The following is a 135186-nucleotide window of genomic DNA, read 5'->3' on the forward strand; positions in this document are numbered from 1 at the left end:
TATTCTGCGTGCTTATGGTGTTTGATTCGGTCTCCTTGGTGTAATTTCTTAATTTTTCCGCTTACAGATCTTAAATGAGTTGCCTTATATAATCGGTTTCTTAAACCGTATGATTTGAGGTTTACATGTACTCCTCCACGCAGGTATTTATTCGCTAATAATTATCAGCTCTAGCTACTGTTGTTAAGATACATGCATCTTAATTGCATCAAATGCATCAAAATAGAACTAAAACTATAATTTACTGAACTTTAAAATGTAGCATATCTAATTTCGTGACGTTATTTGAAACCTTCTGTGCCGCCTGATTTTGACGGCGGCTAGCATAATATTCTGGTTTCGCTAAATACAATTTTGATAAGGCGCTCATTTTGTTGATTAAGATGCACGCATCTTATTTTTGATGCATGCATCTTAATCCGCGGCGACTTTCGTGCAGACATCAAATCAATAGTATTCTAATAGTATATACCAACAACTTACTACGGACTGTAGTTCCATTTCTTCTTATACGGTACGTTTTTCCTGCGTACGTAATTTCAAAAATGCGTCTTGGAGATCCACCCGACAACGATGCCTGCTGCCATGAGCGCACCACTAGTTATCGATTTATGTCGGCCTTGTCCGCGTCGCTGTACGTTTCCACGACCACACCGTCCTGCCCATTACGGTCTCGTCGCCGTTCATCACAAACTTGTAGTGCATGGTACCCTTCAAATCCTGGGCGATATTTTTTGCCGGATGCCAGTCTCCTTCGCGCGGTGCATGCGAGTGTCGAGCTGCTCGATGCACTACAAACACGACGTTCGGTCTGGTGCACCAAGCAATCCACAGTAAGTTTTCTACAGCGACTGGAACGTCTGCACTGTTGGTCAGCTGGACGCTGCGCCACCGTTTGGCAGCGGGTCACCAGAAGCTTCGCCACCTTGGGCACCTCCGATCGGTACGCGAACCGGCGCTGCTTGTTCCAGCTGGACCTTCTCCGTCTACTTTATCATCTGCGCCTGATCGAGCAACCATCCATTCACGCCACAGTACTGAAAGGATACGCCTAAGAGCTGTGACACGGCTCCCAGAGTCACGTCAAGAAGATGGACGAGCTCGTTGGATGGAATATGCGGCTTCTTGGGCTTGCTGACGGGACGATCCTTCTTTGTGGATGCCTTAGAGGTGGAGTCGTCGTTGCTAGTCTTGCGCTTGCCTCGCTCCGGTGGCTTGGGCGACTGCTTGGAGGGTGACTTCGACTGCTGGTTGAACGACGGCTTTGAAGCCGACGCGGAGCCCGAAGAGGGAGCGGAGTCAGGCGACGCGGGAAGGGCCACCACTGTCCCTTAAAGTGAAGCACCTGGCCGGCCGTTCCGGATGTCATCGGCCAGCTGGTCTAGGAGCTGTAGACCCGATGACATGCTGTTCGCGACTAGACACGCGCGCAGCTCGGTCTAGAACTGCTGCTTGAGAGCCCGCGCGTCGTCGCCGAGGGTGGCATGCTCTTCACGGTCAAGAGCGGGCCTGAGGCACGCCCGGACGCGTCTCCGTTCGTCGGCGGAGAGTCGCATGTACATGGTGAGGAAGCAGAATGCGGAATGAGAAAACGTTGGAAACTGAAAGGACTCGGGCCTTTTTATGGCTGCCAAGGGGCACGCGAGAAGGGCCGACAGTTTGGACGCGGCGTTGGTAGAGGAGCACAGTGATGGTTGTTGACTTGGATGTACAAGGTGTGGGTTGAAGAACCGTCCAGACGGCTAACGGTCTGGAGAAGCTGCGGCTGAGATGGCGGCACGCTTTCAAGCCGAACGAACTTAATGTCACTGAAAAGCTTGTTTACTTGTCCTCGCTGGTGACCGCCACCAGCAGGTGACGAGGGCGAGGAGGGCAACAAGGGCAATGGGGAGAACGAGGGCTACAAGAGGAACGACCGCCTCGACGAAATTGGACTGTCTCAAATTGACACTACTGCTCAGCTTTCACAGAACACACTTGACGATCTTTTCGGGTCGTCCAGTGATTCAGACGTCGAGCTGTCCCAGGAAGCGGTGACATAGACGTTCGACTTGTCGCTAATTGAGCTAAAGCAGCAGCATGATGCCGCTCAAAGTCTCTAGTTGCTGTCAGAGGCATCTGGCATGGAGAGCGACTCCCAATTGGACCTGTTGCCAGCCACGACGCCGGATCGGGCACACAGAGCGCGCCGTAAAAACAAAACTGACTTCAACTACAAAAACGAGAGCGAGAGCATGAGCGCGTACAAGAGCTATAGCTCAGGCGCAAGCGATGACAACGTCGATGAAGATAATGATGACAGCGACAACCTCGATAGAGATTACAGAGATAAACAGGATGATGTCGTGTCGGAAGACGACGCTATCGAAATGGATCAAACGTTCGTAGATTCACTTCTACTTGGCGATGACGCCCCGAGCTCTCAAGCGGTACAGCAACGAGAGAATGCATTTCGTGCGACAGAGTGGGGACCCATGTCGTCCGGGTTTTGAGACGGGCGCGAACACTGAGGACGCGCGTCCTGCATCCACTTTACGTGGTGCCTACTCCCCTCTTCTTACTCTAATTCATTTCATGCCTATGTCGCTATCGATAGCGCTTGGTATTGAAACGAGGTGATACGGATTGTAGCAAGTACCACGACGTGCGAAAGTAATACGCGGAAAGCAACACGATGGCCGGCGCAAAACACTGAAGCAGACCCGCAGTAGGCTGAAGTCGAAACGGGGGTATGAAACCCACGAGATCTCTCACGTAAGCGGCCTACTGATTGCACGAATACTCTGTCCCCAAAAGCGGCACTTCGCAGCTCACTGGTCGATGGTGGAGAATGGCGTTGTACCCGCTGGAAACTTCGGTCGCTATATGAGCCGAAATAGGTGTCGACATCTTACAAGACGTATACTTTGTCGCCAATGAGGCGGATCGCTCGCGGGATAAGCCGTGGAAGCTACGACAATTATCAATAAGCTGCGGCAGCAATTCCTTATCGGGTGGATCCTCCCCTCCGTGCTCTCATTTGATGAAGGCGTACTTCCAGCAACCTTCAAGCGGAGCCCGACCCGTATGTTCATGCCCGACAAGCCGCATCGGTATGGCTCAAAACTGTTTATATGACGTGCAACCCCAGGAGTGCTTACTGTCACAGGTACGATCTTTTGTATGTCGTAACTTATGACATCACAATGAGTATCTAATGGTTTATGTCGTATGCTACTAGATATGAAATGTACGCAGACAAGAGGAGAGACCCTGACGCTGAAACGGTATTTGACCACAAGCCTGGTGCTGCGTCTGTCGTCAGAAACTTAAAGACTATTTTTGGCTTAAGTGAAAGGCAGACATGACACGTAGGTGTCATTGATCGATATTACCCATCCAATTTGATGGCTATCGAGCTTCTTAGCATGCACGATACGTCATCGGTACCGGCATCCTCCGTTCTTTACTGACGGTCGCTTATTACTGACAGACGATTTTAGCCAATCAAATACCGCTACCGCAGTCCCTCACTCGTAACTGAAAACACATAAAATGGGGACGGGAAAACATAAATCGGCTGTGCGCCACTCACTTCTCAAGATGCCACCGGGGCGCCACCGCGCCTCTGTTACTGCAGCCGAAAAGCTAGCAGCGCTCGATGCCTGGCGGCAGTGCGGCAACATCAATGCTGTTATGGCAGCTTTCTATAGTGATCTAGATGCGTTTGCGCAAGAGCAGCGACGCAAGCTGTTGTATCAGTGGCGCGATAAGCGCAAAAGTATCGAATTAGCGTGCAAGACGGCTCGAGGACGAGCCAAGAAGAAGGCTCGGCAGCTCGGCACGGGTACTGTCCTCACCGCCGAGGCTGAGGAGGAGTTGGTAGCCTGGGTGAACGAGTTGCGGGGGGAGGGAGTACCTATTTCCTCCGTGATGTTGCACTTAAAAGCTATAGATGTTGCTAATTCGTACGAGGTTGCCGATTTTAAAGCTTCGTGGTCCTGGATGCAAGGACTGTAAAGGCTGGATACAAGAAAGCAGGACTCGTAGTGCCAGAAGTAGAGATTGTAGCGAGTGAGATTATCTCGGAATTGGCTAGCTTTAGTCTTGTAGATGGTAGAATCGGCATGGTAGCTGACGAGCACGACACCATTGACGAGCTGCTCGAATAATCAATGCACTTTCTCGTGATTCACAACGCGCGGCAAACATCACCTTTTTTACCCCTGTTCTGTACCTAAACATGCTTGTCAGTAAAAAGCGGAGGATGCCGGTACCATCATGACCAGCAGAATCCAGCGTGTAAAGGAGAAGCGACACAAGACGCATTCCCCACGACAGCTTTATCTACTCAAGCTCTGTTGTTATCCAAGTATGATGTCCTTTAGCTAGTGGGATCGGAAGCCCGTCCATTAACTTGTGCACGGGGGTGCAAAGGCCGAGTCGAGTATTGGCCGCAATATTCAGCTGGTTGGCCAAGTCTCTGTACCCTGCCCTGACGAAGTTATTGACTACCAGTGCTGGAGGCGGAGCTAAAGTCCACGATCAATTCCGCCACCAGAAATAGTCGCTCCAGATATCTACAAAGCTCAAGAAATACTACAAAAGCTTGTTTTTGGGCCTACTCGATCTTGCGTTAGTGGACGCCTATATTTTCCACAAGGTATCAACGAGGCTTAACGGGACGGTGGCGGTGAATCGCGGAAAATGCGTCTGTGTTCTTCACAATGCGGTCCTGCACGTCAAGGCAGAATATGTTTTGGGCGGGGTCGTGACTCCTCCATCAAGTCGGAAGCGCAAGCGAACGCCGCTACGCGTGACCCACGCTCTTGAACAGTGTGATGACTGGGTGACTGTGAGTAGCACACAAAAGCGCCGGCAACGATCTTGCAAGGTATACGCACTCTTGCGCACCGACACCAAGAAAAAGTCGTTCGCCACGACCTTTCTCTGCGAACGCTGTTCAATCGACGACGCCAAATGATAGCTCTACAATAAGATCCGACGGCACTACATGTACAAGGGCATCGAGAAGACCTGCTTTGACATATGACACGACGTTTTCGATAGCGGGCAAGCGATACCTGCGAACTTGGGGAAGCTTGTTGTCTTATAACGTCCAGGTCAGCGAGCAGGTGAGCGGCAGAAAATTCGTCGGGAGCTTCGACTTTGCAGTTGCGGTAACGATGGAGATGACGAGAAGAAAAATGAGAGTGATCACGAGTAGGTCCCAACTAGGCATCAAATGAGTGTTCGATGTAGTCAGATTGTAATGCCTGTTCCACAGATTCAATGCGCCTTGTTGTTCACCGTTTTCCGACTGTCTGGGTTCATAATCGAACGCTTCGAATCATTTTCCCGCATTCTTCCCGGCGCTGGGACCACTTGGGAGTAAGCTACGACATTGAATTCATGTGAATGGCAGGAACGGTGTAGAATCTACGACTTCGCTGATAAAACTTCACCAATCTTTTGCAGCGATTTGCGAGTGCAACGTGTGCCAGATACAAATTTGCAGTGGCATGGTTCCATCGTAAGATATGACGTTTCCCTACTCGTTTTCGAAACACTTTTCCGGGAACCAAGGGGTTATTGTATTAAACTTGTTCAAGATGAAAGGGTCAGAGAAAGCGTAAAAAAAGAAGTATTAGATAGTACCTGAAGTGGTGCATTTGCATTATTGTAGTCGAGTTAATGAATCCACAAGTAACATCCCAAAAAAGTGAGTAGAAAAGAGCCAATCGCAAGATAAACGGTAAAAATGAAACAAAACGAGTACAAATCAAACAAATCGTATTTTGGTAGTGATAAGAAATCTGGGGATAATTCCTGCTGTGAATGAGGACTGAACAAAATTTAAGCCGCAAATCTAAAAAAAAGTTGAGCATATCTTTTGCCATGCATTTCCTACGCCTACTTCACAGTCGCAGCATCCGCCTGCTGCGTTTTGCTTTGCTTAGCTAAACCAAAAGTTAATGCATGCGTCATCCGATATGTAGCTCAAATCTTATACGCTGTCTTTATATTGTTAATCGGAACCATTTTGATGTTCTGGTATGCACACTTTGTGCAACTTAGAGGTGCTGCAGAATCACAAACATCACTGACCAATGTGCAACTTGTTTCGGCTAAGGCGTGCTGCATGAATGTTGGTTTGTATTGTAGGCCGCCTAATTGGGGGACTCGGGCCTTGAAGGTCCAGGAGGCTCTCAGTTCTTCTGTGCTATTAGATTCATTGTGCTGCTAATATCACATAATATTTCACTCTACAGGAATAAGGTCAATGGCAAACGTCAAATAATGATTAAAATTGATCGATAAATACTTTATCTCAAATAGTGACGGCTCCCACAAATCCTGAGAAAGCTTATGGACATGAGCATGGCCGTTTTGCCATGGAGAATTAAAAATCTGTTTATTTTACAGTGAATTTGGATATTCGCGCTAATAGGAGGTATAGAACTTCGTTAGTTGTACGATCCTTACTAGGTTTGTGTACGTATCGCATAGGTCAAAGCCATCGCTTGAGATAACGGGTGTAACCAAATAATAAACGCTATCCTATTCCATAAAATATCCGACCTCCGACCTTATCGTACATGTACCATACCTAGAGTACATTATATCAAAGTAATCTCAAAACAATTATTAGTTTTAAATTAGTTATTGTGGGCCACACTCTTAACATTTTTTTTACAACAGGCGAACTCAAAACAGATGGCAGCGAAGACGACAGCTACGGCGACAACATGAGGAGTGGTATCGAGGACAAGGAGGGCGGCAAGGACGAAAAGAGTGAAGGAGAGTGGTAGCACATGACAAGGGCTGTAGTGGCTTACCCGGCAAGGCGGGCGGCAGGCTCCCCGCTGGGTGAGTTCCTACAGGAGGTACACCTTAGTGCCCCCTTCAGCGGCCTTGCCGAGCCTGCCGCCAGCTGCAGCGACGATGTCGATACCAGACCCCGTGTGGATATACGCGCATATTGGAGCGAGAACAACTTTTTACCTCTCGTACGGAAACCGAGCAGTGGTGCCACGAACCTCTTTGTGCGTCGCTACCAGCTGGCACGAATGCTGCATGGTCTCAAACACGCGCCACCTAACGCAGCTCTTAGAACCGCAAGCACAGATGCTCGAGCTGCGAAAAGAAGAAGCTTATATGATTCCACTAGAGGGGTTTAGACACAGCTGTAATGTCAAAAGTATGTAAGTTACTCAATAGCCTATACAGACTGAAGAACGCTGCACCGACTTCGTTTGACTATGGCTGCTATGGACGGTAGTAGACAAGGGATATATTTGGTTACGTGACCACCCCACGTATCCAATACGCGAGTGTAGTGTACTAACGTGGTAGGAACAGCCTCTCTATACTCTAGTGAGTGTACGGCATACCTACACCCATGGTTATTGAGCGTATGCGCTGTGTAGAATGGTACTGTATCGATCCTGTATGATTGATTGCATAAACCAATTTAAATGAAGTTTGCAGCTGGAAATTGAATAAAAGGTAAATGGCGACGAGTGCGGTTCTATCATAGGTCTACGACCTACTTACGTCCTTCCTACATACAACCTATCACACTACTGTGTTGAGAATTACACTTCATGATCGTATGGACCACGCCGCACACTTAAAGAGGAAAAGCAAAATGAGATTAAGTTTGTTAGTGCTGATGTTCTCTGAGGTTTGTCAATCCTTTAAGCGCGCTGTATCAGCTTTTCAAGCTGAGTCCCGTCGCTCCTTCTTTCACTATACTCTCAACAGCACTACTGCGCTTATCTTTGATACGCAGGGTCTCGAAGCTGCTAGCTTTTGTCATCCGTTGACATTCAAAGCCCCCAACTGCTACATAGACGATATGCATTCCAACACACCTCTCTCAAAGTGCAAGCTTTGACATCCAGGATGCACTTCGTCGCGCGTTATTCAGGCCTTGGCCAATCCAATATCAACAGTCACCAGCAATGTCTTCAAACGTAGCTTGTCCAGGGGCTTAGTAAATGCATAAGCAGGATTGGCGTTGCCATTCACCTTGTGTAACACAATCGTTCCTTTCTGCACTTTCTCCCTCACAAAGTGCCAGCTCAGCTCAATGTGTCTGATGCGTCGACTATAGGTAGGATTGGTAGCCAAAACGTGAGCTGCTTGGCTATCGATTCAAAGCCTGAGCTCCACTTCTTTCTTCGGTAAAATCTCTTGCAATATGTTGCTTGACGCAACAGCTTCCATAGTTGTTTCACATGATGCAACATATTCAGCTTCCGCCGTAGACAATGCAACAGTTGATTGACGTCGGGACATTCAAGAAACAGCACCACCCGCAAGTGTGAATACAAAGCCCGTCGTACTCTTGCGTGACCCCGGGTCGTTAGCCCAATCACTGTCGCAATATCCTTCGAGCACTACTTTGCTTGGTATGTCCTCTTGACGTGACCTCTCGTACGTGATTCCACGCTCCACAGTACCGGCTAAGTATCTAAGTACCTGTTTTAAGGCATTAACATGTTTCGCTGAAGGCTTCCCAACAAATCGACTCATTTGACCAACAGCGTATGCTAAATCCGGCCGAGTCCCTGTAGCTAGGAACAAAAGCATTCCTATCGCTGTACGATACTTGAAACTTGTGTCAGTCTCGTCGCTCTCCTTTAATGGTACCAATCGAGCATTAGTCTCCATTGGGTTGCCCACTTAAGGTGCGTGTTCATACCCAAAAGTCTTCAATATTTCTCGTGCATATTTACTTTGACGAATGGTAATGCTCTCAGCCGTTTGCTCCACGACAATACCCAATAATCAGCCAACAAGCCTTGATCCTTGATTCCGTAGGCTTCATCGAGCTCCTTGAACAGGTTCTTCTTCTTCAACTCATCATTCGTCGCCACCATAATGTCATCCACGTAAATCAGGCCCAACATAATGGCTTCACCGTCAAAACAGTAATAAAGACATGGTTCTGTCATTGATCGCTGATATCCGTGTTCTAGCAGCCAATTGCTCAGCTCTGAGTCCCCCTCACGCCCCGATTGTCTTAGACCATACAATGCCTTCACCACGACATACATGTGACCATCAATTTCGCATGGAAACCCGTCAATCGACTTCAGATACCGTCTTATTCCGAGTACTGCGTTAAGATAAGCCGTGTTAATGTCTCCACCATATAACTCCAGGTGTAACACAGCGACCAATGCAACTATCATGCGGAAAGATGACATACGTGCCACAGGTGAGAAAGTCTCGCGAAAGTCAATTCCGGGTCGCGGGTGATTGCCAAATGCAACAATCCGAGCTTTGAACCGGATAACGTATCCTTGATGATCCGACTTAAGCGCATAAACCCATCTGGTATTTATAGGCTTCGCGTCCTTCGGAACATCCGTCACCGCAATAGCTTCAACGACTCCTCTCAACTTTAAGGCTGACATTTTTTCTAACTCACTCTGTCTCCAGAAATCAGTAAAACCGGACCGCATAGCCTCCTTATGATTCTTCGGGATCTTCACGTTGATAGCTCGAATAGGTCTGCCATTCTTGTCCAAAATGCGTGACGTGTGCTGAACAGCATTCACCACATAGTCATCTAAGTGAGTAGGATGTCGACGTTCGTTACGTTCACGTAATCCAGTACGTGTACGCATGGGTTCTTGCTTGTCAGCACTTCGTTCAGCTCGTAACTCTTCCTATCGTGTTTCATCACGTTGAGTCCGTTTTCTAATGTTCTGCTGCATCAATGCACTCGCATCAATTACTTCAAGATTTGATCGTGTGTTTGCAACTTCATCATGCATGTCGTCCTATTCAACATGATTAATCTCATCCATCGAAGAAATCGTACTTGCAACAGTAACTCCTTCCTCAACTTCACCATCGTGGTTTTTCGAGCTGTCTTCTTCATCTTCAAGTTCTTCATCATCCTTGAGAGAGCCGCACTCTCCGATGACCGAATCACTTGCCTCACAAGTCGTATCAGACTTTTGTGGAGCTTCACTTTTGCACGACGAGCTCAACAGTTTTGGTTCTACAACTTGTTGATTCACTTCACAATCTTTGGTTTCTAGAACACTCGGTAATTGAACAGTAATACCTTCAATCTGATCCAGTGTCTTTTCACTTGCATGTGCAGTTTCCTCACAATGATCATCTCGCTGCTTATGAACAATATCATGACTATCATTCACAACAAGAGCTGCATAATCCACGCCTCTCTCGCGATTCATGGATTCCAAATCCAAAGTCTCGCTTAAACCATTCGCAGCGAGAACACTCGACGTCGACTCCAACTCCATAGTTACTCGTCGATGCTGGATTTTCTGTCTTCTCTACTCGTTGTAGTTTCTCTGAACACTTCAAAACGCAGCAATTCAAGGTCTTCGCCTTCTGCATTTGGGGTGTCATGATGATCCTTGTACGTCACCACTTCCAAAACGCGCAAGTCTGATACAAAGCTGGCAGTTCGTTCATCCGGGAAATATACCTTTCAACCCACAACATCTTCTGCGTAACCAAGAACAAATCCAGCCTTCCCATGGTCGTGGTGTTCACGGCGTCCTGGTGACACAGGAAGTGTACGTCCGCTAAATCTCCGAACTTGCGAATGTGATGAATGTCAGGCTTCATCCCGAACATCATCTCGTACGGTATTCCCTGCGCCCCCTTGTTAAACACTCGGTTCTTAATGTAGACAGCGTTTCTCAATGCTTCTGGCCACAAAAGCTTGGGGAATCCAGCTTGGTGCATCCTTGCCTTAGTCATCCCGATGATCGACTGATGCGTCCGCTCACAAAGGTTCAATTGAGAACTTTTGGGACTTACAAGTACATGCTCAATTCCATGTACATTTTACCAATTTTCCATCTCTCGGTTGACGAATGCACCCCCTTTATCCGATAACACTTGCTGGACCATGTACTTGATGCGTCCTCCATCACTACTCTGTCTACCCGCTTGCCGTTCGGCCCAGATCACATATTCCTTGGTTGAACAAAACGCGAGAAGCCATCCATAATGACAAGCGCCGCTTCATATTTAGTCCCGTCATCCTTGCTTGGGATCAATAGATCGACGTACAGTACACCATCTGGTTTGGCCCTTGGTCTTCCGACCGATCTTCTTCTTATGTGGTTTCTTCTTCTGCTTCGCAATATGACACGCCTCACAACTACCAAGTTGTGTCTAGCGTAACATCATCCCACGCACCAAACCTTTGTCCACCATGGTTTTCAGATACTGCGGACACGTGTGCGCAATCCTTTCATGCCACAATTGTAACGAAGCCACACCTTCAGCCGTAGTAGAATTGCATCTTCTGCCATTTTGAGGCGCAACAATTCCACTAGCTTCTGGGTGATTCACAAGGAAACCCCACGTAGACTCATACGGTGCTGCAACGAACACAGTTCTATCTTCTTTTATATCTCTAAAAGTTCTGGTTGCTTGCTCATAATCAAAGTCGAAACCTTGTTCTGCAGCAAGTCCTGGTGAGAACAAGCTATGTTCAGCTCCAGGAACGTAGAATACATCATTGAGGTAAAGTACAACTCGTTCACCATCAGCTTCAGTAGCTACAGCAGCTGTACCAACGCCAGTGATCTGTGACGCCATTGTTGGGGTCACACCATGTATGCTTTGGGAGTCACTCGTGTCTTCCGTAAATGCCACATAGTAAGACCAATTTCCGGTCAAATGGATGTCAGCAGCAGTATCAAAGAACCACCATCCTCCCGGGGTATCCGTGGATCTACCAATGTCAGCATGTTCATCATCTTGGTTATCCACTTGAGGATCCTCACGATTGTGTTCCTTTACTTCTGCATCAATTCCGGCGTCAAACATCATCGCATCTAACGTGCCAGTCACGACTCCACCTTCAATGTTTACTTGTGCAGGTTCTGGCGGCACATTACACTTGAGGTTTGTTGTAAGAGGGTGACTTGCCCTCGAGGTTTGCGCTTCGTCTCAGTAGCGGCAGTTCCATCACTTGCTGGAGTCTTCGATCGTTCAGGACATTCAGATTTGAGGTGCTCCGTACTCTCACAGATGTAGAACTTCCTTGGCTTTCTCTGTTTACTCGCGTCTTTGGACTCGTCCCGATGCTGATGTCCAGTCCTCATGCCAGTGTCTTTCTCCTTCGCATTTGTCTGATTTCCTCCGGACATTTGACTCCCACGATTGCTTCCACCATCTTTTGTTCGGAACTCTTTCTGTCTTGAATCGGCATGACGAATCATATCGCGAACGTTATTTGGAGTATAAACACCAAAATCTGGATTGTAGCGAACCACAGCCTTCATATTTTCGAATTCTGGTTGGTTTGGTAGACTCTCTAGCAAAATTTCCACCATGTCGGTGTCCTCCACCGTGTACTGCAACGACGCTAACTCTGTCCGCAAGTTGAACATCTTACTGAGGTGTTTATTCTCATCTTCACCCGAATCCAACTTCGTACACCAGATATCGTTGCGAAAACACCGTATGCGTTGAGCCACAACAGCCTTGCTAGCTCTTCCTTCATACAAGTCACATAATGTACTCCACATTTCAGTTTCAGTCGTTTTGTCATGGATTTGGTGTAATATGTCCGGCGGTACTGAAGTTCCCACCAACCGTAAGATCTTCATCTAGTTGTGGTCAAACTCCTATTTCGTCTTGGCACTTGAAACCATCGATCTGGTTATCGTCCCTTCCACAATGTCCGAGAGCTTCTTTTCTCGAACGACTGTCGACATTGCCCATTTGTACGTGGGCCAGTCTTTACCATCCCAATTCTTATAAACTCCCTCCGTAGTGTACTTGAGAGGCATCGCCATCTTGAGTCACTTCGAGTGTAGTAGGTAGTCCGTTACTTTGGGCTCGATGCTCGAGCTGCGAAAAGAAGAAGCTTATATGATTCCACTAGAGGGGTTTAGACACAGCTGTGATGTCAAAAGTATGTAAGTTACTCAAGAGCTTATACAGACTGAAGAACGCTGCACCGACTTCGTTTGATTATGGCTACTATGGACGGTAGTATACAAGGGATATATTCGTTACGTGACCACCCCACGTATCCAATACGCGAGTGTAGTGTGCTAACGTGGAAGGTACAGCCTCTCTACACTCTAGTGAGTGTACGGCATACCCACACCCATGGTTATCGAGCGTATGCGCCGTGTAGAATGGTACTGTATCGATCCTGTATGATTGATTGCATAAACCAATTAAAATGAAGTTTGCAGCTGGAAATTGAATAAAAGGTAAATGGCGACGAGTGCGGTTCTATCATAGGTCTACGACCTACTTACGTCCTTCCTACATGCAACCTATCACACTACTGTGTTGAGAATTACACTTCATGATCGTATGGACCACGCCGCACACTTAAAGAGGAAAAGCAAAATGAGATTAAGTTTGTTAGTGCTGATGTTCTCTGAGGTTTGTCAATCCTTTAAGCGCGCTGTATCAGCTTCTCAAGCTGAGTCCCGTCGCCCCTTCTTTCACTATACTCTCAACAGCACTACTGCGCTTATCTTTGATACGCAGGGTCTCGAAGCTGCTACCTTTTGTCATCCGTTGACATTCAAAGCCTCCAACTGCTACATAGACGATATGCATTCCAACATACGGCTACTCTTGACGTCGGCTCACCGGCTCAACTCACTTGCTCTTTGAAGTCTTGAAGCTGCCAACCGATGATGACGCTCCTTGTCAACGAATTAGGACAAATGCAGTAGAAGCTCTGGTCGGGGCTGTAATTTGCCGTTATCGCCTCGCCTGGATCAATCGTACGGGAGGCGATAATCGCACCATCTGGTCCATCGCCACCACGACTTCGTCAATTCAGTTATTTTCCTTGAAATTGTGGTTGATAAGCGACCCATGTGGCGGCAGCTCTGTCAGCCAGAGACACGCTTCGATTACAGTTGTCTTTTGTATTTAACTTCACGGTATACTGCTCCAGAGGATCTGCCACGCACAGCTTTCCCATACAAGGATAGATCACACAGCTATCCCAGTTTATGTAAAGTAAACGCGAAAATGTCCTCGTCTTTCACGCGCAGCCCCAATCCTCAAGCATCATTCTATCATTGACCACGGGCTATCGAAGTCTTACTACACATTTTGCATTACACAAATCAAATTCTCTTTGTGATTCCGGCAGTAATTCTGAGCATACACCGACAAGGACCTCTACAGGGTCGACCTCTAACTGGATATGTGGGTTAGCTGGGCGCTTGCCATGGTGCACAACGTCTCTTGGCCAGTTTTGATAGGAAGACCACGGTACTCAGCAGACAGCCGCATTTGAGGAGTCTATCCTAGACTCCAGAATGCTGATTGGTAATTTTCCGCTGATATTGTCTACGCGGTACCCAACTTTTCTCGCTTTCCGCATTTTCACGTAGCGTTTACGTCACGAAAACGGGTCTTTCGAGCATGCTATTTCGTTAATTATCAGGGCAGCTGGGCCACGTTCTTTAGGTCATTAGGGAACTTTATTTTCTGGACTCTCGAGCAATAACTGCCAGAAAAGTGTCAAATCCGAAGGTCCGCAATATATTTCAGTGGAACTCGTTATTTCAGCGGTAATCTATACGTCATCTATTCGGATTTTATCCAGAATTCAGAATGCGTGCTATTCCATTGGGTGCCTTCCAAAACTGACATAAATCAGTTTTATCGAAAACTATTTATCACTCGTCTGTGCTCCTTACTTCGGTGATAAAAAGACGACGATCTTCTAGCATAAAAGAACCGCATCCAAAACCCTGTCAAACCATATTTTGTGTCCAGCTGTTTGTGTCACAACCGGTTCAAGTATCTTGTGCTCAGTATTATTCTAGAACGGGACAGGTCAAAGCCGGACAATATTGTAAATAATTTTTCTATAAATCAAGATGCGAAAAAGCATCATGACCCCTTCCTAGCAACGATGCGCTGGGCTCTGCGCCATTTGTGATCGGTCTGGTACCGCACGAGTGTGTAGGGTGGGCTCGTCGCATGATGGTACCGTCACTGGAGGCACAGGCTGGTGTAATGGTGGAGTACGTGCAGAACCACACGGTGGAGACGTTGATCGTGGACGAGATCGGTCGGAAAGCGGAAGTGTTGGCTGCGTCGACGGTGCGTCAGCGTGGTCCTCGATTGATCGCGAGTGCCCACGGCGATTTCCGAGCGTTAATCAAGAATCCAGACTTGAAAGGTCTAGTAGGTGGGTCTCAACAGGTTACAATTGGCGATAAAGAGGCAAAGTCGTTGAACAAGGGAAAGTTGCAGACTCAGCGAGCAGGTAATCCGATACGATCGTTAGTATCTAGAAAACGTGCATGTTGGAGGAAAGCGTCGTTCTCGTGGTTTGGGCCTCCTCTAAAACACGTCAAAGAGCTGCAGCGACGCTTAAAGATCTTCCGGGCCGAGCTCACGACGAGATGCTTCGAGCGGAGTGGCAGCGACTGGTACGAGCCCGTCACTATGTGACGATAGACTGATTAAAGGAACCAGAAGATTCCTCGTGGATGGAGACGTGGCTTCACGGTACAGACACGAATTTTATTACGACTACAAGTCTTACTAGGTACGCGGTGTCTCTGTTATTATTAGTCTGCCAGCTCCTTAACAAGGATGTAGAAGTTCCCGCACACTCCGACAAACGAACAGTTCCTTGCAGTACAAAACCGACTACGCTTTGCGTTTAAGCAGGTACTTGCTGTACGACGCACCGCGCAGCCACACCCTCGGTCACCACGAATCCCTGTACTCAACGTAGGAAACTTCAAACCCAGAGGATTAGACTGGACGTTCAAACGCGTGACTTCAGCAGGCCAGTCAACATCAAACCACTCGGAGTTAAGAGCCACACCAGCAGGTTGTTCGATAACAGAGAACCCCGGTGAGCTACTCTGCGAAAGTATTGAAGTACGTCGTCGCTGTGAAGGCGGAGGAGGGCCAATCAAGATCAATTCGTCTGTGTTGTAGCCGTCCGACTCAAAACACTCCGAGAACCATTTGGGGACGTCGGGACGCGTGCTGACAGGTACCGGACGCGGTGTACACGTTCTTGGAGACCAGGGAGCATCAGCAGTCTCTTGTGAGCTAGTAAGGAGCGGTGAACCCATGCTAGCGAGAGTCGAAGCTGGCGACGTAGGTGGTGTTGACCTCCCCGCCTTCATTTGAGCTTCGTGCTCCAACTGGGTCTTGCGAGGTGACAGCGAATCGGCCTCAGAAGACTGCGAAAGATGAAAATCAGCCATCGGAGCTGTTTGCATCGTCTCACCCTCGTTAACAAGAGGGTGAGTGAGCGCTCTACCAGAGCGCATCCACGGTAGTGTCGCCACTCCATCGGACGGCTTCAACAAGGAGGGCGATTTGCTCTTGGTCATCAAAGAATTCGTCAAATCACCACTACTGGCACCTACTGTTGTAGGTGCATGCACCCGAAGCTTGCAGTATGAACTCACGACTGTCTTGAGCTTCTTGGCAGGGCGGTCGGGCGATGGCTGCGCGATTATTGATGAGTTGGCGCCTCGGCGTTTGGAAGACATCACGGATCTGTACACAAGCTCATTATAACACAGTCAGACCAGATTCATACGCAGGTGTATTGCTTCAAGACGTACCAAATGTATAGATGAGGAAGTGAGGGGGAGGCTTGAACTGGAGACTGCAATTTGAGAACTGAAAGCTTCGCGCTAGCGAACGGCGCAGTTTCGCGCCCAGCGGCCCTCGAAGATCGGCACACTTCAATTCAAACAAATCTCTAAATTAGGGGCTCCTTTAGTACCATACAAATATGAAGATACTGTTTTGTGTGGTTGCTGCTTAAGGGTGGCGATTAAGGGGGAGGTCGGAGTACAAAAAGAGCAAAAAATTAAATAGCTTTCTTGGACCTGATTGGCCGACTGATTTTCGGTTATCTCTTTTAAAAAAAGACCACAGGTTGGTCTTTCAAAAAAAGAGATCACACATGAAGGGGAGGAAAAAATTGGCTGCGCTCTCCCTTGTATTTGCCGCAGTGGCTACTCTTGCCAGTGACAAGCGTCGATGGCCCAGGAAACCTTCCCGACGCTTCTCCGTACGGAACACAACATGGCAGTGAGTTCTAGATGACCCCATATTTGCAGACGGCTCGTTTCCAGTAAATTTTCGGTGCAATCGTGCAACTTTCCTGGCTATTGTATCCCGTATCGAGCAGAGATGGCCGAGCGTACGCCCAGCCCCTCGCCATAACGCACATTTTCCTATTAGAGATCGAGTGGCGGTGGCCTTTTATTATGTCACTCACGGCGGCAGTGCATACGCGGCTGGACAGATTGTTGGCGCTGGCAAAACGCAAGCACTACTTTTTATTCGCCAAGTTGTTCATGTGGTGACATCGTTTTCGTCAGAGACTATTCGATTACCGTCCACGGACGACGAGATAGCGGAGGTGATACAAGGGTTTCAAGATATGCTTGGTTACGCAGCCCCTTTTTATCAGCAAAAAACTCGACGAGCACTGACCAGTAGCTCGGATACTTCACCGCTTTTTCCAAGTTTCCCGTAGTAGCCTCGTCGGCGCGGATCTGGCCGAACAGCGCCTTCATAGCATTGAATTTGTTACGTAACTGATCTACAACGGCCTTGGTTTCATGCTGCTTGTTAAAACGACGGACCAAACGGCTCCACAGTACAGTCAGTTGCGCTCTGCTCTTGTGTTTGTTAAATTGATCACCGTACGCAATCAAACGGAGGTGGAGTTGAGTACGCAGACGTGAATCAGTCCACACCAAGCGAGGTGCCTTCTCAGTAAGAGCCTTGCCAAGAGGGTCAGCCGCAAAGTCTTCTTCTGGAGAGGGGGGATCGCCTCCATGAGCACCGTGTCCTCCTTCCATCGCGAATCGTTGAATGTGAGCTCAATTTACCGGTACATACCGATTTTGACATTAAATAAACAGGTATTTTACCTCGACCTAGATCCGCTGCAATGCTCTTTTTTATTTGCTCTTTTTGTACTCCGACCTCCCCCTAAAGGGTATTAAATCCAGTTTAATGAATTGTTTGATGAGACCACTTTTTGGTCTCATCAAACAATTCGGTTTTAATCACCGTGTTTAATGACTGGTTTAATGACTAGGGGTAGGGTGACAAATAATTTCTATGTCAGTTATGGAACCCATTGGTCTCTTGATCGGAAGATAAGCTAGAATTATTTTTCTCTGCTATTAGAGCTAAAGTATTTTAGTTAGTTGCAAAATTAAATGTCCAAATTCTTAAAATCTACGAGAAAACAAAGCTGAATGATGACCGCCTACGAGTAAGCTTTAGCGAGACCTTCGAAAAGGTACAGGGATCCATGTCGGGTTGTACATGACTGCCAAACCTGAAGCTGGAACTCATTCACAAAAACTTGTCTCAAGTTCTTTGAAGTAAGTACTACTTCGAAGTCCATGTACTGTGCAGTAGTATCTTTCTATGATAGTTCATTATTGTCCGTAATTCGAAAAACAATCACAAAGCCAGCATCGGCAATATATCTATTGAGATAGAATAAGCAATGTGGACGTGGCACATTCTCAGCGGCTTCTATCTTCATCGCACCATCAGCTTTCGCAGAGATTATTGTTCCTTCTCTTTCTTCTTACGACTGTTCGTTCGCTTGACCTTCGCCTTCTCCGATTTGTCGATCTTCGCCTTCTCACCTTCTGATGCTGCAGCCGCTTCGGCGTTTACGTCCGTCGGCTCCTGCAGTGCGATGCGGCCCGTAGCCTCTAGACTTTCACGGCACTTGGCAATCCAGGCCACCAGCTCCTCCAAAGCGACTGTAAAAAAATACACACACAAATAAGTACCAATTTCCATCCAAACCAACAGCAAGATAACGTACTTTTGCCGTCATTGTCTTCATCGATGTGCGAAATCACCCATTCCACATCTTCCTGGGTGTTCGCCTTGCGCAGAATCGTCATGACAGCATCACGCAGCTCCTCAGCCGACAGCACACCATCGCTATCGCGATCAAGGATGTTCAGACGATCACCGACATGGCGGTCAACCTCCTCGATTTCCACCTCCAGATTCGACAGCATGGCCTCAAGCTTCTTCATCATACGGCCAGCAGTCTTGTTCTCCGTAGCCTGTGCACCGATACGACCAGCAGCCAGCAAGCCCTCGACGTCCATGTCGTACTTGTTCTGCTTCAACTGACTCACAGTCTGACGCTCCTTCTCGACGAGAGACTTGAACGCAAGTGACTCCAGCGCACTCAGCTCCTCCAAGCTGACAATGTTCTCGATACTCTTCGGCACCACAGTCGCTTCCTCGCTAGGCTTCGTCTCAGCTGCTACTCCCGAAGACGTGGCGTCAGCAGGCGTTGATTGAGCCTGTGCCTTCTCCATAATCACATCCGAAATGACCTGTTCCACGTCCGTCTGCGTCTCAGTAGCAGCCTGCGTGGCAGCAGCGTCGCTTTCCGCCTGTTTCTGAGCTTCAGTCTCCTTCTTCTGAGCTTCGTCACGGAACTTCTCTTCGTCCGCAATCATCTCGTTCTGGTAGCGAATACTGTCGAGTTTGAGCTTCCGCATCTCCGCCGTTTCTCCCTCCGTGGACGCCTTGGCTGCCAGCGCCACCTCCGTCACCACCTCTTCGTCCATAGACGACATGGACGTAGCCAGCGCCTCCTCCAGGTTGTCGGCAGCTGTGATGTTCAGCGCCCGCGACATGATGAGCAGCGACGCCGGTACGTTCTTGTTGATGGACAGGTCAAGCCACTGGCGCATTTGACGCACGTAGCCGGCCTTCGTCAGCCCGGTAGCACGCATACCACGCTCCATACAGGCCATCTGCAGCTCCTCCTTGTCCAGAGAGTCCAGACCTTCCCAAATAATATCCTGATCATCCTTTTTGAGCTGACGGATCCGGTTACGCAGCTGGAAACGCAGCAGATTGTCGTTGCCGTAGTGCTGCACGCCCATAAACCGACACATGCCCACAAGTTGCGGTCGGGAGATATTATCCAGCATCAGCTCGTCATTGAACAACTTGGCGACTTGCAGCGTCTCCTCAGACGTCAACGGCTCGCCACGTTGAGCCCGTTCCACGAAGTTCACGACCTCACTGGCTGTAGCCTTGCGTTCCTCGGACACCCCTTCAGTGTCGTGTGTGTCCTGCATGATCTCCTTCACTGTGTCCTGTAGGAAACCGGCTAGAGCCACACGCAGTTGCAGCTGACGCTTCATGTCTTCCTCACGCTGGAACGAGTCCTTGTATGTGCTCGGGAGCATGTTCGGGAACACCTTGAGAGCCACAGGCAGCAGCAATTCCATAAACGGGACGATCACGAAGAACGCGAATGGCACGAGACGCAGCAGATCAGCTACTGTACGTTGCAGCTGCTTGCGCTCACGACGCGAGAGTGCGTTGCCCTTAAGTAGACGACGAATGATGCGCGTGGACGTCGACACGTCGGCGTAGAGAAGTTTAGTGCCGAGCCAATAGTGATCCAGCTCGTGCTTTACTTTGCCTTTCATCTTACCGAGCCATTCCTTAACTGCAGCCGGGTCAGTGAACAGAACCTGCAGGGCGTGAGCCACGGCCTTAACGCCCTGCATTGTGAGCTGAGGAGTGCGTTTGAGAAGCAATACGGCACGCTCAGGCACCTTTGGCAGCTCCTTCTCTACGTCTTCGACGCGGATCATACGGCGCTCGCCACCCTTGGCCAATGCGGACTCGAGCTTCTCCTCCTGTACGCGGATCTTACTGCGACGACGTCTTGCGGCCGCGACCTTCTTCTTAAGTGCAGCAGCCTCCGCAGCTGTCGGCGCAGAGGTCGATGAGGTCGTTGACGGTTTCGTGGGGAGCGCAGCATACCCGCGGGTGTGCGCGCGAAGCAGCAGCGGGTATTGCGGAAGGATCAGAGCTGGCGACTGGCGGACGTCACGAAGGCTCGAGAACTCGCTACCGAACGTCGCGAATGGCGCAATACGAGTAGGACCTTGGGCATGAGGGGGAGTAGCCCCCGTATAACGCAGCAAGCCCTGAGACCGCACTGCATTGCGCAGACTCGAGCGCAACATGATGGTCCGTCCTGCTGATCTGGAAATGGATCAATGCTGTGGCTCGCAAGCTGTTCACCCAATACCGAATCGGTATTACCGATGATGTGTATAGTATACACCGGATGTTTCTAAAAATGACCAGCATTCTTGTTTGACAAGCCTCTATGAGTTGATGAATTAAGAACCTGTGGGACTTTATGCGAGTAGTATTTGGTTGTTGACAGTCGAAATGGTGTCGGCGTCATCGCGTGGGCACCGCAAGAAGAATGTCAAGAAGAGCAGCAAGCGCAAGCCCGTGAACTTACAATCCAACTTCAACCGTAAGTGTTCGCTCGCAACGACTCGAAACGTGGCTCCCGATGCGGCCTATGAGGCGCTGAGCGACGCCATGTTCCCGTCCAATGATGACCACCACTCCTCGGCTCATGCTGAGGCCTGTGACTCCTCTGAAGCAGGTGACGCAGCATGTGGAGACTTCCATCTACACAGGTGCGACATGAAAAATTGACCTACTCTCTTTTAAATGTACTGACGTGGTTGACATTGACGACGGAATGTTGGTATTATTTTTTGCGGAGTAGTATTTGTAGCGACGGCAAGTTTAAGCCCAGTGGGGTGATCGCCAAGGCTGCAGCCAATGGAGTGACGTTCATGTCACTCACGGACCATGATACCATGGCTGGAGTGAGTGAAGCCATTGCCGCGGCACAGAAACTCGGTGTTCTGGTGTTTCCAGGCGTCGAGATCAGCGCTGAAGTGAAGGGCGGTGAGAATTTACATATCTTAGGCTATTTCTACCCGGGATCGAACAGTGCCGAGCTGGAGAAGCAGCTACTGAAGATTCGCACGGGCAGACACAAACGCGGCAAGGGAATGCTCAAGAAACTGGTACGTATTACGATAAAGTTGCGGTTATTTGAGTTAATTGACGAGTTGGTTGAGTAGGAGGAGATGGGCATTAAACTCGAGTGGGAACGTGTGCTGGAGATTGCTGGAGAAGCCGCCCCGGGTCGGCCGCACGTCGCCGAAGCTCTAGTGGAAGCTGGTCACGTTGCCAACTTCCGCCAGGCCTTTGCGCGATACTTGCATAACGATGGTCCTGCATACGTCGAGGTACGTATTATCGCAGCATGGACCTGTCAATGAAGGTAACAATGACAGTGTACCAGGGCGAGCATTTCCCACCTGAAGAAGCCATTAAGCTTATTGCAAGCGCTGGAGGGGTATCTGTTCTTGCACACCCGTGGTGCTGTAAGGTAAACTTGCAGCGTATTGGTTTTTGAGGAATTATGTGGCTGGTGGCTAATATGTTTTTTTATATCTGTTATAGGACCCGATAGCATTAGTTCCCGAGCTAGCTAAAATGGGTATTCAGGTACGCTATCGCTGCAACTTTATCCTCATCAAATCGTGCCACTTTTTTTTTAATTAATGGCTACATCTATGCGTATAGGGCATCGAAGTTTATCATGACACGAATAAAATCGACATGTATGGCGCCTTGGCAAAGGAATCCGGCTTATTAAGGGTATGTTTACGCGCATAAAGCATTAGTACTTATAACTAACCTTTCTATGTTTTTACGGTAGATGGGTGGATCGGATTTCCATGGTATTGACCCTACGACAGAGCGAGCCCCGGGCGCTATTCCTTTCCCCCGTCTTCACGTTGACCGCTTTCTGGCCCACGCGCTAGATGTGTGGGAGCGACCACTCGTTGAGCGACTACAAGCCATGGCTAAGGCAATCAAGCTGGCAGGCTCGGATTGCGAGGTATCAGAGGAGTTGTTGATTTGGAAAGAGCAGGAACCACTAGCTCGCCGAACGTTGGCAGAGCTTGACATGGGTGTTGAGATAGTAAACAAGCAAGAAACGCATCCCGACGGTGGCCCCGGTGGCGACAACGTCAGTGTTGCTGAGAGCCACTACCGTACTATCCGCGTTACCACTCTCCATCGGTGAGGATGGCATGACAGAGTAAGAAAAGCGGGGTTTCCAACAAATACTTGGGTGTAACGTCTTGCAGAAACTCTAAGTGAAGCAGTAACAATGAAAGACAGCCATTCCTAGATGATCTTATAGCTCGCGCAGAATCCCAGTCCAGGTGCTCTACTCGCTGGCCTGAAAATACGCAAAAAAACTCATATAATTACTTTTTATTCTGAACTCCAGACATTTTGTCCTTTCAGATTTACTGTCCTTACCAAATGGCGGTCGATTTATATTTAAAATCCTCATCAAATTTCAACAGCAACTCATACTTTAATGAGTCGATTTAGCTAAGTCCACAACAGCTAAAACTGAAAAGATGATACAGAAATTGAGCCCTAACCATTACTTAGTACTGTAAACGCAACTCTGAGTCACAAAGTTATGATAGAATAAAGTTGCGAGAATCGTGTTGAATGCCTCAGTCTAAGTAGTCATGACAGAGAAGACCTCTTTGAGGTGACGGCGATAGATCCGAAGCGTTGTGCTCTCTCTTCAGCGTGTTGCCGCTCTCTCACTTTTCATTTCGTCTTCTTCTTTGCACTCTTGACCAACCGCCCTACCAGCACCACCGTCAAACAACCAAGAAACATCGCGTTCAAGATGCATTCCAAGATCATCCTGTTGCTCGGTGTTTGCGTCGCTGCCTCCATACTGCAGACGGCTGACGCACGCACTACCGGGCGCAACCCTCGTAAGCACGATCATGGGCATAGGCAGCATCACGGCCACGACCACCACAAAGACCATTCGCACTATAGTCGCCGCTTAGAAGACAAGGACAGCAAGGACGACAAGGACGACAAGGTCACGGAGGTCATCATGAGTGCACCAGGAGCTTCGGCAAATAGGATTATGTGCCGAAGGACAATAAGTAAAGCCAATGTGAGTTTTAAGTAACTCTTACGTAAATTTACGTAGAAAGTCCGGAAAAAGTTATTATTTGAGGTTTAGGACAATCTGGAGGACACAAATTATAATATTCTGTAACGAAGGATTAGTCGCTTTTTAGGACACATCTCCAAAATCTCCCTGTAAAATTTAGGACAAATAGGACAGTTTAGGACGTGTCTTAGGACGCATTATCCTACACCAGCACCACGGCCACGGCCACCACAAAGACCATTCGCACTATAGTCGCCGCTTAGAAGACAAGGACAACAAGGACGACAAGGTCACGGAGCATCCGAGTACACCAGTAGCTACGGCAAATACGATTATGGCCGCGACGACTATGGCCACGACGACTATGGCCACGACGATTATGGTCACGATGACTATGGTCACGACGACTACAAACGGAAGGGCCACGGCTACGACGACCATGACTACAAGGGCTATGGCGTTGGCTACAGCTAGGGCTACTAGAGCTATGGCAAGGACTACGATGACTACAACGACGACTACTACGGCCATGGCAAAAACTACTACAGCTATGACAAGGGATACGGCAAGAAGGACTACGACTACTACCCTGACTACTACTCGTCGTACAGCGGTGGCTATGGTTATGATGGCTACTATAACAACGGATACTATCCCGATTCCTACTCGTCCTATGGCTACGGTGACAAAAATGGCTATGGATACTACCCAGATTACTACTCGGCCTATGGCTACCCTAGCTACGGTTACGGCTACAGCCACGGCAACAGCTACGGCTATGGCAACCCCTCCTACGGTTTCGGATCCCCGGGATTCTTCGACTACGAGTCTGCTGCATCGGACGCTGGCACGGACAGCACTCCGAAGGAGCAGGGTTCGGACGCGGCCAAGAGTAAGTCGGAGAAGAAGGAAGACAAGCCCAACGTTGAGAAGAAGGAAAACAAGTCGAATGCCGTGAACAAGTCGAAGGGCAAATGAAGACGTGATCAGAGAAACATGAAGCGTGTGCAATACGTAGCGTTGGAAAGCAGAGGTAACAGTAGAAAATACAATGCCAATTAATGTGACGTGGTAAATAGTTAGAGCTTAGTTCGGACTCGTCCCTGGAACACCAAACTCGTCCCTGGAACACCGAAACCAGTCCGTAAGAAAAGAGCTATAGTAATAAGCGCCGTTGCAAGGACCATTTTATGGACCGGGATGCCCCTCTAGTTGATATGGTTAGTACTTGATATGTTCTACGTCGAAGGCTTGATCTGTGTGCATTTCTATTATTTCATGGTGCGTACAAATGGATTAAGTATTGCGTTCGTTGAGGAAACGCGGACTCCTGTAAGATTTAATAACGTCTTTTGTTTTTTTTTATCCAAGTATCCAAATCCGAAGGTTCAGGATCCCGCTTATGATGAGCGTTGGATATTCATTCTCTAATTTGATACGAAGGCGTAGATTGGATAATCCACAAAAACTGAAAAAGCGTCACCAAAATTGAACCTTAACCGTTACTTAGTACTGTAAACAACAACTGTGAGTCACAAAGTTATGATAGAATGAAGTTGCGAGAATCGTGTTGAATGCCTCAGTCTAAGTAGTCATGACAGAGAAGACCTCTGTGAGGTGACGGCGATAGATTCGAAGCGTTGTGCTCTCTCCTCAGCGTGTTGCCGCTCTCTCACTTTTCATTTCGCCTTCTTCTTTGCACTCTTGACCACCGCCCTACCAGCACCACCGTCAAACAACCAAGAAACATCGCGTTCAAGATGCATTCCAAGATCATCCTGTTGCTCGGTGTTTGCGTCGCTGCCTCCATACTGCAGACGGCTGACGCACGCACTACCGGGCGCAACCCTCGTAAGCACGATCATGGGCATAGGCAGCACCAACATTGCTTCCGCAGGTGGCAGCAGAGGCCAGAGAGACGAGCGCCCTAGCTGCAGAAGGAGTAGCCGCGATGGTCCATGATGTTGGGGAGATTCAGAAATGGTTTGTGTGCCCCAGGACAATAAGTAAAGCCAATGTGAGTTTTAAGTAACTCTTACGTAAATTTACGTAGAAAGTCCGGAAAAAGTTATTATTTGAGGTTTAGGACAATCTGGAGGACACAAATTATAATATTCTGTAACGAAGGATTAGTCGCTTTTTAGGACACATCTCCAAAATCTCCCTGTAAAATTTAGGACAAATAGGACAGTTTAGGACGTGTCTTAGGACGCATTATCCTACACCAGCACCACGGCCACGACCACCACAAAGACCATTCGCACTATAGTCGCCGCTTAGAAGACAAGGACAACAAGGACGACAAGGTCACGGAGTCATCCAAGTACACCAGTAGCTACGGCAAATACGATTATGGCCGCGACGACTATGGCCACGACGACTATGGCGACTACGACTATGGTCACGACGATTATGGTCACGATGACTACAAACGGAAGGGCTACGGCTACGACGACCATGACTACAAGGGCTATGGCGTTGGCTACAGCTAGGGCTACAAGAGCTATGGCAAGGACTACGATGACTACAACGACGACTACTACGGCCATGGCAAAAACTACTACAGCTATGACAAGGGATACGGCAAGAAGGACTACGACTACTACCCTGACTACTACTCGTCGTACAGCGGTGGCTATGGTTATGATGGCTACTATAACAACGGATACTATCCCGATTCCTACTCGTCCTATGGCTACGGTGACAAAAATGGCTATGGATACTACCCAGATTACTACTCGGCCTATGGCTACCCTAGCTACGGTTACGGCTACAGCCACGGCAACAGCTACGGCTATGGCAACCCCTCCTACGGTTTCGGATCCCCGGGATTCTTCGACTACGAGTCTGCTGCATCGGACGCTGGCACGGACAGCACTCCGAAGGAGCAGGGTTCGGACGCGGCCAAGAGTAAGTCGGAGAAGAAGGAAGACAAGCCCAACGTTGAGAAGAAGGAAAACAAGTCGAATGCCGCGAACAAGTCGAAGGGCAAATGAAGACGTGATCATAGAAACATGAAGCGTGTGCAATACGTAGCGTTGGAAAGCAGAGGTAACAGTAGAAAATACAATGCCAATTAATGTGACGTGGTAAATAGTTAGAGCTTAGTTCGGACTCGTCCCTGGAACACCAAACTCGTCCCTGGAACACCGAAACCAGTCCGTAAGAAAAGAGCTATAGTAATAAGCGCCGTTGCAAGGACCATTTTATGGACCGGGATGCCCCTCTAGTTGATATGGTTAGTACTTGATATGTTCTACGTCGAAGGCTTGATCTGTGTGCATTTCTATTATTTCATGGTCGTACAAATGGATTAAGTATTGCGTTCGTTGAGGAAACGCGGACTCCTGTAAGATTTAATAACGTCTTTTGTTTTTTTTATCCAAGTATCCAAATCCGAAGGTTCAGGATCCCGCTTATGATGAGCGTTGGATATTCATTCTCTAATTTGATACGAAGGCGTAGATTGGATAATCCACAAAAACTGAAAAAGCGTCACCAAAATTGAACCTTAACCGTTACTTAGTACTGTAAACAACAACTGTGAGTCACAAAGTTATGATAGAATGAAGTTGCGAGAATCGTGTTGAATGCCTCAGTCTAAGTAGTCATGACAGAGAAGACCTCTTTGAGGTGACGGCGATAGATCCGAAGCGTTGTGCTCTCTCTTCAGCGTGTTGCCGCTCTCTCACTTTTCATTTCGTCTTCTTCTTTGCACTCTTGACCACCGCCCTACCAGCACCACCGTCAAACAACCAAGAAACATCGCGTTCAAGATGCATTCCAAGATCATCCTGTTGCTCGGTGTTTGCGTCGCTGCCTCCATACTGCAGACGGATGACGCACGCACTACCGGGCGCAACCCTCGTAAGCACGATCATGGGCATAGGCAGCATCACGGCCACGACCACCACAAAGACCATTCGCACTATAGTCGCCGCTTAGAAGACAAGGACAGCAAGGACGACAAGGACGACAAGGTCACGGAGTCATCCGAGTACACCAGTAGCTACGGCAAATACGATTATGGCCGCGACGACTATGGCCACGACGACTATGGCCACGACGATTATGGTCACGATGACTATGGTCACGACGACTACAAACGGAAGGGCCACGGCTACGACGACCATGACTACAAGGGCTATGGCGTTGGCTACAGCTAGGGCTACAAGAGCTATGGCAAGGACTACGATGACTACAACGACGACTACTACGGCCACGGCAAAGACTACTACAGCTATGACAAGGGATACGGCAAGAAGGGCTACGACTACTACCCTGACTACTACTCGTCGTACAGCGGTGGCTATGGTTATGATGGCTACTATAACAACGGATACTATCCCGATTCCTACTCGTCCTATGGCTACGGTGACAAAAATGGCTATGGATACTACCCAGATTACTACTCGGCCTATGGCTACCCTAGCTACGGTTACGGCTACAGCCACGGCAACAGCTACGGCTATGGCAACCCCTCCTACGGTTTCGGATCCCCGGGATTCTTCGACTACGAGTCTGCTGCATCGGACGCTGGCACGGACAGCACTCCGAAGGAGCAGGGTTCGGACGCGGCCAAGAGTAAGTCCGAGAAGAAGGAAGACAAGCCCAACGTTGAGAAGAAGGAAAACAAGTCGAATGCCGCGAACAAGTCGAAGGGCAAATGAAGACGTGATCATAGAAACATGAAGCGTGTGCAATACGTAGCGTTGGAAAGCAGAGGTAACAGTAGAGAATACAATGCCAATTAATGTGACGTGGTAAATAGTTAGAGCTTAGTTCGGACTCGTCCCTGGAACACCAAACTCGTCCCTGGAACACCGAAACCAGTCCGTAAGAAAAGAGCTATAGTAATAAGCGCCGTTGCAAGGACCATTTTATGGACCGGGATGCCCCTCTAGTTGATATGGTTAGTACTTGATATGTTCTACGTCGAAGGCTTGATTTGTGTGCATTTCTATTATTTCATGGTGCGTACAAATGGATTAAGTATTGCGTTCGGTTGAGGAAACGCGGACTCCTGTAAGATTTAATGACGTCTTTTGTTTTTTTTATCCAAGTATCCAAATCCGAAGGTTCAGGATCCCGCTTATGATGAGCGTTGGATATTCATTCTCTAATTTGATACGAAGGCGTAGATTGGATAATCCACAAAAACTGAAAAAGCGTCACCAAAATTGAACCTTAACCGTTACTTAGTACTGTAAACAACAACTGTAAGTCACAAAGTTATGATAGAATGAAGTTGCGAGAATCGTGTTGAATGCCTCAGTCTAAGTAGTCATGACAGAGAAGACCTCTTTGAGGTGACGGCGATAGATCCGAAGCGTTGTGCTCTCTCTTCAGCGTGTTGCCGCTCTCTCACTTTTCCTTTCGCCTTCTTCTTTGCACTCTTGACCACCGCCCTACCAGCACCACCGTCAAACAACCAAGAAACATCGCGTTCAAGATGCATTCCAAGATCATCCTGTTGCTCGGTGTTTGCGTCGCTGCCTCCATACTGCAGACGGCTGACGCGCGCACTACCGGGCGCCACCCTCGTAAGCACGATCATGGGCATAGGCAGCACCACGGCCACGACCACCACAAAGACCATTCGCACTATAGTCGCCGCTTAGAAGACAAGGACAACAAGGACGACAAGGTCACGGAGTCATCCAAGTACAGCAGTAGCTACGGCAAATACGATTATGGCCGCGACGACTATGGCCACGACGACTATGGCCACGACGATTATGGTCACGATGACTATGGTCACGACGACTACAAACGGAAGGGCCACGGCTACGACGACCATGACTACAAGGGCTATGGCGTTGGCTACAGCTAGGGCTACAAGAGCTATGGCAAGGACTACGATGACTACAACGACGACTACTACGGCCATGGCAAAAACTACTACAGCTATGACAAGGGATACGGCAAGAAGGACTACGACTACTACCCTGACTACTACTCGTCGTACAGCGGTGGCCATGGTTATGATGGCTACTATAACAACGGATACTATCCCGATTCCTACTCGTCCTATGGCTACGGTGACAAAAATGGCTATGGATACTACCCAGATTACTACTCGGCCTATGGCTACCCTAGCTACGGTTACGGCTACAGCCACGGCAACAGCTACGGCTATGGCAACCCCTCCTACGGTTTCGGATCCCCGGGATTCTTCGACTACGAGTCTGCTGCATCGGACGCTGGCACGGACAGCACTCCGAAGGAGCAGGGTTCGGACGCGGCCAAGAGTAAGTCGGAGAAGAAGGAAGACAAGCCCAACGTTGAGAAGAAGGAAAACAAGTCGAATGCCGTGAACAAGTCGAAGGGCAAATGAAGACGTGATCAGAGAAACATGAAGCGTGTGCAATACGTAGCGTTGGAAAGCAGAGGTAACAGTAGAAAATACAATGCCAATTAATGTGACGTGGTAAATAGTTAGAGCTTAGTTCGGACTCGTCCCTGGAACACCAAACTCGTCCCTGGAACACCGAAACCAGTCCGTAAGAAAAGAGCTATAGTAATAAGCGCCGTTGCAAGGACCATTTTATGGACCGGGATGCCCCTCTAGTTGATATGGTTAGTACTTGATATGTTCTACGTCGAAGGCTTGATCTGTGTGCATTTCTATTATTTCATGGTGCGTACAAATGGATTAAGTATTGCGTTCGTTGAGGAAACGCGGACTCCTGTAAGATTTAATAACGTCTTTTGTTTTTTTTATCCAAGTATCCAAATCCGAAGGTTCAGGATCCCGCTTATGATGAGCGTTGGATATTCATTCTCTAATTTGATACGAAGGCGTAGATTGGATAATCCACAAAAACTGAAAAAGCGTCACCAAAATTGAACCTTAACCGTTACTTAGTACTGTAAACAACAACTGTAAGTCACAAAGTTATGATAGAATGAAGTTGCGAGAATCGTGTTGAATGCCTCAGTCTAAGTAGTCATGACAGAGAAGACCTCTTTGAGGTGACGGCGATAGATCCGAAGCGTTGTGCTCTCTCTTCAGCGTGTTGCCGCTCTCTCACTTTTCATTTCGCCTTCTTCTTTGCACTCTTGACCACCGCCCTACCAGCACCACCGTCAAACAACCAAGAAACATCGCGTTCAAGATGCATTCCAAGATCATCCTGTTGCTCGGTGTTTGCGTCTCTGCCTCCATACTGCAGACGGCTGACGCGCGCACTACCGGGCGCCACCCTCGTAAGCACGATCATGGGCATAGGCAGCACCACGGCCACGACCACCACAAAGACCATTCGCACTATAGTCGCCGCTTAGAAGACAAGGACAATAAGGACGACAAGGACGACAAGGTCACGGAGTCATTCAAGTACAGCAGTAGCTACGGCAAATACGATTATGGCCGCGACGACTATGGCCACGACGACTATGGCCACGACGATTATGGTCACGATGACTATGGTCACGACGACTACAAACGGAAGGGCCACGGCTACGACGACCATGACTACAAGGGCTATGGCGTTGGCTACAGCTAGGGCTACAAGAGCTATGGCAAGGACTACGATGACTACAACGACGACTACTACGGCCACGGCAAAAACTACTACAGCTATGACAAGGGATACGGCAAGAAGGACTACGACTACTACCCTGACTACTACTCGTCGTACAGCGGTGGCTATGGTTATGATGGCTACTATAACAACGGATACTATCCCGATTCCTACTCGTCCCATGGCTACGGTGACAAAAATGGCTATGGATACTACCCAGATTACTACTCGGCCTATGGCTACCCTAGCTATGGTTACGGCTACGATCACGGCAACAGCTACGGCTATGGCAACCCCTCCTACGGTTTCGGATCCCCGGGATTCTTCGACTACGAGTCTGCTGCATCGGACGCTGGCACGGACAGCACTCCGAAGGAGCAGGGTTCGGACGCGGCCAAGAGTAAGTCGGAGAAGAAGGAAGACAAGCCCAACGTTGAGAAGAAGGAAAACAAGTCGAATGCCGTGAACAAGTCGAAGGGCAAATGAAGACGTGATCATAGAAACATGAAGCGTGTGCAATACGTAGCGTTGGAAAGCAGAGGTAACAGTAGAGAATACAATGCCAATTAATGTGACGTGGTAAATAGTTAGAGCTTAGTTCGGACTCGTCCCTGGAACACCAAACTCGTCCCTGGAACACCGAAACCAGTCCGTAAGAAAAGAGCTATAGTAATAAGCGCCGTTGCAAGGACCATTTTATGGACCGGGATGCCCCTCTAGTTGATATGGTTAGTACTTGATATGTTCTACGTCGAAGGCTTGATTTGTGTGCATTTCTATTATTTCATGGTGCGTACAAATGGATTAAGTATTGCGTTCGGTTGAGGAAACGCGGACTCCTGTAAGATTTAATGACGTCTTTTGTTTTTTTTATCCAAGTATCCAAATCCGAAGGTTCAGGATCCCGCTTATGATGAGCGTTGGATATTCATTCTCTAATTTGATACGAAGGCGTAGATTGGATAATCCACAAAAACTGAAAAAGCGTCACCAAAATTGAACCTTAACCGTTACTTAGTACTGTAAACAACAACTGTGAGTCACAAAGTTATGATAGAATGAAGTTGCGAGAATCGTGTTGAATGCCTCAGTCTAAGTAGTCATGACAGAGAAGACCTCTTTGAGGTGACGGCGATAGATCCGAAGCGTTGTGCTCTCTCCTCAGCGTGTTGCCGCTCTCTCACTTTTCCTTTCGCCTTCTTTTTTGCACTCTTGACCACCGCCCTACCAGCACCACCGTCAAACAACCAAGAAACATCGCGTTCAAGATGCATTCCAAGATCATCCTGTTGCTCGGTGTTTGTGTCGCTGCCTCCATACTGCAGACGGCTGACGTGCGCACTACCGGGCGCCACCCTCGTAAGCACGATCATGGGCATAGGCAGCACCACGGCCACGACCACCACAAAGACCATTCGCACTATAGTCGCCGCTTAGAAGACAAGGACAACAAGGACGACAAGGTCACGGAGTCATCCAAGTACACCAGTAGCTACGGCAAATACGATTATGGCTGCGACGACTATGGCCACGACGACTATGTCACGACGACCATTGTCACGATGACTATTGTCCTGATGGCTACCAACGGAAGGGCCACGGCTACCACGAACATGAATACCAGGGCTAATGGCGTTTGCTACAGCTACCGCTACCAGAGCTAATGGCAAGGACTACGAATGACTACAACGACGACTACTAACGGGCACGGCAAAAACCTACTACAGCTAATGAACAAGGGGATAACGGCAAGAAGGGACTAACGACTACTACCCTGACTACTACTCGTCGTACAGCGGTGGCTATGGTTTATGATGGCTACTATAACAACGGATACTATCCCGATTCCTACTCGTCCTATGGCCTACGATGACAAAAATGACTATGGATACTACCCTGATTACTACTCGTCCTATGGCTACCCTAGCTATGGTTACGGCTACGATCACGGCAACAGCTACGGCTATGGCAACCCCTCCTACGGTTTCGGATCCCCGGGATTCTTCGACTACGAGTCTGCTGCATCGGACGCTGGCACGGACAGCACTCCGAAGGAGCAGGGCTCGGACGCGGCCAAGAGTAAGTCGGAGAAGAAGGAAGACAAGCCCAACGTTGAGAAGAAGGAAAACAAGTCGAATGCCGCGAACAAGTCGAAGGGCAAATAAAGACGTGATCAGAGAAACATGAAGCGTGTGCAATACGTAGCGTTGGAAAGCAGAGGTAACACTAGAAAATACAATGCCAATTAATGTGACGTGGTAAATGGTTTGAGTTTAGTTCGGACTCGTCCGTACAAATGGATTAAGTATTGCGTTCGGTTGAGGAACCGCGGACTCCTGTAAGATTTAATGACGTCTTTTTTTTATCCAAGTATCCAAATCCGAAGGTTCAAACTCCCGCTTATGATGAGCGTTGGATATCATTTTTAGTACTGTAAACAACAACTGTGAGTCACAAAGTTATGATAGAATGAAGTTGCGAGAATCGTGTTGAATGCCTCAGTCTAAGTAGTCATGACAGAGAAGACCTCTTTGAGGTGACGGCGATAGATCCGAAGCGTTGTGCTCTCTCCTCAGCGTGTTGCCGCTCTCTCACTTTTCCTTTCGCCTTCTTTTTTGCACTCTTGACCACCGCCCTACCAGCACCACCGTCAAACAACCAAGAAACATCGCGTTCAAGATGCATTCCAAGATCATCCTGTTGCTCGGTGTTTGTGTCGCTGCCTCCATACTGCAGACGGCTGACGTGCGCACTACCGGGCGCCACCCTCGTAAGCACGATCATGGGCATAGGCAGCACCACGGCCACGACCACCACAAAGACCATTCGCACTATAGTCGCCGCTTAGAAGACAAGGACAACAAGGACGACAAGGTCACGGAGTCATCCAAGTACACCAGTAGCTACGGCAAATACGATTATGGCTGCGACGACTATGGCCACGACGACTATGGTCACGACGACTATGGTCACGATGACTATGGTCATGATGACTACAAACGGAAGGGCCACGGCTACGACGACCATGACTACAAGGGCTATGGCGTTGGCTACAGCTACAGCTACAAGAGCTATGGCAAGGACTACGATGACTACAACGACGACTACTACGGCCACGGCAAAAACTACTACAGCTATGACAAGGGATACGGCAAGAAGGACTACGACTACTACCCTGACTACTACTCGTCGTACAGCGGTGGCTATGGTTATGATGGCTACTATAACAACGGATACTATCCCGATTCCCTACTCGTCCCATGGCTACGGTGACAAAAATGGCTATGGATACTACCCGGATTACTACTCGTCCTATGGCTACCCTAGCTATGGTTACGGCTACGATCACGGCAACAGCTACGGCTATGGCAACCCCTCCTACGGTTTCGGATCCCCGGGATTCTTCGACTACGAGTCTGCTGCATCGGACGCTGGCACGGACAGCACTCCGAAGGAGCAGGGCTCGGACGCGGCCAAGAGTAAGTCGGAGAAGAAGGAAGACAAGCCCAACGTTGAGAAGAAGGAAAACAAGTCGAATGCCGCGAACAAGTCGAAGGGCAAATAAAGACGTGATCAGAGAAACATGAAGCGTGTGCAATACGTAGCGTTGGAAAGCAGAGGTAACAGTAGAAAATACAGTGCCAATTAATGTGACGTGGTAAATGGTTTGAGTTTAGTTCGGACTCGTCCGTACAAATGGATTAAGTATTGCGTTCGGTTGAGGAACCGCGGACTCCTGTAAGATTTAATGACGTCTTTTTTTTATCCAAGTATCCAAATCCGAAGGTTCAAACTCCCGCTTATGATGAGCGTTGGATATCATTTTTAGTACTGTAAACAACAACTGTGAGTCACAAAGTTATGATAGAATGAAGTTGCGAGAATCGTGTTGAATGCCTCAGTCTAAGTAGTCATGACAGAGAAGACCTCTTTGAGGTGACGGCGATAGATCCGAAGCGTTGTGCTCTCTCCTCAGCGTGTTGCCGCTCTCTCACTTTTCCTTTCGCCTTCTTTTTTGCACTCTTGACCACCGCCCTACCAGCACCACCGTCAAACAACCAAGAAACATCGCGTTCAAGATGCATTCCAAGATCATCCTGTTGCTCGGTGTTTGTGTCGCTGCCTCCATACTGCAGACGGCTGACGCGCGCACTACCGGGCGCCACCCTCGTAAGCACGATCATGGGCATAGGCAGCACCACGGCCACGACCACCACAAAGACCATTCGCACTATAGTCGCCGCTTAGAAGACAAGGACACAAAGGCGGACAAGGTCACGGAGTCATCCAAGTACACCAGTAGCTCCGGCAAATACGATTATGGCTGCGACGACTATGGCCACGACGACTAGGTCACGACGACTATGGTCACGATGACTATGGTCATGATGACTACAAACGGAAGGGCCACGGCTACGACGACCATGACTACAAGGGCTATGGCGTTGGCTACAGCTACAGCTACAAGAGCTATGGCAAGGACTACGATGACTACAACGACGACTACTACGGCCACGGCAAAAACTACTACAGCTATGACAAGGGATACGGCAAGAAGGACTACGACTACTACCCTGACTACTACTCGTCGTACAGCGGTGGCTATGGTTATGATGGCTACTATAACAACGGATACTATCCCGATTCCTACTCGTCCTATGGCTACGGTGACAAAAATGGCTATGGATACTACCCTGATTACTACTCGGCCTATGGCTACCCTAGCTACGGTTACGGCTACAGCCACGGCAACAGCTACGGCTATGGCAACCCCTCCTACGGTTTCGGATCCCCGGGATTCTTCGACTACGAGTCTGCTGCATCGGACGCCGGCACGGACAGCACTCCGAAGGAGCAGGGCTCGGACGCGGCCAAGAGTAAGTCGGAGAAGAAGGAAGACAAGCCCAACGTTGAGAAGAAGGAAAACAAGTCGAATGCCGCGAACAAGTCGAAGGGCAAATAAAGACGTGATCAGAGAAACATGAAGCGTGTGCAATACGTAGCGTTGGAAAGCAGAGGTAACAGTAGAAAATACAGTGCCAATTAATGTGACGTGGTAAATGGTTTGAGTTTAGTTCGGACTCGTCCGTACAAATGGATTAAGTATTGCGTTCGGTTGAGGAACCGCGGACTCCTGTAAGATTTAATGACGTCTTTTTTTTATCCAAGTATCCAAATCCGAAGGTTCAAACTCCCGCTTATGATGAGCGTTGGATATCATTTTTAGTACTGTAAACAACAACTGTGAGTCACAAAGTTATGATAGAATGAAGTTGCGAGAATCGTGTTGAATGCCTCAGTCTAAGTAGTCATGACAGAGAAGACCTCTTTGAGGTGACGGCGATAGATCCGAAGCGTTGTGCTCTCTCCTCAGCGTGTTGCCGCTCTCTCACTTTTCCTTTCGCCTTCTTTTTTGCACTCTTGACCACCGCCCTACCAGCACCACCGTCAAACAACCAAGAAACATCGCGTTCAAGATGCATTCCAAGATCATCCTGTTGCTCGGTGTTTGTGTCGCTGCCTCCATACTGCAGACGGCTGACGCGCGCACTACCGGGCGCCACCCTCGTAAGCACGATCATGGGCATAGGCAGCACCACGGCCACGACCACCACAAAGACCATTCGCACTATAGTCGCCGCTTAGAAGACAAGGACAACAAGGACGACAAGGTCACGGAGTCATCCAAGTACACCAGTAGCTACGGCAAATACGATTATGGCTGCGACGACTATGGCCACGACGACTATGGTCACGACGACTATGGTCACGATGACTATGGTCATGATGACTACAAACGGAAGGGCCACGGCTACGACGACCATGACTACAAGGGCTATGGCGTTGGCTACAGCTACAGCTACAAGAGCTATGGCAAGGACTACGATGACTACAACGACGACTACTACGGCCACGGCAAAAACTACTACAGCTATGACAAGGGATACGGCAAGAAGGACTACGACTACTACCCTGACTACTACTCGTCGTACAGCGGTGGCTATGGTTATGATGGCTACTATAACAACGGATACTATCCCGATTCCTACTCGTCCTATGGCTACGGTGACAAAAATGGCTATGGATACTACCCTGATTACTACTCGTCCTATGGCTACCCTAGCTATGGTTACGGCTACGATCACGGCAACAGCTACGGCTATGGCAACCCCTCCTACGGTTTCGGATCCCCGGGATTCTTCGACTACGAGTCTGCTGCATCGGACGCTGGCACGGACAGCACTCCGAAGGAGCAGGGCTCGGACGCGGCCAAGAGTAAGTCGGAGAAGAAGGAAGACAAGCCCAACGTTGAGAAGAAGGAAAACAAGTCGAATGCCGCGAACAAGTCGAAGGGCAAATAAAGACGTGATCAGAGAAACATGAAGCGTGTGCAATACGTAGCGTTGGAAAGCAGAGGTAACACTAGAAAATACAATGCCAATTAATGTGACGTGGTAAATGGTTTGAGTTTAGTTCGGACTCGTCCGTACAAATGGATTAAGTATTGCGTTCGGTTGAGGAACCGCGGACTCCTGTAAGATTTAATGACGTCTTTTTTTTATCCAAGTATCCAAATCCGAAGGTTCAAACTCCCGCTTATGATGAGCGTTGGATATCATTTTTAGTACTGTAAACAACAACTGTGAGTCACAAAGTTATGATAGAATGAAGTTGCGAGAATCGTGTTGAATGCCTCAGTCTAAGTAGTCATGACAGAGAAGACCTCTTTGAGGTGACGGCGATAGATCCGAAGCGTTGTGCTCTCTCCTCAGCGTGTTGCCGCTCTCTCACTTTTCCTTTCGCCTTCTTTTTTGCACTCTTGACCACCGCCCTACCAGCACCACCGTCAAACAACCAAGAAACATCGCGTTCAAGATGCATTCCAAGATCATCCTGTTGCTCGGTGTTTGTGTCGCTGCCTCCATACTGCAGACGGCTGACGCGCGCACTACCGGGCGCCACCCTCGTAAGCACGATCATGGGCATAGGCAGCACCACGGCCACGACCACCACAAAGACCATTCGCACTATAGTCGCCGCTTAGAAGACAAGGACAACAAGGACGACAAGGTCACGGAGTCATCCAAGTACACCAGTAGCTACGGCAAATACGATTATGGCCGCGACGACTATGGCCACGACGACTATGGCGACTACGACTATGGTCACGACGATTATGGTCACGATGACTACAAACGGAAGGGCTACGGCTACGACGACCATGACTACAAGGGCTATGGCGTTGGCTACAGCTACGGCTACAAGAGCTATGGCAAGGACTACGATGACTACAACGACGACTACTACGGCCATGGCAAAAACTACTACAGCTATGACAAGGGATACGGCAAGAAGGACTACGACTACTACCCTGACTACTACTCGTCGTACAGCGGTGGCTATGGTTATGATGGCTACTATAACAACGGATACTATCCCGATTCCTACTCGTCCTATGGCTACGGTGACAAAAATGGCTATGGATACTACCCAGATTACTACTCGTCCTATGGCTACCCTAGCTATGGTTACGGCTACAGCCACGGCAACAGCTACGGCTATGGCAACCCCTCCTACGGTTTCGGATCCCCGGGATTCTTCGACTACGAGTCTGCTGCATCGGATGCTGGCACGGACAGCACTCCGAAGGAGCAGGGCTCGGACGCGGCCAAGAGTAAGTCGGAGAAGAAGGAAGACAAGCCCAACGTTGAGGAGAAGGAAAACAAGTCGAATGCCGCGAACAAGTCGAAGGGCAAATAAAGACGTGATCAGAGAAACATGAAGCGTGTGCAATACGTAGCGTTGGAAAGCAGAGGTAACAGTAGAAAATACAATGCCAATTAATGTGACGTGGTAAATAGTTAGAGCTTAGTTCGGACTCGTCCCTGGAAGACCAAACTCGTCCCTGGACGACCAAAACCTATCCGTAAAAAAAGAAGTTTAGTAATGTGCGCCGTTGCAAGGGCCATTTTATAGACCGGGATGCCCCTCTAATTGGTATGGTTAGTACTACGTCGAAGGCTTGATCTGTGTGCATTTCTATTATTTCATGGTGCGTACAAATGGATTAGGTATTGCGTCCGGTTGAGGAAACGCGGACTCCTGTAAGATTTAACGACGAGTTTTTTTTTATCCAAGTATCCAAATCCGAAGCTAAAAAGGCCCCTTATTCAACACGATTCTAGCAACTTCATTCTATCATAACTTGTGACTCATAGTTGCCGTTTACAGTACTAAGTAACGGTTAAGGTTCAATTTTTGTAACGCCTTTTCAGCTTCTGTAGCTGTTGTAAAATTGTCCAATCGACACCTTCATAATTTGATATTATCAAATTAGAGTATGAATATCCAACGCTCATCATAAGTCGGATCCTGAACCTTCAGATTTGGATACTTGGATAAAAAAAAACTCGTCGTTAAATCTTACAGGAGTCCGCGTTTCCTCAACCGGACGCAATACCTAATCCATTTGTACGCACCATGAAATAATAGAAATGCACACAGATCAAGCCTTCGACGTAGTACTAACCATACCAATTAGAGGGGCATCCCGGTCTATAAAATGGCCCTTGCAACGGCGCACATTACTAAACTTCTTTTTTTACAGATAGGTTTTGGTCGTCCAGGGACGAGTTTGGTCTTCCAGGGACGAGTCCGAACTAAGCTCTAACTATTTACCACGTCACATTAATTGGCATTGTATTTTCTACTGTTACCTCTGCTTTCCAACGCTACGTATTGCACACGCTTCATGTTTCTCTGATCACGTCTTTATTTGCCCTTCGACTTGTTCGCGGCATTCGACTTGTTTTCCTTCTCCTCAACGTTGGGCTTGTCTTCCTTCTTCTCCGACTTACTCTTGGCCGCGTCCGAGCCCTGCTCCTTCGGAGTGCTGTCCGTGCCAGCATCCGATGCAGCAGACTCGTAGTTGAAGAATCCCGGGGATCCGAAACCGTAGGAGGGGTTGCCATAGCCGTAGCTGTTGCCGTGATCGTAGCCGTAACCATAGCTAGGGTAGCCATAGGACGAGTAGTAATCTGGGTAGTATCCATAGCCATTTTTGTCACCGTAGCCATAGGACGAGTAGGAATCGGGATAGTATCCGTTGTTATAGTAGCCATCATAACCATAGCCACCGCTGTACGACGAGTAGTAGTCAGGGTAGTAGTCGTAGCCCTTCTTGCCGTATCCCTTGTCATAGCTGTAGTAGCCTTTGCCGTGGCCGTAGTAGTCGTCGTTGTAGTCATCGTAGTCCTTGCCATAGCTCTTGTAGCTGTAGCTGTAGCCAACGCCATAGCCCTTGTAGTCATGGTCGTCGTAGCCGTGGCCCTTCCGTTTGTAGTCATCATGACCATAGTCATCGTGACCATAGTCGTCGTGACCATAGTCGTCGTGGCCATAGTCGTCGCGGCCATAGTCGTATTTGCCGTAGCTACTGGTGTACTTGGATGACTCCGTGACCTTGTCGTCCTTGTTGTCCTTGTCTTCTAAGCGGCGACTATAGTGCGAATGGTCTTTGTGGTGGTCGTGGCCGTGGTGCTGCCTATGCCCATGATCGTGCTTACGAGGGTTGCGCCCGGTAGTGCGTGCGTCAGCCGTCTGCAGTATGGAGGCAGCGACGCAAACACCGAGCAACAGGATGATCTTGGAATGCATCTTGAACGGGATGTTTCTTGGTTGTTTGACGGTGCTGGTAAGGCGGTGGTCAAGAGTGCAAAAAAGAAGGCGAAAGGAAAAGTGAGAGAGCGGCAACACGCTGAAGAGAGAGCACAACGCTTCTGATCTATCGCCGTCACCTCATAGAGGTCTTCTCTGTCATGACTACTTAGACTGAGGAATTCAACATCATTCTATCATAAATTGTGACTCTGTAGTACTTTTTTAGATGCTTTGGTTTGCTTTTTGCGATTATTGGTCTAATATATGCGGTTCCGCAAAAGTGCCTTAACAAAACTTGAGTACATAGTGTTCAGCGTATATATTCTATAAAATCTGACAAGAAAGCATTGCACTTGGCACTTCCGCTACTTCCATCCTAGCGGCGCTTCAGCAGTTCGAAGACCAATTCAACATTGGTTCGGCCCATTTCTTCGAAAGCATCAGTCTTCGTCACGGCGTCAAAGTTGTGCAGCATGAAGGTGACGCACTGGTCTCGCAGCACTGTCGCGTTATGTAGATCGGCAGCGTGGAAAATACTAGCAGCATTTTCCACGCATAGCGATCCCAGCATTTTACTTTCACAGATGCGCTTCAAGCGTTCAACTCCATACTGTGTTTTCAGGTGGTAGTTAGCATAATTGGCCAGAGCAAACGCATCTTGAACTAGCGTACCCGATCAGCAGTGACGAACAATTCCATTGCCACGTCCACGGCGACGTCCAAATAATCCGTGTAGAGATATTCCATCAAAGAAATAAAGATGGGACGACGCACGTCTGTGATCTGGATCTCTCGCGCTCGACTCTCCAGCATCTTTCAAAAATAAAAAACAATCGCCTTGTTAGACTTTTAGAGTTAGTCTTCCCAGCACCTTCGCAATGTTACCTCTCCTGTCAGCATCGCGTTGAAGTAGCTGCAGCGAATACACAAAATCTTGTGCCCGTACACGGGAATTCCCTCCACTGTTCAATGACAACAAATGTTAAACAAAAGAAGTCGGAAAGTTTTTCCTTCCTTGACACACACACACACCGACAAACGTCACATCACTCATGACGTCGTTGTTCACCAGCATCCTCAGATCATTAATCAGTGTGCTCTCAGGAATCTCCAGTTGGAACTCTTCCTCTCCAAAACGGAACTGCTTGAAGTCGTTAAGCCGACTACTTCCGTCGTAACCTCCGAAGATGATGAGGCTCGAGTCGTAAGCGGTTCCAACGTGACAAAAGCGCTGTCCTGGCGGCTGACCGTTAAACTGCATCGGTTGCCACGTATTCACCTCTGAAAAATGAGCAAGTTAAATAGAAATATTAGATCTAGAAACACAACACCAGGCTCAACTTGCTTACCCAGATCGAGCTCGTAGAAATCGTTTACTGCAGTCCCCGTGCTGCCACCGAATATGTACATGGAGTTCGAGTGGATGACAGCCACGTGACTATCACGAGCAATTGGTGCTGGACCCTCGGTTGCCAGCAACGACCACACTCGTGTGTCTAAGGGAAAAAATACGCATGCAGTGCTACATGAGTCTACAGATTATTAAATTTCCGATGCGAACAATAGCAGCTTACCAAAGTCATATACATGAACATCGTTGAGGTGACGAGAGCCATCATGACCGCCAAATAGCACGCATGTGTGGTTATGCACTACCAAGGAGGACCGATACCTAAAGGAGCCAGCAGAACGTTGTCGTTACTCTTGATTGCTCATCACAATGACTACGCTGACACTCACCTAGGTCTCGGAACGCGCCCGGTGGCTGCCACTAGCGACCAAGTGTTGGTTTCTGTGAAGAGAATACAAAGAGCGAGCAATTGTTAGCACTGTTTAAGTGAGCCACTGATGCACGTCGAGATGTACCAAAGTTGAACTCGTGGAAGTCGTTTCTGTAGCTTCCGTCGTATCCTCCAAAGCAGTACATTGATTTGTCTGTACATTAATGAAAAAAAGGGGAACAGTGATAAGTTTCTTCTTTTTTACAGTGATAAAAAATAACTTAAGTAAGCTTCACACGTACCATACACCACCGCAGCATGACTGTGTCGAGCTGTGGGTGGCAGACCAGCACTAACCACAACGTTGCTCCATCTCTGCGTCACTGTACGCATGGAAGTACAGATCTAGCGTCAATAGAAATGTATAGATCACCAAAAAACACGTTTCTAACGTACAGAAATTGTACTCGATGAAGTCGTTGACGCGCGAGCTGCCGTCAAAGCCCGCGAACACGTAGAACGAGTCTTTGTAGACCACCGCCACATGGCGGTCGCGCGGGCTTGGCGCCGAGCCAATGGCCAGCACTACTGACCATAATTTACGCTTGAAGTTGAACTCGTAAAAGTCGTTAATGCGGTTGGAGCCGTCGTACCCTACAACAGATAAGCGCCGGCATTTAATTAACACTGATGGTATCGTCGTATTTGCGTCTACAAGACGCTGAACTGCGTACTACGAAGAAGGAATTATCCCGGGAAGAGTTTGCGACTGATTCATCGGATTCTCGTCAATATACCTCCGAAGATGAAGAGCGAGTCCTTGCGCACAGCACACACGTGCAGTGAGCGGTGACAGGGTGCTGCTGATGGGTTCTCGCAAGGCACTGGGGCCCACGCGCGCGAGCTGGGTTGCAGAGCCATCACGAGTAGGTAGAAGGGCCGCGTAGATTTTAATACTGAGTTCGCCGATCGCGCAAAAGCAACGCTCCGTAAATTCCACTTAAATTTTACAGGTTTTATAAAATTAAAATTATAAAATATTTCTGCCTCCTAAATTAGGAGTCCTAATATATCGGTACTTTGGTTGTATTTATATTAATCTCCTGAATTAGAATATAGGCCTCTCAAGAATAGGCACGACCAATTTTCTTCAGATACAACCTTTTCCTCATACCCAATTTATTTAGGATAAATATAACTACAAGGGGCAAAATTAATTTTAAAAACAGAAAATCATTAAACAAGCAACGGATTGGTCTAAATTACCGTTTAGATAACGCTTAAAAAAATGTCGAAGTTTGGCCACCTGGTCCGTCTTGCAAAATTCGTGGTGAAGATGTAAAATTTGAAAATATTTCGCTGGGATGTCAATTTTACATGAAATGTTGTAGAGATGTAGCGCGTGTGATTTTCTATTGAACGGTGCCACGTAGAGTGCTTAAATATCCCCAAGGGTCTGGTTTGCAGCAGCCGACAACAACAACAGCATTTGTATGGGCGTTGTTAGGCGAGATACGACAGTATTATCAAATGACTTATGTTTGTAAACATCTTGCTTATATTTTTGGACACGGTTTAAACAGATGCCCCGCTTATATTTCCCGATGGAAGAAGTACCTTTTTATTCACATAACCAGAAATTACCAATTATAAGTACCGTATCGTCTTAGTAATAGGCCTAAGCGACAGACCTCTTTAGCCAATAGGATGATCTGAAAAAAAACAGAAGGTGAAAATTAACGGTCAGCTAATTTTAAGTATTTTAGAAACCAATTCGTTCCTGCACACTTGAATCAGGATGGCACGGCCAACCATCAAGGGCACGAAAAAGAAGCGCAAACAAAACAAGCGAGTTTGTGTTGAGTATGGCCACAAGCAGGAGATTATCACCTACTTACAAGCAGGCCATACGCTTAGTGAAGCTTTGGACTAATTATACGGTACTTTGACCGGCAAGGAGCGACGATCAAAGCAGCAATTTATAAAGAAATGGCGTGGTAACGATGCGACGATAAAATCGGCTTGCGAGAGCGGACATTCACGCCACCTCAACCTTCGTGAGCGTGGCACAACAACAGTGTTATCTAAAGAGGCTGAAGAAGACATTGCTATGTGGATCAGCTCTCTTAGAAAGGACGGCGCGCCGGTGTCCCACACGATGATGAAACTTAATTGTTTGGAGGTGGAAGAGGACTGTGGGCTTACAATAGATCGGTTTTCGGCGCCCCGTCGTGGATAAAGCTGTTTATGCGCCGCCATAAGCTGTCTCTACGATCCAAGACGCGCCAAGGGCAAACAACCCCTGAAGACGCAGCACAAGTCTTCAAAGAATTTAGGTGAAAGGTACTGCAAACAATTGTTGAACAAAAATGTGTCCACGTATTTAATGCGGACCAAACGGGTAAGTTTGAAACTGTATTTTTCTTATTTTTTGTTTTCATAATATAACAACGTTTTCGCTTAATGTAGCCATTTTTTTAGTACGTTCCTAAACGAGCAATTACAGATAAGAAACGAAGACGGTTTGGATTCGTTGCGGAAATAAGGACAAACAAAGGGCGACAGCTACGTTACTTGGCGACTCAAGTGAAAACAAATTTGACACTTTTGTTTTGTTCAAAGCCGCACCGTCCAAACCACAAGGCAAGCAGAAAGAAAATGACAACTTGCGAAACTGGTTTGGTACAGCAGCTTGGCGCGAAATCAAAATACTTCAGGATAAGTATCCCTGTAGAATTTACGGCAACAACACGGCATGGTGGAACGAGAAGCTTTCGATCAATTTTTTGGAGTATCATTTCGCTTACCGTGAAAATCGTCACGAAAATGTTTTTTTACTATGGGACGACTTTAGCGCACATTGGACTCAGACCGTTCGTGATTTTGCAGCCTCTCTAAATGCTGTTCTGCTCAAGGTGCCCCCCAAGTATTATTATGTGTGTCAGCCTGCTCACATCTCGTGGAATAAACCGTTTAAAGGTGAGCTTCGCGCACTGTGGATTGATTCTATTAGACAGCAGCTACATACAACAGCGGTGAGCCAGAGCAAGTTCAGCGCAAAAAACAAAATTAAAGATGAAATTTTGCTTGCTCATACAAAACTTGATCAAGAAAATGCGAGTCGGAAAGTGGCTACCCGTTGAAAAAAAACTCGATGTGGAAGAGTTTTCGCTGGTCGCTCCATCAAGACCTGTGATGACGGAATGGATCACTTCTTGCTGGTCGAAATTGTCGTCTAAGGCAATAAATAGTGGTTTTGCGAGGGCAGGCTTCCTTACTGATGCTTGGGAGGTCGACATAGAAGAAGATATCGTCGAGCAACTTGACACTTTTGCCACCAAATTAGAGCGCTACAAAATTGCAGAGGAAGAAATCGCTTCTGACGACGATATAGAAAGTGAATGCAGCGGTGCTGAGGACGATATTGATATTGAGGACAAGTAGTATATAACTTTGCATTTATAACGTTTATTTATGTCTGTTCATTGTCGCCAACGACTAAGACGATACGGTATACACATGTCAAATAGGTCGTAGGATTAGAGGAGACATCCATGTTGGTTCATTTTCTGTGCTATTTCCCAGCCGTTTCTAACATACAAGGATTAGCACAAATTTTGCCCAGCTCACAAATGTTACATGCTGATTAGTACAGTACGTGCATATTTAGTGTCATATCGGCTCGTGATTGACCTGCTTAAGTTTGTTGCCCGTTCCAAGATTGATGGCATGAAAGCTGAGCATGTAGTGCAAATGTGGCACGACGTCTTTTTTGTTTACGGGCTTTTGGCGGGCTTTACGAATTTTGATATTTAGTTGATGAATACGTCACCAGTCTCTACATCTACATAATATGTAACACACGCGCTATGTCTTTCAATATTATTGAAAGACATAGCGCAAATCAGCATGTCAAAATCTATCAGAATCTGCTGTCGTTTTGCAATTTGAGAGGCTGTTGTCAAGGAGACAATGAACAGCCAATCTGTAAATCTTCTAGAATTCGGATCGGCTAACGTTTCTATATCTATGACTCAGTTAAGTATCTACTCCGACCAAAGGAGTTATGATAGTCAATTATTCTGACCTCTGCAATCTATCAGTAAAATAACTTTTTTCTACCGTAACTTACCGATGACCGCCATTTGACTAGTTGCACAGTAGAAAATTGATGGCTCGCATTTGGTTGAGACTAGTGGATCGAAATGGGGAACGATTGGAAGAAGTGTGGGTGAATTTGAGCGCTGATATCATAGTTGCAAATCTCCATGACGCGTTGACAAAATCAACGAAGCTAATCAGCTGTGATCGAGAAGGAGCGATTGCATCAGACCTTGAGGTGTACGAGTGGTGCGGTGACAACCCGCTGGATGCAAATGTGGAGATTGGCACCATGGGTAATTCCCTGGACCGTGCTCTTCTTGCTACAAAACCGAAAGTTTGGCTTCGGCTGGTGGATCCAACTGGGAAACAAGTAAATAAAGGGTGGGTCAATTAGAACGCTCGTGACCAAGTTGTTAATATCCAAAATGCGTTGACGGACCCGACGAAGCTAATCAGCAGGCATTTCCGCAGGGAGTACTGCGTTTAGAATTAGTACAAAACATCATTTGACGTTTTCTAAAAGTACTCCTTGAAAATGAAGGGATTTCTACCGCGGGATTTCTATCTAAGCCGCCGTAGATGGCTACTAGAGATTACCATGGGATGTGAATAAGGGTGCCCGATCTTAATGCACATATTGATACAAAAATCAGTATAATCGATACTCCGCTTTTCAAATTCTTAGGATTCCCTCTTTTCGGTAAGAAGGGCATGATTCTGAAAAAAATTCTGCGGGCTTGCCTGCTAATCAGTAGTGAGCTGAAAGGAGTGGCTGCATCAGATCTTGGGGTTTACGAGAGATAGAATGATACAATTTGCTCGATGAACATGAAAAGAATAGTGTATTGGGTGCCTCCCTGAACAATGACCTCTTCGTTAAGATATCGAGAGTCTGGTATCTGTTGTTTGCTGTCGACACACGCAGGCCGATCACAGGGCCTACTTTAGACTGTATTCCCGCGTCCAATCTCGTGATAAATCTTTAAGTTGCAGCTAATGACACATATGCTCGTACTCATCTGAAGGGTGTTGATGCTTCGGATCTCCGAGTACTCCCTGCATCGGGGCTGCGGTAGCTTTAGCGTCAGCGGAAGCCGTTCGACTCAAAGAGTCACTAATACTAAGTTCCTTATTCGAAGGACACTTAACACTTATAGCACACGACTCGGCTCAACATTAATTTCGTAACTTTATGTTTCAAAACCAGAAGTGTTTATTTATTATTATTGCGGTCATGCCGCCTAGGGGTAAATGTATCTGTTTAACTATTAAGCATATTTAAACCTAATCAAATGCATAGCGAGTGGCTTTCAGCCAACGTACTGAGAGGCCTTACTAACCCTATACCTACCAGGTCGCTCTTACGGGTCCGCTCATACCTCTATTAGACCGAATCAGAGCGTACAGATTCAAAATTTATTTTTTTCACCCAATCACTGTAGATCACGCAACCTCTACAATCTAGTGCGCGATCGCTTTGAGCCGCCGCTCCTGGTACAAAGATGATGGAGCCCTCACGAGACACGCTGTGCTGCTGGAGTGGCGCTGTCCCTTGCGACTGGGAGGTCTACGTAGAGGAACTGCCACTTGCTGCAGGGAGAACGCAGCCCAAGCTGCAGAAACGCAAGCATCAGAACAGAGTTCTGCGTCAAACGCTAGAGCGTATCTATCTCTACCAGAAGGTGGGCAATCTTTGCGGTGCTATTCCCCGATGTGTGCTAACGAAACTCAAGCAACAGCCTGACTCGCCAAGAAAGGTAAAGCCTTGTGTGTACTAGTTATCGGGGAGCTTTATCTGCTCGACTGGTGTGATTGTCCTGTTCTTTTCTTGCGGGTATAGGTCACTGGTTGTTCTGTTGACGCCCTACCTATCGCCACCAGCGCCCCTCGTAGTTGAAGCGAGTTTTTCAGGACCGCCTGATTGTGGAACGCAGTAAAACACTCGACGTGGAAGCCAACGTCACACTTCACGCAGCCGTACCGAGACTTCTTTTTATATTGCGTAGGCTGCATAAGTGACAGAGGAGCTTGCCGCTGCTGTGCATAGTAGAATTTGGCGTGATCATGTGAAGCGAGGTGTACATTCCAACAATATCATCCATAACTTCCCGAGCGCGCTTCTTTTGTTGTGGCTCTCGTCTGATTTTGCTTTGACGCTCATTGCTTGTCAGTACAACTGCTATTCGGCGTTTAACCTTACGCAGTGTTAGACATTTTGCAGCAGCAGGACGTACAGCATTTAAGTAATGAAAATGTGTTGATAATTGCAAGATCCATCAACCACGTATATATAGTAATGCTCAGTCGCTTTTCCCGGCGTCGTATAGGATTTGTACTGCGCAGTTGGTCGACACGATCAACAGCGTTCATACAAAGATTATATGCTCCAATAGGAGTTGAAGCCCATAAAAATTTGTACGGTGCAGCATTCGTTCTTCAGTCCATCGCTGAATTGGGTAGGTACCATGGCAGCAGTAAACAGCTTCAGGAGAAGTTGACGGAAGTGACCGTGACGAAGGCGTCGCCTTCAAGTCGTTGCAGTAAAACATCACGAATGTTTCTGTCTTTATAGACGATGTAGCCTGCTTTTTCTGCATGAACAAGGCATGGCTCAAATTAAGTACGATTCGCCTTAGCAACGCGACGCTGACGACTTTGGTGTGCTCTTTGCTTTTCCTGCCAGCCCGACTCCAGATCTACTACCGCTACCAGCTCCCAACTTCCCCGATCACCAGCATCCACACGTTCAATAGCATCTTTCACTGCGGTTTTGTTCCATTTATCCACAAGAATAATTCGTACAGCTCCAAGAAAATGCATTTCACCATCGGTAAACTTGAGTAGAGCCTGGGCGAACGTGTGTCGGGTGTAGAAATTGTCTGACACAATCAGTCGATGCCCCGTAGGTGAGCGCAACGCTTGCGATTGATGCCCAGCCATGGCAATCCACATCGCCGTCGCAGAATCAGCCTCAATGGATACTTCAGTATCGCGCAGTGTATTACAGAGTGGGGTACGCAAAGTAGGAAACAGATTCGTGTAGCGTTCAGCAGGAGTAGAAGGTATCGTGTTTCCCGACGGATTATCCCATAGTGAGTGTACGTAAAGCGAGCTTCCACTTAGCTACGGCATAGAATCGCACACCGTACTTATCGAGATTAGACGGCATGAACGTATTAGCCCGCGTCCTTGCATTGGTTTGGACAGTCATCTCATCAATGCTACTAGCACCAATCGGAACCGCAAAATCAGAAAAACGATGTTGGAAATGATCCATAACATCACGACATCGCCAAAGCGGGCCCCTCTCTTTATCAAACGACGGATGTTCTGGCGGGTGTAGCGTTAACGCACCGAGAATCTGCTGGAATTATCTCCTTGTCATGTTCTCGATAAATGTCGCCTGGCCTAAGAAACGGCTATTAGACCAATAATCTGAAATATCGTTCATTGGACATACGCTCATCGCTTTTTCGAGTCCTAAGTACGCATTGAACTCGGATTCCGTGACAGCTGCGTGCCCAGATTCAACTAGGAAGTCCGATGTCCATGGACGTAGTCTCTCCTTGAGCACACTTGTAAAGATAAGCAAGAAAACTCCAAATTCAGCGTTTTTGTCGAATGCATTAGCCACTTGCCCCGATATAGTCACATGAAGTCTGTTTTGGTCTCGGAGGGATGCCATGTACTGCTCACCAACAGTCACTGGCTCCGTAGAGCGGCTGTTCGGCCCTGCATCCTGCTCTTGAACGATGCCACAGTCTTCCCTCACCGTGTCTGTGTCCGACGCGGCACCCCCCCCCCCCTCGTCAGTACCCGCCTCGCCGGACGCATCGATCTCGCCGATGTCATATACTTGCCAGTCTCTAACCATGTCTTCGATCTCGCCCTCTGTGCTGATTTCGTGTGTGATCTGTTTGGAAAGTATTGGCTGCGGAAAATCTCTAACAAGCACATATCACACAGGTAATATATAACGTGGGGTCGGGAGATGCTTAGGTAGAGGTCTTTCAAGACCTCTAGCAACGTCATGTGGTAGATGATCCTTTATTTCAACCAATCGCATGTTAGAATTGTTTTGGTAGAGGTCTGACGGGACCTCTACCAGGCACTGTAGCTAAAAGGTTAGCTCTCCAACTTATGTACTAAGCGTTTGTTTACTCTCCAGGTACTCCGAGCATCTGTATGCTCCACACTATGTAGCCCCGTTGCACTCCAGAATTAGCATAAAAGAAGATCTGCAGCTGGACGCTGAATTGGGCAGCGCGGGAAACCTACAGCAGCGCCGCACGAAATGATGAGCTGTTGAGGCTTAGAATTGACAAAGATCAAGCTGCGCACGAGCCCTCGAGATAAGGATCAGAAAATTTACAAAACTTTTGAGACCCGGACGTCTGCATTTACGATCACGTGTCTTTTCGCATATTTTACGAGCCAAGAATGTGAAACTTCAACCCTGGGCTCACAAGTTTCAAATAGCAACTGTCCAATAGTTGCTCGAGAAAGAGAACCTGTTGCTCCTTTCGCTTTTAAAACTCCAACCCAAAAATTCTCAGAACCCAGTTCCTGAACCCAGTATGTACCGGAATTAACGGTATTTTTGCAACCGATCAATTTTTGCAACCAGTACCCCGTAAAAAGTCTGCAGCACCAACAAAATTAACCAGTTTGGCATCAAATCAGTGTCCCAGTTAAAGCGCGCTATTGCTTACAATATTGTGAGCAAAGCGACGGTTTCAAATGGACAGGAGTATCTTGTGCGAGATTTTACGCCTTCCGCAAGAAATCTTTCGCCATGCTGCTGCTACTTGGCCTGATCTGCGTACTCACAGTGGTCGCGACTTACGTTACCGTGTTTATGACAATTGGGATGCGGTCGCAAATACTGCGCGCATTACTACTGCACGCGTTGGCATTGTGCCAAGGTGTAAAGCTCAAGTGGGTGACCGAGCCGGACCTCGCGTTCCACGTTCTCAAGTCAACCGGAGACAAAGGCGAGATGATTGAAGCAAGACTAGCATTACCAGCCTGGAGTCCCGTCATCTCACTCGAATCAGTTAATGGAGAACAATGGCGACGGATGAAGACGCACTTCACGAAACTGACTCACGTGTTGCAGCCCATCTCCCACCTCACGACCATTTTCGAGACCCGTGGCCAAAAACTACTGAAGTCCGACGTGGTAATCGACGCCCTTAAGTTGAACGAGCTGTCGGTTGCATGTTTCTACGAGTGGGTCTTTGAACGGGAGTTCGACAGTGAAACATTCGCTGAGGTTTGTCAAGCAACGTGGGAGTGGCGGAAGCAAATTGCACTCAAAGGATTTGCGGACTGCGGCGTGAAGAAGCGCACAATTGAGTGGTGTGTGGAAGAGATCAAGCGCACTCCTCGATTGTACGATTTATTTGGCGAGAAATGGGCGGAACCGGAATATTATTCGCTCATTTTGCAACCGTTTATACTCTCACCGGCGATCAACCTGACCGACGTCGCTGTGGTAGTCAAAGAGTGGGCGAAGACGACTTCTGCGACGGAGCCAATTACACTGGAGATTATTCGACAATGTGTGTGTAGTGCTCATCCATTCCCAGTGGTGGAACGGTACTTCCCTTCAGGCGACGCTGCGATGAATATCGCACCGAACACTCATGTTCTGATCCCGCTGGATGAGATGGCGGGTGATGCATTCGCTGCTGGAGTTGATTTGACGTTTGGTGCAGGATCTCGCGTTTGTGTGGGACGTCACATGGCCATGAAAGCGATGCTGGGGTTGTTCACGGATTGTATGGTGCGCTCGGACAAGTTCCAGCCAAGACTAAACCACAAGTACTCGGGACGTCATAATGACGGAGAGGAAACTGCGATCGAAACTTTATATCAAGTGCAGTTTGTGGTAAGAACACTAACCGCTACACTCATTGATCGCGTCAAAAGAAACCTTCGCAGATACTCGAAAACGTGCTGAGTGCAACAAGGAAATGTAAAAGGAGCTAAAGGAAAGCACTAGCATCAATTTCAATTAATGCAATTGTTTCTACTGATCAAACGCTATTTGTCGGTCCTTGATTCCAATGTCAAGAGGACGTTTCTATCTACCCCTTTACGACACGTATAAAAAACTAACGTTGTTGTAGAATCTGCAACGCCAGCTCAATATTGTTTCGTGCCATTTCCAGAAACGACGGAGTTTTCGAGACGGTATCGAAGTGTTTGAGCGTGTAGGCGAAGCATTCGTCTCGTAGTGACGGAGAATTGTGTTGGTCCGCTGCCTGAAGGATGCTAGCGACATTGTCGACGCTCACAGACTTTAAAAGTCTCTGGGCACAAAGACGTTTGAGGCTCTCGATGCCATACTGCAGTTACAAAACTTGCTTAGCTATCATGATGAATAGCAATCAGATACATAGAGCACATACTCTGTCGGCGGCAACGAAAAGCTCCTTGACATCGTCGTCCGCTACAGCGAGTCGATCGGTGTATACATACTCTAACAGGGAAAGGAACGTCGCTCGACTGACGTCTGAAATCTCCACTTCATCAGCAGTGCTTTCATTCATCTATCATAGCACAATATCGCCATTAAACTCCAGAATTTTGCAGAATATAATTTTTGAAACTCGTACCTCTCCAGTGAACATGGCCTTAAAGTAGTTGCACCGCACACAGAGACTCTTATGGCCGTAAATCGGCTCTCCGTCCACTATACAGGACAACTCTTGTCAGTTGGAAAAGTGCGTATGTTGCCATATTTCTACGTACCCAAGAAAGTGACGTCGCTCATGAGCTGGTTGTTGACGAGTGAACGCAGGTGGGCTATAGCTGAGCCCTCTTCATCTGGCTTCAGGTCTTCCTCGGTCGTGCATTTCGTCTTCTTTTGAGGTAACTGAATCTGTTTGAAGCTGGCCGCTTCATTGTGCTCGCTCAAAACGATCAACTTATCTTCATTTACACATCCAGCAGGTGCGTTGCTCTTCGGGGAAGAGCCTGCGTAAGCAATAGTTTCCCAAGTGTTCGTTTCTGCAAGGATATTATAAAGCCAAGTCAGTAAGATTTTTATCAACAACATAAAAAAATCCCGTACCAAGATCGAGTTCGTACAGATTCGAACCTGTCTGTCCCCCAAAGACAATCAACGAATTGTTGTGCAAAGTCACTAACGGGTGGTGACAACCTGTCGGTGCCGTGCCCTTGGTCTCAAGACTTGACCAAACTCGAGTCTCTGCGGGGTTTTAAACACCACCGGGTTAGCACAAAATTGTTGCAAGAGACAAATATTTCTCACCGAAGTTGAAAACATGGACATCGTTGAGGTAGCCAAGGTCGTGGTCGTATCCTCCGAAGAGCACGCAGCTCTGGTTGTATACAATCATCGAAGCTCCCTCGCTAATATCGACGAATACACGAGTTAGCTAACCTCGAGACTCACACATTTGACCTTATATCCTTACCGAGGATACGGGACCTCTCCAGTGGTACGAATTAAAGACCACGAATTCGTTTCTATTATAATGGACAGAAAAGGTTAGTTGACCGCTCTTTACAAGCCCAATTCCGTTGTGAGCACGTACCCAAGTTAAACGAGTGCATGTCGTTAACGTGGCGACCAGAGTCCAGCCTGCCGTATTCGCTGGAGCTGCGACTTGACATTGACTCGCGGTCGTAGTGGCTGTCACTCCCACCGAAGATGTACATCGCGTTGTCTAGCCATAGACATAAAAGATCAGAAGTGTATCTTCACGAAGCTCGTGTCGACGTAAACGTACCATACACCACGGAAGCGTGGCCGTATCTCGGCGTCGGCTGCTGTCCAGCATTGACGAACACGTTGGTCCAGGTTTGCGTCACTGAATTGTCCACAATTACATGTCAGTCTTGACCAAATCACTATAACTGTAGTGATAAATACTCACAGAAATTGTAGGAGAAGAAGTCGTTCAAGCGTCTATCGCCGTCGTATCCGCCAAAAACATAGAACGAGTCCCTGTGGACCACAGCCGAGTGGCTCTTGCGCTGACTGGGAGTCACTCCATTGCCCAATACCGTGGACCACTCCTTCCTCGCGAAGTTAAACTCGTAAAAGCTGTTGGCGGGACGGATCACGGAGCTGCTGCGGATTGGAGTTGCAGGAAGGTGTCGCTCTATTATGCAAAAGCAAGGTACGATAAGCAAAGAGATGCACTACACTGGAGACTTGGCAGAAAGACGATGGTCCACCCCACGAGGGTCGGCTGTACTTCTCACCTCCGAAGACGTAGAGCGAGCCTTTGCGTATGGCACTAGCGTGGCCGGAACCTATTAGTGGGGCTCCCCGCGGGTTCACGCAGGGCACAGTTTCCCAGACCGGTTGTTCGGAACTTGTCATGTTTGCAAGTGATTTGGCGAAACCGCAACGTCGGACTGGGCAGGATCGACGCGAATCCAAAGTGTACACACGAAGTCACGTTAAAAGAGAGCGCCTGATGATCAGGCTGATCGTCCGATCGAAAGGTTCGGAGACTTTGCCTGACCGACAGAGGCTACGTACACAGTCTCAGTTCGAGGTTGTGTCCACCGTCCACAGTCCAGGACGGCTGCCACAGTTTCGCCCTGTCTATGAGGCATCCGCTTGGAAAGCCTCACCAGCTGACAGTCGGGCTTCATCAGGTTTCCTGCCAAAACCAGACCAGCGCTGGCGCAGCTGTAAGGAGTGATTGTCTTTCTTTGAGAATCACTTACAGTTTCAACAACAAAAAATCTTATAATTTCTACTTTGTATTTTTTTACTTATTTCTTAAAGAACTAATGGAGAGAGAGGGTGCGTAACTACAAGGATCAGAATCAAATATTCAAAATGCATTTGGCTTACATGGTTGCTACGATTTGGCTAAGGTATCTGTAGCGAAAGAACTGCATCACGGGTCCAATGTTTCCTTCAACTCCGTTCAGCTCGCCACCGTGAACACAAAGCTCCAAAAACATGAGGACGAATATCCCGCAGTTGTAGTTGTCAAGTTGTGGAATCCACTCGGCCCTTTGAAATCTGTAGCGTTTGGGGGACTTGAGTTTCGGCAACAAAGGAAGCACTTCAGCCTTCAGATACGTCCTCATCTTCTTAAACCTGTCTTCAACTTGCTGGGGATCGTATACTCTTACATCGCCTGTGCTGAAGTTGACAGCTAAGGCACACCAATGGTTCAAGTCGTAATTGATCACAGCGAAAAATAATAACTTTTCTGCATCCAAATCCATGCTAGATTCAGCAGTCTTCAGCTGCTCCCATACGGTATCCGCTCTTATCATCTCTAAATCAAAGACAGGGAATCGTAGGACATCTGACGGAAGCGTAAAAATGGTAGCTTGAGGTCTCGACCGTTGAACAATCCTTTCCACGACGAGATCTATGCAAGGCCCTTCAACCTCGGTTTTACCGCATAACGAGGTCGACCAGTAGAATCTGCTAAGCACTTCAATTTCCTTTAGGCGCTGTATCATCGTCGCTTGGTCTACGATGTCTTCTTTCCACTCAGCTCCAAATGGCTCCCATGCAGATGTATCATGCGCTTCAATTCATTTGATGGCTGCTTCAATTCCATCATAGTGAGAAATGATTTCGTGCCCAGTTCGCATAGCTCTTAGCGTATCGATTTCATACACCACCCTGCAGTCATAACCGTGACATCGTGTTGAGATATCCGACTTATATAATCGCTGAACCATCGATTCTGAAAGTGAGCAACTTGTGTGTCGCAGGTGGCTAGTCTTCCTATGGGTAACACATTCATAACGGAGTCTGTTGGAGTGGGTTGCTTTTTCCTCTTCTCAAAGACGGTAATTTTGGCTCGCTTGATTTGCTGTAGAACTGACAACGCGCGTAAGCTTGGTGCGTGTTTGTAGGTAACACCTTCCTTGATTGCATCCAGTAATACAGCAAGCGAGGGTGCATTTCCAGCGGCAACAGCAGCAACAAAACGAGACGTTTGACGCAAAGCCTGGGTCTTCGCCATTTTTCGTAGACTGTGGGTCCCCTTAACACGCCCAGCCCTGCTGCTCGTTTTGTTTATCGTCCATTCCGGTCGTGCCGATGAACCCATCTCATTTTCGCTTAAATGGGTGCTCGAATTGTCACGACTATCTCTTGGTCCAGTTTGAATTACCTGCACATTCTCAGACTGGTACAATGTGTCCGGAACATTCTCAGACTGTACGGCGGCATCCGATACCGCCCCGATGTTGCTTGAATAACCCTGGTGAAGGCTAGAAGAATCCAGCTCATCCATAAGAGAGTAGAGTGCTATGCTACTCGGCGACAAGTGTGAATTTCCTTCACCATCGAGACGCTCACCGAGTTCAGTAGGGAGATCTTCATCTTGACAGCAGTCAGTCTGAGATTGTACGACAAGTACAGGTTGTACACCAGTCTCTTCTGGGGCGCCAGGCTCAGTTGAAACTCCAGACTCAGATAGGATTCCCGCTTCTGAAGGAGTTGATTCATATGACACGTCACGAGTTGAATTTACCGTCCGTCGTTCTAGCGTTTCGTCTCGATCTGGTAAGCTCCGAATTCTTTCGCCCGGCATAATTACTTCGGGGCAATGGCCAGCTTTCACGCATTGGAGAAACTTCTGCTCCGCTGCCATTAGAGTGATGTGCGCACTGGTGCCCCACTCGCATCCCACATCAGCTATATGCTTACCCACCGCAAACAGTTCTTTGAATTTTTCGTTGTGAGTTTTCGCACGCGCGGTCGGTAAAGTTGGCATTTGTCTCTCTTCGTAAGGATCCACTGCATCGTCAGGAACGGGTATCTGTTTCATCTTTCGGTAGTTCTTGACAAGCCAGCGCGGGTGGATGATACTTTCGGGCACTATATGGTCACAACCAATCGCCTTTCGGTAGAAGATGATTTGTCGGCACGGGAGCAGGCGAGTAACTCGAAAGATACACGAACATGTCCAGTTATCCGGATTTATCATGTACTCATCTGGCAAGTCTTCGTCCGTGCTTGAAGTGTCATTGCTTGGTGTGTACTGCATCATCACGTACGGACCCAGCGGGTAGTATCTGTACGATGTTGACGACAAGAGCGCAAACTCGTATTGCAGCTTCACCAGATCCACAGCATGGCGCGACACGGTATTCAACAGCAGGTTCATTTCTCGGTCGTACTCTGAGTTAATGTAAACACCGATGCGGTTGATGTTCTGGGACCACATCTTCTCGTTAACGGTCTGCCAAAATAAAATTGAAACCACACAATCGTCCAAAGTGGTAGAGCGATTAACTAAACTCTTTCGTTTTTGCCAGCTTGATTCGAGTCTGGAACAGCAAAAAGCAAAACACTGTTCAGCTTGAATTTCATAGACATATTCTCACATACACTCACCGATTGTTCGTGTGATTGCCCATGTGCGGCACATTACCGCGGGATATTGAACCCCAACGTTCTTTGCAGTTTGTCCAATTTGCGTCAAAATAACTGAACCAGAGCTTTTTCTTTTCTTCAGAGCGAAGCACCACCTTAATGGCAGCTATCACGTTGTCGTACACCGATTCGGTAGGTGCGCTCACCAGCAATTGAATTAAACGTTTCATTCCCTTCTTCGTCCAAACGTCCATGTTGTACTGTTCTTTTGCCACCTCTTCCTGCAAGCACTTCACCACATAAAAGTGGCAAAGCAAGATCCGAGCGCTCGGGAATTCTTCCTTCAGCACCGACAGTTCGGTAAAGTCTTTATCAATCATAATCACCGCGATGGAGTCAAAACTTGGGCAGCCTTCTTTAAATTGTCGGCATGCAATTCGGAGCGTCTCCTTCTGCTCGTTCGCGATAAGACAGTGCTGTAACGTACGCATTTCCATATTAAATGCACAGCGTTAGACGGTGGATCAGTCCCATTCATGATACAGATTTAGATTATAAACTTGGCAAAGTGAAGAGAACAAACCTGCACGTGTTGTCCTTTTCCCATGGTGTCATGCACCATGAAGCTGAAGAGCTTATAGTTGAAATTGTTGGTATCGTGGGTGGCATCTACTAGGATGACCTCTGGAAAGGTTTCGAACATTGTCCTCATGTGTGCGGACTGAATTGAGATACACTCAGCAGTATTCTGGTGAGACAACAACATGTAAAATTATAACTTCCATCACGACAAGCGAAATGCCACAGATATAACGTACCCCGTTTTCTGCATTCACGTAGACTCTTGTTAGGTTACCATCCTGTGATGCTAAGTCCTCCAAAATAGCGCAGATTCGTTGTTCGATCTCAGGATACACATAACTTTCTTTTTGGAGCCGAGCGACGAGATTGTGTACATCCTTCATTTGTGGCACCACTGTCGTGTTCTCCATTATGTATTGGAGTATCCTTTTCCTCTTGGCTCCAGCTCGATGGAGAGTTTGAACGGTCGCCAAAACGTCATCATCAGAAGCTTGTCGAGCTTCATGGTAGGTCTGGAAGGGTTCTCCACTGACGACGTGGTTGTGCCCAGCTGTCTGCTTCGTTATACGAACCTCCCAATCGCCGGTTTCTTGAACGCAAGCATTTATCTAGATTATATTATACAAAGAAGCGAGCAAAACGATAAGTATCGTATGCTAAAAGTTGTTAATAGATCAAAGTACCTGTGCTTTGCAGCCGATCTTCCTCGATAATTGGTGGGGACGCTTTCCTTGCCCTCGACTCTGGCGGGGATTACCGTGGTGTGTGCAAACGTAGGTCTTGTTATAGAATTGCACTTCTTTAGGAATTTCCGAGCATGCAGACATGTTCTTCGTGATTCGTTCGTTGCACTTGTGAGCAGGTGTATTTGTTCGAACGGAATAAATCTGAGTAACACAAGCAATCAAGCGCGATCGTTAACACAGTCCAGCTCGACACAACCATTTTAGTTTCATGCACAATCTCAGACTGTCGCACAGCTCAGGTTTAGCACACATACCTGATACGTTCGCCTGCTATACGTCTTCAGATACGCCTCCAGAACGTCTTAACTCTCGAGCACCTTCCGGTCGAGCTCTGGTGCGTGCACGAGCTCATCGAGAGCGACGATATCGCAGCCATCATTCCCGCTATCCGCGTGATCAACATCGATGCTGCTGGTGCCACCTGGGTTGATTTCCTCTTTGCCAGAGCGACTACTGCTATTGAGAGTTGGCGGAGATCTCTTATCGTCGGAGCTCGAGCGAGGCGTCCGTCTTCTTAATTTTTTCTTCTGTCGCTTTTTACGGGAGTGCCGACCCCCTGTCCATCGTTTTCTGCACAGCCCCCTTTTCCTTTTCTTCTTACGTGTAGGTTCTGGGCTATCCGTGTCTTCATCGCTGTCGATGCTTGAGCTACTGGGACTACTGGAACTACTGGGGCTACTTAGCACCCAGACACAACTCTCCCTTATACTCTCATTCTCGTCGGACAGGCTTCAGACGCTGGATGGTCGCCGCGACATCCTCGTGACTATAGCTCCGAAAGCGGTTAGCAGCCTGCTGATTTCTGAAATTGTAGGAGAAGATTTATCACCACGAATTTGCGTTCTCCAGAGTGATGGTCTTGGGTTAGGGATAAGTGCTGTTGGGATTATGAATGGATACATGGTACCACTCTATTGTACTTTTTAATTACTGTGTACGTAGCCAGTCTCTTGCCTGACCTCCGGCGAATGCGCTTGCTGACCTAAGACGAACGACGGCGGTGCCCGAGCGATTGGCAATCAGGTGAAGACCAGCAGTGTTTGAGAAACATGCGAGGAGGTTGGGGCCGTTGAACAGCTTTACTGTGCGATGGGAGCCATGTGCTTGCGACCATCTGAATTAGCGTCATTATCTTGCGGCGGCACTGTGTGTGAGTGCTGGAAACCTTACCGTAGACTTTCCTATTAGGTGGCGCTGGCGCAAGGCGATTCGGCGACCATGAATATGATTCTCGCTTTTACTTCTCCACGCCAGCTCGTTTACAACATCCAGCACGTTGGGGTTGTATTTCGAAGAACGACTCGTTGACGAATCATTTGACGATTGCGAGCACGTTTTCGTTAGAGATGACTCAAGCTCTAATCGTCTGCACTGCAGACTGCAGAGACCAAAGGAGCCGACTTTCGTCACTAATCACTACTCGCTCAACCGTATGCATCTTTCTTGTAAGTCTTGAAGTTACAAACTACAAGAATCAACATTATGGCTGGTTCCTCAAATTTGTTGGCAATACTATCGATGATCGATTCGATCAGGCCGGCGTCGACAAACGTACCGACGGATTCCATGTCCGGAGTAGTGCGTACGAGTTGTCTGCACGCTGAGGCTCCGACCAGAACTCAGCGATGTATTTAAAAGTTTTAACAAGTTGAATCGCCGTCTTAATTACAGGTATTAACCTGTTTCATTCCGATACTAAGTTGTAGTTGTGCGTCCAGACCCTCTCTTATTAATAATACAACTTATTAAAATAAAGCAACAAATGTCCATCCTGTTTTCGTCACACGTCACAGCTTTTTTATCCCATCAAACTGAATAATCAGTCTTCCCTCCAAGATCTTCATGGCGCTCTCTGCTGCGCCGATCTCCCAGCGCACACGCGTGCTGCGCGGGGGTCTCACATGGCCTGCAGTGCGTGGCGCGCGTCTGTTACGTGCCTTAACGCCCACGCAAGGGGGAGAAGATGCTCAAGCAGAAGAAGATTATCACTTCAGCTCCGCTTTCCCGTATGAATTGGAGCTTTGCGTCCCAACAGCGGGTCATGTGGCTTTAGTATTGGTCCACAGGCCTCCAGAAGTACAATTAATCCCGACTATGACTCGCAGCAGTACTCAGCCCGCTCCAGCAGCGCCACGCGTCGTGTACGTCCTGGATGCATTGCCTCCTTCTCGTCGAGGAGCTCGTGAAGATTCATCCAAGTCGAGGAAGAATAAAACCCCGGGGGAACAATTACCTCCGCAGCAAGTGGACGAACTGGAGCTGCTTCAAGAGCTCTTTGCACCTCACACTCGAGCTGCAGGGGGCAAAGAGGGCAGTGTTTTAATCAAACCTCCCGTCTTGTGCGCCAGATTCGACTGTCGCGTGGTTTCTATCCGGTTTATTCGCAGTGGAGGCAGTCGACAACACACTAAAAAGCCTCAAAGAGGTCTAAATGACTCGTCTTCGTCATTTAAGTCGTCCAGAGTGATTGGAACTGCGCCGTTACGGTGTGTGGTAGCCAGAGAAGACGGCATGGCGTTTCTGTGGGAGTGGCAGGCCGATTTGTTCCAGTGGGTCTTTTTAAACAGGTTGTGCTTCTTAGAGAACCCAAATCTGAAGTGGACGAGGCCTGTGGCAGCTTTTACGACGACATATTTGCCGTTAGAGGACGCTGCAAGTGGCAGGGGGTCTGGTGCCAGTGGCGCGACGGAGTTTGTGTGGTGGTCGACCGCGACAAAGCACGAGCCGAAGCTTAAGCTACGACGACTGCGCTTTGAGCGTGCGACGGATGCTTTGCGAGCTACTGATGTGGTTATGGGCAGTGCGTTCACTTCCAAGTCGACGTGCGACGACGTCGTGAAGCTGCTGAGTTCAAAACTCGGTCTCTATGCGATCTCGAAGACGCAAGGAGTGTTGTTTCGAAGCTCCACAGCTTCCTTACGCACTGTGGCATTGAGTTGGGAGGATATTTTTATGAGGAGTCAAGTCTTGGAGATGTCACAGCTAGCCATGTGTCTCCACACTGTGACTGGCGAGCTGGTGATTCTACACCGAGAGACAGGAGACGTTTACCTTGTGACGCCGAAAGCCAAGACTACTTCTTCGACGATTGAGGCGACTAGCAGTGATAATGCGTCGTGTACGATGCTGTTCGCGCGAAAGATAACGACGTTGGCGTTGTGGCAGCAGTCAAGTGAAGAGGAGAGCGCTGAAGTACTGGATGTTGCAGCACATCGACACGTTTTCCTTGTACTGACTTGTCGTGGGGTTCGTGTCCACACGTTGATCGCTGGCGACCTGCTTGAGACTGTAACACTGCCAGATGCGAGTACACGGAAGGCTAAGCAACGTGGAGCGAATTTCAAGCTGTGGACCATTGCAGGGAGTGCAAGTTCGGTAGGTTTATGGTCTCCGGGAGGCTTCTGGACGATCCGCTTGCCTCCAGCTAAGGCAATTGCTGGGGCACTACATCAACAGCCAATGGAATCGGAGAAACGGAATCCTGATGCGGCATTCCTTGCCGTGAAGGATTATGGCACAGGTGACTTACATCTAGAAGCCGTACGCTACGCTCTGGAAGTACTAGAGCGTGTGACTCCGTCGGCGATGGATCCAAGTCAAAGCCATCCAGAGGCTTGGGAAGCTGTGTGGCACACTGTCTCTAGTCCAGCATTACTCTTGGCTCTTCTCGACAATCGTGCTACGTCAGAGCACGTAGTTGACGAGCTTGCTCGGCACGTTGCTGCTATATACAAAACCGCCGGTGGTATCCGCTCCTACGGTCGGTTGGATGGAGCAGGGCAACAGGCTACTAGCAATGAGAACCATTTGCTGCGACTGACACCAGCCAATCTCGAATCTCTCCACCATCTCTCCAACTGGATCGTGCTCGCTAAGCGTAAGCTGGCTCGGTTGGAAGTCAGCGGTGACAACGTGGAAGATTCTATGGAAAATTCAAATACTCGACCGATTCGAGCCGCGAGTGACCTTACGTATGTACTCGCGAACAAAGACGATTTATCAGTGACTCAGGACGAAGGGAGTGGGCTTCAACGTAAACATTCGATGATTGATCCAGAGGATGCGCACAACTTTCGACTGAGTCGAAAACTACGTCCTATGAGTAGCTTGCGCTTCGCTGCCGGGTGTAGTACTGTCTCCGAACGACAGGGAAGGCAGTGGCTGCTACAGCTTGAGTCTTTCCTCTTGGGAGGTGTGGCTTTTAAGCAGCAAGAATCTGGTGGTACGCGGCGTGAAGAGGCAACGCCAAGTCATCGTCTGTTCCATAGTGAGCGAGTATTGGCAGATTTCCGACATGTTGCAGCGTCTTCGTTCTCCAAGCACATGTATCTGGAGTCCATGAGTCGTTTGTATCTGCTGTACGAGCCCGAGTCGCTGCTTCCTTTTATTCGCTGCGTCGAGCGCTTCTGTCCTCGCCTCTTCTCGCTGTCTGGCCAGCAACCTTTGGTTCGATCACATGCAGAGCGAGCACTGACTCTGTTCCCTCCGCTTGAGTTTTTCACGACCAAAGTACGTGAAGGGAAAGAAAGCAAGGCAGGACAAGCAGCGAAGGCTTCGATGCTAGCATACGTGGATCTGTTGAGCTACTGCGGTCACCACTCTGAAGCATGTCGAGCGCTTCTGCAGTGCCATCTGTACGAAGCGAGCAAGGAGAATTTTTTGCAGCTGCTGAAGAGCTCTCAAGATATTCAAAACCCTGGTGAAGACGAGCAAGAAGAAGAAGCTCGGGCACGTAGTACTGTCTCCAGCTCGATCTACTTTTTACTGCTGGAATATTGCATGCGACACCGTGATGCTGAGGAGCTGAAGGTGCTGTTGATGCTCAAGCCAGCGCACGTGGACATGCTGCATGTTCTACGAGCTCTTCGCACTACCTTTTCCAGTACTAATCAGTCGCAGAAGGGTGAAGGAGCAGGTGTCACTGTTGGCGACTTGCGATCGGTACTTGTGGCTTTGATGCAGCAACGGCGTATCGGTGTGGCGAAGTGAGTTTTGCAGTGTCCAGTGCTGTACCGCCAACAAGTGGGAATAAAAATCAGCAATGTTTGAATTTGGCTGTGGAATAAAAAGCTACAGTAGCTACTCGTCTTGGCGACGTTGGACTTGAAGAACTTCTGGTTCTTGGAGAAAAAAAGGAATTGGTGATTTACGGCTTGGGCGATGGAGTGGCCTTGTAGGTCGTGTTGGGCATCGGAAAGAGTTCAAGAGCCGTGCCGTTCATCGGAGGCTTCAGACCATCCGCCTCATTCGCCTTCTCGTTGTCAGCACAGTGAATCGGGTAGTGTTTATCGTCATGGTCGGTCTTGACGATCATCGGCTCGTCCAGTCCATGGTGGTCCTTGTCACCCGTGGGCTTTGGCGCGGGGTAGTGCTTGTCATCCGTGGGCTTCGGCGTCTTCGAGTACTTCTCGTCGGTGGGCTTGCGTGTCGGGTCGTACTTTCCGTCGGTCGGCTTTGAAGTCGAGTAGTGTTTGTCCTCCGTTGGCTTTGGTGTTAGGTAGTACTTCTCATCTGCGGGCTTGGACGTTGGGTAGTGCGTAGTCGGCTTCGCGGTTGAGTGGTGCTTGTCGTCTTCGTGATCCTTGTCCTTCTCACCATTGCAAGCGTCTTTGAAGGCACACATTATCTTGTACGCATTCAGCTTGACGCCGGCGAAAGACAAGTAGCAATCCGAAGGTTTCAGTGCGAGGACGTCTTCGATCAGCGCACGGCATTCATAAGAAGCACACATGGCCTTGACCTGTGGGTCTGTCGGATAACCTTTTGGCGGTGCGATGGAAAACCCGGCCGAAACCTTCTGGCACGGACGCAAGTGCTCGTTACCATAAAGCTTTGCGAACTTGACGACTTCAGTCGAAGAACAGGCATCTTCTGCAGCAGCTACGAAGGCCGAGAGCAGGAAGAAAAAGAAAATGCCGAACAGCATGGTCGGTGGAGTGGTCAATGCGGAGAAAAGACGAGGCTTGGAAGTGCTCGGAGACGGTGTCTGGGACTGGTTACCAGCTAGAGAGCAAATTGAGGAATGAGGAAGCTGACAGCGAGAGCTTCTCGCTTTGATCTGTATGAGCTATTAGCTTTCTTCGAGAAAGGTCGACACCAGCACAACCCTCGATTCTCTTGCAATCACAACTTTAGAAGAGACACAGCTTCAAAGCACTAGGAAGAGACAGATTTTGTCGTTTTTATCCACGTCTTAACCAACATACTCAATGTTTAGAAATGCAAGCCCCTTCTTGGGGCATCAATCGCTTTAATGTCACTCTTCACTCTAGACTTGCAGCTCCCAGAGCACAAGAGCTACCGACCGCTGCACCCACTTCGTTTTCGGGAAAGCGGCATCCTCGACATTCACGGCCACCGAGAAGAACAGAGTTTCGCGCTTGCTGTTCGAGTACACCGGAAGCAATCGAAGGTTGTCCGTCTCCTCGCTCTGCGGGGCCCAGCGAAGATGCAACGCTGACAAGCTGTTGCGAATCTCATTAGACGGCGCAAAACCAGTGAAGTTCCAAGTTGCACCTTCCAGTAGAAGGCCACGAGCGGTAAAGCCACCGGCAGACGAAGTCGAAGGGTCCTCCACGTCAGCAAGGAGATGCAGCTCGTCCAGCGAACAGCCAAGATCCGCTGCAGCACTTTGGCGTGCGGCCGTCACGAACGCTTCAGGCGAGAAGAACCCACCGAGCCAGATACCACCAGGTTGCTGCAGAATCTCAGTCGGATCCACTTGCGACAGCGCGTTCAGCTGGTGCACACGTCGAGAGAAGTCTGTGAGCCACTCGCTCAAGCTAAGCTCATCCGAGACACGGTACAGTTGTGCCCATTGCTGAGGCACGTGCTCCCGGTACAGTGTACGCATGGCCTCGCGCGTTTCATTCGACGGCTTCGCCTTATACGCACACACCTGCTGCACTGTGCGTAGCAACCCAACCACGTCACTCAGGAACTTAGCGCCCAGCTCCAGCTCACGGAACATACAGCGGTACACAGGGTTGCCGAAGTGCACGGGGTCACGGACAGTGGGCACAGCAAGTCCCTCCGCTGGGAAGAGCTGCAACCAAGCGCCAACACGATGGTCCAGATCCTGTACCCACTTAGGTCGGGCATCTCCGCCATCAGCAGTAGCCGTGCCCAGCACCATCTTACTCTCGTCATCTGCAGCAGTGCTATCGTCTCCTCCTTCGCTTCCGTAGAATTCCTGCATCACCTGCAAGTTACGCAGTATGCGGGCACCCTGGTTAATGAGCACCATCCTCTCCGCCGATCGCGGCAGACCCATCCACGACGGTGGGTTCGTAGTCGGCAGAGCATGGACCCAGTCCATAAACTGCGCCTTCGTCTTGCCCTCAGCAATCACAAGTCCAGTATCCTTGCCTTCACCAGGCGGCACGAGCTCGAAAGTGTTCTCGTAGCTGGCAGCAGTGAATACATGCTCTAAAAGCGTGTCCATCAGTTCCTGATCGAACGTGTTGTCCACACGACCACCGTAGACTGACTCCTTCAACGTAGTTCGGATAGCTGTCCACGGGATGTTATCAGGAGCAACATGTACACGTCCACTGGCCACTGAGTCCACCCAGCGATCAATCACATCGCAAGCACCACGGAAGTCAGACTGACTGAACTCGTACGTCTTGGACCAGCCAATGGGTACAAAACGCAGTCGCTCATGCACCAACGCATGGAACCAGGCAAGTAGCAAGTACAGACGAGCACGTTCGGTAGGTGAGCGGTTCATGCGGTCCGCAGCCACAGTGTCAAGCGAGCGCACCATACTCAGCTTCATGCCGCTCGGTGGCTCGAACACGAAGATATCGCACATGCGCACGAGGTTCACTGGCAAGTTGGGGTTGATCTCACTTGTCAGGAAGAGACGGAAGTTCGGGTGCACACTCTCGCGTGCATTGTAAAGCTTCTTCTCCACACTAACGAGCCACGACGGACACAAGTGCACATTGCGTAGCAGCAGCCAGGTTCCATGCTTTAATGCCGTGTTCAATCCCTTCTCCGCCGCATCGAAGCCTTCAGATGAACCCATAGACACAGAGTTGTACTTCTTCTGCTGGACCGCTGCGAGTTCGTCAATCTGCGCACTCGGATCGAAACCTGTTGTAGAGCACAGAAGCACTCCACGCGTTGCCTGAGTATCTTCCTCGACATTCTTGGACAACTCGATCTCGCCACGCCATGGGAATGCTGCCGTGAACACCAGCTCGATGTATCGCTCCGACGCGAAAGTGATACGATCAGGACGTAAGAAGTGAATCACAATCATGTCTCGGAACGCCGCACGACGCGGGCTTGCAGAGGCTGACACATCCCAGTCCGTTGGGAGAGCTTCCTCAGCTGATGGGGTTTTCACAAACGTGTTCCACTCGGCTGCATGCTCACGCACATGCGTCTCAAGGAGCTTGAACGTCGACAGCTTCGTCAACTTCAGCAGCTGATCGATCTCAGTCTTCGAGAAAGCAGGTAGCAGCTGTTCAAACTCGCTGCGCTGTGCACCGCTATCAGCATTAAAGAACGTTGACGAGGTTCCAAGAAGCACGTCCATGTCTTCATCCGTAGGTCCATCAAACGCACTGCTGTCATCCATCGTAGTCTTGGCGTCAGCGACTGCAGCACTCTGTTGTTCCAGCTCCAGATAAATCTGAGATAGTCTCAACGCGAACATGAGCTTGTCGTTCTCAGCTAGACCTCTACTCACGCGTCTAGCCAGCTGCACGAAGAGTCCGGTAGAAATGCTGGCAAGACGAGCTGCTTCTCCGCCTTGACTTGACTGAGCCAAGACCTTGGACAGCAAAGACAGGAAAAAGTCGAGCGAGTACTGGTACAGGAAGTGAACCGACGACAAGTTCTCCAGCGCGAAGAACAAGCGTGAGCTCGCCTTCGCAAGCGGTCGGTAGCGACTCGTCGCTTCCTCCACAATTGCCATTGTGGTTTCAGTTTCCGCCGCTTGCTGCGAGATCTGTGCCGCCTCTGCCTTCATACTCTCGAGAGCGTTGATAACCCGGTCGTCGTCTAGAATGTTGCCCTGTACATTGTTGATCTGCTGTAGCAAAGAGTCCTCCAGCTCACGCAATTTAGCCTGGTACTCACCCTGTAACTTGAGAAGATTGTTGCGCTTTTCCTCAGCTTCAGGCTGTTCGCTCTTGAGAAGAATGCTCAATCCCTGACTCTCCAACGAACTCGGAGTGACAGTGAAGTTAACAAATGTCACACGACTGCAAATATCAGGCGAGAAACGACACGACGGGTCTCTCGTGATCAAGAAGAGTCGGAAGTCCGGAGAGTAGTCGATCTCCTCACCCGCGAGACGAATCAACACGCGACCGCCGGTCTTGTAGAGTTCACGGTTCAGCACAGGATTCAGGATCGGGTCAATGTTCTCCACTTCGTGCACCAACAGAGCAGTGCCGAAGCGAATAGCACTGGCTAACACCTTCATGAACGAGCTGTCGAGGAACGACGTCTGCGCGATCTTGGTACTCGTCTTGAGGCTGTAATACTTCATGATGAAATTGTTCGCTTGTCCAGAAGGATCAACGATCAGCGGGAAGCGGTGGAAGCGCTGCAGAATGATGGCGTTCTCGTAGCACAGCTCGTCCGAAGGCAGGTCGCTCATCTGCCACTCCAACTGTTCATTCGGCCGCGACAGGTAGTCCACAAAGCTCAACTGCGGCTTCATGCTAATGCCCATCGAGTCCAAGATGTCACGCCAGTCCTGAACCAGAATCTTCCGCTGCTGGAAATCAAGGAAACCGATGTACGTGAGGAAGGCAGAGGACAGCAACGTGTCGCCTACAAGCGTCTTCATCTGCGTATCAAAGTCGTTCGAACCAGCTTCCCAGCGCTCACTTTCTTGCAGTAAGCTCTTCAGTAACGCCACAGACCGCTCCACCTTTTTGGACACTGAAGCCATGCCGTTCGTGATAATCTGCGCCTCGTTGATCAATGCCGCATACTCGTGCTTGAAGTTTTCAATGCGAATCTCGAGCGCGTCAATGGTCTTTTTGGCCTGTTCGTACCTCTCGCGCAGATCCGACGACGTGTCAATCAGCGTCTGCACTTCGTCTCGCAGCGGTTGGATCTTGTGCAGAATGTTGGTGTAGCTGAGCTGCGACACAATCCACTTGTACAACGGACCGCACGCCTTCGACGCACGATTCACCTTTTCGTAGTCGAACTCATCAACCTTGTCCACGTAGTTCGCCTGGATAGTGTGTCGTTGGCGAGCTGTCAGCTTCTCCGAGTCAAAGTTGACAACCTGCGAGATGAAGTCGTCTTTGCGAATAAACTTACGCAAGTCAGCCCATTCCAAGCTCGACTCGCCCAGCATCACCGCTACTGCCTCCATCGTCATTCGGACGGCAGCAGGAGGACGCGCGAGTGCTCGGATCTCATCAAGCTGAGCCTTACGAATCGAGTTCACGGACGCCTGAGCATCCAGAAGTGCCGGTTCAGCCTGCGCAAGGTCTGCCTCGACAACTTCCTTCCGTGAACGGATCTCTTCGTCCTTGCTCGCAAGATCAGCCGCGAGGGCCTCAGTATCCTTCTTCTTCTCTTGAGCCTCGTTCTGCTCCTGCACCATCTGCTGAAGCTTCTCGTTGGCTTCCACATCTTTCTTCTTGAGCTCCTTCTCCTTCAGACTGAGCTGTCCCTGCAGCTCCGCTACCTGCTCATGCGTAGCCTGTAGCTTTTGCACGCCGACATTTAAGTGAAGCTGCTGGTCCTCCAGCTGCGCACGCTTCTCCGAATACAGCGACACGAAGTGACGGATGAATTCCAGGTAGTCTCTAGGAGAAATGTGGTTGTACTTCATGTGGCGCTTCTGGAGACGCCGCATGTGAAGCAAGACGGCATGGTGGAACTGAACAATGCTCCCAACCAGAACGTCACGGAACGTTCCCGTGGCAATATGCGGGATCAGTTTCGTCAAGACCGCAGCAGCATCACCAAGGATAATAAAGCCCGAGGACCCAGCAAGATCCAGCGTGTTCGTAAACTCGTACGCCACTTGTGCGAGCGCGTGATCATTCCATGTACCGAACCAGTCGACCACGCATCGATTGAAGAGAGCAGGGGACGTATTGGTACGGTTCTGGAAGTCACCTGACGCTGGGTTCATGGTGAACACCACGTGAAGGTTTCGCTGCACCTGCTTCGTAAAGTATCGGAACAGTTCGTCCTCCGTATTCTCCACAATGACACCATCACGCTGTACAGCTTCTCGGCAAGCATGCATAAGTGACGTGTACTCGTCATCCTCGAACAAACCGGGCACTTCGCCCGATGCAAGCAGAGCATTCATGCGTTCCAAGAAAGCAGAATCCAGCACGTTGGACTCGTCAAAGATGAAGCAAATCTTCTCAGCTTCACAGCCACATCGCTTCAGCACAACTCGGAGGTCGTCATCAAAGTTGTCCAGAGTGTAATTCGAGGTCAACTTGATCTGGAACACGGACATGCCGTTCATCCAGCTCACGAAACGGGACAACACCGTCTTTCCTGCGCCACTTTCTCCAACAAGCAGCAAGTGACCAAGCGGTTGACGAAGCACGCGATCAATGCGAAGAACATGGTCGATAACCGAGTCGAAAACCACAAGCTGGACGTTTAGCTCTTCTTCGTAGAAGACGCGCAAGCGAGCTTCAATGTGCTTGCGAAGATCCGTCGTCGTGACTTCAGTGTAGTTCTTGGACAGCCACGTGCTGAACAGAATCGGGTGTTGGCCGCCGTACTCCACCACCTCCAAAGCAGTAGCACTTTGAGGGAAGTGGTTCCTCAACGTCTCCTTCACCATGTGGAAGCACCACTTCTGCTCATCAGACGTCACCAAGCGATCCATGAAAAGTCTTAGGGCTTCGTGGAAGACCAGCTTGACGAGAGTCTCAATGTCGATTTCGTACTCCAGCGGCTCAATAGCTTCGTACAGCGCACGCATCCACCTCGAGAGCTCTCGAGGACTGTAGATGTAGTGCGGCTGCATCTCCGCCGTGAACTTCTTCTGGTTGTTATCGTAGACGTCAACCATGGCATCAGTAAGCGGCTGCACGTACGACCGCAGCGATGGCGTCAGCTTCAGTAAAGCACGGTTGAATGTTCCGTAAATCTGCTTCAGCGAAGGATACGACGGGAAATCGACCAGAAGCACAGGCGCGTGACGCAGTAGACGCAGAGAAATCGGTACACGGCCTGGATCCGTCGGCGGGTTACAGGCACCGACGAACTGAATGCGTTCCAACCGCACCCAAGTGTTCTTTCCGCCCAGCCAAAAGCCTCCTTGCTCGATCAGCTGTCTCAAGAACGTAATCACGCGCTGTGTTCCATATTTGTCAGCCTCCGGGAGGTTGACCTCATCACAGAACACGACGAGCCATTTCTCCGGTGCGTTAGGCGCTAACAACATTCCATTGGGTGTGCGCTTGTACTCGCAATACTGCGAGAACGTCTTCAAGATTAGATCGGGTGAGGTACCAGACGAGAAGTTAAGAGACGCGAATTCGAACTCAGGGAGTGAGTTGATCGTGGACGTCAACGTCATCGTTTTACCACTACCAGGTGGGCCACAGAGGATGAGTGGACGATGCTGCGAGAGCCATCCTCGCAGCACTTCGACGTGACGAATCGTATCCACTGTTGTCACCACAACATCAGTCGACAAGACTTGGTGGCTCTCAAGATCCAGCTGCGGAATCGATCGCAGCCACTGGCGCCATTCACCATCATCGATGTTAACTTCGTACTCAAGCAGACCGTTGTCCGGACTGGACGACGCAGCAACAGGGAACACCAAACGGTTTTCTAGCGTTTGCACCACGAAATCGCACAAAATCATGCGGTTGGTCGAGTCCATGGAGCCTCCGAAGCCCCACAAAACAGAGAACACAAACCACTTCGGCACAAAGCGTGACATCTGCTCCATCGTCATTGGGAAGTCTGAGTGGCCTTCGTTGTACTCGTTGATGCGCGACAAACCGCGTCCAAGTAATGTAAACATCGACATTAGCAGACGCAGCGCCGTGACCTCCATGATGTGCACTTGGCCCATTGCCTGCTCCAAGCAAATCTCGATCAGCGAGGTCATGCCATCTCCACGGTTAATCAGATCTCGGAGAAGAGCGACATAGGTGTGCGCAGTCTTCTTTGCCAGCTCACTTTCACTCGGCTGGAGCGAGAACGAGGACACAACAGACACGTCATCCCGCATTTTCAGTAGATAGTGCTCGACAATATGACACGTCTTGACTGTGTCATGCGAGAACCAAACCATGCCGCAGCGACTGACAGTTGCTAGTGTGGCGTAGCGCAGAGTCTCCGTCTCCATCATGATCCACACATTCGGCGGGATCTCGAGACGTTCGCCTGACGGGAGCGTCAACAGGCGGTTGTCATCCAACACAGAGTTCAAGTTCTCAGCCCATTCTGGACCCACGTCGCCGTCGAAAATGATCCAGTGTCGCTTTTCGCTTTCACCTCTTACGCTGTTAAGCACCTGTCGGAGCAAGTGGGTGAACACACCGTCCGTCCACTCAAGCGTCGTGTTATCAAGAACACCGTACAGATGCTCCTTCGATAACGCCTTGGGATCAATCACATGAGCTTCACCCTTCACACCATCAACAAGCTCCATGGCGTTCATCAGCACACGCCACGCGCTCGACTTTCCAGCTCCAGAAGCGCCCACAAGCATCACACCGTGACGAAGCTGCATTACCTGGTAGAGCTGCAACGCCTTCTCCACCCACTGATCATTCGCAACGTAATTGTTTTTCTTTGCCAGTTCAATAATCCGAGCGCGGAGGTCGTCTTCCTCGATACGATGCGCTTCCGTGCCCGGGAAAACGCCCTTCAGAAGCGTCTCAAATACAGGAACATCGTTGGAAACGAGCTTGGGCAAAATTGTGTCAGTAATAGAGCCGATCAGCGCCTTCGTTTCCAGCTCCTCAATGCTTGCAGGCGCCGCACTTTCTTGCGACTGGGTGATCTTGCGCTTGAGCTGACCAGCACTTACAAGCACGCTCTTCAAAGCGCGAAGTCCGAAATCATAATGAGGCTGCTTCGAGAGCTGGTCCTCGCATAGGTTGAACAAGAGCACAACCTTGGCCGAGATCTGTTCAGCTGTGGTAATACCCTGCGAGAAAAGCATCACTTGTGCGATCAATTCGCGGTCCGGGGCAACCATTGCGATGCTGCGGAACAGTTGCTTCAAGTTGTCCGGTAGGTTCGATCGTCCAGCGTAACCAGGGTTCATCGTCACAAATATACCCACATCGGGGTTCAGCTTGACGCTCTTGCCCAGCAACTCGATGGTAGCGGTGGAGCTGCTGCTTTTTGTAAGAGCCTGCGTGTTGTTCGCTGCCTTGCCGACCTTCAACGAAGACACTCCACTCTGGATCGCCAAAATCTGTTGAGAGACGGCAGAAAGCACACGCTCCTCGAGACGGTTAAACTCATCGAAACATCCCCATGCGCCAACTTGACACAAACCAACAAAAATACGACCCATCGCTTGGAAGTCGAAGTGCTCGTCACAATTGAAGACCAATACAAAGCGACCCAGGTGAGATCCCAGAGCCTTAACGGACTCTGTCTTACCTGTGCCGGCAGGACCGAACGGGTTTCCACCCATTCCGAAGTCTAGCGCTTGCGTCAATGTGAGGTAACAACGCTCCGTAAGAGGGGTCTGCACAAGTCTTTCGCCGACGCCGAAGTACTCGAATCCATACGAGAAACTGGCGTTGGAAATCTGGATAGTGAGTTTCTTGAGCGGATCGGACTCCTTGGCTTGGAAGTAGTGACGCATGTGATACAGCCAACGGAAGTCCTCTGCACTGCTCACCTTGGCCTGACTCAAACGCTTGGTGACGCTCTTCTGATGCACAAGCTCCGTGATCAGCTGCTCATACTTTTTCCGAACGTCGTTTTTCACATCCGTCAGAACGCGTTCACTCAAAATGAGAAGCAGCTTATCCAGCTGTTCAGTAACCGCCGGTAGTTTGTCACCTCCAGCCTTCAAGACGCCTTCGACTTCGTTTGACCACTGCACTTGGGTAGCAAGAATGATCACTTGAGCCGGGAACTCGGACACCCATTTCAGATACGCCTCAGCATTGTCATCTGTCGGGTACGAACGCACGGCTTCTTCTAGAAGAAGAGATAATGTTTTACGCATCTGCTCTTCCACCTTACCCAACCACACGTTGATGCGGGTATCTTCACTCGTCTTCACAGGTTCCTTGAAGTGGACGACTTCTCCTTCACGAGACGCCATTCCCAGAAGCACACCGGTGTTGTTGTCCATCTCCAACGAAGAAATGCCAGCAAACATCTTCGAAAGATGACGCTGAATCTGCATCGGCTCTTTGCTGTTACCGATCATTTCCAGCAAGTCTTCGTCGCCTACGAAGTAAAAGCGAGGGAAAGCAGCACGCTGGCGCTCCAAGTATTCACCCAGAGCACGCTGGACGTTACCCATCATGTCTTGCTGACGTTCAAGCGAGTGATACAAGTTCGGGATGTTGGCAACATCCACGATCATTGGCTTGTGCGCAACGCGCTTCATTGTCGACGTGAACTCATTGTCCACACTTTGGAAACGTGCGAATTCCTTCGGCAACTGCTGCTTAATATCTGCCGATCCAAAAAAGATGCCTTCGAGGTACACCCAGCGTCGTTGAACGTCGATCCAGAAGTCCAGGATGCTACGAATCCTCGTGAGTTTGTCTTCCCAACTCGTCGCTAGCTCAGCAAACACGCGATAGTACGGAGACTGCTTCATACTGCTTAAGCTGTTGAGATGTTCGTCTAGCTTGGCAAACATCTCGTCCCAACCGCGAATGACACGGCAGCGGTTTTGGTAGTTGACCAGGTCCAGCTGATAGTTAGTCCAGTAGTCGGAAACTTGGCGGAGAAACTCGTCCAGTGCCATCTCGCCTTGAGCAGTACGAATAATCGACTTGAGCTCATTGTCGTTGGTGGAGATCTTAGATTCCCAGAAACTGCGTAGGGTCAACTCTGTCAAAGGAGACGAGATGTTCAGCAGTCGCAGGATCTGCTTCCAGTGGCGGTCACGAACGGCATCTGACTTCAGCTCCGATAACAGAGAATTCATGGCCTTACGCGCCTGAATCACCGACGTGTAATGTTCAAAGGCTTCGTACTGCTGCACTCGGGCAGGGAAGCGGCGCATCTCATCGACAATTTCATCGAGTTGCTTGCGGACTTTGCGAGGGTGAACTGCAGACCACAGCGTATCTTGCAGCTCATCAACTTGAGCCCAGACCTTCGAAATGCTCTTCCAGACCTCATCCAGACCGGCTAACTCCTCCATAGCTCTCGATAGATCACCGTACGAAGTGCGGTCATCGTCGATTGAAGAGCCACCCATTCCCGACACATACGAGATGTTCAAGGCATTCAACGCTGCATTCGTCTTATCTTGTTCAGCACGCAGCATCTTGAAGCGCGTATCGAACACAATAAGCGTTTCTGTGGCTGCCTTTGGCGATTGTCCACCTTGCAGTGGTTTGGAGCTGTCCCATTCAGCCACGGCCTTGTTGATCTTGCTGTCCAGTGTGCTCTTCTCTTCCATGATCTTAGCCTGCAGCTGAGGCAACTGACTTTCCATCGCAGCAGTCTTTCGCTCAAGCAGCTGAATGAAAGCTTCCCACTCTCCTTCCACATTCGCCAGCGACGGCCAATCTGCCGAGAATCTGTATCGCTGCTTCTTCAGCAAGCGCTCGCCCTGTTCAAACGACTCGACTGCTTCTTCCCATTGAACGCGCATCTGACGCATCTCTTGGATTAGCGTGATGGCAGCAACGACTTGCGCAGTGGCAGCTTCAAGTGCGTGTTGCTCCAGAAGTGTACGCTTGGACGAAATGGTTGAATAGAACGAGTTGATTTGGTCGCGAAGAAGGTCACCGAAGTAGGCGAGGAACTCATTGTGCCATGCGTCATACTTCACATTCACTTGCGCTTGCACTTGCTGGTAGTTAATGACCATTGGGCCGAATCGCTTTGTGTTGAAGACGGCATCAAACGCATTGCGCTCATTTTTGATCTCCACTAAAATCTGCTGCCACTTCCGAAGATCTTCTCCAACACTGTTCAAAGCAGTCTGGGCGTCCATATCCCACAGCGCTTGGTATTGAAGCCACGTTGACGCACACTTATCCACATCACTCACAGTGACATCCAGCACACTGTACGCTTTGATCAGCAAGTCGAGGGGAACTTTGTTCAGTGCTTCCTTGAACACAGCCTCGCGTCGTCTAGAGCTGGCGCTCTTTCGGGGCGGCGACGATAACGCCAACACAGTCGACTTTCCATACACATTTTCATACGATGACGTCTGAATCTTGGGCAGATCACACACAGAGTTCAGTAAATTCTGAAGCTGAGCAAGCCAATCCCGACGCGCGTCGCCAACCGAAGGCTCCAAATACAAAACTTGGTTCTTGAGTAGGATCTGGTGGGTCGTAACAGTAAGTCCGGCCTCAGCAAGAGCAGCTTCGAACGCCTTGTCGTCGGGCTGAGGACCAAAGCATGCAACCCAGCGCTGCAAAATCACCTCGAGCTTCTTGCCCAGCATCTCACTAATCACAGTGTTCAGGTTCTTCACAAACACGTGCAGGTTCGCATATCCAGCCAAGCTCAACTCGTCGACATGCGTTTGAACTTTCGCCAACACAGCTTGCGCATCTCCAGCCTGGAAGTCGGAACTGGTACGGACACTTTCCAAAAGAGAATCGATCTCACTAGTCTTCTGCAGCAGCTCATCCACCTTGTCATGTAGACGCTCCACCTTCGTAGCAAGGTCCGTAACGTACTCACCCAATCCATCGGCATGCCATCGCATTTCATTGCCCTTCGTAAACGTCTTGCCAATGGTAGCGCGAACTTCACGCACATATGCAGCCGTTAACGTTTCGAAAATGGGCTGGATGCGTCGACACGAGCTTGTGTACGTCTTGAGACTAGCGTCCAAAGACATTGCAAACGGGTACTTTGACTTGGCATCTTCAGCAATCATCTTGAGCGTGAAAGGCACACGGTAGCCCAGCCACTCGAGGTTTCGCACTTCCTTGAACAACGTCACAATCTGCTGGTTGAATGCTACCACCAACTTTTTCTTCTCGCCCTGCGGCGTATCTTCCGTCACGATATTTAGAATGATATTTTTGATGTCGAAGATCGGCATGGACGCCAAATCGTTCACCCACTGGTCGAAGATAAGCTGCGGGTTCAGTTTAGCAATAAACGCCTCAGCCGCTGCCTTTAGCGCCTTACCCTCCACGTGCTGCTCCCAACCAACGCCAAGTACACTCTCAACACGAGACAGCAGCATTTTCAGCTTGCGTTCGATTTGCTTCGCCCACATCACCGCACCAGCAATAGGTGGAATATCGCGCAGTTTGCTTGTGCGCGAGGCCTCAGAGTAGGCATAGTGGGCACGGAACTTGGCCTGGAGGTTGCTCACATCCTCCTTGACATTCTCAATCAGCTGCATCTGAAATTGTTGCACAGCACTGCGAATACGAGGGCGGAAAAACAGCGCATTGTACTTGGAGAATACACGGAACATCTCGTCGGCGTTCGAAGTAGCACTCAGCCGACTGGTAAGGCTGTTAATGATTCGTCCTTCAACGCGATCAATGCACAGATCATACGCCTTGCGGAGGTTCTTCCACGCAGTCACACCTTCCACGGAAACATCAAGAGGATCCAGCGAATTCAATTGGGCGTACGCCGAGTTGATTTCGGCCAGCGCATCGTTCGTGCCATCGCCACGAGCCTCGTCCAGTCCAATGGCGTTCGACCCACCCAGCACTCTCTGAATCACATCACTCAACTTCTTGTGTTGCTCTCGAAACTCGTACAGCTCCAGCAATCGCTCTTCGATCGCAACGTGCTCCATCTGCAGCTCCGAAAGCAGCGGCAGCTTTATCGTGTTGATCGACCCACCTCGTCGCTTGAAGAGCTCCTTGGTGAGGTCATAGAGCGCTGTGACCTGACGATGCCAGTTGGTGAAAAGCTCCTTGCACGACGAAACCAGCTGCTCGAACTGGTTGAACGGGATCTCAATGAGACTGTAGACACGCAGCAGACTGATCACCTGCTGCGTTAAATCACTTGACATGACTTCCACCAAATGCAGTAGACGCGACAGGTTGTACGAGTCGGCCACGCGGATCTTCTTCAAATGAGTAAACACCAGCGTTACGCCCTGATTCAGCTGGCTGATATCTGTGGCCGATAAAATGGAGTTCATGGGGAACTCCTTCATAAGTGTCATGACACTAGACACCTGTTGAAGCGCTGGACTTAAGCCGTGGTCAGTGCTGAAAGAAACTGTAGCCAGGTATCTCTTGGCTCGCTGCAACACAGCCAAAGTGATCTCAACCTCGGGCGACTTGAGTTTCTCTTGAACAGCCAGTAAAGCGCGGTTCAAATCGCACCAAAAGTTGATCTCCTGCATGGCAGTTCCAGGCAATGGCTCGTTCACGAGACGTGTGACTTTCTGGATCTCCTTGATCCACTTGCTTACGCCTCCCTGGATGGTATTGACGAAGGTCACGTCGTTCACCTTGTCTTCCAGTCCCAGCGCTTCCACATCAATCAACACGCCTTTAGTACGGACGAGATCAGCCGCCTGCTGAATCACAGGGTGGAAGACGAGGTTCACCTCTGGGATCTCGATATTCTGTTGATATTGGAGCAGGGCCAGCTCCAACTCCTTCATCCTGCGTCGAATGGCTGGCAGACCTCTCGTGCCTTCGCTTAGATTCGTTATCTCGCTCTGCGGCATGTGCACTTTCGAGTACTCGTTTACGAGCGGCGTGAATGATTGGTGTACGTAGTTGTACACGACAGAGAGCAGGTTGCCTCTGTCCTCAACCCCTTCCTCAGTGTTCTCGCCGCTGCTACTGGTAGCTGTGTCCGAGTCCGTTTTGTCCACTTCCTTACTACCAAGCCCGAGTGTCATAACCTGCAGCTGGTGGTTGAGCGTCTGGTCCTTGGCCAGTGGAGCGCTGAAGCGCTTAATGAAGCACACTACGTCGTGCCCGTTCTTCTTTCCTGGGGAATACTCGATGCCCACGTTCACGCGTACTCGGAATGTGGAGCCGTCCATGGGACTGTCCTCATCGGCGCGTGCGGGCAAGCAATGGACCTGCAGCACGCGCGTGGCTGAGTCCGACACAAACTGGTGCAGAGTGTTGGTCGATTCCGCACTGGCGAGGTCAGCTTTAAAGCTGTCAACACTTAGCGCCGAGCCCTCACCAAAGAGCGGCATGCACGTGGACAATAGGTAGCGCGGAAAATCGACCACAGGCAGCACGTCGGCGGCCGGCGCCGTCACGTCCGCGCTGCTCGCCATGAGCCTCTCTGCTTTCGCTTGGTCTGCTAAGCTGACTTACTCTTTGTATGGCGAAGGGCAACTTTTAGGCCCTCCGCGTTGCTGTTGTCTTGCTTTCGCTGCACTTCGACCCCAAGTCTTCCTTCCTGTCGATCTTTGTGTTGAGGGGGAGTGGCAATCTGCGATCAGAAACGGGGTTTATGTTGCGCTAAAATCAAGTTTTGTTGCGTCGAAGTTGCACAAAGGTTGCGCTTGCAAGGTCGGAAGGGAAAACCGATCACGTTGTAGCGTGAAGTCCACGCCACGCACCACGGTGGAGCTGACAGAAACTCAAATTTTAGTTATATACGCGTCGCATGAGTGCAACACAATCGCTGAAGGGAGAAGCCGAGAAGAAACTACATAAAGTGGTTTCTTTGTGTGCTCTACAGCGGCATCCGCTTCTTGTTCTGCTTGTTAATGAGGTTCTTGTGAATGTGCGGGATGACGCCGCCACCCGCGATCGTGGCCTTGATCAACGTGTCTAGCTCCTCGTCTCCGCGGATAGCAAGTTGTAAATGGCGCGGCGTAATGCGCTTCACCTTGAGATCTTTCGACGCATTGCCCGCGAGCTCCAGCACCTCGGCAGTCAAATACTCCATGATGGCGGCGGCATACACGGCAGCCGTGGCACCCACGCGTTGATTGTTGGCCACACGCTTCTTCAGGAAGCGATGAATGCGACCCACGGGAAACTGTTTAAGGTCGAGCAGTCAGATAGGGAGCAAAACACGGAGCTACGAGTCCCACGTACCTGGAGACCAGCACGCTGCGATCGTGACTGTGGTGCTCGCTTGGATGTAACGCCCTTGCCGCCTTTGCCTCCCTTGCCTCCTTTTCCACCGATACCTGACTGTAAAGCACGATAGACGCAGCAGTTAGCACGACTAGGCACCCATCGACTACAGACACCTCACCATCGATTGTGCCTGAAGATTCCGAAATGGCTCAAAACACCAGGCCCACAACAATGGAGCATACTGATTGGTTGAAATCGGCGAAGCTCGAAGAAAAAAAAACTCTTTTTGGAGGAAACCATCTTTTGATTTAAAAAATGTTTTCAGGACTTTGCTTTTTTGCTTCGACTCTGAAAACTAAAAAGCATGCAAGAAAGTACTTTTAAAACACTTTTTTAAAAAGCGCATCGATGATTGGCTGATTGATTTAACATTGCCTTGACCACCAGTACCAGTCGTCATACTCATGGTCGACGCCTCGGCTGCCTCCGTGCCTGCAACTACTTGCAACACTGCTAAAGATGCGTCTTCTCCTTCTCCTGTAATTGCGAGATTCTCATCCCTGCTGCAGAACACGGCAGAAGCGGATATCGAGTCCATCCAGGTTCCCAAGCCCGACGTAAACGATCCTGCGACCTACAAGCGCAGCCAGGACCCCAACTGGAAGAACACGGGGCTTGACGACATCTACGCCACATGGGACAAGCTAGTGCCCGTGGAAGATCTACCCAAATATGAAGAAATGGGTCTCTTTCTAGTCGAGCACGACCCGCAAACAGCTCGTGAGTTGGAAAAGGCGTTTGTGCTTTTACGACGCAAATTCAAGTGTCTTCCCAAGAAGTCCCAGATGAAATTTGCCTTGGGACTGTTGGTGCAAAAGGGTGCAGCACCAAAAGGTTTGGCACTGGAAAAATTGCTTGTCAAAAAGGCCCAAAAGAGTCAGTCGGGTGTCCTAGTCGTCACAGTGCTCACCAGTCCGTACCCGACAGTGAATGGCAAGAAGCAGAGGTTCAGCTGCCAGTGGAACTGCTACTACTGTCCTAATGAGCCAGACCAGCCGAGAAGCTACTTGCACGATGAGCCGAGTGTGCTACGAGCAAACCGCAACGACTTCGACCCCGTACTCCAGTTCTGTGACCGCTGTGTGACGCTAGCAATGAATGGGCATCCAGTTGACAAGATCGAGCTGCTAGTTCTCGGAGGAACGTGGGCAAGTTACCCTGTGGAATACCAGGAGACCTTCATCCGCGACTTATTCTACGCAGCCAACACGTTTTTTGAGAGAGAGAAGCGAGAACGTCACAGTTTGGACGACGAGAAACTCGAGAATGAAACTGCAGCCGTCAAGATCATCGGTATCACACTGGAGACACGTCCGGACTGCATCACGCCGGAGGAGCTGCGTCGATTCCGGCGATACGGGTGCACTCGTGTGCAGTTGGGTATCCAACACACGGACGATGCTATCTTGAAGAAGATTAATCGTGGACACACGCTGGCTGAGGCGGTCCAGGCGCTCAAGCTCCTGCGTGACTGCTGCTACAAGACGGACATTCATCTGATGCCGAACCTTCCTGGTAGTGACCCGGAGAAGGACCGTGCGATGTTTGACTACGTGCTGCATTCCCCGGACTTACAGGCCGATCAGTGGAAGATTTATCCGTGTGAGATCACCCCGTGGACTGTGATTAAGAAGTGGTACGACGAAGGTAGCTACGTGCCGTACAGCGACGACAAACTCATTGAGTTGCTGATGGATGTGAAGATGGAAGTGCACCCGTGGATCCGTCTTAACCGTGTGATCCGAGATATCCCAAGTCAGTACATTTTAGGAGGAATGGACGAGCCGAATCTGCGTCAAGTGATTTGCAACAAGATGATTAAGCGAGGAACGCCATGCAAGTGTATCCGGTGTCGTGAGGTGAAGACTGATGACGCTGCTATTGCCTCTGCCGAGTGTGTTGTTCGTGAGTACGAAGCCAATGAAGGTGACGAGTACTTCATCAGCTTTGAGACTCCGGATCGCTCCAAGATTTGTGGCTTCGCCCGGCTACGTCTTTCTCAAACTCCTGGTGGTGGTGTGTTTCCGGAGCTTGAAGGTGCTGCGTTGATCCGAGAGCTTCATGTTTACGGCCAGCTAGTGGCTGCAATTAGCAAGAAGACGAAAGCTAGTGCCTCGAAGGATGCTGAAGGCTCGCATGCTCAGCACACGGGCTTCGGTACGCAACTGATGATGAAGGCGGAGGAGATTGCTCGAGCGCACGGCTACAAGAAGATGGCTGTGATCGCTGGAGTTGGCGTCCGAAACTTCTACAGACGACTGGGCTTTGAAGTGGAGGGTGAGGGAGAACTCATGATCAAGCATCTGGATGAGCTGCCAGTAGCAAGCATCTGGTCCAACATAACCGCGTTCGTTAACGAGAACTTGAGTCGCGATTTCTCAACCACCCAGGTCCGTACGGCTATCGTGAGCGCTGTTGTCGTTAGTGCAGTGACTGCAGCTGTGATCAGGAGAAGATAAACTCTTTCCGACCTGAAGACACGCGGGAAAACAGCTTAGAGACGCTTGCAATAAAGAACCGACGATTGCTTTTACCTGACTCGCTGCAATAATTATACCAATACCCCTCTGGGTTAAGTGAAATTGACCATAGTCGACACCTTCTGCACGATCTGCACGACCATCTCGGGGTCACGTTTGGCCATTTCGATGAAGGACTTTGTCTTCGAGACCTTTTCGAGGTTGCGAAGCGTGAAGGTGAAGCACGCGTCTCGTAGCACCGGGTCGTCGTGCTGAATAGCAGCGAGCAGCATGTTGGCAGCGTTGTCAATGCTCAGCGATTCCAGTAGAATTTTCGAGCATTGTCGTTTGAGACCTTGGATGCCGAGCTGTGTCCAACAACAATAAAAAAGGTCAGTATTGTATGACAGTGCTGCTTAACACGTACCCGATCAGCAGCAGCAAACAACTCCGTCACGTTTTCTCTCGGAACATTCCCCTGATCGGTGTAAACATACTCGATCAAGACCAAGAATGTCGCACGACTCACGTTGGGGATCCTCACACGCAGGACTCTGTTCTGTGAATTCTAGTAAAGCAGGACACATAAGCGGCAACTACGGCAGATAAAGCACAAGAATCTGGGTTTTATACCTCACTCGAGAGGAAGGTCTTAAAGTAGGGGTTCCTTATGCAGATGCATTTGTGCGCGAAAATCTCGGAGCCTTCAACTGGAAACAAGTAAAAGGCAAAATTTGGTAAAATGTTACGGGAAGCCATTCGGAGGGCAAGACGTACCGACGAACACGACATCGCTCATCAGCTTGTTGTTGACCAACGAGCGTAAGTGCGCAGCCATTGTTTCTCCTCTACTGCTAGCTGTTTCTTTCTGATTATGACTCCTTTTTTCCTCTACTTCAGAGGCAGGAGCAGGTGCCGGTTCTTCGCTGGGAGAACCGCCACCTTCAATATGTTCGACGACACTACCATCGCCGATGTTCTCCCCCTCAAAATCGTTGTCGCTCGTGTCGTTCTCAGCATCATCGGATGCAGAAGAATAGCTGCTTGTAGCAGACCTATCACCTTCCGTGGAGTCATCATTTGCAGCTTTTTGGCGCTTGCTTGTAGCCCAGGTTCCTGTCTTGTTTGCGTTAGAGCGCTTCGTACCAGGCTTTTGGCTAGAAGAACTCGACTGTATCGGCACGTCTGCTGCTGCGGAGTGTTGGCTGTTCCCTGACAACCGTTCGAGTTTCCATTTGACTTGTTCAAGTGTTGCAGTGAAGCTCCAACCTTTCTCCTTGACTGCGTGGTTGAACAGTACTGTCTTCACTTGATGGGAATCTCCTCTTGTATTCCTGACAATGGTTTGCAGCAGCTCCGTTCGCTTTGGGTACCAGCCTGAGGAGAGAGACTTGACCGGTCCTGTAGGAACATTTTCGCACAGCTTGAGTAAGTGGCTTTGAACCTCTCGCAAGGTGAAGGCTGGCGTGGGCATTGGCAAGAAGTCGCTTCTCTTACGGAGCTCATCAGTGAACGCCTGCATCCGCTCTGGCCATGTACCATGGCGGCCGGCAACAGAGAGAAGGAGCTCGTCATGCTCGGCTGTGAATCGTGAAGATGCCATTTGTTGCACTTGAAGTTGAAAGTGAAAACCTTCGAAGTGACAATGCTGGCGGTAATGCGTCACTATGAAATACTGCGAAAGTTGCATTTCGCTTGGTTGGCAACAAAAGTATGATGAGGCAACTGCGTAGCAGCAACTTACAGAAAGCTGCCCTTTGTGAAAGCAATATATAAAATTGCCAACCGAGAAAAGTTAAGAGTTACACTGCGTTGAACAGTATTAAGTAAAGCTTAATCAATTGTCAGTGTGGGCGGGACATCGCTCCGGCAATCTTGCGGCATCCTCGGGTCAAGCATCGCTTTGCACCTCCATGATTCAAGCACTTGCCTCTTGTCACGACACGTTTCTCACATCCTGGATGCGAGCATTGAGGATTCCCGCCATGAGAACAACATTTTTCCGTTCTTGTTCTGAAGTCTGGTACAGCCCGCATGCGAGCATCGAGCTTGTCCTCCATGCGCAGTACATCTGCCATTACTGTACCGAAGCTTGGTGCAGCCCGGGTGCGAACATCTCTTACCTCCTCCATGTACCGCACACTTTCCCATTGTTATAACTTGATTGACGCATCCTTCAACGGAACCTTGATCAGACGCCAGGGGTATAAAGATTCCAGAAAAAACCAACCGGTCAACGGTAGCGTTGAATACGAACATATTTCTTCCTTCTTGTAGTTTGATCGTGCTGGTATCAATGCCTTCCAGCTTCACCATCCTCTAATGAGTTAGTTGTTTTATCCTTTTGAGAAACGACGTCGAGCTGCCTTTCAAGTTGACGGTAATAGTGCAACGCAAAGTTTGCGTCCACCATGTGCTTGACACATGCCTTTCAGCTGAGCTTGCTTCACGCATTCGGGAAACGTGCAGCGAGGCTTCGCTTGCAGTAGCCCAGGATACTTTCTGTGCGCCAATCTTTCCCTTCATTTCGCCATCCACCTCGCTTCCTGGCAACAACGAGATCTTTTGCTCTTCGTTGGCGTTATTTGTAAAAGTGAGCAAAAAATCGCTGTCCTTTATTTACACAAATTCATGAAACTAACATCAATTAATACGTAACATCACCCCGAGCTATACCCAAATGGATCGATCTTGCTGGTTGTTCCTCAATGCAACAGACTTGGCCATCGCCGTGGAGGTCGCCGCGCTGGCACTAGCTGAAGCAACAGCCGTTCTAGCAGCGATCGCTGCTGACGCGCGCTGACTCGAGACTAACGAGCAATCTAACGCAGTGAGCACTTCCTGCATGGACGGACGTTCGGCGGGCGAGTCATGGAAACAGTTCTGCATCAGCGTTTGAAGAGATTCCGGTAGCTCCTTAGGAACAGGAAGACGTTCGCCACGTAAAACATTCATCATCGCCTCTACAGGAGTCAGCGCCGCAAACGGTGGCGAACTCGTGTAGGTCTCCCACATCAGCACACCAAACATGTAGACATCTGAATCGTATGAGAACGCGTGGGGAGGCTGTAATGACTCTGGGGCCATGTACTTGACTGGACCCACAGCGTCTTTCAAAAGCATTCCAGTCTCGGCTCGCACGCGACGACAGAGCCCAAAGTCGCAGATACGTACACGATTGCCTTGATCCACGAGACAGTTGCGTGCAGCAAGATCACGGTGAATGAAGCCACCTTCGTGGATGTTAAGCAGTCCAGCCGCAGCGTCCTTTAGCATCCCAGTGCGTTCATCGATCGAGAGTGAAGAACTGCCACGTAGATTGTCTTCCAGACTGCCATACGGAAGATACTTGGTCACCAAAGCCAATGGGAACTTGGTGTCGGTAGAAGCACCCACAAATGGGACGATGCAGGGGTGATGTCCAAACATATTCAGCATCGCAGCCTCGTGCTGGAACTCGCGAACAATCTGCGACGTCGTCTCGCCGAACTCGCTAGCTCGAATAGTCTTCACCACGACATCCTGACCGTCCAGCGAGGCGCGATACGCGTCACCGAAATATCCTTGTCCTACCAGCTCCTTCATCTCTAGCGACCGGAACGGAATCTCGCGATACGTCTGTTCCATCACATCCATCCAGCCCTCCAGCACGTCAGCTTCTAACTCGCTAGGCTGCATCACACGCGAGCCAACAAGCACGAACGAGTTCAGCACGGCGACAGACGAACCCACAGTAATTCGCGCTTTAAACAATACACGTCCAAACGCAGCGCCATCTGTACACACCACGTCATAGTCGACGTTCGAGATCTCTCCTTCCCATGCGAAGCCTTGCGTGGCACCATTCAGTACCTCGAATCCGTTGGGCACTTCCAGCGTCACGTGCACCAGAGCGCCACGACGGACGTCTAGTTTGGATTCCAGCGAGAGTTTTCGCGCCTCAGGGTGGTCACTCTTCGCCAGCTCTTGCATCTCGGATCGCTGGTTCAAGAGGAACGCCCAAACTGTAAACTGGAACGGCTTCAGCGACGGACACACACTTGGTGGGGCGAAAGCACTGAAGTTCACACGATCTCGACGACCAGGGACGTCTTTGAACTCCGCTTTCGCATCCACACCGCCTTCCTCAGCCGCCATTGTTGATGCAGACCGGCGAGACTCAGGTACAGCAGCCATCTGGATCGAACGGTACACTTGCTGGAACTTGTCGGTTGGGAAGTCAGCATCGTGTATACTGTTGGTCGGAGACAGCAAGTCGTAGTCGTGATCGACGTCGAAAGACCCACGTCCTACCCCGCTGCTTCTGGGTGAATTCATGGGCGAAAAGCTGTCGTAACCTGGCTGCTCCGACGAGCCTCGGTAGATCGGACTTGAATCCAAAGCCGTGATGTACTGCGGAGGACTATCCGTATAGCTCAGCGGCGCATAAGCTCGCATATTTGTCATGTCGTCATCTTCGTAGGAACGGGCGATGTTTCCGTAGTGGCCTAGTATTTCCAAGTCGCTGATGTCGCGCGATGATCCAGCCTGAGATGCCTGCGCAATACTCACCGACCGTTTATCTTCTCGCGCATCATGCTCCACGGTGTCCAGTTGATCAGAAGTGTCACTAGTGGAGCGCACTTGATGGTCTGACAGCGTACTTGGTCGCCCCCGGACGCGAGAAGATAGCGCTCGCTTCCTTGGATCTCCATTAGTGCTTCGAAGCAGCGGCGTACTTTTTGGACGGACTGGCGGAGCTGCAGGAGCAGATATTATTGGTAATACTGGTGGAGCTGGAACTGAAGGTGTTGCTGGCGATGCATGTCGCGGAACAGTTGCTTTATCCTCCCCCGACGACTGTAATTGCATCTGGATAGTATCTGGTCTACTCTCCGGTGCGTAGAACGCTTCATCGGCTGCTTGGTCGATCTCTCTTGCAAATCTATCACGTTCTCTGGCGGCAATGGATCGCTCGTGGCGATCAGCATGTTCTTCACGTCGTTTATCAAGTTTTTCTTGTGCTGCTCGAAGTTTCTGTTCGTATTTCTGCACTTTCCTTTCATACCGTCGTTGCTTCCACTGGGCATGCTTGTGGCGAAATTTATCACTTGTCCAGTCTCCATCAGCCTCACCAGCCACCTCTCTGTCGACATTTTTGGAGGAGCCATCAGTGCGCTGATGTTGACCTTGTAACAGCCCACGCATAGCATCCTCCTTGTCCCTTCTACGATCGCCGTCACTTTCGTCTTCATCTGACTCGGAAGTGCCCATCGCTTCATCTCTGCGACTATGCTCTTGGCGACCAGTCGGTTCAGACCAGCTCTTTTGTGTCGAGTCACGACGATAATGGTCATATGCCCCTTGCAATTCTACCGAACGTGCATCGAAACTTCCTCGGCGTGTTTGTTGGGAAGGGAGAGGTGGAGCAGATGGACTTAAGTCCAGCGCCTCATACATACTTTTATGCGCTGGTTCCTTCTTGACGACGTCGTCATCAGTATCCGACACAGTTGCGGCCACAGGGACAGCGACAGCATACACATCATCGAAGCTGTTGCGCCGACGCACCCCTCGTCGACCTCTTCTCTGCCTTCTCTGGGCCTCATGAGGCCACCTCCAATCATGCCAATGCGACCAATGTTCCAGCCATCGCTCACGCCAGTCAGCGCCCCACGGTGACAATTCGCCATTCAATGGCGGGAAAGGTGGAGGTCCACGCATATCCAGCCTCATTTGGTCGAAGCGTAACCCTCCTCGTCCTCCTCGACCCCACGTGAATCCTCCTCTGCTATTTCCCCTTCCACCGCCTCCCCTGCGTCCACCACGACCATCAATCCTATGCTGATCATCACTCTCATCGATCCCTTTAGCGTCAGACTTGATAACAACCTTGCAGCAACACATTTGAAACTCCTGGTCGTGGTCATGATGCATATCTTCTTGAAACGCCCGTTCAGCATGAGGTAATGGTCTATCTGTAGCCATTACAGGCATCCCTGGAGGTACATACGCACCGTCGAAGCTTGCTGGCTGCTGTTTCATATCCCTTGACCCTCTTGGTCTCGATACATTCGACTCGCTACCACTTCGGCGTTCCTGGTACAAATTCCGCGTCACAGCTTCAGCCGACGGCTTCTCGTTCGACACTGACGCATTGCCACTTCCTTGACGCGAGCTTGAATGCTTTCCACCCATCGTTCCATAATTATTTGATGCTGCAGCTCCAATACGACGCTCTTTCTGTCCAATTTTAAAAGGTGCTCGATCAATGGTCTCTTCACTCGTCTCCTCTGGAGCATTACTTGCAAAAAGCACTCGCGCCACATTTCTAGACACGAATAGTAATCCTCTAGCAGAGGTGACCCCCAATTGATGCGCCAAGAAGGCGAAAGCCACTGCTGCGAACACCTGAGCAGCTGTAGTCCCCGTGGACACAATGTTCACATCGGAGAGCCCTGCATCTTTCGGTAACACTTGAGCAATACTCACGATCCATAGTGCCAGTGGCACGGCACAGAATACCAGATCTAGGATCCATTTGAACACCAAGAAGTACAATAGCGACAATAGCATCACTGGGAGCGTTACCTCCCCCAATACTGGTCCCTGGATGGTTTGCTCTGCGTTATGACTTGACCTGCGCCGCCTTAATATTGACCCTGCCTCGTCTTCGTCCGCTACAAGCGCGTCGATGGCCATTTCTGTCTTCCAGAGGACCCTCGTGAGCTTTCGAGCGAGCTGCGACGATCCAGCGAGAAGACAGCCAATTACGAGCAGGAGTAACAGTCCGGAAGTGGCTAGGATGACTCCCAATATACATGCAAAGGCCAATGTAGCCACGTGAAAGCTCAGTGTCTGCACAACAGAGGCCACGACGCCTCTCCGGACTGGCATGACCCGCGACCTCTTACAGGTCACAGCGACGCGGGAAAAGCAGCAATAAGCGCTCTAAGCGCGGGATGAAAGAGGTGAGGTAGATGGGGGGCTAAGGACGCGCCTACGAATGGTGAGAGGGGGCTGCTGCGGGGCCGAGGAGCTCCGCTTCCTTTTCGAATGATGTCCGAAGGGTTCTGTGGATAACCTGCAGAGAGGCATACAGTGATCAAGAGACTTATAGAATTAATACCTGCACAAAACGTTTCTTGATGCAGTCAGTAAAGGTACGCGTGGCTTACTTGTTCTAGGATGGAAACATGTGAGCCTTTATAAAGCGTTATCATACCAGATGTTATGTGCACTTGCTCGTTTCTCAAAGCGAATTCAAAAGAAATTCGTTTTTTAAGCGACGCTAGCTTACATACAGCCTTACACAGCCTCAGAAGCTGTTTCATCGCCAGACCTACTGTCGGCACTGGCTGGCGTTGAACCTATGCGACCCGTTTCCGTTGCGACTTGCCCCACACGTGGCGTCAAATAGTACGCGGCACCTGGAGGCAGACTGGTGATTGAAGGGATCGCGTTAGCCTTGCCTAGTGCTTCACTTGGCGTAGCTGCAGTTTGTTCAGCTGCTAACGCAATCGGTACTGCATGAGCTTGCGCCGCTTCCTCAGCGATGCGGTCTAACGATCACAAATGACACAAGTTAGCTAACTGGTCTAAAAGTACTGTTACAAGTCTATAGAGTGGCCGTACCCTGGTGCCACTTCGCTTGCAAGTGCGCGACCATCTCCGCCACATCCTGCAAGCGCTTGTGAATCACGCGCGACGGCGTGTTTCGCAGCTCCTCCAAAAGCGGCTGCATCTCCGAAGCTGCCATGTTCATCTTGTGATCGTTCGCCAGCGCCTCCTTCAGCATAAACCCAGACACAGCTGTGCCCAAAAACCCTGTTAGAGCAGCCACCTCACTCCAGTCAAACCCGTCAAGGCCGTACCTGCAGATGGCGTGTTGATCACAGCTGCCTTGGCACTCATCTTCGACTCCGAAGAACCTCTGGTCGTAAACCCTGCTGTGACAAACCAGCTCAGCTTCAGCACGTAACAGAGCTCCATTGCAAAATCCCTCGCTCACCATCCACAGCCGTCGGATCCAGCTCCGTCAGAATGCGCGCCGACGGCTCGTAAGCTGCATCAACGCAGTCATGAACGTCAGCTATCAGCAACTTAAAGTTCGAGCACCATTTCACTCACCAGTGTCGTCCCCCTGCACCTCTAGCTTCTGCTCAGATTCCGAGCCTAGCAGCAGTTCGTCAGGCACGGAGCTGTTGTTGGTATAGCAGTTGTAGATCTCGTCGCTGATCCGATGGTTGTGCTGCGAGATCTGGTTGCGCACTCGCACGAGCCAACGGACGCGATTGGGCTCTCCGTCCACTACTTCGAACACCACGTCGGCCGTGATGCGGGCTGAACAGCCTGTGTACCGGTTGTGCAGATGGGTACGCACCCCATTGCCGCGGGACGGCTGGATGCAGCCATGTGTGCACCAATAGGCCATCGTGGCGTACTTAAAGTCCTCGGGCACCGGGTATTTCTTGAATTTGTGCTTGTTATTCCAGTACGTGGTGGTGGACGAGCTGCGGCGGCGGTACATGGTTTTCGTACGCGTCATGTAGCCATTCCACGCCTGGATAAACGCGTCCCATGTGTCGAACGTTAGGGGCTCAAAAGCGGGCACATGGACTGTGACGGAGCCTCGAGACTTGGCCAGGTCCTCGCGCAACTGGAAGTTCTTAGTGCGGCGCTTCTTGACTAGCGGCTCCTCTACGTCGGGCTGCAGAGGGTGTGGGCTCGTCTCGGGCTCTTGTTGCTCTTGCGCAGGCGACGTTAAAGCTGAAGCTGCTACGTCCTTGTTTGTCATGGTGGCTTCAGTTGCCGGTGGACTGGAAGGGAGGTGACGACTTAACCCCCCGCAACTTTAGCGCTATATCGACTTCGACGGGAGACGATCGAGTTGAGCAGGTAATGCAAGCGACAGGCCTTCGGGATGCAATTCTTTCATTGCAACTCGGAAGTGTCACTAAACCACAGATGTGATCCTTACAAAAACGATTCTTTCAAAGTTATCGGCTCTGTCACTATGTAGGTGATGTAAGGCTTATGGTCATCTGGTGTGCCAAACATAAATCTGCCCGCAGACACTTTTTGTCAATTGTATTCAGTTCGACGCGCTTCTTGTGCAGACAGAGCAGCACCGCGAGTGACGTGCTGAGCAGCAGGCAGGCGAGAGAGTCAAGACACCAGACAGCCCCTCGTCCAGTGGCAGTGCATGCCCGAGCGCCAGTTCTCGGTGTCGTTTCGGCTGGAGAAACCCCCACGGGCGGCAAGATGGAGATGGAGGACGAGCTGGCCGCGGGCGTGGTGCTCTCGCCCACTCGCAACTTAAGCAAGGACGGCGAGATCGTGCGGCGCTGGATGGAGATGGTTCTGGGTGACAAGTCCCTGGGCGATCTCCCGGCGGCGCTGCACTCTGGCGAGCTGCTTTGCGACCTGATCAATAAATTGTACAAGGCGCTGGGTATGAAGAGTCAGATCAGCCCCGTACGTGCTCAGGGCGACGATATGGACGCATGGAGCAATGTGCGCGAATATCTTAGGTGCGTATTTTGGCAATGGAGCCATTAGCTGTCCTGTCGTGGCTGAAATTGAGGATTTCAACGGTGGTTCATTTGTTTTACTACAATGGTTAGAGCCTGTGAGGTGCTGGGAGTGGCGCGGCAAGATCTCTTCCAGCCGGAAGACCTGCTTTCACGCAAGGATATGGAAAAAGGTGAGTGGTATTTACTGGTTTTGAGTAAGATGCGGTGTTGACTTGGAGTGTAGTGTACAGCCATATCCTTGCGTTGCAGACGGTGGCAGTGTCGCTCTCAAATCGCCGTTCGATCGACGAGCGCAGCTCCATGATCAACGCACCGGTATGCTTCATAGTGTATACTTGCGAAGGGATTTCGTACCATTGAGACTCATTATAATCGTTTAATTGTAAAAAAATAGGACTGGTCCCCGGTGTCTGAGCACGGCGTATTCGCCGACGACGAAGATCTGGATGCGGAGGATTTGGATCTGGACTCTCCAGAAGCTGTTAATATGTTGCAGCAATCGCGTTGGCAGCGGCTACTATTTGAATATGAGCATCAGCAGCAGCGAAAGGAGGAGCGAGATCGTGCGGGTGATTCCTCTGCGTCTGAGGGACTGGGTCCACTCGCACATGGCATTTGGCGCACGGAAGAGCGTATTCGAGCGATCTTGATGCGCGAAGATCGAGACTTTGGAGCTGTGCCTGAGGAATTACACGGGAAATTGTGGATGCTGGCGTCGGGAGCTCAATTGGAAATGAGGAAAAGCGAGGGCCAGTACGAGCGATTATTAGCTTCAGAGTCAGAGAGCACGGAGGCGACACGGCAGATTGATGTGGATCTGCATCGGACTGTTGCGAACGAGGATAAAGAGCTGTGGACCGAGGAGAAATCGAGGATGATGCGGCGTGTATTAGTCGCGTATTCCATCTACAACCCGGGTTTGGGATACTGTCAGGGCTTAAATTATATTGTGGCTCGAAGTCTGCAATATCTGGGCGAAGAAGAAGCGTTCTACTTGCTCGTTGTGATCGTTCGGCTTGTCCCTGATGATTATTATACGACAATGGTGAGAGGATCAGCTTGCTAAAGTGCTGGCTTAATTGAGATCTAACGGTTAAGTTCTGTTGCAGCTGGGGCTGGCTGTGGATCAACACGTGTTTGCCGATCTCGTGCGGCTTCAGTACCCGGAGATCTCGGAGCATCTGTCGGAGCTTGGTGGCTCAGGGATGGAGCTTTCGCTTGCTTGTACAGAGTGGTTCTTGACCCTTTTCGCTAGTCCTTGCGAAAGAGGAGTCACTTTTCAGATCTGGGATGCCATTTTTCTTCAAGGCGACGAGGTAAATATTTGCTTCTGAGCGGAAAGATGTGCTCCGGCAACTAATTGGGAGGCTTGTGGCTGTGTAGGTTCTCTTTAGGGTAGCGTTGGCTCTGCTTCAACCGGCAAAGACTGCGCTTCTCGCGTGCAATAATTATGGAGACATGCTGAAGCATCTGAATGAGGTGCGTCTACAACGATCTGGATCTCATTAGCTCATTAGTAGCTGGCCACTGACGTCATTTGTGGTATCTTTTCAGCTCGGAAGAGGTGAACTAGACGCTCTAGAGTTGATGCAGGTCTCTAAAAACCAGGACTGTGTGATTCGTGGCCGGATCGAAGACTTTCGAGCTCATCATCGCCTGCAACTGGCATCGGGTATCGTCGCATCCACTGTTGAAGCTGAGGATGCACGAACCTCATCAACAGGACGGCGAAGTTCAGAGGTTAGATCAGAGCCAAGACTGAGGATATTTGGCCGCAAGAAGCCAGGCATTTTCCGACACATTGACAGGATCCCTCCTCGCTTAGCGCGGTATGCAAAGTCAACCGGGAAGCCTGAAGTGAAGGTAACCTTACACGTTTTATATGCTTTTGCAGAACATTCGACCGAAAGCTCACCGAGGATTACATGGAGACCATTCGACAAGATCATCCCAACTTCGCGCAATATTACGAAGGATTGCAGCCCCAGGTGCGTGCAATGCTAGGACGCTGCCCTGATCGATGAAAATTTTTCTGTCTTACACTTCTGCCTGATCGTTACAGATTATAGAAATGTATTGGGGATCAGCAGATAGTTATCGTCAGTGGGGAGCACGAAATGTTCGTCGAATTTCAACCGATGGGTTTGCTGTCAGTAGCTCCAAAGACAGTGAAGGCCACCACGTGAAAGAGGAAATTAACATTATGGGAGATCATCAGATGAGTCCGAACGTATCAGGTGAACGGAGACGTGAACTGACACGAGATCGTCGCAGCAAGAGCTTCATGCACCCGAAGAAGGTCCAACACAACAGCGCAAACAGCACCCCTAGTAGCCGAGCGGTCAAAGACAGCGACGAAGATGCCCAGTTGATTGGACGCTCCCCGTTGGCATGGATTCAGCGGTTTGAGGAATGGCATAAAGACTTAAAGACCCAAAAAGAGAAGAAGAAAGCGGAGAAGCGACTGCGCCGTAACCAGCGCTCTGAAAGCTTATTCCCTGGCTCCAGACACGGACAACCGGATCCTTGGATGCGTGGTGCCACTGACTCGTCTTCAGTGCCAATTTATCCCCAGCCGAAGCAATCGCAGGATATTGAAGGATTTTCATTAGGCCACAGAAGGAGATCTAACGAGTACCAGGGTCCATCCCCCGAGAACATCCCGATGCTGGAAGAACCTTCGCTTTCGCGCTCGTATTCGGACCCATTTCGATCCCCCGCGGGTATTGCGGCACATAGTCTGCGTAAACACGCAAGTGAAAAAACGTGTCGCGAGAGTGAACAGTGCCCCATGCTGCCACAGCATCCGCTCACAAAGCGCAACATCGATCAAGTTCCCCAAAAAGCAGATGTCGATGAAGTACGGAAACTCGGTGGAAGTAGCAATGGACGAGCATCTCGTGGGTTCAGTGACCAGAGCACGTTGTCGAGGAGCACCAATTCGTATGTCAACACAGCGTCTTTCACTCTGGACCCACAGGAAGAAATCCAAGATGAATCAAACTCGGACGCTTCACTCGACGAGAAGAACGCAAAGCTACATGTAGACGATGAAGGACTGAGCCCCACATTGGCACAACTGGAGAAGCCTCTGGCGCATGAAGTCATGTTCTCTCCGTTTCATTGCCGATCGACCTCTATGGACTTTGCAGCTGCACTACAGCACGAAGAGCCCGGATCGTGTGCGCCGCCTCAGATCCGCCGAATTCTGTCAGTTCCTGCTGATGAAATGAGCATTCTAAAGCGACCGCGGCACCCCAAACGCGACTGTTCTCAAGCGATGCGAGAGCGTGCAAATGTTCTGCAGTACATGCACCGGAAGGCAAGCGACGCGAGTAGTATCGCTGGCAGCATTCCACGCAGTCCTGCACGCATGAGCGAGAGCTCCAGTGATTCGTCTCGCTTCGGCGACCACACCAGCAATCGAAGTGGCAAGTCGATGCACTATCGGAAAAGCTCGTTCTCGTTTTTTGACAAGCTTTCAAGTGACCTGGAGAACAGTACTCATGGACTGGACAGTCTGGTGGACGAGTCTGAATTCAACACTGACGGGATCGGTCGAGGATCCATGTCTTCGGTTGCGACCGGTCGCTCGAGCACAGTTGACGAGCAACGACCTATGGGTGGAGCTATCTCCATCTCGTCGTGAACAAAATGAAATGACGAAAAAGACAAACGTGAGGAATTTGCAAGAGGAAAAAATGCCAACGCTAAGCGATTGGTTTGATGGAAGTGAAGTTAGGTGTCGTCTAATAGAGCTAAAAATTGATGACAGATTTTATCTTGGCTTTTGTAAGGTTAGATTTTTTGCATTTGAATAATTTGGCTCAAAGTGAAAAGTGAAAATGGGCAAAGCGTACGATGGCAAGAAGCGGTGGAATGAGACTATCCTGGCGACGACAGCGCGGGCCTCCGCTGCCGGCGGACGGCAGACCGCTACGAAAAAGCGTCTTTCGGGTACGGCTATGCTTTATTTTTTGTCGCTCCGGCGTTCGAAAGCGCCCTCGAAACCGCGCAATCAAGACGCGTGCACCTTAAATTTGTAATTAAGCATGATAATTGTATGGGGACTGCAGGCCGAACGCACAAACTGAGCGCGGCAATGAGGCGTGTGGATGATGATACGCGAAATGAGGTCCGCAATGCTCGGTTGGACGCACTGGAAGCTGATAACTTCGGTGAAGACGCGGATGATGGCGATGGGGCACAAGATGGAGACGAAGCGTACGTGGACGAGGAGGAAGGAGGGCCTGTTGCCGCGTTATCTGGCAGGGAAGCTGCCAGAAAAAAGAGAAGAACTGTTGTTCCAGGCAAAAAGAAGTGGAAAGTCAAGAGTTTGGCCCAATTGGTGTTCGAGGAACTGGGTAATGGAGAGAATGCAGAGGGACCGAACTACTTGACCGCGGCGGTGGGTCCTCCTACGCATCCAGCACGGAGATTTTGCTGCGTGTGTGGATTCTTCGCAAACTATAACTGTCGACGATGTGGATCAAGGTACTGTAGTGTAGGCTGTGGGGATCAGCATAAGGAGAGCGGATGCATGAAGTTTGGGCTTTGAAATGGCTGATTGAAAAAATTCTAGCAAGCTGTTACACTGACTGTACAAATAAGTAAGTATTGCGCTCGTAACACTGTGCTGACATTCGTGTGGACTTCACCCAACCAACGACCGGCATTCTGAAACAGAATCTGTTGCAATACCACAGTACAATTAGATCTTTTTACTGTTTGGGATTCGGTGTTACGGTAGCACTGCTGCATACTGCTGTGGAAACAGCTCATGCATTCACATTGAAGATGCAGATCACGGCCATTTAAAGCTCGAGACTACGAACAAAAACAATTTGCTTAGAGAGTAACATACTCGAGAGTCACGAGTCGTGACGTAAGAAGCCATCTCGACAGAGTTTGTATCACAGAGCTAGCAATGTTGTGAAGTAGTACTACATGTATAATAGCAGCGCTTCTCACCGTGACCGTCATGCTCACATACTGGTGTGCAGGGGTCTTGCCAGGACGGCGCTGAAAATGAGACAGGCTGTCCGCCATAGTAATCCCCCCCCCCTCCTCCATTACGAAGGCCTGGGGTACATCTGCATACAGACTCGCCAGGACAGCTAGGTATGAACCACAATAAAACCAGCAATGACTCCATAGCTGTTTGCTGCTGGCGAGTCTATATGCAAACGGACCCACAGGTTCTGTAGTATGGCTGCCACGGTAGTGACTCAGTGACTGAGGCACAGCCAGTAACTGTGGATTGCCCATTGTACAGTGTACTGTACTTTGATGAGCAAAGCGGCTGAATGATGCGTGAAAAATCCACTGATTCTAGTACGCCAAAATTGGACGCCGTACAGTTTCCCGGCCAGTCATCAGTGATACTATAATAGAACCTCTAATTGTGGAGAGCACCAAAAAATTGCCAGGAAGGATATCGCCGAGCTTTACTCATCGATTTACGTGCAGCGCCTTGCAAAATGACGATTTTGGGAGATTTACAAGGTGCTTTTGGGTACTTCAAGATTCAAGAGAAACTACTTAGTCGAAAACTGATTTCGAGCAATCGGTAAAAACGGGGTATCTTGAGTTAGTTGCTCATTCAGAGTGGCTCATCTATCATTTATATCGAATAAAAAGCAAGTTGCATGAATAGAGCTGCAAATGCGATCCTTGTGGTCAGTCTCACAGTGAGACTCTCACTTGGCAAAAGTACGCGGACGTGACAAGCTTCAGAGCAAGACTCAAGGACGACAAGTCATGTCGGGCATTTTCATCGACCCCAAAGATCTTCCGGACGACGGCTACGGCCTCGTTCAGGTGCTCTTCTTGGGTGCCGTCTATGGCTTCGTGCTCTTCAACGCGAGCAACCTCATCTCGGACGGCAGTGAACTGTTGCTCCTCGTTCCATCAATGGCCGGCATCGTCGGCAGCGTCGTTCTACCTGTACTGGGCGCCGTGCCCGACGGTGCTATCGTTCTCTTCTCCGGTATGGGTCCGAACGCGCAGGAGCAGGTCTCCGTGGGCGTCGGTGCACTCGCTGGCTCCACCATCATGCTACTCACTATTCCATGGGCGCTTAGCATCTACGCCGGCCGCGTCAACATCGACGAGAACGGCCGTGGCAGCTACGTGCGTCCTAAGGGCGACCAGCACTGGGCTAAGCTCATGCCGCCTGGAAACAAGGACCTGACCAAGACAGGCGTCGTGCTCTTCGACGAGATCCCGTCCACGGCTAAGACCATGATCCTCACGAGCTTAATCTACCTCATCCTACAAGTGCCTGCTCTGTTCTACACGGGCACGGCTGCAGAGGACGCCAAGGCTGACAATGCCCAGGTGGCCAAGGCCGAGAAGCCTTTTGCCATTGTGGCCTTTGTCGTCTCCATGGTCTCCTTTGTCCTCTACCTCTACTGGAACGTGAAACGCTCGTCGGAAGTCAAGGAAGACGTCATTGACGAGGTCCGTGTCGCTGCTATCCGTGAAGGAGAGATCAGCCTGTCCGGTATCCTGGCCAAGGAAGTGGCCCACCTTAAGATGGAGTCGCCTACCAGCACGACGCCACTCAACGCCACTCGTGAACAATTCGACCGCGTTGCGGACGTCATCCGCCCATTCTTCCACGCCTACGACAAGAATCGCGACCACCGTATGGATGCCGATGAGCTGCAGTTGTTCTTTAAGGACTTGGGTGAGAACGTCTCCCGTGAAGAGGCCGAGAAGTGGATGACTGCTGCCGATAAGGACAAGAGCGGATTCATCGAGTTCAACGAGCTAGTGGAGGCCACTCTACGCTACTTGTTAACCAAGTACGAAAACGAAGTGCAGGGTCGTTCGTCCGTCTCAATGAAACGTGTTGTGGTGGATCAGCAGTACTCGCTGGCTATCCCTCCTGCTGAGGGTGACGAAGAAGAAGAAGAGGAGGAAGTCCCTGAAGACCTTGCTCACCTGTCCATCGCCGAACAACAGAAGAAGATCAAGATCCGCTCAGCGTACATGATGTTCCTGGGCACAGCTCTTGTGCTGCTGTTCTCGGACCCGATGGTTGACGTGCTGTCTGAGGTTGGTGCTCGCACGGGGATCCCGGCGTTCTACGTGTCGTTCGTGGTGGCTCCGCTGGCTTCGAACGCCAGTGAGCTCATTGCTGCGTACAACTACGCGCAGAAGAAGACGTCCAAGACAATCTCCATCTCTGTGTCTGCTCTTCTTGGCGCTGCTTGCATGAACAACACCTTCTGCCTGGGTATCTTCGCGGCGCTCATGTCGTTCAAGAGTGGCGGTCTGGTTTGGGAGTTCTCCGCTGAGACCTTCGCCATCCTGTTTGTGGAACTCGTGATCGGCTACATTGCGATGAAGAAGACCCAGCGACTGCTTGACGGCCTCGTCGTGGCGCTACTGTACCCGACCTCGATCTTCATGGTGCTCTTGTTGGAGAACGTGCTCGGTCTGGACTAAAAGCTGTGTTTGGCCAGGTATTCGTTCAGCTGCGATGGATCTGAGGTGGACAGATGAGGTTTCGTTAATGGGGCGTACAGTAGCTGAATGTTTAAGTTGTGTTAGGTGGCCGTGGGCTTGGAGGAAATTTGCGCAGTAAAAGATCGCAATGGTTTCAAATTTAAGAATCTTCACATGTCAGTACTTTTTCGGTGGCTACATGGCTACACTTTATTTAGTTGCTAGCTTGGTACAGTGTACCGTTGGGAGAGGCACAAATTTGTGTAAATCTGATGTATTTTGTCGCAGATCCCTTGCTCGGTCCTGGATTGTCGGGTTGTGTCTGACTTTCCTTTTGTATCGGGCACACACGTTCGCAAAAGGCCTTACAAACAGAGAACTAGCCTTCCGAGCAAGACAAGTGACCATGACGGAGGCTTTTATGGGCTACAGTGAGGACTTTGAGCAGTGTCGCGATGACGCCATGACGGACATCCGTGCGATCCCCAAGGCGCGGGACCAACGCGAGCGTGATGACCTCTCGGAGCGTGCACAGGGAAACATCTCGGAAGCTGAGCGCTACATGCGCATTCTCGAGAGCGAGTCACGCGCTGGAGACTCGCAGGACCGCCGACGGATGCACCAGCAGCTGCGCACCTTCAAGTCGCAGTTGGACAAGCTCAAGGCGAATGTTGAGCGCTCAAAGCTCATGGACGGCAGCCAGCAGCGTCGCCAAGCCGCTGCCCCACAGGACAACGTGGCCCGCTACCAACAGCGCACGGACCGCATCGACGACCACCTGGACGATGCTCAGGCCATCATCGCACGAACCGAGGCCACGGCACAAAACATCAACCGCAACCTGGCGGACCAGCGCGAGCAGCTCATTAACGTCCGCACGAACGTACGTTTGTTTTGTAACGTGCTGATGGACAGGAAAGAGAAACTGATTATGTGGGTGCTGTAGGTTGACGAGACGCGTGAAGACACAGCAGAAGCGGGTATGCATCTTAAGAAACTCAAGTGCAAGATGGCATCGCAGATTCTGTTCCTCTACCTGGTCATTTTGGGCCTCATTGTTGTGATCATTTGGAGGGTCATTTCCAAGTTTACTTAAAAAAACACAAAAGAGATGGGTCTTAGGAGCTACGAATTACCTGCAGTTTTTGCGTGTAACTAAGAACAAGGTGAACTACTTTTTTTTAATGAGTGCCGAGTTCTTAAATTCTGCCGCAAATTAATATACTCGACGCAGAAATTCTGCGTTAAGTAAATTTAGGTGGAGTGTTGAAAACTGCCATTTTAGAGCGTCGGCAATATATTGCTCGGCTCGCTCTTTGGCTGCTTAATGCTATCTCCAACGGAGCGTGGCAGCGATACTCGACCTCCTGTTCCAGCTGCCAACTCTACGGGACGTCGGAAGATCGAGAGGGCTTTGAAAAAGCCAGCGACGAACACGACGTTGGTGCAATCAGGTCAAAGTGTGGCAAGAGGCAACGCTCCCTCGGAGTCGTTATCTCCCTTGGAGAGCAACAACCAGCATCCGCGGACTTCTACGAGGAAGCGTGCAAATTCTAATGACTCGCCACGAACACTGGATGGTTTCTTGCTTTTGGATTGGTGTAGAGGTTGGTTGCAAAACGCTGTTTCTCGTTAGATACTCGTCATTTCTGATATCGAATTGATAATTGCGTCTTGTTCCTCGTAGTGGAGTTTCCTGACGAAGTCGCTCAGGCATTTTTGAGTGACATGCACATTACTGATGTGGTGGCCGAGGATCTACTCTTTTTTACAAATTTGACACGGCTAGACATGAGCGATAACGAGGTTTGTGTGCACAGTGAACATTGGCTTTTGAAAGACCGAAGGATGTAGAATTGATCGCCTATTTTTTGTTTGAATACTTTGTTTAGGCACCTTTAGAGCCGTTTGGGTGTCTGCCAGCTCTCGTCGAATTGGATTTTCAGTGTAATGCGCTGGAAGAGGTCATACTCAGCAATGGGTTTCAAAGTCTCGAGGTACGAACAGCATGCACTTGGTTTTGCTATCCGCTGCATGACCCTGATCAATGGTTTGCTCATTACTTAGGTGCTGAATTTATCCTTCAACTGCTTAGGGCCAAAAGACCTCGAAGAACTTTCAAACCTGTTGCGTATCCGTGAATTGTATCTCGGTAGCAATCGAATTCGATCATTGCCACCGATCATGGATCGCTTTTCTCGGCTCGAAACATTATCTCTGGAGAGCAACAATATTTCTGGACAGGAAGTATTTTCGTTCCTCGCCATCATGCCTCGACTGCGGAATTTAAACCTCAGTTACAACAAGATTACTGGCTTTCCCGAGGTACGCTACCCAGCAATCCGACAAGCAAGTGCTTGACTTTTAAATTTATCGTCCATGATAGTCTGCCTTGACTTTAGAAGAAAAGCGCGGTGCTGGGTTCTACAATCTCATCTATCTCAACCTCGCACACAACATGATTACCGATGAGGAGGCTGTTGTCTACACTACCGAGTTACGCAGCTTGCGCAAGCTGATTCTGTACGGCAACCCTCTGGCACACGCTGCTGTCACTTCGTACGACCCAACCAAACTGGCGTACGATCCGGTACCAAGTCTTACAGCATTATTGAACGAAAGAACAGTTGATCAAACTGCGATGACTATTATGGTGGCGTACCCCGCAACAAAAAAGAAGAAGCTACACTCCATGTCTTGTTACGAACATGTCGAGATATACAAAATGATTCCGAACGAGGTGGTCCTCCAATCTCCCTTCCGCACACGAGCAACAGAGTTCATGCAGACAGCCAATCCAGATACAGTCACTGATAAGGAACTACTATCAAAGCGACAGGTGCGTTGCTCAAATTGCGTCGTATTGGCTCCAACTAATACTTTGGTATAATTCATTTCAAAGACCGACGCTTCCGCAATGCCTACATGTATGATGAGGCGTACGTATAGAGAATCTAGCTTTCAGTGTTTTTTTAGCTGATCAAACCGACATCTACTGCAGAATTGAAGTTTAATCCCAAGGACACTACCTTCTTGACTGGAGTGGGCATTGGAGATGTTCTTTCCGGTTCTGGATCGTCGAATGAGGTGAGGCTTTTGCTTACCATTTACTGTCTATACGTCGACTATTATCTGCTGACGAACACGACACACGACCAGCTTCCTGCTGTTCCAGCATGTATGATAACACGCTCACTAGCAGCAGATTCAAGTGTAAGAAACCGATCAAACCAACGCGTATGTGAACCTGTACGTATTGGCATTCTAACAAACTTTCTTTTTTTTGCAGGATCTTCCGACCATGAACACTCGAATGGCCGTCAACGCTCTCCGTTATCAGCTCGATCATCCGTTGACGTCCCACGATGACTCACAAATCTATCCTGCGCATTCCCAGCAGCCTACTCAAGCTTATATAGTAAGCAAAACTCTCTCAGCTACAACTTGAATGCTTCTCTAACTTCGTAATTGGCATGTAGCAACGACAACGTCCTCGACGCCCGCTCCCGTCACGAAAAGATTCGCCAAGTCGACGCCATTTTACCAATGGGAGTGGGATTTCAAAGCATAAAGGTACACTTTGGCTGCTATGAGCGCTACAATCTCCGTCTTTGACATGATGCAATGAAGGTTCTCAACGTGTAGACGACGCTCTAACCGAGTTGAGTCTTCAAGTTTCAAACACTTGGGACAGACGACCATGTACAATACATTACATACTATTGCTGCTGAGCTTTTTGGCACTAAGCCACTCTTATGTGGTGTGTAGATGGAGCCGAACAAGGAGTTGACATAGCGTTAGACTCACTTATCACCACGGCCAACAAGCTCAACTTGACGTATAATTCTCCACCGCAAGGATCTGGACACTTTAGAAGAGCGTAAAGGAAGTATGCAACGAGCACTCATCTCTATTATATAGCAAACCTCTGACCTAAAACGCCCTGTGTTTGACGAGTTCCCTCTTTATGTGGACTTGTAGTGAGTCAGTCGGTACAACAGCACACGTCCTCGGGCGTTACCGACTGCAAAGTAGCCGCTGTTCGGACTGAAGTCCATCGCCGACACGTAGTGCAGTGGCGTGTGCGCCGTTGGCCAGTTGGAGAACACCGTAAGAGACGGCATGTGCACCATCTTCAACGAGTCCTTGGCATCGTTAGAAGCCATTGCCAGGATCTCCGAGTTGGCATTGAACTTGAGGTGGTCGGCCTGAGTGGTAAGGTGCATCAGCGCCTTTCGCGGCTTGGGCTTGGCCGTCAGACCCGCGTTGTCGTAGATATTGACCACACCGCTCTTGGAGCCCGCAGCGTAGTATTTACTGCTGGCAGCCAGAGCGTGGTTGCCTAGACTACCTTCATCGTCGTGGACAAACACACACCGCCGCGTACGCATGTCCCACTTGTAAATCTGTCCGTCCGAGCCTGTGCTGATCAAGTAGCGGTCGTTCTCGCAGAAAACCGCAGACGTGACAGTACCGTTCATTTTCAGCGTACCAATGGACTCATACGACTTGGCTGACACCAGATCCAAGTAGCCATTGCTACCCAGGAACACGATCGTCTCTCCGTTCTCCGAGACAACGAACTTTTCACGCTTCCTTTCCTTCCGTCCATAGAGTCCAGGGATCTTCGTGATCTTGCCTGCTTCAATGTCGTACGAGAAGAAATATTGACGAGGTCCGGTCAAAACGGCGCGGTCTCCACCAAGCGTAAACTTGGCGTCTAAGATGGGGAGATCCTGCACGAAGACGTTCTCGATGTTGGCGTTGTTGCTGCCGTCCACCTGGAAAAGATGCAGCGTCTTGTCGAGACCTGCTGTCAACATGATCTGTCCGTTCGGATGGAACTGCACCGATTGGATAACAGCATTCGATGGCGTGTGCTGATTGGCATCCTTCATGCGAGCGACCTCTAATGATCCCTGAGGCAATAGCTCGCCAGAGTCCTCAATCAGCTTGCCAGTGCTGCGGATAAGCTCAGCTTCCTCATCGTCGCTGTCATCTGAGTCCACCTGACGGTCACCCAAGAAGTTCTTAGGATCCGCCCACGACACAGCACCGTGTGCTGACTGGTAGCTGTGATAAGCAAGAAAAATTGAAAAAGAATGAGCATTATGTGCCAATATCAGCGTAGCTGTGGCACGTACAAGGTCTTAAGGCGGCGGTTGAGTTCCTTGCCGTCTACTATCGTATCCTCCTCGGTTTTGCGGAGCTTACGCAGTTGTGGCTGCTCCTCTAAGTTCACCTCAACATCCTCATCGTCATCGTCCACCCATGCAGCCTTGAGCTTTAGTGACGCATTGTCCAGTCCACCCTTATTTTTGCCAAGATGCTTGCGCTTATTCTTCTTCTGCAGCGGCTTGGTCTGGAACACCTCCTCGGCCAGCAGCTTCTCCGCCTCGGACACCGGTGCACGCTTGCCCATGATTGCAACTGTCAACGCGTTATGTATGGCGGCGAGTGTCTGCACCAATGAAACACCATTTGTACCCGTTTTCTGGAACAGCTAACGCTACTTCAAAATGTTGCGATAAGGTGGTACGGGATAGGCGACATCCAGATTGAATACTTTGATCAAGTGAATCCAGACATACAATCTTCGAACGGCGAGTGGACCACTGTTTTTCTCAGTATTGAAAACGGAAGGAGAAGCGCAAGACACGTTGGTTGCTGTTCGTGTGGACGTCCCCAGAACAGGAACAGGCCCCGCAGCTACCCACAGACAAAGCAGATCGACCGCAGGCAGGTGTCTGTGCTCTCTTAACAAGCTAGAAGCAACCCTTTCCCCGAAAACATGCCGTGCTCCGCAGTAGTCCCCGTGGAGGCTTCGTGTCAGCCCGAGAAGCGTGTGGACTCGCCGCGCACGTTTTGCAACTCCCCGTCGTCCATCTCGGACGTCGATTTCAGCCGCAGCTCGACGGACAAGGCGATTCCAGTCATCGACAAGGTGCGCCCCTTCACACATGGGCTTTGAGATTGTCACTTCTAATTTTGGGTCTTTTGGGTTTTATCAGATTGACAACTCGAAAACAGAATCAGGTGATGAGCTTAAGGCTCAGGACGGTATGCGTACCCTGCCCTCGGCATCGGGTCCCCTTGATATTAATAAGGCTCTTGCGCATCCTGTGAGTAGCTCCCAGTCGCTCAAGCGCAAAGCTGAACAAGAGACTGAGAAGGAGCAACACCAAGTGACTAAGAAGATCAAGACGCAGGAGAAGCAGCTTACGCCCGCTGAAGTAGACAGTGACTATCTTCCTACTGACATTTCGGAGGATGAGGAGTGCCCGTATGAGCATCCCGAGTCCTCCGTATCTCGTGATGGCTATGCTGATAATGGCTGTGCTCCTGGATATGATTCCGCTGCTGATGTTGAATGTAGCAGCGAGTCGACGCGCCGCAGCCGCCGAACGCTCTACATCGAGTACTGGAGCCGGACCGACGAGTGCAAGGAGCGCAAGTGGGACCACCTTGACGAGATCGCCGAGAACTATGGGTCTGCTGAGGAACACATTTTTGCTACGACTCTGAAGGGTAGGACTGCGTTCCTGGAACCCAATATGTTTCCCTATGACACTCCTGCAGGGATCGAGCACTGGACGCTGTGGCACGTCAAGGATCTGAACCATGAGCAGGTGAAGAAGTACGTGGAGAACTGGATTGATGCCAACGCACCACATGTGGCGAGGTGGAACTATGATGACAACCCGGAGAGGTCCATCGATATCTTTCACGTGCACGTGTACTTCCAGGTGGCGGAGGGGCTTACAGTGCTACAAGATCGCAAGGTTGAGGACCTGGTACATGAACTGGACTGACTGGATCCGCTATCGTGTGTGCTACAGGGCTCAGGTCGCTCCTTCACCCCTCACTCTTTTACTCAAGTCCATCGTAAGTTATCTAGGTAATATTGGTGCTCTCTCGCTAGCCCGAAATCGTTATTTATGCCCAATGGTGGGAATAGCCCATGCTATCGAACCAAGGCGAGGCAAGAGGCGAGTGGAACTACCAGCATAACCAACCGGTAGCGTTGCAGTTTGCGTTGCATCCTCAAACAATAAACATCGCAATACACGTCTTTACTAATAATACGTCAAGCGTTTGTCGTGAGATGCTACAATCCAGAAGTAGGCATTTCGCTATTATCTCTGTCATGAGTAGCGACAGTAGCGCCGGTGCAGTTAGTACGCATGGTGCATCGTGGCGGTATTTCACGAACAAGCAGAGTAGCGTAGGTGATGACAGTGACCACGAGACAGAGGGCAATAACCAAGACGACATTGACGATGGCGAGTTTAACGAATTGGCGGCGGAGACGTCGAGCTTGGCATCCAGCGAATGCAGCAGCTTCGTACGCCACGAACAGGCCACAATCACTGCCATTCGGGTCCGACCGATGCGGATATCGGAGAAGAAAAGTGGCAATCGCGTCATTGTCGACATGACCAGGAATAACGATGTTTTGGTGACTAGAATTGTGAATCCGACAGCACTCCCGCCTGCCTCCCGTACTTCATCTACAGAGTCGGTAAACTTCCCAGCACAGTTCACACAAGAGTTCTGGTTTGACTATAGCTACTGGTCTTTCAATCGTTCGCCTGCGTACCAGAAAGCCACTCAGAGGACGCTTTACGATGCGCTTGGAGTGCTGGCGCTTCAAACGGTGTTGCAAGGACGCAACTGCTCCGTCTTCGCGTATGGACAACCAGGAGCGGGGAAGACGTACACCATGATGGGAAGTTCCTGCGCCAAAGAAAATGGCAACGAAAGTGCACTTGAACGACGGGGTTTAATCCCACGAATCTGCCAGGGTTTATTTGGTGAAGTCGACGAAAGAAAGCGCTCTGGAAACGTATGTACAGTGCTCATGAGCTACGTAGAAATCTATGACGAACGAGTCTATGACTTGCTCTCTCATGATACAGTCAAGGTGAGTCGTACTCTTCGATAGTTTTACTTCAATGATACCTGAACATATAATGCTGTTGGTATAGCAACCTCTTAAGATACGCGAGCATCCAGAAGATGGCGCTTTCGTGGAGCGAGCACAGCGTGTGGATGTTACAAGCTGCACGCAACTCTTGGAGCTGATGACTCGCACGAGCTCTGTGACTCCAGTGCAGAAAAGTGGCCACCCTACTCGTTCTCACACCGTGTTAACCATCTCTCTCATGCTAGGAGGTGAAGACCCACAGAAGAGCAAGCTGTGCTTGGTAGATTTAGCTGGTAGCGAGCGAGTTGACCACTCGGGTACCCGTGGATCACGTCTACGCGAAGCTTCCAGCGTCAACCGCTCCCTTGCGACGCTTGCAAACGTTGTTGGGGCTCTGGCCAAGTGCAAAAGCGATGGCTCTCAACCCCAGAAAACGTTTGTTCCCTACCGCAACTCGGCACTGACACGGCTACTGAAAGACTGCCTTGGTGGACGGGCGAAGACTATCATGATCGGGGTTATTAGTCCGTGTAGTGCACACTACGAAGAGTCGATCGCTACGCTCAAGTGTATTGAACGTGCGAGGAGTTTGCAAAGCACAGGTCGATTACAAGCGGACACTAGTGGAAATACACTTCTGAGGTTCTTACAGGACGCTGACGAGCTTAAATCCCATCTTTGTGCGTCGAACGAAGGCAATATCCCGCCTGCTGTGTCGTATGGAGAAGGTCCAGAGCACAATGACGATTGTCCGGGCTGTGAATCATGCGATGACGCAGACTCGACGCAAACTTCACTCGAAGCAAAAGCAGTGGAGATAGCAAACACTAAGCAATGCGACGATGCAGAGTTGGAATGTAAGCAGACACGCTTGCCGATAGAACTGAGTGTGCATCTGATGAGTCAAGTTGAAGGCAGTGTTTCGCCTCAAAGATCTATTGGACGGAAAGCAGGTTGTCCTCCACTGCACACGCGTGTATCGACAACTGAAGTGCGAACAGCGGATCGTGTACACGATGTTGTAGCGGCAGTTGTTGCAACCGATGCGATTTGCTGCTCGGTGGTGCAGGATTTCATGTCTTCACACCATCCAGAATCGCAGGAGGCAGCTCCAACATCGCTCTTGGAACAATTGGCGTCGAGCTCGGAGTACAATCGGTCCGAGTTTTGCTTCGATAATAGTGGAGACGGCTGTGATCTGGAGGAATTGGCGTCACCTGAAGGACAGGACGATGTTACAGAGAGCGACAGCTTGCTGTCCTCGATATCGTCGAAACCTTGCGATGAAGAGAGCAGTATCCAACCGAAGCTATCACTTTGCTTGGATTCGATCGACATGGCCCGAAGGGCGCTGGGTCCTGGCGTGTATAGTCTACAGAGCAACAAGATGATGACGAATGGAAGTGGGGTAGAATGTGAGCTACTTCGGTACCTGGACAAGCGATTTATCGCCATGGAATGGAGTTTTGAAAACCTGATGGTGGCGTCCCAAGTGCAGCCACTAAGTGCGCTGTTTTTATCAACAATCGACCTTCTGGAAACAATGGTAGGCGAGTTCTGCTTGCAGATAATCCCTACGCTATGCGATCAACTTCCTAGTGCCTCTAGCGCATGTGTAGCTGGCCGGCATCAGCTCGAGACACAGTTGGATCATTTTGGCTATCGACTACGACGACAGCTCCTACCTGGAATATGTGATGGCCCAGAGACCACTAGGACCCACGTTGAAGCAGTTCTCTTCTTGGCGACAGATTTACTTGTGATGACTGAGAGGATGAAGGTCGTGTGGAACATGTCTGGACATAAGAAGCGTGAGCGATTGCTACAAACGCAAGCGCTTGAGGCTGCAGCTATCCAGAACAGGAAATTGGCTACCAAGATTGCGGACCTTGAGGAGCGCAACCAGGAACATCGTTCTGAACTGGAAAGTGCTAAACGCCATCTCTCCATTGAGAAGGATACTCGAAGAAAGGCTGAAGCGAAGTTAGTCCAGGTGCAAGTGCAGGTAAACGATTTGAAACTTCAGCTCGCTTGTGCTGAGAGTCGATTTAAAGACCAGGAGGAAGCTGGCGAAGAGAACTCGCAACTAGCCAACAGAACCCTTATGGACACTCAAGCAAAGAATGAAGATCTATCTGCATCGCTTTCTCGAGCGAAAGACGATTTGCTGTGTGCTGTGGAGAAATATCGCCATGTTGATATCGAGCGCGCTCTACAGTCAGAGGCCGTTATATCGCTGAAACAGAGCTTGGACAAAGCACAGATACAGCGAGAATTGGCTCAGATGCTTGCTGAGGACGCAGCAATTGAGTATGCAGCTCTCAGGGATCACGTCACTATTCAAGTCGACAAGATTGATGTTCTAGAAAGACACGCTTGTCAGGACAAGCAACGCCTGTTAATGCTGGAAGAAAAGCTCGCAGCATCACTACAAGAGCGAGACGAGCACATTCTCCTGATGTCTCAAACGGAAGAAGCACTAGCGAGTGCCCTCAGTCGTGAGAATGCTCTTCAACGCCAGCTTGCCGGCTCCTCTGCTCGTGAGTCAGAAGAGACGAATAGAGTGCGAGTTGAACTGCACGAGGCCACGCTAGAACTCGCTTCACTGCGCGAAGAGCTTGCCGAACTACTCGACCACTCGACGCTGCAGAGTTCGACTATCGAAACATTGACTTTGGAGCAGACAGAAACACTGCAACGAGCTCAGGATCTGGAGACAGAGCGTGACGAACTAGCACTTACTTTGGACCGGAGAACGAGAGCGCACCGCATTCTCACTCATCAGTCAGTAGAGACGCTGTCTCGATTCGAGAGTCAGCAGGAAATAGAGCGCGAAGAATGCATGGCCGTACACGAGGCATTGCAGCGACAAGCGAACGCTTTCCAGAAGCTTCAGGCTCGACAACACTCCATCAAGATGGACTATTACAGTACTATTCAAGATCTCAGAGCACAAGTCGAGACCCTGTCAGCTCGATCTCGAGCGTTGCATTGCGAACTAACTGCGAAAGCAGAAAGCCTTGAAGTAATCCGCTTTGTAGGCAACGCTCGTGATGAACAGACAAAGCGCAATGCTCTCAAGCACGAAGAACTCATTTACGGTCTGACCGAGCAACTCCGGGAAAGCAGAACGGATCTCAAGGCGATTATCAGACCATGGATACACGCAGAGACACAGTGTGGAGTGCTGCGGGTTTGTATCGATCAGCTGGATTGCCATCTAACCGAGACAAAAGAAGTGTGCATGATGCAACTTGCTGACGCAGAGTCATCTCAGCTTCGAGACGATCATCGACATGATTTGGTAGCTGTAAACGATCACTTGAACAGTCTTGACGCGTGGTTCGATGAAGTGATATCCGGTAACCAAGAGATTTCAGAAACTTTATCCCCACACGAGGCCACAGTACCGCAAATTGATACTGAAGACGGAGAACGGTTGTCGATGCTGAAGACGTTGACGGATCTGACGAACGAATTGTTAGTTGTGTGTGAGAGTTCCTCTAATCCCAACAATTTACCAGTAGAAGCGTCTGAACGACATGGCACGAACAGGGAGACAGCTGGCGCGAAGCAGGATATAAAGGATTCTCAAGCAGCACATTCCGTTTTAAGGCAAAACGGCGAAGACCAAAAGATGGCAGGGCAGAAAGAAAAGAGCGAGGTTATTCAGCTAAGGTGCGTTGTGCACGTATGATACCTCTCATTCTTGAAAAAACTGACGGCGGATCGTGGATGTCTTACAGAAAGACAGTGATGAAGTTGAAAGAAGCTCTCGATGCAAGAGACGAAATGTTACTGTTTCTCGATGGGAAAGTTAGACATCTTGAACATGTTACAAATTTTTAGAGACAATTAACTTAGAAATTCACATTGGCAGGGGTTAAAGATAACTACTATTAGGCTATCTCCACTCGAGTTGCTATCGGAGTTGCTATTGCTAAAATAGCGACGGAATCAGAAAGAATATATTCTGCTATCTCCACTCGGAGTTGCTATTGCTATTTGAAAATAGAAATTCTGATTCGAGTTGCTATTCGGACCCCCAATAGCAACTCTGGTGCACGAATAGAAACTCACTCAACCGAAAGATCGCAGGCGCCATGGGGAGAGGTCGGAAGTGGTGTGCTCAGGAGGACGAAGCTCTGGCTCGCGCGTACAAGATTTCTGCGGAGAACCCAATACAAGGAACGGACCAAAAAGCTGCTGCATTCTGGGAGGATGTGTGCCGGCACACGGCAGCAGTATTCGACGGTGAAGCTCGATCTCTACAAGCCGTCAAAAACCGTTGGAGCATCATATCACACGATGTAGCAAAGTTTTCGGGGTGTGTATCTCGTGTAAAAGGTCGCAACGAGTCTGGTAAAAGCGAAGACGACTTGACCAATGACGCCGGCACGTTGTATCAGGAAACCCATGGTAGTAGGTTCGAGTTTTTGTCGTGCTGGATGATACTGAAAAGCTGTTCCAAGTTCACGGCATTTGGACTACCTGCTCATCAAAAACGTGGCCAAAAGTCATCGAGTGAAGAGCAGGAAGAGTCCAGCCTCCGCCCAGAAGGAAGAGATAAAGCAAAAAAGGCACGACTACAACACACAGCACCAGTCTCAACTTCAACGCTGCTCCAACAACTACTCGATCACAACAGGGAGAAAAACGAGAAGATACTGGAAGAAATAAAACGCAAAAACGATTTGCGTGATGAAGAACTTTGAGCCTTGACGAAGTGAAGGAGCCGTCGCTTGTTCTGTTGGCTCCGCGCAGACCACAGCGAAAACAGCAGCTAAAAGATCATCGTCATCAGCGAGGAGAAACTCTTCGTCACTGCCCTCCATTGCCGATAGAATAGCCTCCAGAGGACTGGAGTTGGTGAAAAATCCTTATTTCTATTATCGCAGCGAATAGCAACAGCCAATCAGATTCGACAGATTGCAATACGGATAGCAACTACGAGTGGAGATAGCCTTAGAGTTACTACAGTAGTATTTTTTAATTAGGAGCCGCACCAATAGTCTATAACCATTGGTGTATTTCACACCAATGTGGAAAACCTTAAGTGGCTACGTGTAGCCACTTGCGTGTAGCCGAAAGAGTACAAGGTGAACAAGTTTGGCCAACACTTGCATGGAAATGCCAGGCTGTTCTATCAGCAACACAACGTGCGCTCGTGAACCCCGCAGATAACGCTCTGGTTCTTCATGGACCAGAGGCACTTTTCATTCAAGCGGACGCTCTCGATAAAGCAGAGAGTGACGCAATTCGGACCCAAGAAGGACCCGTCACGATCGTGGAATGAACACTTCTTGTACTTGAATGCTATTTTCAAAGTAACGAACGCGTCACTGGAAAACATTACCAAATACGCGGACCCAGTCTTGAGGCACACCTTAATGACCATGTGTGGCATCATGCGGCCGTACCCTTACTTTTATTCAACTAGCAATCGATCTGCTGGCTTGGGCGCATATGATGTTCGACGACGATTGAGCGCTATAGAAACTTTACAAGGCGGCTATGAGCGAGGTGGCTGAGTCCCAAGAAGGGACGTGGCAATGCCACAGGGGCAAACAGGCTGGACATATTAAGAAGAGCTGCCCTGAGTGCTTCAGAAATCAGCGAGGATAAGCCAGTAAAGTTTGCACCTGTCGCTGGCGACGACTCCAAGTTTATGGATGCTAAGAGCTGTATACTGGACCGTGGTACTAGTCAACATCTCGTCAACGACCTCGCGCTACTGCTAAATAGCGTAGTGGATATATCTGGTGATGACATCTACATGTTGCCGAGCGGTCGAACGATAAACGTGACCGAGAAAGGATCGGTGACTCTGTGAGCGATTGTCGATGGAGCCACGACCGAAGTGGAGCTCAGCGACGTCTACTACGCGCCAAAGCTAGCGCAAAGCCTTACCTCATACGGAATACTGGTTGCGAAGGAATGCTTCTGGCGAAGCGCAACGGAAACTTGGCACTGGTGAAGAGGGACGACGTGGTGCTGTACGGCGACCTAAAGCACAGCCTGGGTAAGGGAACCATCAAGTCGGGAGCCGAGAGCAGTGCAAAGATAGAGGAATTGATTATGAATATGGTGGACACGAGTACCGACATCGACTTGCCAGTCGTCTCTACGGATATTCTTGGTTTCCATGCACGCTTCGGTCACCTGGCACTGCACACCATCGAGCGCGTGGCGAAGAGCCCCGCATCTGGTATCAAGCTCTCACATTAGGAAAGGAAGTCACATGGAGTGCGCGAAGGGCAATCAGACTCGAGCGAAACAGCCCACGGGGAACGCGCCAATCGATTAAATGAGTAGGATGGGTTGTTTTTTAAATTATAAAACTGGTTAGAAAAACGGTTTATTCTTTTGGTCTTGCCTGTTTTGGTTTTTAAAGGAATAGACATTCATATCACATGCCCTACTGTAGTACTTGTTTTACAAAAAATTCCTACTTTTACAGCTATCATCACTACTACTACTGCCATCGGACGTTCTCTATTTACTTGCGTGCAGCTTGTATTTGCTAGTCCGGGGCCTCAGTAAACAGAAGGTCATTGTGAGTTTGGGAGGGAGCCACCACAGACCCAAGGCATCATTCAGGGTCTCGTGCTCCATCAGCTCAGCTTTCGTTAGGTCACTGAAATCCTCGTTTGTGCCCTTGTCTGTAGGTGCCTCACCGCGGATAACACCAATTAAATGCCCTGCGTTCTTAAATATTTCGGAGATCATTCGCTTCTTAAAAGACTGTGTATCGGACGGTATCTGCATCGTTGAGACGACAGCGTAATGGATTTTCTAACATCCCAGCGCGGAGACTGCTCCTCGAACTTCGAGTCGAAGCACAGTGGATCTGTGACGGGGTCACACAGCACCTTGCACAGAGGAAGTGCTTAAGGGTATTTACTACCCGAGTGAACGTTAGTCCACGTTAGTCCACGTGCTCCCGGCCTCAGTGGGAACGGTTCGCTACTTGATAGAGTAGATGTAAGACTGATGTGTTAATTAGTAAGCTTAGCATGGAGCATATACAAACTAGAGGTTACCTATATTGGAACTAAGTAGTCATACCCTGACTGGCTTCAAGAGCACATGGTACCGTGTACCAGGTGTCAACAAGAGTGACGTGTCACTCTTTATGTAGCCTAAGGAGCACTGGATTGTATCCCGTTACAGGATCCTTGCCTTCCACACCCGTCCAAGCACCACGATAACAACCCGTTTAGCTACTCGCAGAGAGTACTATCCCACGACCAAGTTGCAATGGCAAGTGCCGGAAAAGCATGTACATGTAATTCAATTAAAAAACTTATTTTTTTGTTTTGGTTTAATCACCGAAATTTGAAAAATATCAATGTATTAAAATGGGTGCGTGTTCCCCAGGGAGCAGTCACCTGCAAGTGACCTGAAAGACCCAAAAGCCGTTGAACCTTTAAGGCAATTGCTACACAGTCAGCTTCGTCGATCACATATCGAACTACTGCAACGTGCTCACGGCAAAAACAAGAAGAAATTATCTGTAAAGCGATTCAAGGACTTCCTCGTAGATTTCGAGAAACAGCTCAGCTGACGTGTACGCGCACCTCGCACTGACGGTAGAGGATTGTACCGACATGTGGACCGCTTTTGCAGAGCGAACGTAGTGGCTCGTCAGGTGTATGAGGTCGGAGCGAACGGCAAAGCGGAGCGGACGCACCGCACGATTCTGAACATGGCAAATTATGTTTGGCGCAGGATTACTACTGAATTTCTCGACCGAGTACGTTACGTACGTGCGGGATCAAAGCTTGGCACATGCCAATGAGTCGCCATTCGAGGTGCTGACTGACTAACAACCGAACGTTCATGCCATTGTTTTGTTCGGGTCGAAGTGCTCTGCATTTCGTGACTCTGACAAGACGAGGGCCTGTAAGGACGCCACTGTCACAAGGATGAATCAAATCAACCAAAGGATTTTTTTTTCCTTTTTAAAAAGGTAATCGTCTTTTCGCATGTGCAGAGTATCAGCATGTGTGGAGAAAAAAAAAAGACCACGTGAAGGCACTGATGAGGACGAGGAGGTGAGCTTGTCAAGACTCAGCAATGCGTCTGTGATTTTGTCTGTATCTGAGGTTGAGAACGTCAATCGCCACGACGATTCGAAACCAAATCATAACAGTCGGTGCGAAAGTGTACCAAAAGTGCGTTTTGGGCGGCAGCTGAACAAGAAGAGCTCGCAGCTTTGCAGACCAATAACACGTGGAAGATGGTCAGGTGCGAGCCTGGTACCGTGCGCTTACAATGGGTACAAGAAGGTGTGAACGGGCTTCGGGTCGAGAGAGAAAAAGGGAGATAGAGAGACAAGGCTCGACTAGTCGCTTGTGAAAGTTCAGCATCAGCTTCTTCCTCATAGTTGCGGTGGTGATTACGATGACTAGTTTCAAGTTAATCCTCGTCATAGCGCTCATATGGGAGGTTCCTGCCGGACACAAATACGTTCCAAGCGCGAGGGGGCAATGGAGGAGGAATCGGGATTGTACTGTTTCTGCCCGATGGACTCGTCATCACAGAGGAGGATCTCATGACACTCAGAGCTGAGAGCATGAGCAAAGTTCGACCGCTTCTCAGACAGAGCCAGTACGGTCTGAAGTAAACAGGGCCCCCTGGTATGATCACTTGTATCGTGCACTGCACAAGCTTGGATCAGTATTACGGACATCTGTCTGTACTTCAGGGCTGACAGTGGCGGGACTACGGTCGTCGGAGCTTATGTGGACGACCTACTCGAACTGATACAAACAGCGGTAGCGTTTCTTACCTCGCCACCGCTGTGGCAGTCCTGAAGCTATCTTAAAAGTACTATTCTATGCCATACTTCGACGTTCCTTTCACATACTTTAGTACTCGCTGAGCCGCCCTCCATGCGCCTAACTTTAGCAAGCCAAGGTTTACTCAGCTCCCTAACACCATTGTCTATATCGGGGCTAATGTGGTTAAGGCAATGTTTGAATCAATTAGGCTATGCCTAAGTACAACCAACACACTGTTAGTGATAATACTACGACTATGGGCGTTATTGAGAACCTATGCTGTCATTCGTCCACTAAACACATATATTATGTATCTTAATGCTCGGGACAAGAGTGTTTCATACTGCAACACATATGCCCCTTTCTGCTTGCAGTCTCTCCAATTAGCGGTTAATGCTCCGCTACTGCGCAAAGGCCGGGACCTGGATGGCCACTGTGACTTAGGCGGGATCCCTGTCGGCTAGAAGGATACAAGCATCTTGTGGAAGCCCCCCCTTTCGGAACCAGCACTTGTGCAGTAAAGAATAAAAATAGAGAATGAGAGAACGTAATCGTTGACCTCGAATCTGGTATGAGGTCATAAGTGCGTTTCTAAAGTATTTAGGCGTTTTAGATGCAAGAAAGAGCGTTACTTGTATCTAAAGCGGTGAGAGCCTAGCGGTGACAAGCCTATTCTTATTTAATGCATGTACGTTAATGACTCGACAGTTGCAGGGCCACATTTGAGCTCGATTAACAAGCTAAAAGACAAACGTTCTGTCAAATTTACATTGGAAGATTTACTTTCGGTACGTTGCACTACTTGCTTAGAATGAAGATCAAATATGATCTACTCAGCGTTTGTCGCAGCAAAACTATATCAACGACCTTTTAGAAACGTTTCAAATGAGGAACTGCACCACCATACCTACACCACAAGCTAGATGTGTGACCCCAGAAAAAACCTAACATCAGAGCGAATATCTGCATTGAGGGTTAGTGTGCTCTTTAATGTATCTAGTTAGAGGAACTGACTTCCTTACGCCTTCGGTAGCGGTCCCTAACTCTGTTCCACTGTATAAAGACTAACACAATCTTGCTTAATACTCTTCCGAGTAATGCATGTACCCCGAGCAATGATACCTATCCAGTAATAGATTCTCTTCCCTCATTTACATTTGTGAAGCTCGCGTCTGTGTATAGCTCTATCTTAAATGTACTATTATTTGCCATACTTTGACGTTCTCTTTCACATCCTTTAGTACTCGCTGAGCCGCCCTCCATGTGCCTCACTATAGCAAGCCAAGGTTTACTCAGCTCCCTAACACCATTGTCTATATCGGGGCTAATGTGGTTAAGGCAATGTTTGAATCAATTAGGCTATGCCTAAGTACAACCAACACACTGTTAGTGATAATACTACGACTATGGGCGTTATTGAGAACCTATGCTGTCATTCGTCCACTAAACACATATATTATGTATCTTAATGCTCGGGACAAGAGTGTTTCATACTGCAACACATATGCCCCTTTCTGCTTGCAGTCTCTCCAATTAGCGGTTAATGCTCCGCTACTGCGCAAAGGCCGGGACCTGGATGGCCACTGTGACTTAGGCGGGATCCCTGTCGGCTAGAAGGATACAAGCATCTTGTGGAAGCCCCCCCTTTCGGAACCAGCACTTGTGCAGTAAAGAATAAAAATAGAGAATGAGAGAACGTAATCGTTGACCTCGAATCTGGTATGAGGTCATAAGTGCGTTTCTAAAGTATTTAGGCGTTTTAGATGCAAGAAAGAGCGTTACTTGTATCTAAAGCGGTGAGAGCCTAGCGGTGACAAGCCTATTCTTATTTAATGCATGTACGTTAATGACTCGACAGTTGCAGGGCCACATTTGAGCTCGATTAACAAGCTAAAAGACAAACGTTCTGTCAAATTTACATTGGAAGATTTACTTTCGGTACGTTGCACTACTTGCTTAGAATGAAGATCAAATATGATCTACTCAGCGTTTGTCGCAGCAAAACTATATCAACGACCTTTTAGAAACGTTTCAGATGAGGAACTGCACCACCATACCTACACCACAAGCTAGATGTGTGACCCCAGAAAAAACCTAACATCAGAGCGAATATCTGCATTGAGGGTTAGTGTGCTCTTTAATGTATCTAGTTAGAGGAACTGACTTCCTTACGCCTTCGGTAGCGGTCCCTAACTCTGTTCCACTGTATAAAGACTAACACAATTTTGCTTAATACTCTTCCGAGTAATGCATGTACCCCGAGCAATGATACCTATCCAGTAATAGATTCTCTTCCCTCATTTACATTTGTGAAGCTCGCGTCTGTGTATAGCTCTATCTTAAATGTACTATTATTTGCCATACTTTGACGTTCTCTTTCACATCCTTTAGTACTCGCTGAGCCGCCCTCCATGTGCCTCACTATAGCAAGCCAAGGTTTACTCAGCTCCCTAACACCATTGTCTATATCGGGGCTAATGTGGTTAAGGCAATGTTTGAATCAATTAGGCTATGCCTAAGTACAACCAACACACTGTTAGTGATAATACTACGACTATGGGCGTTATTGAGAACCTATGCTGTCATTCGTCCACTAAACACATATATTATGTATCTTAATGCTCGGGACAAGAGTGTTTCATACTGCAACACATATGCCCCTTTCTGCTTGCAGTCTCTCCAATTAGCGGTTAATGCTCCGCTACTGCGCAAAGGCCGGGACCTGGATGGCCACTGTGACTTAGGCGGGATCCCTGTCGGCTAGAAGGATACAAGCATCTTGTGGAAGCCCCCCCTTTCGGAACCAGCACTTGTGCAGTAAAGAATAAAAATAGAGAATGAGAGAACGTAATCGTTGACCTCGAATCTGGTATGAGGTCATAAGTGCGTTTCTAAAGTATTTAGGCGTTTTAGATGCAAGAAAGAGCGTTACTTGTATCTAAAGCGGTGGGAGCCTAGCGGTGACAAGCCTATTCTTATTTAATGCATGTACGTTAATGACTCGACAGTTGCAGGGCCACATTTGAGCTCGATTAACAAGCTAAAAGACAAACGTTCTGTCAAATTTACATTGGAAGATTTACTTTCGGTACGTTGCACTACTTGCTTAGAATGAAGATCAAATATGATCTACTCAGCGTTTGTCGCAGCAAAACTATATCAACGACCTTTTAGAAACGTTTCAGATGAGGAACTGCACCACCATACCTACACCACAAGCTAGATGTGTGACCCCAGAAAAAAACCTAACATCAGAGCGAATATCTGCATTGAGGGTTAGTGTGCTCTTTAATGTATCTAGTTAGAGGAACTGACTTCCTTACGCCTTCGGTAGCGGTCCCTAACTCTGTTCCACTGTATAAAGACTAACACAATCTTGCTTAATACTCTTCCGAGTAATGCATGTACCCCGAGCAATGATACCTATCCAGTAATAGATTCTCTTCCCTCATTTACATTTGTGAGGCTCGCGTCTGTGTATAGCTCTATCTTAAACGTACTATTATTTGCCATACTTTGACGTTCCTTTCACATACTTTAGTACTCGCTGAGCCGCCCTCCATGTGCCTCACTATAGCAAGACGAGTATTTACTCAGCTCCCTAATACCATTGGCTATATCGGGGCTAATGTGGTTAAGGCAATGTTTATATCAATTAGGCTATGCCTAAGTACAACCAACACACTGTTAGTGATAACACTACGACAATGGGCGTTATTGAGAACTTATGCTGTCATTCGTTCACTAAACACATATATTATGTATCTTAGTGCTCGGGACAAGAGTGTTTCATACTGCAACACATATGACCCTTTCTGCTTGCAGTCTCTCCAATTAGCGGTTAATGCTCCGCTACTGCGCAAAGGCCGGGACCTGGATGGCCACTGTGACTTAGGCGGGATCCCTGTCGGCTAGAAGGATACAAGCATCTTGTGGAAGCCCCCCTTTCGGAACCAGCACTTGTGCAGTAAAGAATAAAAATAGAGAATGAGAGAACGTAATCGTTGACCTTTGAATCTGGTATGAGGTCATAAATGCGTTTCTAAAGTATTTAGGCGTTTTAGATGCAAGAAAGAGCGTTACTTGTATCTAAAGCGGTGGGAGCCTAGCGGTGACAAGCCTATTCTTATTTAATGCATGTACGTTAATGACTCGACAGTTGCAGGGCCACATTTGAGCTCGATTAACAAGCTAAAAGACAAACGTTCTGTCAAATTTACATTGGAAGATTTACTTTCGGTACGTTGCACTACTTGCTTAGAATGAAGATCAAATATGATCTACTCAGCGTTTGTCGCAGCAAAACTATATCAACGACCTTTTAGAAACGTTTCAGATGAGGAACTGCGCCACCATACCTACACCACAAGCTAGATGTGTGACCCCAGAAAAAAACCTAACATCAGAGCGAATATCTGCATAGAGGGTTAGTGTGCTCTTTAATGTATCTAGTTAGAGGAACTGACTTCCTTACGCCTTCGGTAGCGGTCCCTAACTCTGTTCCACTGTATAAAGACTAACACAATCTTGCTTAATACTCTTCCAAGTAATGCATGTACCCCGAGCAATGATACCTATCCAGTAATAGATTCTCTTCCCTCATTTACATTTGTGAGGCTCGCGTCTGTGTATAGCTCTATCTTAAACGTACTATTATATACCATACTTTGACGTTCCTTTCACATACGTTAGTACTCGCTGAGCCGCCCTCCATGTGCCTCACTATAGCAAGACGAGTATTTACTCAGCTCCCTAACACCATTGTCTATATCGGGGCTAATGTGGTTAAGGCAATGTTTAAATCAACAATGCTATGACTAAGTGCAATCAACACACTGTTAGTGATAACACTACGACAATGGGCGTTATTGAGAACCTATGCTGTCATTCGTCCACTAAACACATATATTATGTATCTTAATGCTCGAGACAAGAGTGTTTCATACTGCAACACATATGACCCTTTCTGCTTGCAGTCTCTCCAATTAGCGGTTAATGCTCCGCTACTGCGCAAAGGCCGGGACCTGGATGGCCACTGTGACTTAGGCGGGATCCCTGTCGGCTAGAAGGATACAAGCATCTTGTGGAAGCCCCCCTTTCGGAACCAGCACTTGTGCAGTAAAGAATAAAAATAGAGAATGAGAGAGCGTAATCGTTGACCTTTGAATCTGGTATGAGGTCATAAATGCGTTTCTAAAGCATTTAGGCGTTTTAGATGCAAGAAAGAGCGTTACTTGTATCTAAAGCGGTGGGAGCCTAGCGGTGACAAACCCATTCTTATTTAATGCATGTACGTTAATGACTCGACAGTTGCAGGGCCACATTTGAGCTCGTCTAACAAGCTAAAAGACAAACGCTCTGTTAAATTTACATTGGAAGATTTACTTTCGGTACGTTGCACTACTTGCTTAGAATGAAGATCAAATATGATCTACTCAGCGTTTGTCGCAGCAAAACTATATCAACGACCTTTTAGAAACGTTTCAGATGAGGAACTGCGCCACCATACCTACACCACAAGCTAGATGTGTGACCCCAGAAAAAAACCTAACATCAGAGCGAATATCTGCATAGAGGGTTAGTGTGCTCTTTAATGTATCTAGTTAGAGGAACTGACTTCCTTACGCCTTCGGTAGCGGTCCCTAAATCTGTTCCACTGTATAAAGACTAACACAATCTTGCTTAATACGCTTCCAAGTAATGCATGTACCCCGAGCAATGATACCTATCCAGTAATAGATTCTCTTCCCTCATTTACATTTGTGAGGCTCGCGTCTGTGTATAGCTCTATCTTAAACGTACTATTATTTGCCATACTTTGACGTTCCTTTCACATACTTTAGTACTCGCTGAGCCGCCCTCCATGTGCCTCACTATAGCAAGACGAGTATTTACTCAGCTCCCTAATACCATTGGCTATATCGGGGCTTATGTGGTTAAGGCAATGTTTAAATCAACAATGCTATGACTAAGTGCAATCAACACACTGTTAGTGATAACACTACGACAATGGGCGTTATTGAGAACCTATGCTGTCATTCGTTCACTAAACACATATATTATGTATCTTAGTGCTCGGGACAAGAGTGTTTCATACTGCAACACATATGACCCTTTCTGCTTGCAGTCTCTCCAATTAGCGGTTAATGCTCCGCTACTGCGCAAAGGCCGGGACCTGGATGGGCCACTGTGACTTAGGCGGGATCCCTGTCGGCTAGAAGGATACAAGCATCTTGTGGAAGCCCCCCTTTCGGAACCAGCACTTGTGCAGTAAAGAATAAAAATAGAGAATGAGAGAACGTAATCGTTGACCTTTGAATCTGGTATGAGGTCATAAATGCGTTTCTAAAGCATTTAGGCGTTTTAGATGCAAGAAAGAGCGTTACTTGTATCTAAAGCGGTGGGAGCCTAGCGGTGACAAGCCTATTCTTATTTAATGCATGTACGTTAATGACTCGACAGTTGCAGGGCCACCTTTGAGCTCGATTAACAAGCTAAAAGACAAACGTTCTGTCAAATTTACATTGGAAGATTTACTTTCGGTACGCTGCACTACTTGCTTAGAATGAAGATCAAATATGATCTACTCAGCGTTTGTCGCAGCAAAACTATATCAACGACCTTTTAGAAACGTTTCGGATGAGGAACTGCACCACCATATCTACACCACAAGCTAGATGTGTGACCCAAGAAAAAAACCTAACATCAGAGCGAATATCTGCATAGAGGGTTAGTGTGCTCTTTAATGTATCTAGTTAGAGGAACTGACTTCCTTACGCCTTTGGTAGCGGTCCCTAACTCTGTTCCACTGTATAAAGACTAACACAATCTTGCTTAACACTCTTCCAAGTAATGCATGTACCCCGAGCAATGATACCTATCCAGTATTAGATACTCTTCCCTCATTTACATTTGTGAAGCTCGCGTCTGTGTATAGCTCTATCTTAAATGTACTATTATTTGCCATACTTTGACGTTCCTTTCACATACGTTAGTACTCGCTGAGCCGCCCTCCATGCGCCTAACTTTAGCAAGCCAAGGTTTACTCAGCTCCCTAACACCATTGTCTATATCGGGGCTAATGTGGTTAAGGCAATGTTTGAATCAATTAGGCTATGCCTAAGTACAACCAACACACTGTTAGTGATAACACTACGACAATGGGCGTTATTGAGAACCTATGCTGTCATTCGTCCACTAAACACATATATTATGTATCTTAGTGCTCGGGACAAGAGTGTTTCATACTGCAACACATATGACCCTTTCTGCTTGCAGTCTCTCCAATTAGCGGTTAATGCTCCGCGACTGCGCAAAGGCCGGGACCTGGATGGCCACTGTGACTTAGGCGGGATCCCTGTCGGCTAGAAGGATACAAGCATCTTGTGGAAGCCCCCCCTTTCGGAACCAGCACTTGTGCAGTAAAGAATAAAAATAGAGAATGAGAGAGCGTAATCGTTGACCTCGAATCTGGTATGAGGTCATAAATGCGTTTCTAAAGTATTTAGGCGTTTTAGATGCAAGAAAGAGCGTTACTTGTATCTAAAGCGGTGGGAGCCTAGCGGTGACAAACCCATTCTTATTTAATGCATGTACGTTAATGACTCGACAGTTGCAGGGCCACATTTGAGCTCGATTAACAAGCTAAAAGACAAACGCTCTGTTAAATTTACATTGGAGGGATTACTTCCGGAACGTTGCACTACTTGCTTAGAATGAAGATCAAATATGATCTACTCAGCGTTTGTCGCAGCAAAACTATATCAAACGACCTTTTAGAAACGTTTCAGATGAAGAACTGCGCCACCCATACCTACACCACAAGCTAGATGTGTGACCCCCCAAAAAAACATAACATCAGAGCGAATATCTGCATAGAGGGTTAGTGTGCTCTTTAATGTATCTAGTTAGAGGAACTGACTTCCCTTACCGCCTTCGGTAGCGGTCCCTAACTCTGTTCCACTGTATAAAGACTAACACAATCTTGCTTTAATACTCTTCCAAGTAATGCATGTACCCCGAGCAATGATACCTATCCAGTAATAGATTCTCTTCCCTCATTTACATTTGTGAGGCTCGCGTCTGTGTATAGCTCTATCTTAAACGTACTATTATTTGCCATACTTTGACGTTCCTTTCACATACTTTAGTACTCGCTGAGCCGCCCTCCATGTGCCTCACTATAGCAAGACGAGTATTTACTCAGCTCCCTAATACCATTGGCTCTATCGGGGCTAATGTGGTTAAGGCAATGTTTAAATCAACAAGGCTATGACTAAGTGCAATCAACACACTGTTAGTGATAACACTACGACAATGGGCGTTATTGAGAACCTATGCTGTCATTCGTTCACTAAACACATATATTATGTATCTTAGTGCTCGGGACAAGAGTGTTTCATACTGCAACACATATGCCCCTTTCTGCTTGCAGTCTCTCCAATTAGCGGTTAATGCTCCGCTACTGCGCAAAGGCCGGGACCTGGATGGCCACTGTGACTTAGGCGGGATCCCTGTCGGCTAGAAGGATACAAGCATCTTGTGGAAGCCCCCCTTTCGGAACCAGCACTTGTGCAGTAAAGAATAAAAATAGAGAATGAGAGAGCGTAATCGTTGACCTTTGAATCTGGTATGAGGTCATAAATGCGTTTCTAAAGCATTGAGGCGTTTTAGATGCAAGAAAGAGCGTTACTTGTATCTAAAGCGGTGGGAGCCTAGCGGTGACAAACCCATTCTTATTTAATGCATGTACGTTAATGACTCGACAGTTGCAGGGCCACATTTGAGCTCGATTAACAAGCTAAAAGACAAACGCTCTGTTAAATTTACATTGGAAGATTTACTTTCGGTACGTTGCACTACTTGCTTAGAATGAAGATCAAATATGATCTACTCAGCGTTTGTCGCAGCAAAACTATATCAGCGACCTTTTAGAAACGTTTCAGATGAGGAACTGCACCACCATACCTACACCACAAGCTAGATGTGTGACCCCAGAAAAAAACCTAACATCAGAGCGAATATCTGCATAGAGGGTTAGTGTGCTCTTTAATGTATCTAGTTAGAGGAACTGACTTCCTTACGCCTTCGGTAGCGGTCCCTAACTCTGTTCCACTGTATAAAGACTAACACAATCTTGCTTAATACTCTTCCAAGTAATGCATGTACCCCGAGCAATGATACCTATCCAGTAATAGATTCTCTTCCCTCATTTACATTTGTGAGGCTCGCGTCTGTGTATAGCTCTATCTTAAACGTACTATTATTTGCCATACTTTGACGTTCCTTTCACATACTTTAGTACTCGCTGAGCCGCCCTCCATGTGCCTCACTATAGCAAGACGAGTATTTACTCAGCTCCCTAATACCATTGGCTATATCGGGGCTTATGTGGTTAAGGCAATGTTTAAATCAACAAGGCTATGACTAAGTGCAATCAACACACTGTTAGTGATAACACTACGACAATGGGCGTTATTGAGAACCTATGCTGTCATTCGTTCACTAAACACATATATTATGTATCTTAGTGCTCGGGACAAGAGTGTTTCATACTGCAACACATATGACCCTTTCTGCTTGCAGTCTCTCCAATTAGCGGTTAATGCTCCGCTACTGCGCAAAGGCCGGGACCTGGATGGCCACTGTGACTTAGGCGGGATCCCTGTCGGCTAGAAGGATACAAGCATCTTGTGGAAGCCCCCCTTTCGGAACCAGCACTTGTGCAGTAAAGAATAAAAATAGAGAATGAGAGAACGTAATCGTTGACCTTTGAATCTGGTATGAGGTCATAAATGCGTTTCTAAAGCATTTAGGCGTTTTAGATGCAAGAAAGAGCGTTACTTGTATCTAAAGCGGTGGGAGCCTAGCGGTGACAAACCCATTCTTATTTAATGCATGTACGTTAATGACTCGACAGTTGCAGGGCCACATTTGAGCTCGATTAACAAGCTAAAAGACAAACGCTCTGTTAAATTTACATTGGAAGATTTACTTTCGGTACGTTGCACTACTTGCTTAGAATGAAGATCAAATATGATCTACTCAGCGTTTGTCGCAGCAAAACTATATCAGCGACCTTTTAGAAACGTTTCAGATGAGGAACTGCGGCGCCATACCTACACCACAAGCTAGATGTGTGACCCCAGAAAAAAACCTAACATCAGAGCGAATATCTGCATAGAGGGTTAGTGTGCTCTTTAATGTATCTAGTTAGAGGAACTGACTTCCTTACGCCTTCGGTAGCGGTCCCCTAACTCTGTTCCACTGTATAAAGACTAACACAATCTTGCTTAATACGCTTCCAAGTAATGCATGTACCCCGAGCAATGATACCTATCCAGTAATAGATTCTCTTCCCTCATTTACATTTGTGAGGCTCGCGTCTGTGTATAGCTCTATCTTAAACGTACTATTATTTGCCATACTTTGACGTTCCTTTCACATACTTTAGTACTCGCTGAGCCGCCCTCCATGTGCCTCACTATAGCAAGACGAGTATTTACTCAGCTCCCTAATACCATTGGCTATATCGGGGCTTATGTGGTTAAGGCAATGTTTAAATCAACAAGGCTATGACTAAGTGCAATCAACACACTGTTAGTGATAACACTACGACAATGGGCGTTATTGAGAACCTATGCTGTCATTCGTTCACTAAACACATATATTATGTATCTTAGTGCTCGGGACAAGAGTGTTTCATACTGCAACACATATGACCCTTTCTGCTTGCAGTCTCTCCAATTAGCGGTTAATGCTCCGCTACTGCGCAAAGGCCGGGACCTGGATGGCCACTGTGACTTAGGCGGGATCCCTGTCGGCTAGAAGGATACAAGCATCTTGTGGAAGCCCCCCTTTCGGAACCAGCACTTGTGCAGTAAAGAATAAAAATAGAGAATGAGAGAACGTAATCGTTGACCTTTGAATCTGGTATGAGGTCATAAATGCGTTTCTAAAGCATTTAGGCGTTTTAGATGCAAGAAAGAGCGTTACTTGTATCTAAAGCGGTGGGAGCCTAGCGGTGACAAGCCTATTCTTATTTAATGCATGTACGTTAATGACTCGACAGTTGCAGGGCCACATTTGAGCTCGATTAACAAGCTAAAAGACAAACGTTCTGTCAAATTTACATTGGAAGATTTACTTTCGGTACGTTGCACTACTTGCTTAGAATGAAGATCAAATATGATCTACTCAGCGTTTGTCGCAGCAAAACTATATCAACGACCTTTTAGAAACGTTTCAGATGAGGAACTGCACCACCATATCTACACCACAAGCTAGATGTGTGACCCAAGAAAAAAACCTAACATCAGAGCGAATATCTGCATTGAGGGTTAGTGTGCTCTTTAATGTATCTAGTTAGAGGAACTGACTTCCTTACGCCTTCGGTAGCGGTCCCTAACTCTGTTCCACTGTATAAAGACTAACACAATCTTGCTTAACACTCTTCCAAGTAATGCATGTACCCCGAGCAATGATACCTATCCAGTAATAGATTCTCTTCCCTCATTTACATTTGTGAAGCTCGCGTCTGTGTATAGCTCTATCTTAAACGTACTATTATTTGCCATACTTTGACGTTCCTTTCACATACTTTAGTACTTGCTGAGCCGCCCTCCATGCGCCTAACTTTAGCAAGCCAAGGTTTACTCAGCTCCCTAACACCATTGTCTATATCGGGGCTAATGTGGTTAAGGCAATGTTTATATCAATTAGGCTATGCCTAAGTACAACCAACACAATGTTAGTGATAACACTACGACAATGGGCGTTATTGAGAACTTATGCTGTCATTCGTTCACTAAACACATATATTATGTATCTTAGTGCTCGGGACAAGAGTGTTTCATACTGCAACACATATGACCCTTTCTGCTTGCAGTCTCTCCAATTAGCGGTTAATGCTCCGCTACTGCGCAAAGGCCGGGACCTGGATGGCCACTGTGACTTAGGCGGGATCCCTGTCGGCTAGAAGGATACAAGCATCTTGTGGAAGCCCCCCTTTCGGAGCCAGCACTTGTGCAGTAAAGAATAAAAATAGAGAATGAGAGAACGTAATCGTTGACCTCGAATCTGGTATGAGGTCATAAGTGCGTTTCTAAAGTATTTAGGCGTTTTAGATGCAAGAAAGAGCGTTACTTGTATCTAAAGCGGTGGGAGCCTAGCGGTGACAAGCCTATTCTTATTTAATGCATGTACGTTAATGACTCGACAGTTGCAGGGCCACATTTGAGCTCGATTAACAAGCTAAAAGACAAACGTTCTGTCAAATTTACATTGGAAGATTTACTTTCGGTACGTTGCACTACTTGCTTAGAATGAAGATCAAATATGATCTACTCAGCGTTTGTCGCAGCAAAACTATATCAACGACCTTTTAGAAACGTTTCAGATGAGGAACTGCACCACCATACCTACACCACAAGCTAGATGTGTGACCCCAGAAAAAAACATAACATCAGAGCGAATATCTGCATAGAGGGTTAGTGTGCTCTTTAATGTATCTAGTTAGAGGAACTGACTTCCTTACGCCTTCGGTAGCGGTCCCTAAATCTGTTCCACTGTATAAAGACTAACACAATCTTGCTTAATACTCTTCCAAGTAATGCATGTACCCCGAGCAATGATACCTATCCAGTAATAGATTCTCTTCCCTCATTTACATTTGTGAGGCTCGCGTCTGTGTATAGCTCTATCTTAAACGTACTATTATTTGCCATACTTTGACGTTCCTTTCACATACTTTAGTACTCGCTGAGCCGCCCTCCATGTGCCTCACTATAGCAAGACGAGTATTTACTCAGCTCCCTAATACCATTGGCTATATCGGGGCTTATGTGGTTAAGGCAATGTTTAAATCAACAAGGCTATGACTAAGTGCAATCAACACACTGTTAGTGATAACACTACGACAATGGGCGTTATTGAGAACCTATGCTGTCATTCGTTCACTAAACACATATATTATGTATCTTAATGCTCGGGACAAGAGTGTTTCATACTGCAACACATATGACCCTTTCTGCTTGCAGTCTCTCCAATTAGCGGTTAATGCTCCGCTACTGCGCAAAGGCCGGGACCTGGATGGCCACTGTGACTTAGGCGGGATCCCTGTCGGCTAGAAGGATACAAGCATCTTGTGGAAGCCCCCCCTTTCGGAACCAGCACTTGTGCAGTAAAGAATAAAAATAGAGAATGAGAGAACGTAATCGTTGACCTCGAATCTGGTATGAGGTCATAAGTGCGTTTCTAAAGTATTAAGGCGTTTTAGATGCAAGAAAGAGCGTTACTTGTATCTAAAGCGGTGGGAGCCTAGCGGTGACAAGCCTATTCTTATTTAATGCATGTACGTTAATGACTCGACAGTTGCAGGGCCACATTTGAGCTCGATTAACAAGCTAAAAGACAAACGTTCTGTCAAATTTACATTGGAAGATTTACTTTCGGAAGTTGCACTACTTGCTTAGAATGAAGATCAAATATGATCTACTCAGCGTTTGTCGCAGCAAAACTATATCAACGACCTTTTAGAAACGTTTCAGATGAGGAACTGCACCACCATATCTACACCACAAGCTAGATGTGTGACCCAAGAAAAAAACCTAACATCAGAGCGAATATCTGCATTGAGGGTTAGTGTGCTCTTTAATGTATCTAGTTAGAGGAACTGACTTCCTTACGCCTTCGGTAGCGGTCCCTAACTCTGTTCCACTGTATAAAGACTAACACAATCTTGCTTAATACTCTTCCAAGTAATGCATGTACCCCGAGCAATGATACCTATCCAGTAATAGATTCTCTTCCCTCATTTACATTTGTGAAGCTCGCGTCTGTGTATAGCTCTATCTTAAACGTACTATTATTTGCCATACTTTGACGTTCCTTTCACATACTTTAGTACTCGCTGAGCCGCCCTCCATGTGCCTCACTATAGCAAGACGAGTATTTACTCAGCTCCCTAATACCATTGGCTCTATCGGGGCTAATGTGGTTAAGGCAATGTTTAAATCAACAAGGCTATGACTAAGTGCAATCAACACACTGTTAGTGATAACACTACGACAATGGGCGTTATTGAGAACCTATGCTGTCATTCGTTCACTAAACACATATATTATGTATCTTAGTGCTCGGGACAAGAGTGTTTCATACTGCAACACATATGACCCTTTCTGCTTGCAGTCTCTCCAATTAGCGGTTAATGCTCCGCTACTGCGCAAAGGCCGGGACCTGGATGGCCACTGTGACTTAGGCGGGATCCCTGTCGGCTAGAAGGATACAAGCATCTTGTGGAAGCCCCCCTTTCGGAACCAGCACTTGTGCAGTAAAGAATAAAAATAGAGAATGAGAGAGCGTAATCGTTGACCTTTGAATCTGGTATGAGGTCATAAATGCGTTTCTAAAGCATTGAGGCGTTTTAGATGCAAGAAAGAGCGTTACTTGTATCTAAAGCGGTGGGAGCCTAGCGGTGACAAACCCATTCTTATTTAATGCATGTACGTTAATGACTCGACAGTTGCAGGGCCACATTTGAGCTCGTCTAACAAGCTAAAAGACAAACGCTCTGTTAAATTTACATTGGAAGATTTACTTTCGGTACGTTGCACTACTTGCTTAGAATGAAGATCAAATATGATCTACTCAGCGTTTGTCGCAGCAAAACTATATCAGCGACCTTTTAGAAACGTTTCAGATGAGGAACTGCGCCACCATACCTACACCACAAGCTAGATGTGTGACCCCAGAAAAAAACCTAACATCAGAGCGAATATCTGCATAGAGGGTTAGTGTGCTCTTTAATGTATCTAGTTAGAGGAACTGACTTCCTTACGCCTTCGGTAGCGGTCCCTAACTCTGTTCCACTGTATAAAGACTAACACAATCTTGCTTAATACTCTTCCAAGTAATGCATGTACCCCGAGCAATGATACCTATCCAGTAATAGATTCTCTTCCCTCATTTACATTTGTGAGGCTCGCGTCTGTGTATAGCTCTATCTTAAACGTACTATTATATACCATACTTTGACGTTCCTTTCACATACGTTAGTACTCGCTGAGCCGCCCTCCATGCGCCTAACTTTAGCAAGCCAAGGTTTACTCAGCTCCCTAACACCATTGTCTATATCGGGGCTAATGTGGTTAAGGCAATGTTTGAATCAATTAGGCTATGCCTAAGTACAACCAACACAATGTTAGTGATAACACTACGACAATGGGCGTTATTGAGAACTTATGCTGTCATTCGTTCACTAAACACATATATTATGTATCTTAGTGCTCGGGACAAGAGTGTTTCATACTGCAACACATATGACCCTTTCTGCTTGCAGTCTCTCCAATTAGCGGTTAATGCTCCGCTACTGCGCAAAGGCCGGGACCTGGGAGGCCCCTGGGGCCCCGGTGGATTTAAGGGGGGAATTCTGTTCGCTTTAAAAGAGATAAAAAGCCCTTTGGGGAAAACCCTCTCTTTGCGAACCCCCACTGTGGCGTAAAGAATAAAAATAGAGAATGAGAGAACGTAATCGTTGACCTCGAATCTGGTATGAGGTCATAAATGCGTTTCTAAAGCATTTAGGCGTTTTAGATGCAAGAAAGAGCGTTACTTGTATCTAAAGCGGTGGGAGCCTAGCGGTGACAAGCCTATCTTATTTAATGCATGTACGTTAATGACTCGACAGTTGCAGGGCCACCTTTGAGCTCGATTAACAAGCTAAAAGACAAACGTTCTGTCAAATTTACATTGGAAGATTTACTTTCGGTACGCTGCACTACTTGCTTAGAATGAAGATCAAATATGATCTACTCAGCGTTTGTCGCAGCAAAACTATATCAACGACCTTTTAGAAACGTTTTCGGATGAGGAACTGCACCACCATATCTACACCACAAGCTAGATGTGTGGACCCCAGAAAAAAACCTAACATCAGGAGCGAATATCTGCATTGAGAGGTTAGTGTGCTCTTTAATGTATCTAGTTAGAGGAACTGACTTCCTTACGCCTTTCGGTAGCGGTCCCTAACTCTGTTCCCACTGTATAAAGACTAACACAATCTTGCTTAATACTCTTCCCGAGTAATGCATGTACCCCGAGCAATGATACCTATCCAGTAATAGATTCTCTTCCCTCATTTACATTTGTGAAGCTCGCGTCTGTGTATAGCTCTATCTTAAATGTACTATTATTTGCCATACTTTGACGTTCTCTTTCACATCCTTTAGTACTCGCTGAGCCGCCCTCCATGTGCCTCACTATAGCAAGCCAAGGTTTACTCAGCTCCCTAATACCATTGTCTATATCGGGGCTAATGTGGTTAAGGCAATGTTTGAATCAATTAGGCTATGCCTAAGTACAACCAACCCACTGTTAGTGATAACACTACGACAATGGGCGTTATTGAGAACCTATGCTGTCATTCGTCCACTAAACACATATATTATGTATCTTAGTGCTCGGGACAAGAGTGTTTCATACTGCAACACATATGCCCCTTTCTGCTTGCAGTCTCTCCAATTAGCGGTTAATGCTCCGCTACTGCGCAAAGGCCGGGACCTGGATGGCCACTGTGACTTAGGCGGGATCCCTGTCGGCTAGAAGGATACAAGCATCTTGTGGAAGCCCCCCTTTCGGAACCAGCACTTGTGCAGTAAAGAATAAAAATAGAGAATGAGAGAACGTAATCGTTGACCTTTGAATCTGGTATGAGGTCATAAATGCGTTTCTAAAGCATTTAGGCGTTTTAGATGCAAGAAAGAGCGTTACTTGTATCTAAAGCGGTGGGAGCCTAGCGGTGACAAACCCATTCTTATTTAATGCATGTACGTTAATGACTCGACAGTTGCAGGGCCACATTTGAGCTCGTCTAACAAGCTAAAAGACAAACGCTCTGTTAAATTTACATTGGAAGATTTACTTTCGGTACGTTGCACTACTTGCTTAGAATGAAGATCAAATATGATCTACTCAGCGTTTGTCGCAGCAAAACTATATCAGCGACCTTTTAGAAACGTTTCAGATGAGGAACTGCGCCACCATATCTACACCACAAGCTAGATGTGTGACCCCAGAAAAAAACCTAACATCAGAGCGAATATCTGCATAGAGGGTTAGTGTGCTCTTTAATGTATCTAGTTAGAGGAACTGACTTCCTTACGCCTTCGGTAGCGGTCCCTAACTCTGTTCCACTGTATAAAGACTAACACAATCTTGCTTAACACTCTTCCAAGTAATGCATGTACCCCGAGCAATGATACCTATCCAGTAATAGATTCTCTTCCCTCATTTACATTTGTGAAGCTCGCGTCTGTGTATAGCTCTATCTTAAACGTACTATTATTTGCCATACTTTGACGTTCCTTTCACATACTTTAGTACTCGCTGAGCCGCCCTCCATGTGCCTCACTATAGCAAGACGAGTATTTACTCAGCTCCCTAATACCATTGGCTCTATCGGGGCTAATGTGGTTAAGGCAATGTTTAAATCAACAAGGCTATGACTAAGTGCAATCAACACACTGTTAGTGATAACACTACGACAATGGGCGTTATTGAGAACCTATGCTGTCATTCGTTCACTAAACACATATATTATGTATCTTAGTGCTCGGGACAAGAGTGTTTCATACTGCAACACATATGACCCTTTCTGCTTGCAGTCTCTCCAATTAGCGGTTAATGCTCCGCTACTGCGCAAAGGCCGGGACCTGGATGGCCACTGTGACTTAGGCGGGATCCCTGTCGGCTAGAAGGATACAAGCATCTTGTGGAAGCCCCCCTTTCGGAACCAGCACTTGTGCAGTAAAGAATAAAAATAGAGAATGAGAGAACGTAATCGTTGACCTTTGAATCTGGTATGAGGTCATAAATGCGTTTCTAAAGCATTTAGGCGTTTTAGATGCAAGAAAGAGCGTTACTTGTATCTAAAGCGGTGGGAGCCTAGCGGTGACAAACCCATTCTTATTTAATGCATGTACGTTAATGACTCGACAGTTGCAGGGCCACATTTGAGCTCGTCTAACAAGCTAAAAGACAAACGCTCTGTTAAATTTACATTGGAAGATTTACTTTCGGTACGTTGCACTACTTGCTTAGAATGAAGATCAAATATGATCTACTCAGCGTTTGTCGCAGCAAAACTATATCAGCGACCTTTTAGAAACGTTTCAGATGAGGAACTGCGCCACCATACCTACACCACAAGCTAGATGTGTGACCCCAGAAATAAACCTAACATCAGAGCGAATATCTGGCTTATAGGGTAATCGTGCTCTTTAATGTATTCTAGTTAGAGGAACTGACTTC

The 135186-nt window shown here is 48.7% G+C and overlaps 24 protein-coding genes and 8 pseudogenes across 24 annotated transcripts; 22 read left to right on the forward strand and 10 right to left on the reverse strand.

Annotated features, from left to right (window-relative positions):
* Window positions 1-18439: 18439 nt before the first annotated feature.
* Window positions 18440-21019, reverse strand: PITG_02515 (LETM1 and EF-hand domain-containing protein 1, putative; the record flags this gene model as incomplete). The annotated part of the gene is made up of 3 exons (XM_002907388.1): window positions 18440-18755; window positions 18821-19232; window positions 19281-21019. 3 exons carry the CDS (start codon window positions 21006-21008, stop codon window positions 18553-18555), a joined length of 2343 nt encoding a protein of 780 aa, XP_002907434.1.
* A 189-nt stretch (window positions 21020-21208) lies between these two features.
* PITG_02516 (uncharacterized protein) lies at window positions 21209-22536 on the forward strand (the record flags this gene model as incomplete). The annotated part of the gene is made up of 6 exons (XM_002907389.1): window positions 21209-21479; window positions 21572-21878; window positions 21939-22103; window positions 22160-22246; window positions 22321-22365; window positions 22444-22536. 6 exons carry the CDS (start codon window positions 21220-21222, stop codon window positions 22534-22536), a joined length of 957 nt encoding a protein of 318 aa, XP_002907435.1.
* Window positions 22537-23620: 1084 nt separating this feature from the next.
* On the forward strand, window positions 23621-24838 carry PITG_22700 (annotated as a pseudogene; the record flags this gene model as incomplete).
* A 1253-nt stretch (window positions 24839-26091) lies between these two features.
* PITG_22701 lies at window positions 26092-26856 on the forward strand (annotated as a pseudogene; the record flags this gene model as incomplete).
* An 822-nt stretch (window positions 26857-27678) lies between these two features.
* PITG_02517 lies at window positions 27679-28530 on the forward strand (annotated as a pseudogene; the record flags this gene model as incomplete).
* Window positions 28531-29354: 824 nt separating this feature from the next.
* On the forward strand, window positions 29355-30197 carry PITG_22702 (annotated as a pseudogene; the record flags this gene model as incomplete).
* An 823-nt stretch (window positions 30198-31020) lies between these two features.
* Window positions 31021-31872, forward strand: PITG_02518 (annotated as a pseudogene; the record flags this gene model as incomplete).
* Window positions 31873-32696: 824 nt separating this feature from the next.
* PITG_22703 lies at window positions 32697-33551 on the forward strand (annotated as a pseudogene; the record flags this gene model as incomplete).
* Window positions 33552-34107: 556 nt separating this feature from the next.
* Window positions 34108-34951, forward strand: PITG_22704 (annotated as a pseudogene; the record flags this gene model as incomplete).
* Window positions 34952-35507: 556 nt separating this feature from the next.
* On the forward strand, window positions 35508-36349 carry PITG_22705 (annotated as a pseudogene; the record flags this gene model as incomplete).
* A 517-nt stretch (window positions 36350-36866) lies between these two features.
* Window positions 36867-37751, forward strand: PITG_22706 (M96 mating-specific protein, putative; the record flags this gene model as incomplete). Its single annotated transcript, XM_002907390.1, has 1 exon — window positions 36867-37751. One exon carries the CDS (start codon window positions 36867-36869, stop codon window positions 37749-37751), a length of 885 nt encoding a protein of 294 aa, XP_002907436.1.
* A 514-nt stretch (window positions 37752-38265) lies between these two features.
* PITG_02519 (M96 mating-specific protein, putative) lies at window positions 38266-39150 on the forward strand (the record flags this gene model as incomplete). The annotated part of the gene is made up of 1 exon (XM_002907391.1): window positions 38266-39150. The coding sequence occupies one exon, from the start codon at window positions 38266-38268 to the stop codon at window positions 39148-39150; it is 885 nt and encodes a 294-aa protein (XP_002907437.1).
* A 1011-nt stretch (window positions 39151-40161) lies between these two features.
* On the reverse strand, window positions 40162-41046 carry PITG_22707 (M96 mating-specific protein, putative; the record flags this gene model as incomplete). The annotated part of the gene is made up of 1 exon (XM_002907392.1): window positions 40162-41046. One exon carries the CDS (start codon window positions 41044-41046, stop codon window positions 40162-40164), a length of 885 nt encoding a protein of 294 aa, XP_002907438.1.
* Window positions 41047-41357: 311 nt separating this feature from the next.
* Window positions 41358-43698, reverse strand: PITG_02520 (uncharacterized protein; the record flags this gene model as incomplete). Its single annotated transcript, XM_002907393.1, has 11 exons — window positions 41358-41659; window positions 41722-41862; window positions 41935-42011; window positions 42082-42330; window positions 42399-42545; window positions 42624-42721; window positions 42790-42841; window positions 42916-42984; window positions 43073-43153; window positions 43227-43424; window positions 43568-43698. The coding sequence occupies 11 exons, from the start codon at window positions 43689-43691 to the stop codon at window positions 41426-41428; spliced, it is 1470 nt and encodes a 489-aa protein (XP_002907439.1).
* A 7971-nt stretch (window positions 43699-51669) lies between these two features.
* On the forward strand, window positions 51670-52868 carry PITG_02521 (uncharacterized protein; the record flags this gene model as incomplete). The annotated part of the gene is made up of 2 exons (XM_002907394.1): window positions 51670-52767; window positions 52821-52868. The coding sequence occupies 2 exons, from the start codon at window positions 51670-51672 to the stop codon at window positions 52866-52868; spliced, it is 1146 nt and encodes a 381-aa protein (XP_002907440.1).
* Window positions 52869-52993: 125 nt separating this feature from the next.
* Window positions 52994-55286, reverse strand: PITG_02522 (uncharacterized protein; the record flags this gene model as incomplete). The annotated part of the gene is made up of 11 exons (XM_002907395.1): window positions 52994-53227; window positions 53291-53431; window positions 53498-53574; window positions 53634-53891; window positions 53956-54093; window positions 54157-54257; window positions 54323-54374; window positions 54443-54574; window positions 54638-54718; window positions 54785-55012; window positions 55116-55286. 8 exons carry the CDS (start codon window positions 54564-54566, stop codon window positions 52994-52996), a joined length of 1125 nt encoding a protein of 374 aa, XP_002907441.1.
* A 3960-nt stretch (window positions 55287-59246) lies between these two features.
* PITG_02523 (uncharacterized protein) lies at window positions 59247-60411 on the forward strand (the record flags this gene model as incomplete). Its single annotated transcript, XM_002907396.1, has 3 exons — window positions 59247-59303; window positions 59828-59968; window positions 60358-60411. 3 exons carry the CDS (start codon window positions 59247-59249, stop codon window positions 60409-60411), a joined length of 252 nt encoding a protein of 83 aa, XP_002907442.1.
* A 974-nt stretch (window positions 60412-61385) lies between these two features.
* PITG_02524 (uncharacterized protein) lies at window positions 61386-64910 on the forward strand (the record flags this gene model as incomplete). The annotated part of the gene is made up of 2 exons (XM_002907397.1): window positions 61386-64052; window positions 64249-64910. The coding sequence occupies 2 exons, from the start codon at window positions 61386-61388 to the stop codon at window positions 64348-64350; spliced, it is 2769 nt and encodes a 922-aa protein (XP_002907443.1).
* PITG_02525 (elicitin-like mating protein M25) lies at window positions 64690-65535 on the reverse strand (the record flags this gene model as incomplete). Its single annotated transcript, XM_002907398.1, has 1 exon — window positions 64690-65535. One exon carries the CDS (start codon window positions 65467-65469, stop codon window positions 64690-64692), a length of 780 nt encoding a protein of 259 aa, XP_002907444.1.
* A 276-nt stretch (window positions 65536-65811) lies between these two features.
* On the reverse strand, window positions 65812-79920 carry PITG_02526 (dynein heavy chain; the record flags this gene model as incomplete). The annotated part of the gene is made up of 1 exon (XM_002907399.1): window positions 65812-79920. The coding sequence occupies one exon, from the start codon at window positions 79918-79920 to the stop codon at window positions 65812-65814; it is 14109 nt and encodes a 4702-aa protein (XP_002907445.1).
* A 296-nt stretch (window positions 79921-80216) lies between these two features.
* PITG_02527 (histone H2A variant 1) lies at window positions 80217-80870 on the reverse strand (the record flags this gene model as incomplete). Its single annotated transcript, XM_002907400.1, has 3 exons — window positions 80217-80633; window positions 80693-80791; window positions 80856-80870. The coding sequence occupies 3 exons, from the start codon at window positions 80856-80858 to the stop codon at window positions 80325-80327; spliced, it is 411 nt and encodes a 136-aa protein (XP_002907446.1).
* A 271-nt stretch (window positions 80871-81141) lies between these two features.
* Window positions 81142-83196, forward strand: PITG_02528 (elongator complex protein, putative; the record flags this gene model as incomplete). Its single annotated transcript, XM_002907401.1, has 1 exon — window positions 81142-83196. One exon carries the CDS (start codon window positions 81142-81144, stop codon window positions 83194-83196), a length of 2055 nt encoding a protein of 684 aa, XP_002907447.1.
* A 2670-nt stretch (window positions 83197-85866) lies between these two features.
* Window positions 85867-89877, reverse strand: PITG_02529 (protein kinase, putative; the record flags this gene model as incomplete). Its single annotated transcript, XM_002907402.1, has 1 exon — window positions 85867-89877. The coding sequence occupies one exon, from the start codon at window positions 89875-89877 to the stop codon at window positions 85867-85869; it is 4011 nt and encodes a 1336-aa protein (XP_002907448.1).
* Window positions 89878-90297: 420 nt separating this feature from the next.
* On the reverse strand, window positions 90298-91972 carry PITG_02530 (uncharacterized protein; the record flags this gene model as incomplete). The annotated part of the gene is made up of 6 exons (XM_002907403.1): window positions 90298-90304; window positions 90488-90737; window positions 90811-90987; window positions 91050-91124; window positions 91187-91240; window positions 91306-91972. 6 exons carry the CDS (start codon window positions 91970-91972, stop codon window positions 90298-90300), a joined length of 1230 nt encoding a protein of 409 aa, XP_002907449.1.
* Window positions 91973-92278: 306 nt separating this feature from the next.
* Window positions 92279-96360, forward strand: PITG_02531 (uncharacterized protein; the record flags this gene model as incomplete). The annotated part of the gene is made up of 10 exons (XM_002907404.1): window positions 92279-92708; window positions 92802-92881; window positions 92935-93026; window positions 93106-93756; window positions 93821-94027; window positions 94095-94190; window positions 94266-94540; window positions 94606-94699; window positions 94774-94879; window positions 94922-96360. The coding sequence occupies 10 exons, from the start codon at window positions 92446-92448 to the stop codon at window positions 96358-96360; spliced, it is 3303 nt and encodes a 1100-aa protein (XP_002907450.1).
* Window positions 96361-96774: 414 nt separating this feature from the next.
* On the forward strand, window positions 96775-100166 carry PITG_02532 (Ca2 :Cation Antiporter (CaCA) Family; the record flags this gene model as incomplete). Its single annotated transcript, XM_002907405.1, has 3 exons — window positions 96775-97119; window positions 97715-97751; window positions 98425-100166. 3 exons carry the CDS (start codon window positions 96775-96777, stop codon window positions 100164-100166), a joined length of 2124 nt encoding a protein of 707 aa, XP_002907451.1.
* Window positions 100167-100506: 340 nt separating this feature from the next.
* PITG_02533 (uncharacterized protein) lies at window positions 100507-101351 on the forward strand (the record flags this gene model as incomplete). Its single annotated transcript, XM_002907406.1, has 2 exons — window positions 100507-101049; window positions 101113-101351. The coding sequence occupies 2 exons, from the start codon at window positions 100573-100575 to the stop codon at window positions 101260-101262; spliced, it is 627 nt and encodes a 208-aa protein (XP_002907452.1).
* A 142-nt stretch (window positions 101352-101493) lies between these two features.
* Window positions 101494-103056, forward strand: PITG_02534 (uncharacterized protein; the record flags this gene model as incomplete). Its single annotated transcript, XM_002907407.1, has 6 exons — window positions 101494-101628; window positions 101686-101773; window positions 101854-101972; window positions 102059-102163; window positions 102234-102491; window positions 102553-103056. 6 exons carry the CDS (start codon window positions 101494-101496, stop codon window positions 103054-103056), a joined length of 1209 nt encoding a protein of 402 aa, XP_002907453.1.
* A 290-nt stretch (window positions 103057-103346) lies between these two features.
* On the forward strand, window positions 103347-104051 carry PITG_02535 (uncharacterized protein; the record flags this gene model as incomplete). Its single annotated transcript, XM_002907408.1, has 5 exons — window positions 103347-103379; window positions 103456-103584; window positions 103646-103718; window positions 103797-103868; window positions 103936-104051. 5 exons carry the CDS (start codon window positions 103347-103349, stop codon window positions 104049-104051), a joined length of 423 nt encoding a protein of 140 aa, XP_002907454.1.
* Window positions 104052-104132: 81 nt separating this feature from the next.
* On the reverse strand, window positions 104133-105589 carry PITG_02536 (U3 small nucleolar RNA-associated protein 18; the record flags this gene model as incomplete). The annotated part of the gene is made up of 2 exons (XM_002907409.1): window positions 104133-105240; window positions 105312-105589. The coding sequence occupies 2 exons, from the start codon at window positions 105587-105589 to the stop codon at window positions 104133-104135; spliced, it is 1386 nt and encodes a 461-aa protein (XP_002907455.1).
* Window positions 105590-105809: 220 nt separating this feature from the next.
* Window positions 105810-107252, forward strand: PITG_02537 (uncharacterized protein; the record flags this gene model as incomplete). The annotated part of the gene is made up of 2 exons (XM_002907410.1): window positions 105810-106111; window positions 106179-107252. The coding sequence occupies 2 exons, from the start codon at window positions 105959-105961 to the stop codon at window positions 106977-106979; spliced, it is 954 nt and encodes a 317-aa protein (XP_002907456.1).
* A 305-nt stretch (window positions 107253-107557) lies between these two features.
* PITG_02538 (uncharacterized protein) lies at window positions 107558-108112 on the forward strand (the record flags this gene model as incomplete). The annotated part of the gene is made up of 1 exon (XM_002907411.1): window positions 107558-108112. One exon carries the CDS (start codon window positions 107558-107560, stop codon window positions 108110-108112), a length of 555 nt encoding a protein of 184 aa, XP_002907457.1.
* Between the last annotated feature and the right edge of the window lie 27074 nt (window positions 108113-135186).

The sequence above is a fragment of the Phytophthora infestans genome, genomic scaffold (genome assembly GCF_000142945.1).
Source record: "Phytophthora infestans T30-4 supercont1.3 genomic scaffold, whole genome shotgun sequence".
NCBI lineage: Eukaryota > Oomycota > Peronosporomycetes > Peronosporales > Peronosporaceae > Phytophthora > Phytophthora infestans.